General features: G+C 48.2%; 5 protein-coding genes across 6 annotated transcripts; 1 reads left to right on the forward strand and 4 right to left on the reverse strand.

Annotated features, from left to right (window-relative positions):
- Window positions 1–257: 257 nt before the first annotated feature.
- kdm5c (lysine demethylase 5C) lies at window positions 258–21,358 on the reverse strand. 2 transcript variants are annotated; one of them, XM_084436386.1, is made up of 29 exons: window positions 21,112–21,358; window positions 19,304–19,451; window positions 19,056–19,133; window positions 18,781–18,903; window positions 18,228–18,398; window positions 17,644–17,778; window positions 14,566–14,625; window positions 13,516–13,639; window positions 12,917–13,212; window positions 11,917–12,075; window positions 11,628–11,747; window positions 11,247–11,405; window positions 10,104–10,285; window positions 9,744–9,906; window positions 9,252–9,371; window positions 8,940–9,134; window positions 8,443–8,624; window positions 8,146–8,270; window positions 6,998–7,145; window positions 6,823–6,913; window positions 6,306–6,679; window positions 5,427–5,565; window positions 5,031–5,210; window positions 4,076–4,195; window positions 3,112–3,963; window positions 2,936–2,978; window positions 2,394–2,593; window positions 1,942–2,130; window positions 258–1,328 (listed from the first exon to the last, which is right to left on the reverse strand). In XM_084436386.1, exons 2-29 carry the CDS (start codon window positions 19,445–19,447, stop codon window positions 1,320–1,322), a joined length of 4,881 nt encoding a protein of 1,626 aa, XP_084292512.1. In that variant the 5' UTR covers window positions 19,448–19,451; window positions 21,112–21,358; the 3' UTR covers window positions 258–1,319. The 2 variants fall into 2 exon arrangements, with proteins under 2 accessions (XP_084292512.1, XP_084292513.1); XM_084436387.1 differs by lacking the exon at window positions 14,566–14,625.
- Window positions 21,359–24,684: 3,326 nt separating this feature from the next.
- Window positions 24,685–65,125, reverse strand: iqsec2b (IQ motif and Sec7 domain ArfGEF 2b; the record flags this gene model as incomplete). Its single annotated transcript, XM_084436388.1, has 14 exons — window positions 24,685–25,932; window positions 26,361–26,410; window positions 26,892–27,086; window positions 27,221–27,382; window positions 27,805–27,904; window positions 28,317–28,442; window positions 28,617–28,756; window positions 29,158–29,324; window positions 29,452–29,574; window positions 29,783–29,944; window positions 30,517–31,619; window positions 32,127–32,468; window positions 32,887–33,184; window positions 64,638–65,125. The coding sequence occupies 14 exons, from the start codon at window positions 65,123–65,125 to the stop codon at window positions 24,685–24,687; spliced, it is 4,704 nt and encodes a 1,567-aa protein (XP_084292514.1).
- Window positions 65,126–70,156: 5,031 nt separating this feature from the next.
- On the reverse strand, window positions 70,157–105,636 carry magixb (MAGI family member, X-linked b; the record flags this gene model as incomplete). The annotated part of the gene is made up of 19 exons (XM_084435994.1): window positions 70,157–70,387; window positions 71,016–71,225; window positions 72,161–72,252; window positions 73,081–73,219; window positions 73,405–73,551; window positions 73,933–74,006; window positions 74,407–74,607; window positions 80,372–80,833; window positions 80,935–80,998; window positions 81,698–82,283; window positions 82,378–82,939; window positions 85,064–85,231; window positions 86,523–86,593; window positions 86,759–86,945; window positions 88,036–88,209; window positions 89,613–89,732; window positions 93,985–94,101; window positions 97,191–97,480; window positions 105,554–105,636. 19 exons carry the CDS (start codon window positions 105,634–105,636, stop codon window positions 70,157–70,159), a joined length of 3,978 nt encoding a protein of 1,325 aa, XP_084292120.1.
- A 1,663-nt stretch (window positions 105,637–107,299) lies between these two features.
- gpkow (G patch domain and KOW motifs) lies at window positions 107,300–112,736 on the forward strand (the record flags this gene model as incomplete). The annotated part of the gene is made up of 11 exons (XM_084435995.1): window positions 107,300–107,490; window positions 107,743–107,918; window positions 108,124–108,263; window positions 109,720–109,826; window positions 110,335–110,539; window positions 110,794–110,926; window positions 111,497–111,686; window positions 111,792–111,912; window positions 112,140–112,209; window positions 112,324–112,409; window positions 112,505–112,736. The coding sequence occupies 11 exons, from the start codon at window positions 107,300–107,302 to the stop codon at window positions 112,631–112,633; spliced, it is 1,548 nt and encodes a 515-aa protein (XP_084292121.1). The 3' UTR covers window positions 112,634–112,736.
- Window positions 112,737–112,863: 127 nt separating this feature from the next.
- Window positions 112,864–114,887, reverse strand: pqbp1 (polyglutamine binding protein 1). The gene is made up of 7 exons (XM_084436394.1): window positions 114,858–114,887; window positions 114,623–114,696; window positions 114,415–114,526; window positions 114,116–114,216; window positions 113,856–114,017; window positions 113,682–113,739; window positions 112,864–113,247 (listed from the first exon to the last, which is right to left on the reverse strand). Exons 2-7 carry the CDS (start codon window positions 114,687–114,689, stop codon window positions 113,097–113,099), a joined length of 651 nt encoding a protein of 216 aa, XP_084292520.1. The 5' UTR covers window positions 114,690–114,696; window positions 114,858–114,887; the 3' UTR covers window positions 112,864–113,096.
- Window positions 114,888–117,535: the final 2,648 nt, after the last annotated feature.

Consider the following 117,535-nt stretch of genomic DNA (forward strand, 5'->3'; position numbering starts at 1 on the left):
TGATGTCAATAAACGTTTTACAATGATAAAAGCTTTTCTAAATAAATTGTTCATGGAAACATTTCAGTGATGTGATCCTAAGTGTGTGTATTTACCATTCCATTACAACATGCTCCAAAGGGCATTGATACAAGTCATTATCATTATCAAATAAATATTAATACTAAAGAGAGAGAAAAGAGGACAGGAGTCAAGAAGTCCTAAAACAATTCTAAACCTTTATTATCTAACAAGAGTGAAAAGAAACAAAAGGCAACATTGAAATGAAACGTTTTATACACAAACTCGTGACAACTGCATGTCTGCAATATCAATACCAATAATAATAATAATAATAATATCCTTTTAACCCAGAGGAGACAAAGTAAATTGAGATAAAGTGAAATACAGTGAAGTTTAACTTTAGTTTGCAAGGAGAGAGAGACAGAGAGCGAGAGAGGGAGAGAGAGAGAGAAGAAAGAGGGTCCGACTGAAATAGCAGAGAGAATGAGTCAAGAGGAAGAAATCAAATACGCAAAACGAGAGGAGGAGGAGGAGGAGAGATGAGGAGGTACAGAGATGTATTTTGGGAAAGTAGCACCAAAAACATGAATGCCTGTTTTTCACACTTCCCAAAATAGTCTATGGATATATTCAAAATGCATGTCCTCTCAAAAAGCCTCGACAAACACAAGATTCAATACAAAAAAAAGTGTTACCACGGTGCTGTTGCGTAGGATCGGCTGTCAACCCTCCTGTCAAAACCTGCGCTGTACGGATTCACGGTCCATGAACAGATGAAAGGAAACCAAGAATTCTTGTCTAGCATCAGTAAGTGGGCGAGATCGACTGGGCCGCGCCGCCCTGCATTGGGACGGGCGGCGGTCGAACTCCCGTTTAATACAGCTGGGAACACATAGCATATTGACTGACCTCAGAGATGACTGGATCCCTAATTAAGACCAAGAGACTCTCTCTCCTATGACAATGCCAGCTCACACACTCCTAACACGTTCACTGGGAGAATGGAGGGAGGAGGGGAGGAAGGGGAGGAGGGAGAGAGAGAGCGAGAGAGAGAATGGGTAGGGCAGAATGGAAGGAGTGTATACGAAGGAGCTCAAAACTATCATCACATAGTTAGTGTTTGAAGGTGAAAGTGTGAGAGAGAGAGATGAGCAGGAGAGTAGGACACAGGGTGGGGGGAGATGGTGGGGGGGGTCCTGCATCTTTCACAACAATTTGACGCTGTCTTCTGGCCCAGAATTATCTGTCCATTCTTATTCTTCGGTGACATTTGACCATTCCTTTTCTCCAGAGCTCCTTCCCTCCCCACAAGCATATCACAAGATCTGAGAGAGAGAAGGAGAGAGGGGGTGTTAGAGGAGGAGAGGCTGGTCAAACATCATGAATAACTCTGAGACAACCACATATGAGGAGAGAGAGAGAGAGAGAGAGAGAGAGAGAGAGAGAGAGAGAGAGAGAGAGAAAGAGAGAGAAAGAGAGAGAGTGAGAGAGAGAGAGACAGAGAGAGAGAGAAAGAGAGTGAGTGAGTGAGAAAGAGAGAGAAAAGAGTGAATGAGTGAGAGAGAAAGAGGGAGAGAGTGCGTGAGTGAGAGAAAGAGAGAGAGTGAGTGAGTGTGTGAGAGAAAGAGAGAGAGAGAGAGAGAGAGAGAGGAAGAGAGAGAGAAAAGAGTGAATGAGTGAGTGAGTGATAGAGAGAAAGAGAGAGAGAAAGAGAGAGAGAGTGAGTGAGAAAGAGAGAGAAAGAGAGTGAGTGAGTGAGTGAGTGAGAGAAAAGAGTGAATGAGTGAGAGAGAGAGAGAGAGAGTGAGTGAGAGAAAGAGAGTGAGTGAGTGAGTGAGTGTGAGAGAGAGAGAGAGAGAGGAAGAGAGAGAGAGGAAGAGAGAGAGAGAGAGAGAGGAAGAGAGAGAGAGAGAGAGAGCGAGAGAGAGCGAGAGATACCTCAGGGTGGGTCTGGGCGGGTAGCTGAGGTGAGGGGCTGTGGTTGAGGGGGCGGGTTTTCTTGGACTCGGTGGCGTCCAGGGACCGGGGGCCTCCCTCGCCCGAGTCGCCCCGCTGGCTCTTCCTCTTCCTCTTCGAGTCCTTGGCCCGTCCTCCACGGCCCGCGCCCTTCTGCTCCTGGAGCTCGATCTGGCGCAGAGGAGGGAGGAGAGAGGGGTCAGACAACGCTGCTCGGACAGAGCTCAGCCTCACGCACATCTGCTGTTTAGGTCACTCAGACGTCGCTGGACATTTCAAAAGGCAACTGCTGCTTACAGCAAAGGATTCAGGGATGTTTATTTGTCATATGTACAGGACCTCTGGTACTCCAGCAGCCGTCACGGCCACGCGGGCTAATATGCTACCGTGCTAACGCGACGGACGCTGCCTCCTCCTCTCTCCTCGTCTCTCACCTGTATGAGCGTGTGCAGCGCGACGCGCGGCGGCGGGGAGTTGGCCTGCAGGACGCGGTGCAGGGCGCTGGTCTGGTCCAGGCTGACCTCCAGCAGGTCGCCCTCCAGCTGCAGCTCCTCCAGCTGGGACCTGGTGGCCGGGGACAGCTCCACCACGGGGCCCGGCAGCGAGGGCAGCAGGGCCAGCAGAGAGCCTACGCCTGGAGGGGGGGGGGGGGGGGGAGCATGGTGAAGAGCGCTGGTCTCGCATAGCCAGAGAAGAAAGGGCGGATGGAGAAAAGTCTGTCCGGACTTATTATTATTCGGGGATGTATTTCTTTAAACCAATCACAATCATCTTCCGCGGAGCGGCTGCTGGGTTGTCGTTTCACGTAGCCTCCGCTGATTGGCCGGCCACGTGAATCGGCGCCACTGATTGGGCAGTAATAAACGGATGACGAAACTTATCCCCAAAACCTACATCCGTTGAGTCAGACTAAGAACACAGGCCCGGCTGGACACTAGAACAGGGACCGGAGGAGCCGGTGACACCGGCCGCCTACCTGTAACATTTGTCTTCTTGCCGACACCGTTTTCGCATGCGTCCTGCAGGGAAACAAAACACAGAATTAGAAACGGAGCGAGGAGACCCGGCGCCACTGGTTCAATTCGCCTGCCTGGATGCTCATATTAATATGAGTTCCAGTGTGTGGAGGTGAAGCGCCTGCGTTAATGTTACCCGAGTGCCGTTAACCTCCTTGGCGGCTGCCGTCTTCTTCTTCTTCGGAGAGTCGTCCGTCAGATCGATCACCCCGTCCTCTCCTCCCTCGGAATCCGAAAGCACAATCACAGAGTTCCCTTTCTTCTCCTCGTCCTCCTTCTCCTCGTCCTTCTTCTCCTCCTCGTCCTCCTCCTTCTTCTTCTTCTGCGGCGGCGGCGGCTCACCCTCGCCGTCCCGCCTCTCCGCCCGCTCCTGCAGTGTCTGCAGCGCCGCCTTCAGCTCGGGCGTGTCCAGGGCCTTCTTGGCGCGCTCCTGCCAGGTGATGACACGCTCCGTCAGACACTGCAGGGCCTCGCCCTCGGGCAGGCGCACGGGTAGCCGCTGCAGCGCCACCAGCAGGGCCAGGATGGTCTCCAGGCGCGGGCGCCGCGAGCGCTGGCACCGCGGGCACAAGAAGCGCGAGTCCCAGTCCCACCAGCAGAGGAGGCTGTTGTTGTTGGCGGGCGGCCATCCAGAGGAGGCGTAGGCGGCGGCGGGCAAGAGGGAAGGGAAGGGGACGCAGCCGGCGTGGAACCAGTCTTTGCACAGGTGGCAGCGGAGCTGGGGGCCGCGGGGCGGCCCGCCGCACACGCACACCGGCTGGGGGGCGCCGCCTCCGCCACCGCTCCCGTTCTCCTTCAGAGAGTTCTCGGGGCGCGGCGCCACCCCCGGGGGCGTGGCCTCCAGCTCCATGGCGTCCTGGTCCCAGCAGCCGTTCTCCTTGTCCTCGCGGTCGGGCGGGCCCTCGGCGCCGGGCTTGGACAGGTTCAGCCTCTGGAGGCGCAGCAGGGCCTCCTTCTCCCGGTGCTCGCCCTCCTTGAAGGCCATCACCTGCACCGCGGGACACACCGTGGAAATGTGACACATAGCATGTATACACACACACACACACACACACACTATGTACTGAACGTTCAGACAAGAGCGTTCTCCGGTCACTCACGATGGCACCAGGGTCCCTCAGGTCATGGGCGGACAGGCCCAGGGTGTTGGTGTCCGAGTCCTCTAAGGGGTCGACCTCCTCTCCTCTTTGCTTCCTCTTCTCCACACAGGGACACAGCACCTGAGGGGCCGGGCCAACAAACGCACCTCAGAAATACCACAGAGCAGCTCGACCAAATATCTTTGACCTGCCAAGTTAGCCTCTACTGCAGACATCCCAGTGCTGTGTTCCTGAGTGTTGTGGATGTGTGCATGTATGTATTATTATACATATTTATTAGGGCTGGGTTTAAAAAATCGATTCATCGATACTGAATCGATTCTGAATCAAATGATTCAGAATCGATTCATGAATCCCAAAATCGATCTTTTATTTAATGAATTCATTAATAAATGAAGGAATGAATAGTTAATTAATTCATTCAATGATTCATTCATTCATTTTTGGAAATCAGTATCGATACCCAGCCCTAGTATTGATGTGTTGCATAACTTGGCAGTCATGTAATTAAGGTTACAGCTCAAAAAACTGGTTTTAGTAACACTAACCGAATCGATATTGAATCGAATCGAATCTAATTGAATCGTGATAATCAATTCTGAACCTTGTGAATCGCAATGGAATCGATTCTTGAAATTCTAATCGATACCCAGCCCTAATATTTATACAGACTGTATGTATGTATGTATATATTCTAGATTTTACTAAGTATATATTCCTTCTTCTCTTTTATATATATTCGCTACTTATTATATTCCATTTTCGAACCCATGCTGTACTTTCCTTCTGCTGAAACGCCCACATTTCCCCCCCACAGGGATTAATAAAGTTCATTGATTGATTGATTATCATTTATCTATCAACCAACAAATCAATCAATCAATCAAGTGTGCTGGTTCATCTCCAGCAGGCTATAACCCTCCCTCTCCCCCCCGGGCTCTGTGTGCTGACTGACCTCCAGCAGGCTGTGCTGGCTGCTCTTCTTCAGGAAGGTCTTGGAGGCCTTCTCTCTCCAGGAGTGGGCGCTGGCCACCTGCAGCTCCAGCTGCCGGAGCTCCTCCATGCAGACGGGCAGGTCCCTGCCGATGGCCACCAGCCCCTCCAGGTCGTCCAGACACGGGTAGTGCTCCCCATTCTACACACACACACGCGCACACACGCGAACACACACGCGCGCACACACACACACACGCGCGCACACAACACACAGCTGGTCAGCAGGAGACAGGCTGCACATTTTATAATTCAATCTGGGTATGTTATCGGAAGTCTGTCAGAGGAGTCTGCGATAAGCAGAGTGTCGGGTGTGGATGGTCTGGAGGAAGCAGTTGACATGGAGAAGGTTGTTTACCTGGATCTCCTCCAGGTCGGTGACCCAGGCCCGCGCCCGACTCAGGCAGCCCTGCAGAGAGAGGATGTTGGGCAGCTTGACCGGGATCAGCTGGGCCTCGTTCACTATGGCCTCCAGGGTGGAGAGAGGGTGCTTCTGCCTGCAGTGACACACCAGGAGCAGACAGGCTCAGAACAGGAAAGGAAACGGCTGACTAAATGAGTGAGTGTGTTAGCTAGGGGTGTGACAGAATATCGTGCCATGACATTTCGCAATGTTTATATAAAAACGTGACAATATGCATCGTCGACCAGCTCAGTGGCCTTGTGGTTAGAGTGTCCGCCCTGAGATTGGGAGGTTTGATCCCTGGCCACGTCATACCAAAGACTTTAAAAAGTGGCACCCAATGCCTCCCTGCTTGGCACTCAGCATCATGGGTTGGTTTGAGGGTGAGTCCCTGCAGCATACTAGCGTCATGTCCAGGGGGTGTACTTGTGCATCAAGCTGCCTCACGCTAATCAATCAATCAAAGCTTTATTTGTATAGCGCATTTCAAACCCAGAGGCAACACAATGCGCTTTACAGAGAACAAGGGAGGTGAGCATACGACCCACTCTCTACATATTCCAGAGGGAAGCAAAAAAAACAGTAATCACCCGGGGGCCAGATAAGTGAGCTGTAAAAATTCTTCCCTGACCCCTCTCAACAAGGCGATCGAGCAAGCTCCAGGAGTATGTTTGTCTACCGGCTAAGAACATGTATATCTACCTAAGGTATTATTATTATATCATTCACGTTTTGTTAACAATACTGTATTGATATTATGAACCCAAAGTCGTGTATTGCGAGCTGAATGTATCGTTGCAACCCTAGTGTTCCTGGTGCGCAAGTATGACTCACCGCTGCTCCAGGCAGATCTGGGCCTTCTCCTCCCAGCGCTCCGCGATGGTCAGCAGCTCCTGCAGCTCCGCCATGGCCGTCTCCACGGAGACGCTCTGCGGCACGTTGCAGCCCGCCTCCATCAGGTTCCTGAGCACGGCCAGGGTGACCTCGCCGCCCTCCGGCCCCAGCGCCCGCCGCACCTCGCCCAGCCAGCGGCCCTGCTCCTGCAGGCCCCGGAGCAGCTCGCACTCGGGGGCGTCCACCGGCAGGCCGGCCCCCTGCTCCAGCAGGGCCTGCAGCTGCTCGGCCGGGGGGGAGGCCCTCCGCCAGTCCCGGTCGCTGACCACGGCCTGGGCCTTCTGCTGGAACTCCTCCACCGTCCGCAGGATCGCCTGACGACACGAGAGGAGAGATGGACGACGAGTGAATCAGACTGGGATTACAACAGCCACGCAGAAAAGCATTCGAGTAGAAGCTGGTCACTGTCCACTGCGGGAGAGTGCAGCTAGGCGTGCCCGGCGCGGTCCGTCCTCACCTGCACCTCCTCCAGCCGGCTCATCACGCACGGCACATTCTGCATGGTCTCCACCAGGGTCTTCAACTCTGCTAGGGTCATCCGCCTCTCACTGAAACGCAACAGACCGTACGTCAGCGTTTGTGTCTGTCTGACTGCGCGTGTTAGCGGCTACTTGTGTGTGTGTGTGTGTTACCTGGTTTGAGAGTTGCTGAGGAGTTCAGTGCTGGTCTTCTGGCAGTGTTGAATGTCGGAGAAAACAGTTTTGAGTCTCTGGAGCAGCTCGTTGTCGGGGAACTTCTTCTCTGCGGCCTCCTGCCTCAGCACCTCCAGGTCCTCGATGCCTGCAGGTCAACAGATGACAACTTCACCAGCTGTTTTTTACCAAGATACATTTGTGCACACGACCTCTGATTGTACCACATATCTCAACGGCACACACACTGCACACATTGTACATATAAAACATCACTCATCTATCACACTCTGCATTGCACTGCACTCTATTCTAGTAATTTGAGTATTCCACTATTCGTCCGGTAGGTTGGTATTCAGAGTATTCGTTTTTTGTACCGATACACCGATACCAGCGGTTATATTGCATCTTGTATTTGCACTGTATTTTGTAATTGCATTTGCACCGTCATGTCTTTGCACCGTCATGTCTTTGCACCGTCCTGTCCTGTGATCTGTCCTATATCTTCTCCATCAGCGTATGCCATTATCCTAGTCAAATTCCTAGTATGTGTAAACCATATACTCCTCGTCTAGTATATAGGGCATTGATGGATTGATTTATTTTATTTATACCGTTTAAAATTATAGGGACAGTGCACATTAATCAACATTTTTGTAAGTGTGCCAGTTTTAGCCAACTTGGCTAATTTCCAACTGCAGTCCCTGGGCAGGTCTACGGGTGTGTGTCCACCGACAAGCTGTATTTTAGAGCAGGCGCTGTTTTCTTGTTGTTTACAATTGGTAATGAGCTCTAGGGCGCTATAAATACAGGAGCTGTGTTCCAAGAGCTTTTTAACGCTATAGCACCATGAGCTCTACGCTTTTTTTGCACTTGAAGAAAGATTGCTGAACTTTTGGGGCTAGAGCGCTGACGACGACAACAGTAGTTTTTTGACGAAACTGCAGAGACAGCGAACATTTGCACTAGTTAAGATATCTTAACTTGGTTAGTTAATCTACAGTGCAAAAACACGACACTCGTTGCTAACGTAGCTGTAAAACATCGGTAGCCTAGCCAGCTCTAAACTCTGGGCGCGCTCTACGCAGCTGTAAGCTTGGTGCTGTTCAGCTACATACAGCTCGTCGGTGGACACACAGCACACTCACCTATCTTGTTCCCCTCTTCCTGCTCCAGTGCTTCTTTCACTCTGTTGGCCCAGGAGTCGAAGGACTCGGCTCGAACCTTCAGCCGGTGCAACATCGACAACAGCTCGTCCAGAGTGTACCTGTACCTGTTAGACAGAGAGAGGAGAGAGCAGTGGGAGGAGTCAGCAGTGAAGAGAGTGAAAGGGAGAGTCAAAGTCCACACCGGGAGAGAGACAGAGACGGGGGGGGGGAGAGGGAGAGGGAGAGGGAGAGGGAGAGAGAGAGAGAGAGAGAGATAGGAGGCCGGCGTGAGTTCACCTGAGGTAGAGTTTGTCTGCAGGGCAGCTACAGAGGTCCTGGGTGTGGTAGAGGCAGACGAGACACTCGGGACAGTTCTGACAGGCCAGCGCAGACAGGAAGCACGTGGTCTTACACTTGTCGCACTGCCTCTCGTCGTCGGGAAGCAGCTCAAACGCCTCCCGTTCTGCCGTGGTGATGCCCTGTGAGACCAAGACGAACCAAAGCAGTGTCACATTTTAAATGCGTTATTTAAGTCCACAAATTCAAATGGGATTTAAAAGAAAGAAAAAAACAATCTACAGATATTTTGACACCATTGTGAATACAAACGTGCCGTCTCTCCCACACAGCCAAGAGTGGCTGATATGGAACAGAACTTTGCCGGCTGCCTGGCTTTTCTTCTGGAGAGGCCCACCATCCACCCGCCCACCCATCCACCCACCCATCCACCCACCCATCCACCCACCCCCACACGCCCTCTCCCCCGCCGCCCTCCACCTCCCCGGGTGTCTCACCCTCTCCAACAGTCCCTTGCGCAGCTTCCTCTCCTCCTGTACGATCCTGAACATCTCCTTGTGTGTGGCAGCGGCGAGGTTCAGATCCAGCTTCTCTGGGCAGGCGGCCATCTTGCAGGTGAGCTCCTCGTGGGAGAACACGCAGTACCTCCGCAGGCGCCGGTAGTGCTCGATACAGGAGTGGCCCGCTGGCAGCTGGCACCGTGGACGGGGGAGACGGGAGAGAGTACAACAGACGGATTATGCGAGATTCCAAGAAGCATTAGTCATACTGAGAGAATGTTACTAGGGACGAAAGAGGCGGGGCCTTACCCAGTCCGCAGTGCAGAAGTTCACGGCCTCGGCGAAGTTGTATCCCTGGTTGAAGCCGGCGTGATAGGCTCTAGGGAAAGTGATGACAAACTCACCCGCACACTGGTTCGTGCGCACAACCTGCAAACATGGCGACCCAGGAAAACCAGAAAACACGGCAACTATGGGTTACGGACTCGGGACACTACGACTGTTCCTAGAGTTTGGACTGAGCTGGGAAAGAAGGACTGATTCATTGAAATAGGATTACTATGGCTTCCCTGCATTTTTACTGTATGGCACTTTTGAGCTGATCTATTGTTTTTAATGTGAGTGTGTAGGCCACTGGATGAAATTGTTTGTACTGATGTCATTCTTGGCAAGGTCACTCTTGAAAAAGAGATTTTAATCTCTATGGGTCTAGACTAAAAAGGGAAAACAGAGTCTCAGTGTAGCAGTCCAATGCATGACACTGTGTGTGTGTGTGTATAAGTCTAAGTGTGTGTGACTGACCGGGACCCCGTGCGACATCAGGATGTTGGGGTTCATGATGGTGACCAGCTGGTGGAGGAGGTCTGGCTGGAACTCAAACAGCTCCGGGGTCAGCTTCTTCATCACCTCCTCCAGGCGCTCCGCCGCGAACGAGGGGACGCCGTACCATGTCTTGGGCTCGCCCCTGGACCAACACACACAGAGGGAAGGGGGGTAGGGGAGTTAGAAGACCTAATAACAACCCCACATCTGTCAAATTAAACAACCACATACATGGCTAATGCCACTGGTCTAGAAAACAACCCGAAACAAAAACTAACGATCACTGCGACGTGTGTTTCTACATGAGAAGACACTGACACGTAGTCCTGGGTGTCTCACCAGTGCAGGTAGTTGATAGAGTAGCTCCAGTGGTCCTCGATGTGCCAGCAGAAGGCTGAGAAGCACATGCCCACGTAGAGCCAGGGAACCTTCATGCCTGAGATGTCGGCGTTGATGTGGCACAACACCGACTGCTCCAGCACCGGCAGCACGTTCAGGTTCCAGCCGCTGCGGGCGTACTCCTGGCACACAGGACGCCAAACACAGAGGCGTCAGGGGGCTTTGAGTGCATGTTTTATGTTTATTATGTGCATTCTGACAAAAACAAGGAGGAGGAGATAAGGGAGGTGGAAGATAAAAAATATAGACGAACAGGGCTCGAAATCAACCTTTTTACTTAGTAGCACTGGTGCTCCCCACTTCATCAAACATGTCAAAATATTCAGATTGCGATACATTTCACAGGAGAGCATACTGAGACTGGTAAGATTACAACCCATGCTTCCCATCTCGGAAAAGCACATTAATCACAGTGTTTCCAATACATTTACGTATGCCCCATTGACTTCCATTGTAGCCCAGTGAGAGCCTGCATAAAAACGTCAGTTAGCTCAATACTGGAATGATCAGTGAAATTATGGTCTCTGTTTCAAGTTCATGGTAGACAGATCACAAATAGGGCCAAATGTCTAAAATGGCACACTACCCCTTTAAATAACAAACAGCCTTGAACATTTGAGGGCACATCAAGGCATTGTGACTAGGTAGTCAGGCCAAATGTGGGCTACTGTAGACTATAGCGGTTTTATGTCAATGAATGGAGAAGAGGCTCCACACTCCCATAGAGAAAACATTGTCTGTGTTCGATAACTTGAGCTTGGTAACTTGAGCTTGGGGCTAGATGCATTCGTGAAGTCGAGACCTTTGACCCAGTCCAAACCCTTGTTTCTGCGACCCTTCTAAGCCAATATATGACTGTTTAGGCGCTTAAGTCATGGGAGGAACACTTTTGTTTTCACCGCTACCTAGTTACACGCTGACACCGCACATGAGTGTGTAACTAGCGAATACAGAGAAAGGGTCGTCCGAATGGAAAAGAAGGTAGCACCGGAACAATTATGTGCACTCGCACAAATGACATCTCGGGAGCATACATGCAACCAAAATGGTCGCAATTCGGAGCCCTGATGACGGAGCTGGTACCTCTTCCTCTCGTGTGAGGTCTTTCTTGCCGTTGTCCATGGGGAAGCCGCTGCCAAACTCTTTGGAGTGAATGTCCGCCCCGTACTCCACCGTCACGTCCTCCTCTATGCTGCTGACCAGCCGCCAGAACTCCCTCTCCACCAGCTCTGTGGGAACCATCTACACACACGCACGCACACGCACACACAGGCACACACACACAGGCACACACACACAGGCACACACATACACGTACACACGCACAGGCACACACAAGCACACGCACAGTCGACCACATTAGATAAGACACGTTTCCATCAAGTCACATATAAACAACCATGTTTCATATCATTCGGCGTTAGATCAGGGCTGATCCCAGCCCTTTTGTGTAGGCGCACTCACATGGACAGGCATGTTGAAATAGTCCGCTTTGAAAGTGTCTGCCATCTCGCCAAAGCTCTGCAGGGTGTACTCCCGTGTGGCCTGCTCAAATCCGAAGGCCTCCGAAGGCCTCTTGCACTCCTGGAGAGAAGATCAATCGTAAAGGTACGTCAAAATAGTCAAGCGCGCATTCCTCCGCAAGACTACAGCAAGACTGGAGCATTTGTGCGTGAAAACGTTGTGTCGGTCGCGTGTGAATTTCCCTTGCAGGGATAGGTGAAGCTCAGCTATCTGTGCGTGGTGATCTCACCTCGGCCACACATTTGGGGCACCGCCAGTTTCCTTTCGGGGCCTCGGTGAGCGGCGGCAACAGGCAGAACGTGTGGTAGTTGTCGTCGCAGCCGTCGCACAGCAGCAGCTTCTCGTCCTCGTCCCCGCGGCCGCACATCCGGCACACAAACGAGTCCACCTGGGCCAGGGACAGAGCGGGGGCGGTGAGAGCCGGGCTCACGCTACAGAATATTTAACATACTAACCGGTTTCCCAAATCGGGCTGCGTCGCGCACACCAGGGGAATTTTAATAGGTCTTCTCGCTAATCCCAAACAAGCGCACCGGACAGAATTAGAAAATAACTGCTCATCGCAAACGACGGAATGTTAACATGCCCGAGTGAGCCACGAACCACTGGTCTCGCCGTCTCGCTTGTAGTGGCGTAATAATCTAAATATCAAGCGTTTAATATTATCGGGGTCCGCCCCAAAGAGTCTGCGAGCCGATCTGGAGGTTTAAGATTGGATCTGTATACCCCTCGCATCACAAGATCATCTGGGCCAAACCTCAGTACCGACCAACGTTGTCAGGAGGGGTGAATTGGGGAGAAATCGGCCCAAAAATCCTGCAGTGTGAGTCCGGCATAAGGCTAGCCACTTATCTGAGTGGAATCAAGCAGATAGAATTTTTGTAATACAAACTTAAGACGACAAAGAAAAAGGTATAGAGAAGGATACATGAGATGGTAAACGGCCGGCACTTACATAGCGACTTTTAACCTTACCAGACAAAGTGCTTTACAATGGCCTCTCATTCACACATTCACACACCAATGGTGGCAGCTGCCATGCAAGGCGCTCGCCTGCTTATTGGGAGCAATTTGGGGTTCAATGTCTGTGCCCAAGGACACTTCGCCATGCGGACAGGAGGAGTCGGGAATCGAACCGCCGACCCTACGGCCATATGACGACCCCGGTCTACTGCCTGAGCCACAGCCTCCCTAGCAGATGGGAGCACCTCCTCTCTTCTGCTACTTACAAACTGCGGGTTGCTGACGTTGTGCCTCAGTCTCATGGTCATCTTGGTGCAGGGCTCCTCCCCGTCCCCGTCCTCCTGCGCCCCCTCCTTCCCGTCTCCTCCCTCCTCCTCCTCCTTCTTCACCTGGACGTCAGAGGGAGGAAGAGGAGGAGGAGGAGCTGGCGAGGACGGTGTGGGCCCGTCCCCCTCCTTGGCGGGCACCTCCCCGGGCTCCTCCTCCTTGACGGGGGCGGCCGCAGCGGCGGCGGCGGCGGGGGCGTCGGGGTCTCGGACGGTCACCGTCTGTGGCAGCTCTTCTACGGGACAAAAGACGGAGCCGTCAACGTCTGAGCCGACCCGCCAGTTCTAAATGACTAGACGACAGGGTGGCTGCTAGATCCGGCTGTTTTCAATTACAGTTCTTAAAAAAAGCCCGCTGGGTTTAGACCCGGGCCGTCTAAAGAAAAAACTCACATCTGAATTAATTAGAGCAAAGATTTTTGAATTTGCACTTAAGTTTACTGAAATAAAAACCAGCATGAAGCCCTGTGGGGGAGGCTTGTTTACCCAGCCTGTGGATGGAGGAACCTGAGACAGACTGAGAACAGCGAGCCTACTACCTTTCTTCCTGAGGCCCTTGTATCTGGGCACCAGGCCCAGCCCCATCATCTTGGGCCCTGCGCCGTAGATCTGCAGCTTCTTCAACTCTGGGTTCTTCTCTATGTCCTCCTCTGTGGGGTCAGGCTGGGGGGGGGGGGGGGGGGAGAGGTCAGAGGTCAATACGAGGAGGACACGGATGGCGGGGTGGGGAACATCTGTCAAGCACACAAGAGGGAACCATGAAGCTGAAGGGAGAACACAGTGTGAGAGACGGGCCAAGAGGCACCAAGACGTGGTGAACAGAGAAGCCAACGGTTCTCTGTTGTGTATGAAAAGGTTAAGGTTAGGACCCACCACCACAATGAAAGAGAAGAAGCACCACCAATCACACACACACACGTGCGCGCCAACTTACCGTTTGAGCAAATACCAATTTGGGTACAGTATTTGTAGAATACTGAATTCAGGGACAGCGTGACCTTTGTATAGCTTATGCATGTTCTGCTCTGAATGCGTTGAATGTCAAAACAAAAATCGACCCGTTTCGTACAGTGAGATATGCACTTCAATAGAACACATGCAGCCACATGACAGCACTGCAGAGGCCAGGGACCAGGAGCAACTTTGGGAGCAGGCTTGTCAGCTCACACACAGGCCGCCTGGCAGTAAAGCCAGCCAAGCAGACTAGTACACCCAGACTGGTAGAGGGAGAGAGAGGAGGGAGAGAGAGAGAGAGAGAATGCAAGCGTGTGTGTGAGTGTGTGAGAGAGAGAAACAGACAAGACAGTGATTACATAAAGATGGATGAGCTTGACGCGTTGGTACAAAACGACAGGCTGAAACCAACCAGCGACACGCCGTCAGATGTGGTTAACAGACGTTGTTAACAGGTCAGCAACAGTATGCCAGGATAAGACTACGGGGGGCTACTAAGACTAAGGATAAGACGAGGCATCCGCCATGAGTAGGGAAGGCAGAGGGCAGAAGCAGAGGCAGCTGGAGGGACGCCGAAAGCGGGAGAGCGAGCATCGAGAGGGAGAGAGAGAGAGAGAGAGAGAGAGAGGCAGTACCGCAGAGATGTGTTGAGAGCCAGTGGTGAGAGGAGTTTGGGGGGTCAGATCCTCTGGACCCTGCATGGGGAGACAACAGCAACAATGGACTAAGACAGGAGGAGGAGGGGGGGGACGGGGCTGGGGGAGGAGATATACAGTCATTGAAGGGGGGGGGGGGGCAGGAGAGGAATAGGTGGGCGGTACAGGGAAGAGATCACCTAGACGTGTGTGTGTGTGATTATACTTTAGCCTAGTTGAGAGGGCAGAGGGAACTGACGGGAGGCTCTCAACACCTACATGGTCATTCTTGTCAGATACATTTGTGCTCATTTTGATAACAGTACTAGTACCGCATAGCTACTGCGCCTGCCTACTGCTGAGCCCTTGGTGAATGCGTCACTGGTTAAAGGATGCGAGCACAAAATAGAACGACAAAGGAAGTGATGCATACTTGGGAGCTGAAAGCACAGCCTTATCATCAGATCGATTATGACTCATCTGATGACATCTCGGGGAAAAAGGCTATTCATATCTCTCAAAGTCATCTAGCAAACAGATTTAATGGGGACGAAAATCAAAAATCCCAACACAAACTTCAACTGAATGGTGCACAGGCGCTTATGTATGGGTGAAGTACACAGGGTTAGCGCAACTTCTATGGGTGGGTGACGTCTATGGTGGCGATGGCAACAAAATGAACGATGGATATGTAGAGAGCATGAGAGAATGTGAGAGAAAGATAAGAGGTATGTGGCGTGTGTGTGTGTGTATAGTAGGTCTATATCATTTGAATTAATATAAAGGTAAACTATCTGAATTGTATGAGTATTCTGGGTGTGGAGTGTGTGTGTCTGTCTGACAGGCGTTGGGAGGGGAGGGGAGAGGGGGAGCAGGAGAGAGATGAGGCAGATGACAGTAGCAGCAGACAGATGCGTCGTAGCGGCGTGGCAGCACACAGAGCAAAGAAGGCTGGGGCGTGTTCTGAAGGCATCATCACATCCTCTGGGTCTCTCGCTGCTTGGCGTGTTAAGAGGTGGAACTCACAGGGTTCAATTCATTTGGATTAGTTAAGTTACCCATTTGTGATTAGGACATTCAATTGGAGACCGCAATATTATAACTAGAAAGGGTGCTCAGAGAGGTGTAAGTCAGTTGAAATGGTTCAAATCCCACATCAGTATGTAATAGCTTACCACAGGATCCAGGCAATACATTTTTATTTTTCCTAATAGTGAATGAGAATCTGATATTATTTTGTTTTACATGCATAGAAATATGTTTGCTTAAACAGCAAATAAATAAAGTTGATATCTATCTATCTAGAGCTGATTTGACTCCTCATGGTAATGAAGAAAAAAGATCTTGGTCTGGATTAGAACCCAGGTCTACAGATTACTACTGTAAGGGCTTAACCATTCAGCCACCAGGCAGTGCATAAAGATGAAGGGAAATGGTCCAAGTGTAACACAGTGCGCATCACGTCCCACGTCGACTTACGCCATTCATCCATTCATAAATAGTGACTGCATGACGACAATGACAGTGATTTCTGGGTAAAACAGAAGCTCTTGCAGCGGAGGTTGAAGCGAGACTGGAGTGGTGGCTGAATGACAAGGCGTCGGTCTCGTAAACTGAAGATCACAGGTTCAATCCCAATCCGTTACTGTGATAACAATATTAGTCGAAAACTGCATCAGTTCAAACGCAATTTGTCCTACGGTTCACCTTATTATTAATGAGTGTCATAACAGGCAAGTATTGTGTAAATCGTTTGGCTAGGCTAAATGATTAGGCCTATCCTAATTGTTCATTACGAGCAGACATAGACCTGTAGTCCTGTGTGTTGGTGACGCGGCTTTGTAGCCTATTCCTAATTAAACCCAGTGGTTTATTCTAATTCCTTGTGATCATTGCCTCACACATGAACAAACCAATTCTAAATATAGTTCAATAATTACAGATCCGATTACAGATCCAAATATTATTCCCGATTACACTACTGTACAACATAACTGAGGGGTTATTTTGCAAAAACAGACTCTGTAGGCCTGTTATCCTAAATCATGCCCATTAGAGGGAAGGAGAGTGGGGTTTAAAATAGTAGGCCTGCATTCATCTCTTGATGGTGATATAACATTAATCAAAAGAATAACAACATGCGGGACACGGACAGACGCTAATATTATATTCAATAGCACAGCACAGTCAAACTTTTCAAAACAAGCTGTCTCCGCTTCTGCGTCAGAATTGCTGACAAACGCCACACATCCTCATATTCAAGTTGCATCATATTCAGGGAGCTAGCCTATAATTGGTAGTCCTATAAGGGAGAGGTAATGTGAATTTATTTTACACAAGGTATAGGGCCTATGAATTTCACAGCTTCTCCAGTTTCATCCTTCTGCGGAATGGCAGTTTGTAATTTCTCCAGAAATGTACTTACGCGTGGGTCAGAGTGCGTGTGGAGAAGCACACATTTTCTGACGTTCTCACGTCAAGTTTATTTTTTATAAACACTGAAGGTTGCTTAGAAAGTGCCGTAGGCACACTTTTGTACTTACGCAGCGTTTATAAATGAGGCCCCTGGCCACCTGAAAGTTCCAAGTGAGGGTTGGTCCCAATGTCAGGATCAGGCCACTCCCAGTGAACATAAAACACAATTGGCTGCGACTTAAAGCAAACCTGAATTTATGATGAATGTTTTTTGCCACAATGTTTCCTGTGGCTGGGCTGCACATTTCTGTCCATAACAGAATTGTTTATTTCTGTTCTACAACTATCTATCTAACAAACATAATTCTCAGTGAGAAATGTTCCATTTCCACTTTAAGCAGATGTCTCTTCTCTAGCTGTAGTTCATCTGCGTTTCTAGTCTCACTTCCAGGTTTCACAAGCTAGATGATGCGGCAAATAGATAGATGCAGTAAATTTTACTACTGTATGGTCGCCACGGTTTTATAACCACAAGAAGAAACCCTAGAGGAAGATATCTGGTTACATGTTAAATCTCAAAACGGGCGAGAGCTACACACATGGGGTTCTACGGTTACAGGGCGGAGTTTGGGTCAAGTCATCGTTCATGGTGCTGCCACTCACATCTGGCTGGAGGCGATTGGCTCTGCGTCCGTAGCTGCTAATCTTGGAGGGCAGGACTGACTGGCGCAGCGGGATGGAGTGGGGCTTGTACTCTCGATCCACCTCCTCACTGTCGTACAGCTTTGGCTTGGACTGCTGCGCACAACGAAACGCAGGGTTACACATTCCTCTCACATTCCCAGCTCTATACACCTGATCCACAAAGAAACAACAGCAAAAAACAGGCTTTTGATCAAAAACATTCTGATTTTTTTGTCTCCCATCCAAGTACTAGCCAGGCTAGATCAGTGCTCAGGGTGGTGTGGTCGTAAGATTCACAGTGATTCAAATGTGAAACTTGGCTTTATCACTAGATTATACTTAGTCACTTGTTTAGAGGGGAGATGCGCTTGTGAGTTCTGGCGAGTAGTGGTACACTGACTACCTACGTTAAATGCAATTATTGTTCTTTCAATAAAAGCGTCTGCTATGCGACTGTAGTGTGAATGTAATGAATCAAAAGTTTGGTGACCGCCAGCTGTGCCCTGACCGATCACCTCTGTGAGCGTCAGAGAGAGAGGGCGAGTGACGGACTGTGGAGTTACCGGCAGGCTGGCACCGGAGTGGAACACTTCGAAGGGGTAGACGATCCTCTCGTAATGCACGCGCAGGAGGGAGCCGATGTTCCTGCCCGGGGGGTAGCCGAGCTTCTGGGCCACGCGAGCCCAGCGACGCTCCTTGCTCACTGCCTCAAAGCCCCCTTCCTCTGTCACGACCTACAACACAGAAAACACTCAAGTCACCCCGACGGAGGCCTGCCTGCTGCAACGCACATGTGCGTTTTTAAGATTTGCTTTGCATTAGCCATGTAATAAAGGCTTATTAACTTTTCCACTACAAGAGTGCCTTGGCCGTCTTTATTTGTATCCAAGTCTTCACTCTTGGACCAAAGGGCACGGTTTGGATTTTGACCTACTCCACCAAGGGCATGCCCCACTCTCTCACGTTTTTTTTTCTACAGAAACATACTTAGACTGACTAGGGTTTAATTGAGTAAGTGCGATATTTCAACATGCGGTATATTTTCTGAGTGAATATGTCAGCTGTCACAAGCCAGACATGCGTCACGGGTTTGAGAAGAAAGTAACATTGTGTAACCTTGGAGAGGCTGAAGAGGTCCAAGATTCGCCGTTCAATGTTAGGGATCTTCAAGGAGGATCCCTGGATCTCCCAGAACTTGGCGATCCGGTCCAAGTAGTTCAGCTTGACTCTTGTCTCCGCCTGAGGGCCGTCAGTAGGGAGGGACATGATCAGAATGGACTGAAAACAGAGGAGTCTTCCACACTCATCATCTGTCAGTCAGTAGTAGTACTCCCATCAGGACGAGCAGGAGAGGGACAAGCAAGAAAGAGACAAGTAGGAGAGAGACAAACCTCCAGCTCGTTCAGCCGCTGTATACGGGGCGTGAAGCGGAAGTTATCCACCTCCACGGCGAAGGGTGGCTGCCAGTCCTGTTAGGAAGACAGTAACCACTTCATCCTGCATTCATTTAAACACTTCTTGATAAAAAACAACACACACAACATCAAACTTCAGAACAAGGTACAATGCAATTAGCCACAGGTTTATGTAAAAAAAAAAGGTGTGTTGTGTTAAGTGTTTATTTGAGAGAGCGGTTTACAGAAGGCGGGCGAATCTTGCAGATCCCGGACTTCTCTGCTATTGGACGGATCTTGGCGATGTAACCCAGGGGATCCTGAAACTCCTCCCATGACGGCTCAAACACGGGGCACTCCGGCGGAGGCACGAACTCTTCCCCCTCCATCACCCTGGCAACAATAATGACAAAAAGGTTGACTAACAAACTTATTAATGTATAGTATGAGCACTCTCTTCTTAGCTTTAATTTTTTAAATTTTATTTTGCAGTCAATGCTATAGCATAAGCATATATGTTTTAGTAAAACATGGATAGGTGGAGCCTACGCATAAAAATGTACTCGTATAAAGGTTCAAGAAGAATCATATTCTTATTTCCAATTTCATCTCCATGAAAAGTGTGTACATGAACAAGTCAAAAGCTAGAGAAAAAAACAATATCTCCTGCCCCCCTGTGCAGATCCATCCAATTCAAGATGGCTACATTTTTTTTGTTTGCTCAAGCCAGAACAATTCTCTCTTGGCTGAAAATAAACTCTTTGAACAACTACTGCATCAAGAGATAATTTCATCCCTTAGTTGAGTAATGTTCCTGGGTCTTATCATTTTTCTTAAATAGAAATGACTTAAACGCTGCAGTTTATATGATAAAATCATCAAATTCCAGACCTGGGTTAACCCAATGTGGGAGGAGTGTAGGTCGGTCCTTTTTCATGCCCCCTCCCCCACACTACAGACAATAAACAAACCTTTTATCCACTCTAGCTAGCTACAAACTTGAACTTAAGATCTATGATGACTCATCTCTACAAAAGGTATCCACCAGGCACTAGTTGGGCATCACCTCATCACACAAAACCATGCGAAAACTATATAATTCACATCTGAGATCAATAACTCTGCTCTGTTGAAGTTTGTTTGATACAGCTTAAATTCTACCAAGCTAACTGTGGTCACGGCCTCCCTGCTACAGACAGACATATACCAACAAACACCGGCATTGAGCAGATGGTTGGTGTTTCACTCAAATCTGATTCTCAAATTAACCCCTCGGTCCACATTGGCATAGGAAATCGTTTCCACATTTCCACGTAGCTAATACTGCTACAAGCAAACCTGTGCGAACTGCAGACAACTGAAATAAACGTACTAGATATTATATTGCCATCTTACGTTGTACTGGCAGGCACTAGCTAGTTAACTAGTTACAAAACAGGGCTTGCTTGTAGAATAACGTCACCAGCAGCAGTAATAGTTTAGCCAGTAGTCGCAGACGAAATAAATCAACCCCAAACTGGCGAGCCTCTTCTCTTGAACAGATACACTTATTTTGCTAACGTCAGACTATCTGGCTAGTTGGCATAATTAACACGATTGGTAGCTAGCCAGCTAAAGCCTCGCAGAGATTCATTGGATAGATTTGACATCTTCGTAGCAGTCTAAGTGGACCTGTTACTAAAGTTATCTGACGTAACGTAGAAATGACATAATCTGAGCGTTTTGGTATCTTGGATTTTGAAAGCCCGAGTGGTCTTTTGTTAGGTCTGGGTCACGACAAGGGTGGATGCAGCTAGCTAGCCTAGCAGCACGGCCTCCACTCTCAGACAACCCCATCCCAGCACTTCCGCTCGCTCGGGCTAGCGGACAGTAAATGCAAACTTTTCGAACAACACACGCTGAAGCTAGCAAACAACTACCCCAGGTCAAATAATGAGGGATGCTAGAAAACGTAGCTGCACATTTTGTTTCAATTCACTCCAGACATACACACTTCCTTGTCCACTACGACTAGCTAGCGACTAGCTCAGCTAGCTGCTGTCCCCTGGCTTACCTCGGTCTGTTGTTGTTTGATAGCGAGCTAGCTAGTAGGCTTGCTTGGTCCAGTTAGCTAGCACTAGCAGGCTAGCTAGCGTTACCCGAAGAAGTTGGCCGTTTTCAGCCTCTTTTACAAGTGTACTCCGTTCCGTTTATTGTTTAACTGAAAAACATCCACTTCGGAGAGTCATTTGGATGTTAACGAGTGTGGCTGAGATAATTAGTTGTGTCACCATCGAATGAATTTGTGACCAACATCACTATCCCCCGTTCATCCTGTCTAAACTAAACGCCATCTTAGTTTCATCACAGCCGAAGCACAGCCTCAAGTCTCTCACGTAGGCACCCCGCTAGCAATTAGCCACTGAGAGCTAGCACTACTACGCCAACATTAAATAAGGTTCACACGTTTTGTAACCACGGTCATTCGGTTATCAACGGGGTGGGTTAATATTGCATTCGATTTAAGATTTTTAGCCCACGTAACATACGTTTCTGAAAAGATTTTCGACTTCTTTATCTAGGATTTATTCATAATAATATAATCTACCAATTAATTAGTGTGTATGTGCTATCCCATCTTAGATAACTCGATTACGATTCTGGGCCAAGAGTTCTGGCGATTGATGGGGTAAAAATCACGTGGACACTTTAGTACAAAGTGGTCATTAATCCTTTCGTTCGTAACAAAATAGTCCGTATTGTCTCCAAACCCATTGATGACCCATATAATATGAATGGATATAGCCTTTTCTGTTCTTCTTTTTTTTTCTTTTTTTGTAAATGTAGACCTACATATAAATGTAAGACAAATAAACCACTCAAGATTTCACTGCAAGGACACTTTTTAATATATCAGAAGCAATAAATATTCACATCTCTATTCTTTCAGTACACTTAGGCTAGTACATACAAATAAAATTCTTAAGATCATACTTATTGTATGTTTAAAATAATATCAACAAGTGTTCTAACATACAAACACATGTGCATCATTGCACTCTCGCCATCAGTCTAAAATAAAAAATAAATCAATTTTAAATTGGAGCATCAATCCCCCCCCCACACACACATACACTCATACACACACACACACACACACACACACACACACACACCCACACACACACACACACACACACACACACACACACACACACACACTTGACACTCATACGCACACCTGAATAACAGAATAGGATTAATTAATCCTGTAGACATTATGTATTTGTGTAGTAGGCTATGTACATTCAGGTTTATACAGTACAATCCATTCAATAAGTGCAGATATATTCATGCAAAAGGGTCAAAAAAGGGACGCCACAGAGGAAAAGCCAACAAATATAAAAGCTTCCTACATCCCCAATTCCAGAAATCCTCACTCCTATATTTTATTCAGCGTGCATTTGTTTCTCTGTCCTCCACCAAGCCTAGCTAAAACTCTTCACCCTGAAACACTCTCCCCTCTTCAGCCAGTCCCTACACATTCAGCCTCTAACAGCACTGGACCTAATTCACCACTTTTTAGTTACAGCCCAAAAAGGGCAGAACTGAGAGAGTTTTGGGTAGTAAGAGAAGAAAACAGAGGACAGTAGCAGCTGGGAGAGAAGCAGGGAGTTTGTTCTCATTCCAAGATGGCCAGTGAGTTTACAGAGGTGTAGTAGGCCACGGAAGGGGGGATATCTGGGATTAACAGGGGGAGTGGGAGAATAAAATAAGTCCAACTCTGACTTAAGAAACCACATGTGTGCAAAATCACAAAACTGCATTAAAAAGCGTGCTTGTTCAAAGACATACTGTCCAAAAACACGCTGTGTGAGTAAAATGTCAATACGACCGACCGGGTGCTTGTGAGGGAGTGAGCACAGGTGCCATGGTTACCAATAGGATTGACAGGGTCACTGATGTCCATGACCAGGTCAAAGCCCTTTCTAATACAGGGAACCTATAATGAGTCTGAAGAAAGAAACATATTTCTTCAAAAAACAAATGTATTAAAAAATAATTTAGGTCCCTTTTCTGATAGGAATTTGGACAATGACCCCATTTTAGAAACTGTGCCACCGTGTTCTCACATAATCACCAGTCTTAAAAAAAAAAAGGTAAGTAGAGGTTAAATAATTCTATCAGAACAGAATAGCCATACTGTAAATGTTAATTCATATTTTCAACAATCAAGAATAATAGTTATGGAACTAGAAGAAATCAATCGCAATCAATCAAAATAAAGCACACTATATATAACACTCTCATGACATATCAATGTCTGACTATATTATCTCCATATACTCTGTAATCATATACAATAAAACATCTGTTTATAATTTATCACTGTTTAGAACGATTATTAGACAATATTCATCATACTCATAGCAAGTATATAACATTTAGGCTTTGCAACAACAAAAAGCTTCAAAAACATTCAAATATTATTTATTTATGCAAATTTCAGTTTTAATCAATTTTGATAAATCATTTTTTCAATCAAATATCAATATCAAATATCAAATATCAATTTGATATTGATATTTGATTGAAAAAATGCTTAATCAAAAATGATCAAAATCTTTGTATGTTAATCCTATGAACAGATTACCTCTGTTAACATGTGAAAGACCATATAGAGGCAAAGACGGTCATATAACCGTGCAGTCATCATAAAATCTGAAGACAAACAAACGTCTCTGAGGCCTGCATTAGAAAAGGATACCTTTCAGCGATGAAGGCCTGTGAGAGCTGACAAAGACATTTTGAAGCATTTCCGGTATTATTATTGCAAAGTCAAGGGACATTTTTTGCAACTATCCTCTATGGCTGTTTACAATGCACAATCCTGTTGGAATGTACTCAAAGGTTGAAGTCACATTTTCACATCCATGTGGATGTAGCTGGTCTCTCAGGTGGTCAGCTCTGTTCTAGTGTTGCACGGTGATAGGTGTGTAAACAGTCTCAAGCTCGTGTCTCTGTGGAGTCAATCAACCCAACTAAACTTCGGATAACGAAACGCTGGGCTGTAACAATCTTTATTTACATTTACAACCAGCATCAGTTCTATGGCTATAGAAGTTGTTGATTGTGTGTGTTTTTTTGTATGCGTGTGCATGTTTGTGTGCGTGTGTGTGCGTGTTTGTGTGTGCGTATCTTATGTGCTGCCATCTCCGTACACCTGAGAAACTGGAACTCAACCTGCAGTAGCCTGTAACATGTTTGTAAGACTACTGTACATGATTGTGCTAGCCTTGCTGATATTTGTATGAGAATTATGAGGATTTATTGTGTGTTGGTGCAGCTTGTATATATGCAATCTGTACTGTCTATGTGTGTTTGTTTATGTGTGTGTGTGTGTGTGTGTGTGCGTGTGCGTTGTGTGTTCATCTCAGACCCGTGTTCTCTCCCCGCCCTCTCTACATGTGCGGGAAGCGGAGGTGGAAGTAGCAGAGGCGGAGTAAACTGCGTTTCCTCTTGTCACTGGCGCCGCTGCTGTTGCTGTCCTGCTCCGCCCGAGCCCTGGACCTGACCCTGGCCCCGCCCGCCTCCTCCTGCCTCCCGTCCGACCTCTGACTCCTGCCGCGGTGCGGCCACATCCTGCTCAGACCACCGTACTGATCCGGTTGATAGGCTTGGACTTGGAGCTGCCCACGGTGCCAGTGGCCCCAGGACCCGACGCCTGGGGCCCGGGCTGGGGCAGACCGGGGTGCTGGGGGGGGTGAGGGGAGAGAGGCGTAAGAGGGGTAAGGGGGGAGGAAGGGGGGGGTAAAGGGGAGTGGGGGGGGGGAGGGGGGATGGAAGAGAGAGGAGGGTACTGGGGCAGATACTGGGCGGCGGTGGCCGTGGCGTGGTGGGCGTTGACGGAGCCGGACGGCAGCGGCTGGTGGTGGTGGTGGTGGTGGTGCTGGTGGGGCAGCGTGCCGAAGATAAAGTGCGCCTGGTGGGCGGGGTGGGGGGCCGGGTGCGGCGTGTGCACGTGCCCGGGGTGGGTGTGCGAATGCGGGTGCGAGTGCGACAGGGTCAGCGGGAGCTTGGCGCCAGGGGCGGGGCCGCCTAGGCCCGCCACCGGGCCCCGGGCGGGGTGCGCAGCAGGCGTCGGCGGCGGCGCGTGGTGGTAGAGGGCGGCGAACTGCGCACTCGGGGAGAGCGGGGAGTGAGGAGAAGGGGGGGGTGGGAAGCCCAGCGGCAGGTTGGCGTAGCGAACCTGTATGCCATGCTGGGAGAGGTGGGCCAGCTGTGGGCGCTGCGGGACGTGCGGGAGGGGGCCGAGCGGAGGCCGACAGGGCGGGGCCCCTCTCTGCGGCGCGCCCTGCGAGGCGTGGGGCCCAGCCTGGATGTGGTAGCGGTGGTGGTGGTAGTAGGGGGGCGGGGGATGCACGGCGCCCGCGTGACAGTACTGTGCATGCAGCGCCTGGATCTTGGAGGGGCCCCCGTCCGACTGGCACAGAGATGAAGGGGAGTGAGGAGGGGGTCCCCCCGTAGTAGGCGGGGGGACGGGGGCGGGGTAAGGTGGCCCCGGCGGGATGAGGGGCCCCGGCGGCTTGATGATGCGCTTGCTGCCGAAGAGCGACCCCAGGAAGGAGCCAGGGTTGTTGCTGCTCCCCCCCGCGCCCCCCCCGCTGGGGAGGCCGCTCGCCGCCGCTCCCCCCGCTCTCTCGACGCTGCCGGGAAGCCCCCCAACTCCCGTCCCAGCAGCGCTGTGTAGTTGCCCCGGCCCACCCCCCACCCCCGTCCCGGGGCTCAGGATGGGGCGTTGAAGCCGGTAGTCTTCTGTTCCGTAGCAGGCGGGCACCGCGCCCGGCGGCACCGGGTAGCGCAGGTGAGGCCTCGGGCTGCTAACGATGGAGCCCTGGTGGAAGAACAAGAGGCGTCATAGAGGCACCTGTATCTATGACATCATAGAGGCATCATAGAGGCATTTACATCATAGAGGCATCATAGAGGCATCTGTATCAATGGACAAGTCATATCGTCATGGCTGCGATGAATCACAGGAGACACTACCACACACATAACAGGACACATCTGGAAAACCAAGGACAGACCACTGAAACAGACCACACGGGCTATTAGTGAGGGCACTGAGGCATGCAAGGTCACGCACATGCATTTTAAACGTACAGTACGTAGCGCCATTCTCTCCTCCCCCCACACACACATACACACACACACACACACACACACACACACACACACACACTGAATAAGTGCTTCTGCTGTGGGGGTGAGCTAGTATGCACAGATATTTCAGGAGCAGGTCTATCCACTCAGACTTACTTCCATGGTACTGTCCAGGGAACCAACACTGTTACTGCGACCACGTTTCCCTGTACCCAGCCAGGAAAATCAGGTTAGGCGAGATGGAAACACAGCCACAGAATGTTTCACAAGAGCCATTACTATATGTAATATGTGCGGTTGTGTTAAGTCGGTGGGGGGCCCCTGGTGGTTTGGGGCCTATTTCATTTGAAATAGGTGGAGTGTAGTAAAATCCACCTGTGCGTTTGTATGTGTGCGTGCGTGTGTGTGAAAGTAATAGTAATATGAGTGATATGATATATCTAAAGAAATATGAGCTGCGGCAGCTGTGTTTCACTGTGCTTAAGTAAACAGAACGAAATGCAGCCAGAAGAAGCAAGGAGGCGATCATCAAGCAGGCCCAATAGACAGTCTCCCTCTGTGTGTACAGTTCCGTCCACAGATCTACTGGTGACCATAGCACTTGGATGTTCTGTACAGATACTCCCCGTCCAATCCTGGGGACAGGAAGTGAAACGGCGTTGCCCGTCTCGCCTGCCGTCGTCTCACCTGTCTCCGACAGGTCCCTGAGGGAGGAGCTGAGCGCTGTGCGTTTCAGGCCCTCCCCGGCTGAGTAGTTGTCGTCCAGGCTGGGTCTTCCCAGACTGCCGTTCACCACGTCGCTCTTCACGCCCACGCCTCCTCCGACCACGCCTCCGCTCAGCAGGCTGGGGCGCATCACACCTTTCTGCTTCTCCAGCTCCGCTACAGAGAGTAGGAGAGACAGAGAGAGAGAGAGAGAGAGAGAGAGAGAGAGAGAAAACAAGAACCAGTGAGCATCACCATGCACCCTATGGAGAGGTGTAGTTCCACATGTAGGGCCAGCAGGGGGCACTCACACTCCACTCTGTACTTCTCCATCTCCTGCACCTCAGCGATGCTCTCTCGCAGGTCACTAACGAAGCGGGCGCGGTCCTGCTGACTGGGTGCCATGAAGACGATAAGGACCTTCCTCTCCCCACCCAACACGGCCGATGTCAGCCGGATACCATGGGGGTAGTCTGAGAGGGACACACAGAGAGACATGATGAAACGCTAACCTCAATTGTCAACTTCCTTCTGTCTGGCCTGATAAGATAAACACTGTCTCTTCAACATCTCCACGGTCAAATAATAGTGTGATGAGAGAGCAACCTCACTCATGTGTGTGCAGAGTGCAGCGCAAAGCTGACCTACGACACTGCACTCTGCACACACACTGAACACTCACCACACCCCATTCTGTGTAGTACATACACTGGAATTGGCTCTGCTCCTTTATTTTTAACAGTATATCATAATTTGTACATTGCACTGCATTTTGTTGCAGTTTTTTTTGTAGTCTTAAAATAAGAGAGAAAGAAAGAAAGAAAGAAAGAAAGAAAGAAAGAAAGAAAGAAAGAAAGAAAGAAAGAAAGAAAGACGAGTCAAAATGGCAGCTCACAGGAGTTCTGGAACATGTGGACCTGCATCTCCACCAGAGGGAAGGACTGTCTGAAACTGTACGTCACGGATGTCTTCTTCTTCTGGAAAATCTTGGTCACCTGGGGAGCCATGTAAAGTGGACAAGGTTGAGACAGGAGGACAAACACCTTGTACCGCCATCCAGCAAAGGCACAGTTTTTCTGTCTCAAGTAAAACTCAAACACATTACATTACGATAGACTTTATCCAATAGACTTACAATAAGTGCATTCAACGTAGGTAGTTATAAGTACTACTACTCGCCCGGACTCATGCATCTCCTTTCTAAACACGCATCTAAGAGTTTAACCAGTGCTTAAGTGCAAGAACAACTAAATACACATACAAATACAATAAGTGCTAAGATGAAAGGTCAGGGTAGTACTCTGCTGTCCTGATGTTAGTGGGGAGCACGACCGGCCAGGACAGAAAAGAGCCGTGACCGGTTGGATCGGCTGCAGAGTGAAGTGGTCGTGTCGCTGGAATCCTTACCACCAGCAGGTCGTTGAAGAGGAAGACTTCTCGTTGGTGCACTCCTGTCCTCTGGGGTCGGTTTGGATCCGGCACCTCGTAGAGCTGGCAGCAGCACACTAGCCTGCGGTGAGGCAGGGAGAGTACCTACACACACACACACACACACACACACACACACACACACACACACACACACACACACACGCACACACACACACACACACATACACACACACAAAGTGTGAAGTGGTCAGCTAGGCTCATAGCCCTGGTTGTAACGTATACACCAGATATCATATATATGTTCAGATATCTCACAGGTTTCTTGCCCACAATGACTCTCTCCACGGCCTGCACTTGGGAGACGTGGTCGTCGTTGGTCCGTAACTCCCACTTCTGAATACGCTGGAAGATGCCAACCAGTAGGTCCCTGGGAATATCCTGGCCGTTGTCCACTCCTGGTACACACAAGGGACACAGAACACTGTTTAAAGGTGCCGTGTGTGACATTTGATGACATCTAGTGGTGAGGTTGCAGACTGCAACCAACTGAATACAATTACATGGTGCAACATGGCGGCCTCCGTGGAAGCAACTGCTCTCTATGTAGATATAAAGGGCTCATTCTAAGGTAACGAAACAAAAATGATTCTTATTTTCATGGGATTAAACACAAAATTCTACACACTGCACCTTTAATAAAAGTATACAAATGCTAAGACATGCTAATGTCAGTGTACTAGCAAGTCCTGGCCCCATTCATGATGTTTTGAACATCATAAGGGGAAGCAGTATCGAGTAGGAAGTTAGACAGAAACTGTATGTTTTTTGTTTTTGTGTGTGTGAGTGTGTGTGTCACCTCTCAGGTTCTTGATAAAGTCCTCCATCTTCATCTTGCGCTCGGCCTTGACGTTGGGGCTGTACATGTCGGTGTTGAGGAGGATGATGGCGAAGGCCAGGATGAAGATGGTGTCCGGGTTCTGGAACTGTCTGACCAGGGTTGGGTTACACACGCAGTACCTCTGACTGAGAGACAGAGGAGAAGGTGTAGATCGTCATCCCACATGGCAAACACACACACACGCACACGCACACGCACACACACACACACACACACACACACACACACACACACACACACACACACACACACCTGAAGGCCTCTATGAGCCTCTCGACTTTCTGGGCCTCTCCTTGAACTCTGATCTGGGCCTGGAACTTCCTCAGGGCGTCGTCCAGGTCCATCCCTGAGAAGTCCATCTCATCCACCACACAGCTACGAAACACAGCGGACCAGAGACACAGAGGCTTGTTTATTCTCTCTCTGCTAGATTTATCTCGCCTTGAATTTAATTTCAATCAATCTAGTCCCAGCTATTAAAGAAATGCCATGACATACATTACAATGGATAATTAGAGAAGTTGACTCAGTAGTTCAAGTTGGGGATTGCTTTTTTCCTTGATCTCTTGAATCTGTCACTCACTCCAGTACGTCTTTGTTGAATTGTTTCTGTCTGTTGCCCAGGAACTCTCCGATCATCTGCCTGCTCAGGCCTTTCCTCTCCAGGATGAAGCGAGCGATCCCCACGGGCGTGTCCGACACGAAGCCTCTCTCGATCAGGTACGGGATCCCCTTCTCTGGCTTTCTGCCGACGGGATCAACATCCCATGTTACACCCCGGCCCAGTTCACACACGCAGATACAGTATTTAAAGGTGGAGTAGGCGGTTTGGCTCAGGAGCACTTTTATTATATATTTTTTGCTATTCTCATTACATCCGGTCAGCAATCAATAAATAAAATGCTCTGACACCAAAATGAAATGAATCCGTAATCTGTGGAAGTCACAGAGCTGTAATAAGGGTGTCGAAATGAATTTTGAGTTGGCAAGTTTAAATGATTGGTTGGCCTACCTGCCTGTCAACCAACCTACTGTACCTGCCTAGCAAGTGGTTTTCCCCCAGTTTGGGAGAATGCCTTTGTAGGGAGGCCTGAAGGGAAGGGCGGGTATTTTGGTGGCTGCATTTTTCAAATTCTTTCATGTACCGAAGTCTAACAGGATATCTCAAACCACATACTGCACCGTTAATCTAACAGCTCAAACAAAACAACGTGAGCAGTGTACTGTGCATGCGTCAAACAGGAATAAAACCCTCAACTCGTGACAACATCATCATTCTCCAACCTGGCTGAGCTCCCTGCCTTACGGACGTCTTACTTGTTGAAGAGGTTGAGGCCGATGCGGTACTGGCGTCGCTGCACCACGTCGTTGTTGAACGGCGGCGAGTCCCAGCTGTGGCGGCTCTCCCGCTGGTACGTCTGCTTGCCCAGGGGGGGCAGCGGCTCGCGCAAGCTGTCCTGTGACGAGGAGCCCGAGCTGCAGTTGACCGTCTCGTTGGAGTTGGTGGTGGAGTTGAGCGAGTCGTTGTCCCCGTCGGAGCAGCACGGCTGCTCCAGGCCACCGGGGGGCAGCGCCGCGGAGGACGAGGAGGAGAGGGGCGTGGTGGGGGGCTGCTGGGGGGGGGAGGAGGAGGAGGAGGGGGGCGTGTCTGGGTACTGGTGGTGGTGGTGGACAGGATGGTGGTGGTGGTGGTGGTGCGCCACGTGGTGGGGAACGTGCGTGGGCAAGGGCCGGCCGGCGGGCGTCCGGGTCTGACCCTGGGCCGCGGCCGCCGAGGATCCGGCGCGGGCCCCCGCCGCATTGGAGGCGTGCTTGAGGGTCCCCTGAGGAGAGCCGGCCCCTCCGGCCCCCGGCTCCTGCTCGTAGACCAGCTGCCTGGTGAGGGACCCGCGGTCCGAGCGGTCACTCATGTCCACCGAGCTGTCGCTGGGAGGCTCGATGGTGAGCAGGGGCAGGTGGGTGCCCCTCAGGCGGTAGTCCCGGCACTCGGTGCAGGGGGTGCTGCGGCGGCTGTTGCTGCTGCCCCCTCCCTCGGTGTCCCTGCTGTCCTCGCGGCCCCCCACGCCCACGCCGGGCCCCCAGTACTCCGTGTCGGTGCTGCTGGGCCCGCGGTCCAGCGACAGCGGGGAGGAGGGCATGCAGTCGTCCATGTACAAGGTGACGTCGCTGTAGGAGGTGGCGGTGCTGTCGCCATGCATGCTCAGTCCGCCCCGGCCGCCGCCACGGGGCCTCTCACCTGCCCCCCCGCCGCCGCCGCCCCCCGGTCCCCGCTGAGAAGACGGGTGTCCGCCGCTGCCCCACACGCAGTCGCCAAAATCCTCGCCGCCGCCGCCGCCCTCCCTGCCGCTGCCCTCCTGGGAGTCTTCGCGCCCCGGGCGGCAGGTGAGGGCGTCGTCGATGGAGTCGGCCAGGGACTTCACCTGAGGGGGCACATGAGAGGGACAGGAGGGCTAAGCCGAAGAGAGTCAACGCAGGACGGCGTTTACCTCATCCAGGGGAGTAAGCCTGGCTTTTGCAATGAGTAAAACCTGGATACTCTTCAAATCTTGAACATGGACTGGAAGTTAAAGAAAAGCTCTCCAGGTTTTACTTTGTGCAGAAGTCAGGCTTGCTCAGTTAGCCAGCTTTGTGGAATACCTCCCAGGTAGTTCTAACTGTAATATTACATGGTGAATTTATTCCAATACATGTGTAACCCGTACGTTTCGGACCACGCCCAGGGTGGGATTCGAACCCGGGTCTCCTGTGGGGCAGACACCGTTCTCACCAGCTACGCTGATGAAAAGCTAGCCCTTCATGTGGGTTAATAACGGTTAATAAGGGTTAACCGTGGGTAGTTGAAATTGGACTATTGGACATAACTGACCACCGTATCCGGTACCAATACAAATAAAAGTGTAGCGTAAAGCAAGAGGCGGCAGTGAGACCTGCTTGGAGAAGGAGTCCTCCAGGTGTGTGTAGTCTCCCGGCTGTTGGGCCTCCCTCTCCGGGCTGCAGACGGCCGAGTGCGGGGTGCCGGCGCCGGCGCCGTGGGCGAAGCGGGTCTGAGTCTGCGCCTGCTGCTGCTGCGGCTGATGCCGGTCGTCGAACGAGTACTGCAGACGCATGTTGGACAGGATGATGCGCCGCGTCATGCGGCTCTCGGAGGCGGAGCTGCGCAGGCGCTCGAAGTTCTTGTTCATGCGGTACTGGCGGAAAGCCGTCTGGATGGTCCGCGCCGCTCGGCGGCTCACGAACGACCCGCCGTACTTCCTCTCGAGCATCTCCGCCTGAGGTGCGGGATAAAGACGCACACGCGCACACACACACACACACACACACACACACACACACACACACACACACACACAGAACCTGCTAGATCACTCCTATTCCAATGTTATATTTACAATGGCTAGATGTCTAGATCACTGTCCAGTTATGCATCTCAGTCATACAGCGACAATGAATACCACACAACCACCCCCAAGTGCTAGCTACCTTCTTGTCCTGCAGGTGTGTGGAGAGCTCATAGCTGTTAGGGTTAAGGTTAGCTGCAGCGCTAGCTACCTTCTTGTCCTGCAGGTGTGTGGAGTGCTCATAGCTGTTAGGGTTAAGGTTAGCTGCAGCGCTAGCTACCTTCTTGTCCTGCAGGTCTGTGGAGCGCTCATAGCTGTTAGGGTTAAGGTTAGCTGCAGCGCTAGATACCTTCTTGTCCTGCAGGTCTGTGGAGAGCTCATAGCTGTCGGAGAGCGCCTTGCACCTCTTGTTCTCCTCCTCCTCCTGCTTGCGGAGAGCCAAGCTGGCGGGCTGGTGGCGCGTGCGCAGGGCCCAGGCCAGGCTGGCCGTGCTGGGGGGAGGAGCCACGCACGGAGGGCCCCTGGGGCCCGGGGTCCCGGCGCTGGTGTCACCGTAGCGTTCGGAGCCACGCAGGAAGGGATTCTGGCTGTAGTGGCTGTCTGAGCGGGCAGCTGTGTCTGGACATCGGGCCCCCCCACTCTCCACACTGGAGGAAGAGAGAGAGAGAGAGAGAGAGAGAGAGAGAGAGAGAGAGAGAGAGAGAGAGAGAGAGAGAGAGAGAGAGAGGAAGACAGGAGTCAGACTAACATCTTTGTTATTGTGAGCCCAACTGAGTTTCCGGGGTAGCGGATGTCACTCACATGTAGACATGAGGCCGGCGTGGAATAAAGGTTCTCCTGCTGGATCTCATGAAGGAAGAGGACCAGGCTCACAAAAATACTACCGATTTAGACGACTTAGACGCCTCCTGTTCCACTCCTCGCCATCAAACACCACGTGATCAGGATGTCTCACAGCTCAGCGCAGCGTTTCTACCAGAGGAACTGACCACGTCACGCGCCATTTCCTGCTTTGGAAGCCAAAGTGGTGCGAGGGGTGAGGGTCTCTGCTCTTTTTACTTTCCTCTGTCCTTCTCTTTGTCCTGTCTAAGGGCAGTTAATGTACTACTGAGTTTGGGTCCTAATGTTTACAATCTCTCTCTCTCTCTCTCTCTCTCTCTCTCTCTCTCTCTCTCTCTCTCATGAATAACAGGTGTTGAGCCACAGACATTCATTACACTCCATTAACTCCACCCGTGACTGGAAAGACCAGGTTGTTACATTAACAGTCACACGCACACCCCAGACGGCAGTTCTAACCAGCCATTATGAAACACGATCACGCAAACATAAACACACAAACAACCGCAACAGACAGCTCACACGGCCTTGTCTACCAGACCGAGATCTTCCAGCTGATCCAAAAAGGTTCTCCAGCGTCCTCCTCCTCCTAAAGCTATCCCAATCGGTGTGAGAAAAAAAAATCTCCAGGTCAGTTGGTGGGTGGGTGAGCGAGGGAGTGAGGGGGCTGTCCAGCCCTCAGCCTCCTTGGCCCCGGCCAGTCACATGCTCCCCCCTGCGTTTCCTCATCCTGCTGCCACGCCCCCGGGATCATACTAAAGGGAAGGCTCAGTTGATGTGGCCGTGTGAAAAGTTGAGAAAAACATACATATTCAGGCTATAAAGCAGTCAACCTCCATTGCCTATTGCCTTCTTTTCTTTTTCAATTGATATGCTATTTATATCACGTAGAACAACCGCAAACGAATAACGATAATAAGGTCTGGTTTCTCTATGAACAGAAAAGGCTGTAGACGCAGTGGCTGTGATTTGTTTGTGACTGGTCAGTATTTTGGGCCTCTGTGCGGCTACGGCTCCCCTCTCTCCCTGTCCCCCGGGATGCGCTGACTTCCTGTGGAGGAAGGGAAACTCTGGAGGACAGAGAAACCGACAAACAACACTAACGGTCCACACCAGAGAAACAGACAAACAACGCTGACGCTCCCCACCAGAGCACATCAGAACCAGAGACCCCCCCCCCCCCCCACCACCGTTGGCCCCGGTCCAGGACTGCGACGGCAGTAGGAGAGAAGGAAGCTCTACACTCATTCAACTACACTTCCTGTGCCAACACATAAACACCGTCCGTTCACTACTAACAAAGAGTGGGAGAGCAGGCCAAGTGATGATGGATCACTAGAACACACAGAGGACCAAACGTTACATAACACAGGAGTCAGAGAGAGCGAGAGACAGCTCAGAAATGCAACTCTGACCACTACTGGAAATTTCACATTACTGCAACTCAGTTAAGAGTCCAGTTCATTTTGAGAGCCGAAAATGATCTATAGTACAGTATATTGTCTTAGTTATTATCTACAGTAGGCTAATATTTGTGGCTGATCATTTGTGCGAAACACACTTGAAAACATCCAATTTGACTTTGTCCTCATATTAAACTAGAATCTTCCGCTATTCTGTTCTTTATTCTGTCAACTGACCTTGACAGATGACTTAGTTTGGATAGATCACTCTAGCCCTTAGTTGTACTCTGCGTATCTTCTCTCGTTCTTCCCTTCTTCTACCCCCACGCACCGGAGAACCCAATGGAGGTTGCTTGGTGATGGTTGCCGTGAGACCTTTGTGGGCGGCGAGGCAGTTGATGGGATGAAGAGCGTAGTTGCCATGGTGACAGATTGAATGTTTAACACGGTGGGTGTAGATGCGATTTGTGGGTATTGTGACGACGGCAGACGATCACCGTTTCGCTTTTTCTACACAAAAGCAGACGTGTCCCAACATCAGTCTCTACATACCAGGCACCAGCACATATATCACCGCAGGCCAGTAGGTCACGTCACACACCTGCAAGCATAACCTCTCACTCTTGCTTGCTCTTAGCAGGCCTGTCTTCCATTAGGCTGTATAAATAGCTAGCTAGCTCCTTACCTCGGTGATCTAGAGTGCTCCATTTAAGGAGTGGAAACTGGAGTCAAAGCTAGAGAGTTTAACAACAGGTAGGAACCGATCGGGACATCGCTACAATCTCCACAAGTGCAATGGAGCAGGCGGCCTACTCGTTTGACTCTACATGCCTACAGAGTAGAACTCTGTAGCAATATCTCTATCGTCCATGGAATGATGGTGGTGGTGATAGAGTGAGTCGTATGAGGAAAATGTTTGTTGTATTAATCATGAGTGTGGCCATGTCACAGATGGCATCGCTGCCTCATGTTTAATGCAGTGGACAGTGTGGTCCTGTTACAGAGTCACCGAGAGGTCCTGGCTGGTCCACTACTAAGGTCTGGACCTCACTTTCACTGCCTCTCAGGGCACGGGGACGAGAGACTGACAGGCGGTGTAGCTATGACGCCATGGCCGCTTGTGGATGACGAGCAGAGAAGAAGAGACGAGAAGCGAAGAGCGAGAGAGAGGGGTGGAGAGGAGAGGATGAGAGGGATAGCTGAGGAGTCATGTGCAGTGAAGCACAGTGTCACCTCCTTACTGTCCTCTGCCTCCTGTTCCTCCTCCATCCATTATTGACGATCTGTCAGTTTGTGTGTATGTGTGTGTGTATGTGTGTGTGTGTGCCAGCAGCAGGACATAGCCCTTCACAAGTGGGACAGGGAGTTTATCCTCACAGGCCACTCAGTGGTGGACACCCCCCACCCCCCGACTGACCACAGATGGACCCCCACCTTGACTGACCACTGTAATCTCAAACTCAAACTCACACCCCATATGCTTCCCTGTGTCCAACCCGACCATCTTGTCTGTCTTTCTCTCTCTGCCTGTGGTCACTCTCATGTACCTCAGGTGTCTCTCTCTCTGCCTGTGGTCACTCTCATGTACCTCAGGTGTCTCTCTCTCTGCCTGTGGTCACTCTCATGTACCTCAAGTGTCTCTGGCCCTCAGCATCTGCCGGCGTTGTACCCTGTTTGGACGTGACCACCCATCACACACAAACGCCGCTGGTGAGATGCAATGCTACATCTTCCTTATCCACATGGACAGGGACAAATCAAAGAGGTACAATGTTTGTTTCCGAACAATATGGAACCAAACTTCAACAGACTAGAAAGAACCCAGGCAGCTGGTACGGTCGGATCCGGAACGTTCAAATCCGGTACGTTCAAATCCGGTCGGATCCGGCGCGTGATGACATTCTGTCGTCGCCCAGCTTTTCTTCTCGGAACGCGGAGAGTGACGCCGAAGGCTTATCGCGTGAATCAGGAAACGAGCCCACGTTCTGCCCCTTTGTTCGAGACCTTTCATGGTAGGACTCAGAAGAAGCGAATATTGTGGAGAGAACAATCGAATCATTCATCTGTCAGATTCCAGCATTCCTCCGCCGCCAACTCTCCTTCAACCGCTCTCCATCCCTCCATCCGACTGCATTCACAGAACCTCTCAGTGCACTAACTTTGCATAGCCTCTTCCTCTGAGTTCCTGCTCTCCCGCTCAAAGGCCCGAGTTCACCGTTTAAATGTTTCTTTCTCTCACACATTCTGTACATACTCTGCACACACATTAAAACACACTCATAAATCATTAGACTCGCATTCTATGCGTTCCTGTCCACACCCCATTTGAAGAGGTGGAACTCTCCTTCTTTCACATACCTCCCCTCCCAAAGAAGATTGTTTACCATTCAAATTATATGTTTTATTGTTAAAAAAAAGTGTCATAATCACCAATTATGTACACTTCTCCAATGTGTGACTCCCAGCACAAAACCAATGTGTGTGTATAGTATACAGGTATCTCCACGTTTAAAGAGAGGACATGTCAGATATAATCTACTGTAATGTAACGTTTTTCTAGTTTTTCTGTGATCAAGTGTTCTCTTTCATCCGAGGGAGGTCGAAGGTAACGCCCATTCATTATCACACACATTATGACTTTCTCCAGCTCCACTTCCCCCTCTGGTGCTGTCTATAATAAACACACCACATATTGAACCACTCAGACATGTCGGATGACAAGCAGAATGTAACCTCTCACTGACCCTCAGAAACCCAATCAGCACTTCCACCAACGTGGGACAGTCCAATTATCTAGAGCTGTTCAAACAATAATGTATAATAACCTAGACCGAAATTCAAGAGCTCTCACACAGACCACAGACCCGATTAAGCTGTGTTACACATGTATGATACACAAACCGCACACAGTCCAAGTGACACAATACTGAAGGCTATTTACAGTGACTCTACTTTTTTAGTGAGAGAAAGCACACAGAAATGCAGAAGACTCACCGTGCTGCTGCTGCTGCTGCTTGAGCCCCACAAGGACTGGTGAGGCTTGATAACAAAATACACCCGTTGACACACCCTCTCTCTCTCTCTGTCAGTCACACACACACACACACACACACACACATACTTTGACATGGTCTCACCCCACTAAGCTCTACGGGCTACATTCTTGACAATGTTTTGACAGTTACCCCGCCCAGTTTCCCAAATGACTTACTGCCTACAGAAACACACACACACACACACACCCACACCCCCACACACACACACACAAACACACACACACACACACACACACACACACACACACACACACACACACACACACACACACACACACCTCATGTCATGTAATGGCTTTATGTCAGATGAACACAGCTGAGTGAGAGTGGGGTAGAAGCGTCATGTCCATGAGGGAGGAGGGCTCTGGTAGAGCAGCAGGAAGCTTACCTGATGTGTAAATCATGACACTTTTAGTGTTTTCATGCGTATTTGAAATCAGTCTCAGTCTATGAGGGAGACGTTTTGACCACAGTCTTGTATTCTGAGACAGGAGTGACGCCCTCTGCTGTTCAAAGCTGTACAAAGGAGTGAGGATAAGCGTGGGTGTACGTGGGAATGATGGATTCACGCCGCATAAACAAAGACCCAAACACTCTGACTCATATCTTCATACTCATATCAAATTTTGTTTAAAAAAAAAGATTTGTCTTCCCCTATACGCCAGATGTTTATTTGAGTCATATAGAAATATCACATAACATTTAGGAATATGCATGAGTACATATTAAACACTTGCAAACAGATACCTGTATGTCTTATTTTAAAATAGCCAAACTAACAGTTTTTAAATTCAGTCTTCTTCAGTGTCTTCTTTATCTATCCTTCTATCTATAGAGAAGGGAGCAAGATGCTGGGCAGTGCATGAGTGTACACAGATACTGACTTCATTGAAACAAGAGGTGACTCAAGCGGGACAGCTGGGACTGGGAGAGATCAGCTGGGACTGGGAGAGATCAGCTGGGACTGGGAGAGACGTGACAGACGTGAGCAGAGGGAAGGAGAGAGAATTACACAGTGACGGAAAAAACACGATTCATGAGCTGTAATATTGGTACAGTAGGACCTCAAAACTGAACAGCGTACCGTGAAGGTCACAAACTATCACTGACACTGAGGCTAGAATTCACATGCGATTCACATGCGATTCACATGCAACTAAAGTCTAAATCCGCCCGCTCCGGAGCGGGTGTCTCTGCGTGTGGCGCTATCCATCACCGAGGTCCCCGCTTCATCCCAGTCGAGGTACGAATCCCTCAAGAGTCCCAGAACTCAGTCTGATTGGCCCGAGGCATGGCGAGTGACCTCATTAGAGACCAGTCTGGTCATCGCGAGGACGGGCTGCTGGAGCCCAAGGCGGGGCAGCAGAACTGATGGGAGGCCTCGTCCTCAGACGCCTCTCTGAGAAGCCAAAGGGGACGGGCGAAGAGGGCCAAGAGACAGACAGACAGACAGACAGACAGACAGACAGACAGACAGACAGACAGACAGACAGACAGACAGACAAGCAGACAGACAGACGGAGTAGGGAAACATTTTGGCAACATAGAAACATGACATAACAGAAAAAGCGAGTGTGATACAGAAGTATAAGGACATGACAGCAGAGCAAACAAACTGCAGTAAGCAACAGAATGGGCTGTGTTGTGGTCATCCTCTAGATGGCAGTATTGGAGCGTGCACTGTTCTGCTCCAGCTCGTCACAGAGGCGAGCCGGGAGAGTCACCCAGCAAGAGGGAGACGGGTGCGAGGAGTCTGTGGGTTCAGCTGTGACTCGGTGAAGATGACTGCTGCCCTCTCAAAGCGAGGAGCTCTTATTTCTTTTTTTAAAGACGTTAAAGAGGCAGCCCTCCCTCCTCAGTCACGGCTGTGAAGCATGTAGAACACAGTGGGGGGGTGACAGAGATTAAGGTGAACTGGTTGATCTGGGTGGACAGGGTCAGTGCAGCGACAGGTAGGGCAGGCGAACCCCCGCAGGGACGAGATAACAGAGCAGGGGACGACGGGACTGGGGAAAGGGATTTTGCATGTGAGGTGGGGGGAGGGGGGGGGGGGGGGTGAGTACTGAATGGCAAGAGTGCCTAGTTCACCAGGGGGTGCTGCAGTGGTTGCACAGGTGGGCGATAGAGGGGCCGGGAGGGCAAGCTCTGAAGCTGATGCAGGGGACTAGGGAGGAGTGTTGGGGGCGCCAGGCTCTGGGTGATCCTGCCGGAGCTACAGGTGAAGTTGTATGGGGTAGTTTGGGAGTCGGGGGAGGGGGAGGGATCTCAGGCAGGCCTGTTAGGAGGCGCTTACCTTCCCCCCTGAGACTGTTTGTCAATGGAGGGGCAGCAGTACTGATGGAGGCTGAAGAGGCTGTGGACACTCCGACTGCCGGGGGGGACAGAGGCAAAGGCAGCGCTGGCTGCTGTAGGGCTGCTGGGAGCAGAGGTGGGATAGCTCGACACAGACAGCCGCCTGGCACTTCAGAAGACACCAAGAGAAAGACAACAGAGAGAAAGAGAGAGAGAGAGAGAGAGAGGAGAAGGCGCACAGAGGGTCAGCACAAAAAACAGAGAGAGGAAAGAGAGAAAGAGAAAACTGAATTGAAGCAACACACATTAATGTTGACAGCAGTGAGGCAGAGGTGGTATGGTAGTAGACAAATGAGTCCGGAGAGAGAATGAGAGAGAGAGACACATCTATGTATATATATATATATATATATATATATATATATATATATATATATATATATATATATACACTGTAGATAGATAGATAGATAGATAGATAGATAGATAGATAGATAAATATATAGATAGATAGATAGATAGATAGATAGATAGATAGATAGATAGATGGATAGATAGGAAATCTTTTTTGATTACATTGTGTAATTCGTCAAGAACAAAATTATGTAAGAACGGTCAATGGAAAGCAAAATCAATTCCACTGGACATTTTGGCATGGTGTGGATGCTGTGAATGAGCTGACAGAGAAGGCAAGAAGGGCTTTGTATGCCATCAAAAGAAAATTACCAATTGACATTGCAGTTAGGACCTGGCTCAAAATTCTAAATTCAATAATAGACCCAATAATATTATATGGTAGTGAAGGGTGGGGCCCAGAGACAGAAGCCCCAGAAAGTGTCCGGACCAGACTCTGTCTCCCCCTCCATGCTGAAGCACTGTGCTGATCAGCTGTCCCCAGTGTTCACTGACATCTTTAACACCTCACTAGAGACATGCTGTGTACCAGCCTACTTCAAGACCTCCACCATCATCCCCCCAAGGATCACTGGCCTCAATCACTACAAGACCGTTACCCTGACCTCTGTAGCAATGAAGGTTCTGAGCGCCTTGTTCTGCCGTATCTCAAACCCATTACAGACCCTCTCCTGGACCCCCTGCAGTTCGCCTACAGAGCCAACAGGTCAGTGGACGACGCAGTAAACACCGCCCTTCACTACATTCTCCAGCACCTGGAACACGCAGAAAACACCTACGCCAGGATCCTGTATGTGGACTTCAGCTCAGCTTTCAACAACATCCTCCCGCCCACTCTGGAGGGGGTGCTCTCCCAGCTGTGAGTGTCCGACTCCACCTGCAGATAGATTATAGACTTTCTGTCTGACAGGAAGCAGCACGTTAAACTGGGCAAGCATGTCTCTTGCACAGGCTCCCCCCAAGGCTGTGTTCTTTCCCCTCTACTTTTCTCCCTGTACACGAAAAGCTGCATCTCCAGCCACCGGTCTGTCAAGCTCCTGAAGTTTGCGGACGACACCACCCTCATCGGACCCATCTCTGGGAGTGACGTGTCTGCCTACAGGTGGGAGAGCTGCATCAGGACCAGCTGCTGACCTGGTGCAGCCAAAACAACCTGGAGCTCAACGCTCTCAAGACAGTTGAGATGATTGTAGACTTGAATTGTAGATTGTAGACACTAAATGACACCCCAGTGACCACTGTTGATTCTTTCTGCTTCCTGGGCACCACCATTTCCCGGGACATCAAGTGGGAGTTGAACATCAGCTCCCTCATCAAAAAGCACAGCAGAGTACTTCCTGAGGCAGCTGAGGACATTTAACATGTCAAAGGCAATGATGGTACTCTTCTACACCTCCATCATCAAGTCTGTCCTCACCTTCTCCATCACCATCTGGATCTCCGCCACAATAGATAAAGACAAGGCCAGACAGCAGCGCATCATCCACTCTACTGAGAGGGTGATCGGTTGTAGACTGCCATCCCTACAGGATCTGCACGCCTCCAGGGGCCCTAAAACGAGCCAGAAAGATTGTGGCTGACCCCTCCCATCCCGATCACAGTCTCTTTGACCCACTCCCCTCTGGCAGGACTGGGTCCACGCGCCACAAAAACAGCTTCTTTCCCACGGCCGTCAGACTCATTAACAAGGCTTGCCCCCCCCCAACCCCCTGACTCTTTACCCTTTGCACCACTTGCACTTACACCACACTCTGCACACACACTGTACACTCACCACACTCTATTCTGTACAGTATATATTGAGTCATTTGCATTGTGCCTTTCGTTTTGTTGGTTATGTTGTATTGTTATATTATAATGTGTTTACATGGTATTTTGTATTGCATTTGCACTGTCATGTCCTGTCCTGCACCCTGTCCTATGTCATCTTCATCAGCGTATGCCATTACCCTAGTCAAATTCCTAGTATGTGCAAACCATGTATATTGTGAATAAACAGATTTTCCAAAATGGAATCCCTGCATCCAGAATAGTGCTAAAACATACAGCTAATAATGAATGCAGGGCAGAACCTGGACATTAATGTACCTTTTAATTATAAAAATTCACAAGAGAGACATCAAATTCTACAAACATTTCCAATCAAGTGACAACCCACTTCTACCACTACAAAGCCCTTCAATGCCAAGAGTTGAACAAAGATAAGAGTCCCCTCTGCCAGCTGGTCCTGAAGCTCTGCCCACAAACACCAGGGCTTCCGGAAAAAGACCAATCAATAAGGCCCACCCAAATCATCTAAAAAAAAAAAGAAAATGATTATCATATTGGAACCGAAACCACCAAATCACAAAGTAATTAAGAATTACATTTGACTCACAAATGTGGAAGGAGAGGTCACGTGACCTAGAGAAGAGATGGCTGCGTAGTACTTTTGCTCCCGCTCTTTACCCCCTATTTCCCTTTCAAACTACCCTAAATACGTTTTTGTCCTCATCTGGAAGACAGGAACCGGAGAGACAACGTACGCATACTAGGCATACCCGAGGGCGCGGAGGGACCCAAGGCCTCCCAATTCATCGCCACAAATCTCTCGAAATGGTTTACAAGCTTAGGTGACTGACAGATGGAAATAATGCGAGCACATCGCATCGGCCCTCTCGTTTCCAACAACAGAGGCCCTCGGACTCTTATCTGTAAAATGCTTCGCAACAAGATTCTACAAGCCTCCCGAAAAAACCCAGTCAGGCTCCGGGACCGAGACGTCCGCTTCGCCACACTGTCACTCGGCGCCGAACGTTCTCTACGGCTATTGAAGAAGCCAAAAAGCAAGGATTCCAAACCTTCCTACTCTACCCGGCTAAACTGAGGCCTGGGTATTATTATGTAGGCTGAGACGAATCCAATGATAATCCAATTACATCCCCCTCTTGACATTTGGTCATTTGATCTGGTTTTGACTTTCACGAAAGTGAAAGCTAGATAAAGTATGTTGATGTCTCTTCCATCAACCAAAACCCAGTGGCCCTCCACTAGGGGTGTAACAATATATTGTGCCACAATACTGTATATCGCGATACAGAAACGTCACAATATGTATCGTCAAGGTGAAAACAATATCGTGATATGTTTATTGCATATCAGTGAACGCTGGCTACACAACGCTGGTAACAAACACGTCTTTTGTCTAGGCCTATCCATGATATTACAACAGTTAAGCTCTAAATTCATAAAGTGTAGTGGAGTAGAGATGTGGAGAAATGCACTATTGGTGTGAATAGCAGCACTACTGCAACGCTTCACACCTGCCCTTAGTGTATCGTATCATATTGTTATCGTCAACCCAATATCGTGTATCGTATCATGAGATTAGTGTATCATCACAACCCTACCCTCCACTGACCTTTACTCGTGGTTGGTGATACTACACTTATGTGTATACATGGATGATTCTGTTGTTGTTGTTAGATATGCGTTTTCAATATTTAATATTAATAATTCATAATGTGCATTTCCCATCCATCTCATTTCAGAAACAAGCAGCCGCCCCTGTGTTACCTGTAGTTACAATGTAATGCATTAAATGCATGTTATTCATGCACCACTCATATAAAGTGATTGTAACTACACTGTACTGTAATGTACTGTAAATACATTGCATGTTCATAAAAATAAAATAAAAATTTAAATGCTGAGATATTGTGATACTACTTGGTATCGTGATACTTTGGCTGGTATAGTATCGCAGGTCAAATATTGGTATCGTGACAACACTACTGCCTAACGTTAGCTACTTACAGTAACATAGTTTACCAGTAGCTAGCTAACCTAGCTAACGCTAACGTTACTTACAGTTGCAGAGAAAAAGCTCCTGATATCCCTCATCCTCTTCGGAGGGGGAGGCGACATTGTGGTGGATGTACCTAAACGGCTGTCAGAATCACAACTGTATGGCTTGCTGTCAGCGTCTGTCTGTAAGGCTGTTGGTCTTCAGATCCAGCGAAAATTAAAAAAAATGCAACGATCTATCTCAGCCAAATAAGCCAATCAAAAATCGAGTTTGAATGAGTGAATTTAAAAAAAAATACTGGGATGGCACATTCACAGTGGAGGAAAGGGGTAGGCTAACGGTCTAATATGTAACTCCGAACATAATGCAAACTAACTCACTCAAAATGGTACGGTCCATTCTGTCCTTCCAAACTATGGGAAGGCCATCTAAATGATCTAATATAACTGCACTCCAAAGATAATGCGAACAAGATTGCTTAAAAGTTGGTAGGGACAATTTTGGCCTCGACCGTCCATACGAAAACCTACGCCCTTGCTCTCTCTCTTCCGTCCTGATACTCCTAGACCTGTCAGCGGCATTCTTCTTACCTATCACTGCTATGCCGATGACACCCAACTGGTCCTGTGATTTGCCCCTTCTAACACACAAGTGGAGGCACGCAAACAGTAGGTGGGTGCTGGGCTGACATCTCAGAGTGGATGGTGACACACCACCTCAAGCTCAACCTGGATAAGAATGAGCTGCTGTTCCTCCCGGGGAAGGGCTGCCCACACCAGGACCTGGCCATCACTATTGAAGACACAGTGGTGATGCCAACTCGGACTGTGAGGAATCTGGGTATGACCATGGAGGACCAACTGTCGTTCTCGGCACATATCACATCTTTTACATGCTCTTGCAGATTTCTGCTCTACAACATCAGGAGGATTTGCCCTTTAACGAAATGGCGCAGCTGCAGGTGCTCATCCAGGCCCTCATCTCCTGCCTGGACTGCAACTCCCTCCTGGCTGGGGCCCTAGCCGGCGTCAGCCATCAAACCCCTGGAACCCACAAAGCTGCTGCTCGCTTGGTGTTCAACCACCCCAAGTTCTCCCACACAACTTCTCTTCTCTGTTCTCTACACTGGCTCCCTGTAGCAGCTTGCCTCCAGTTTAAAACTCTGGTACTAGCCTACAGGGCAATGAAAGAAAAGCTCCCTCCTACCTCCAGGCCATGGTCAAACCCTACGCTCTCCTACCTCAGGGCGACTGGTTGTCCTGTCACTCCGAGGCCCCTGCAGTCAATCGACACGATCATGTCTCTTCTCTTTCCTAGCCCCGCAATGCTGGAATGAACTGCCCACTGATGTCAGGACAGCAGTCGCTGCCCATCTTTCGCCACGGGCTAAAAACTCACCTCTTCAAGAAGTACTACCACAATCCTTGTTCTTAAGCACCTATTGTATTTTTAGTTTGCTATTCTTGCACTTTGCCTTCAGCACTAGATTATGCTCTTAGTCACGTATTTTAGAAGGAAACTTATTTCTTCCTGCGTTAAATCCAATTATTTTAAGTCATTTTGGATAAAAGTATATGTCACGCCCCCTCTCCACTGTAGCCATGTTCTCCCCTTCTGCCTTCTGGCTCCTCCCAGCCCCTCCCTGCTCTGGTATGCCTGGAATGCAATCACCTGTACCTACCCTCGCCGAGCACACCTGTTCCCCATCCTCATCAGCAGCTGAAGGCCTATATAAACCCCGGGCTCCTTCTCTTCAGTGCCAGTTCGTTGTTTGAGCTACATGTTAGTAGACCTTGCTGTGCCGTCTGTTTTGCATGTTTTCAAGAGACGTTTGTCTTATATGTTTTTCCCTGTTTTTCAGTTTTGTGACGCCAGCCAGCCCAGCTGACTGAAGACTGCTTCAACCCTTTTGCTGTAGACTCCAACCACCCAGTTTTGTGGAGTTGCTTCTTTGTTCCCTTTTGTAAAAGAAACCTAGTAAACCTTTCGTTGAGCTTGAGCCTGTTTCTGTGTCTGCTTTGGGGTTTCTTAGCCTTTCCCATTCCTAGCAGTATCAGCTAAATGACTCTAATGTAATGCAATAAAGATTTGAGAGACATTTTCTTTGATAAAATAAATACAATGTATCCTGAGTTTATTCATCTCCCTGGTCCTCAGAAACGGTCATACAGTACTTATGTGGAGGAAAAATCGATGATATTGACTGTTCTACTGTACATTAAGGGAAAAGTTCTGTACCTTACTGTACAGTTTCTTACATCTGTACAAAAATGTTACCCGTTCTCCATGTTATTATATTATAATTTGAATTTTTGTTAGATGGTTTTGATTGTATTGTTAATATTTGTATATTATTGCATGTTAATTTCTTGTTTGTCAAAGTTGATGATTTTCTGTGCTGCTTTGGCAACTTGGGTTTTTTCACCTGTCATGCCAATAAAGCTTATTTGAATTTGACAGAGAGAAGGAGAGATAAAGAGACAGGAGTTAGGTAGGTGGGTGGAGGTGTGGTAATGCGTTAATGTTAATGATGTGATCATGTTAGCTTGTATAGGAGCAAGACACTGACTAGCAGCCTCAGGAAAGCAGATGAGAACTGGGCTGGTCAAGGTTGTGAGTCTGCCAGCGGCCCCTCGTCATCACACCCTACTGGCTGGGAGCCGGAGCAGGGGCCACACCCAGCCCAGCACCACACAGACCATGGAGAGCATGAACGCTAGAGATGAACACAAAAGCTAGTTTCATTTTCTAGGGAGAGAAGGGAAGATAAAAAGGGACGAAGGGATGGAGAGAGAGAGAAGGAGAAAGACAGAGGGAAGAGGATTACGTACTGTATGACTGCATACAACTCGCTGTGGTGTACTGTGCAGATCTTCAGCCGTCCTGTCTAAAAATGTGAAACCACTCAAAAAGTACACATGAAACATGTACGCCTTTCAAAGTGCTTTTGGAATCCCCCTCTATCTAAGTTTAATTCTATCTGCAGACTCTCTGGTCTAAAGGGAAGAGCGTTGGTTTGAGATTAGCATGTAAATAGCCAGCCTCTCGCTGGGCCAGCTGCTGGCGGACAAGGGCACACAGTCCTGGTCACTTAGGCAAGGAGACACACTGAGAGGGGCAGAGGAGAGAGAGAGAGAAAGAGAGAGAGAGAGAGAGAGAGAGAGGGCAGAGTGAGAGAGAGAGAGAGAGAGAGAGAGAGGGCAGAGTGAGAGAGAGGAAGAGGGAGAGAGATCTCACCACCCTCAGAGAGAGTCACTCTGTAGCTGGACTCTGCACTGGCATTTCAGAAGGTCACCTGGAGGACACCTGGGGTTCAGGTGAAGTCCCTCACTGAGGGGTGGCCACATGGATGAGAGTAAGCAGGTTAGACATTAATATAAGACAGCTTCTGAGTGTCAGGAGAGAGTTTGTAGGTCGGAGAGACCATATGTCTGAGTTCACTGCTCTAAGAAGCCTTGAGTCAGAGTGGGTTGAACTGAAATTGGCCAAAACCCAGGCCGACAGGGACAGCTTGACACCAGTGTATCAGCGTGCTGGGGGCCTAGTAAGAGATAGGCTCTTAGCGAATGTGACTAGTTCAACGTGGGTCTTTGAGATTATAATAATGCTTAAGGAGCGTTCATGAACGATAAGAGCTCCAATTAAAATAGAACAACCTGACAGCAGCTGTTCTAATGGAGCTGGCTGTTTTAGCTGAACACACACCCCACCTCTATTTATAGGGACTGAATAAAGGTTACTCAAAGTTATGAGTGTTGTTTCTCTGAAGTAAGTCCGGTTGAATTACAGGGTTAATTGAAACCTGAGTTGAATTGAGTTTTGAGCCTGAATATGAGACAGGTAAAAACGACAATATCTCCAGCGTCTTGAGGGAAATCTAAGCACATATGCTTGTTTGGACAAATAAACCTGTCCTTGTTATGCAAGGCCATGTTAAACTGGCAGCATTTAATTTCTACTGCGTCTCACCACCACATGTGTGCCGTAATGACACGCTCATCAAGGATCTGACTCCTGCATCACGGGCGTCACTATTTATACGTCTGAATTCCCCGCACACTCAGCACAGCCGAGCGCCCACACACTTCCGTCTGCCCCCTCCTCCTCCTCCTCCGCGCATTCATGCACACACACACACACACACACACACACACACACATTGCTGCCGTGTGCTCACCGTCTGACAGAAAGGGTCCGCGACAATGGTTAAGGGCACGCACGGATACACAAATTCACACACATTTGCATGCCTAACACATTGGCATTAAGTTAAGAATAAGCAAGAGCACACAGGCCAGGGTGGGAGAGGGCAGAGAGACTAAAGGAAGGGTGAGGACAGGAGAACACATGGCAGCGGACTGAGAGCGACACTGATGCGGTGTGTATTTAAAGCAGTGAATAAGGCTGGAGGCTGGGGAGAAGATGAGAGAGTGGGAGAGGAGAGAGATACAGGAAAGCGAGAGAGGCCAGGGGTGAGCATCGTCCAGAAAGGAAGAGGAGCGGAGGAGTGGAGAGATGGCAGAGGAGGAGGAAACGGAAGTAGGGTTTGTGTGTGTGTGCGGTGGGGGGGGGGGGGGGGGGGGGGGGGGAGGGGGCTGGGCCACCCAGCAGGTTGGATACAGTGGCAGGAGGTGTCAGTGTGTAGGTGAGTCTATCTATAGACAGGAGAGAGAGAGAGAAGAGTGGGAGAAAAGACACACGCACACAAATGCGTCTGGGGATGAACCTCCATCGCTGGCGCGCCAGCCTTCTCTGTCTGCCGGTTCTCCGTAGAAACCCGGCCGTTTCAGGGAACCGCACCACACTGTGACCCGATGCGAGTGCTCGGATTTCACATTCACAAGGCTGTGCATTAGTACGAGCCTAGCCTAATACTATCATCCTCTCCACCTGTCCCATCATCCTCTCCACGGCTCGCCTCCCCCTTCAAACCTGTGTTCCATCGTTCCCCTCACAGTCTAGAGCCCAGCGTAGGCTACGCGGGAGCTGACTGCGTCATACCACCTCCAGTGTGCGTGAACGCCCCCGACCCTTGCTGGGAAAGAGAGGCGTTCAGATAGGCACACTTGTTGCGCTGTAGCCCAAAGTTAAGTGCTTTTCCCTCCAGCCCCACTTACACTTACACTCCCGCCCCCCCCCCCCCCCCGAACCCCCCTCCATACCCCAACCCCCCATACGCCGTGCTGGGCTCCAGTCTCCTGCTGCTTGGCAACAGCGTGGACCGCCTGTGTGGGCGTTTGGAGTGGAGTGCGAGGAGAAAGCAGCGTCGATGAGGGGCACAGTCACAGTTACCGTACAACAACTCCATCTACTTAACACCTGGTACTATTGGGACAGAGCGCACCATTGTGTGGGTGTGTGTGAGTGAGTGAGTGAGTGAGTGAGTGAGTGAGTGAGTGAGTGAGTGAGTGAGTGAGTGAGTGAGTGAGTGAGTGAGAGAGAGAGAGAGAGAGAGAGAGTGAGTATTGCATATTTATGTTTTATTCACAGAAGAAAAAAATGTTCTGTTGGAAGAAATATGACTTGTTGGAAGTTGGAAGAGAAGTTGGAAGAGATGATTGGTTGGAAGAGAGAAGACAAGGGTTGGACATGTAGCATTATGGACATGACAAATATTGTAAAGACCATACTGTGAGACCATCTCACTGACTGGAATGTTGGTGATGCCTGATAAAGATCTGAAGCCAGAGACATCCCACCCCCCCCTACACAGTGACTAATCAATGGGAGGTCACACAGGGAGAAACGTGGTTTGTTTAGACTGTTTCCTGTCAAACTCACAGTAAACCTGACAAAGCCCTTTTAGCAAGGACTGGTACTTTGAAATGGTCACCATGGTCCTCCACTCTTTCTGGGGTAATACATCCATAGTACTCACATTCCTTAGGCCACGTGGGCCCAACAGAGACTTGCACAATGAAACAAAGGAATATGAACATTCTTTGTCTTGTTTCTTTAATAAAGTGCATTTACTTTCTCCCAACGATGTGATGCAACCATCATGAGAACAAGCCCTAACAATAAAGTATGGGCATTGATGCATTGTATTTGTAACCCAGTGTTACTACTGTGTGTTGTAAATAACTGGTTCTATGCTGCTAAGTCAACCTAGCAATGTTTGATATCAATCTGAAGCTGAAATCAAGAATCAGTTGATTATGCATGTTGGGGAAATGTAATATGTTGAAACCATAACAGGGATGTTTGATGATTCCAGACTCTTAAGAGAATCTTGCTACCCTTTTATGATCCCAAGTGAGTGGGGGTCAAAGCAGCCCACAGACCCCTCACTCTGTGTGGGTGATCAATTGGTGTTGTCTATGCAAACAGGACACACGGCAGTCTCCTGTCCTTTTTAAGTGGGGACGGACAGATTCTCTCTCTCTCAAAGTTTCTCTCAAGTTTTCTCTCCGTAACCCAGGATCCAAGCTTGTGCCGGATAGATGAAAATCAATCTTTATCCGTGGAATTGCTTAATCTAGCAATTCTGCTACGTGCTAGCTAAGATCTCTGTAGTCGACACCAGGGTCTCAGGAATTTCCACAAACTCTTCAAACGATCCACCTCTGGTGAGAGCAGAGGTTTTGAACGAGACATTTGCAACTTTTGAACTCTGAACCATTTCAGTTGCTGTGCAACAAGCAGTGCTGAAATTTAACTCTGAACCTCCGCGAACATCAACATTCGGCAACAGTCTACCATCACTGTTTCAACGGGAGCGCAGGTGCGCTACACCCTGCATCAAAACTGAGTGACCATCAGCCACGTGCTTCTTCATTTCCTCGAGCCAGAACGCCTCTGGACACATCGCTTTCCAACACACTATACCGTAAGGTTACCATCCAGCGTTCTACTGTGTGTGATGTTGATGCCAAGCGTTGTTTAAGCTTAGAGGATTAAGGATAGGCTGTGATAATCTATGACATCATTCTTTTCCTTTCTGCTGTTTTCATATTGCCACATTTATTTTTCCATCTATTATTGAATTGGGTTTTCATTTTATTTTAATAATTGATTAATATAACTTCAATAAATATTATTAAGCTTTGATCACGTTTCTAGCGTCATCACATGATCTTTACAGCAGGTCACTTGATTAAGTCAAGACCTCCTTCAGACTGAGATTGATAAATTAGACCATGGGTTCCTAAACTCCATCAATGTGGGCCTCCCCTCTGAAAACAGTGACACACCTGCGCCCCCCCCAACCCTCCAACCCCCCAAATTTGTCAATTTTGCAAGGCAGCGTTAGCTAGCCCATAACATTACACAGCTAAGTTAGAGCTCGGTGGCACCTGCTGCTAGTTAATGTTATGACGATTTCGCACAATACATTCATGCCTGTGGGGGGAAGCTCTCTCTGCACTATCCACAAATTTACTATACAGTACATCTCTTCCATTATTTATTTCGATCTTCTGACCTTAAAAACCACATTTCATTCGTAAAAGCCATTGACATTTTAAAAAATAATTATTTTTTTTCTAACCATCCCTCCGCACCTCCCCTGAATTTCTTTGGGCCCCCCCAGTGGAGGCCCGCCTCACAGTTTGGGAATGCCTGAATTAGACTGTTGATGAAGGTTATCTGTTTCCCTACAGAACAGGGTGGTGCCCCATACGAGTTGATTTGATCTATTAAATACATATTCCTTCATATTTGTGATAACCGTGGTATAATTAAGCAATTGACCACAAGAGGCAGTGGGTTACAGGGGATTTTACCACAGCTACGGGGCGTTGTTAGGCCCGACGTGATAGCGGAGGGCCTAAAACCCCCGTAGTTGTGGTAAAATCCCCTGTAACCCACTGCCTCGAGTGGTCAATTGCTTATTGCTTTTCTACAACGGTTACTACATATATATATTCACAAAAAACACTCAGTAGTAACATTCAATCATTTATTTACTGATCATTCAGTATTTACAAAATCTTCCGCGATAGGCTATAGTCCTAAATTAATGGCTATCTCGCCTATTTGGGTTGGCCTTGTTCACATAAGCCATAAAGCATAATTCGTGTGGTTCACGTTTATTTGAATATTTCCAGCTATGGTGCAGTTATTAAAACAGTTCTCCAGAGCACTCGTTTTTGCTGGTAGGGGTGTGGAAGTATTGGAGTCGGACTGATGAGTGCATTTTTACGGATACAAAAAAGGCGAGGTTGCTGCGAGTGGTTTGCAAAGCATAGCCTACCGCTTGATTTTATCAATGGCCTCGTCAATGAGATTGACGGTGCATTAAAGGACAATGCTCGTTTTTGACAACCTGGACCTTATTTACGACATATTATAAGACGTTTGCGCACAGCGTGCAATCGTTGCTCCAGCACGCTGTGCGCATGCGTGCTGGAGCAAGTGGGGAAGCTATTTCGTGTCTAAAGACGTTTCTAAAGATCATATTACAGAGGCATGTGAAAAACCACAACAGGCCTACGCTCTATGTAAGCACAACTAGCGATTCATAAAGACAGATTGATGAAAACAACCGTTTCACGGCAGAAAATAGATTTTTAGAAACTGCATTCTCGGTGCCCCGACCACCGCCATTACATGGATATACTGGCTCGCGCTGGATTTTAAATTTCTTCTACATGCCTCCGAACTACACCAAAGTGATCTCGGTGAGTCAAACGTCTTATAATATGTTGTAAATAAGGTCCAGGTTGTCAAAAACGAACATTGTCCTTTAATACTAATTGTTATGCGGTCACAGCCGTGGGTTACAGAGTATTTTACCACGGCTGCTAGCCAATCCAAACTTTCCGTTGTAGAATCATAAATTATACCTAGTCATAGTCATATTTAAATAATTATGACTCATGCCATTATGATCTCTCTCTCTCTCTCTATGGCTGTTCTCCATCTTTCTCTCTCTACAGCTGGTCTCCATCTCTCTCTCTCTCTCTCTCTCTCCAGCTGTTTTCCATCTCTCACACTCTCTCTCTTTCTCTCTCTCTACAGTTGTTCTCCATCTCTCTCTCTCTCTGTCTCTACAGCTGTTCTCCTCCATCTCTCGCCTTCTTTTCCCATCATACAGTAGTGGCGCGTCTTTCACCCTCCTCTTGCTCTCCCTCCTACCCTCTCTCCCCTTCTCTTCCTCTCTCTTTCTATTCCATGTCTCTCGCCCACAGAGTTCTTCACAGAAGAGCTCGCAGCGTTCCCACGGTAACCAGCCTCCCTATGCTGCTCCGCAGAGCACGCACATGTTCATCTCGAATCCTGTCAGAGAGACACTCATCTGCATTTCAATACTAAAGAGAGCGAATAAAGTAATAGTAATAGTAGAGTAAATAATGACATCCGCAACCAACAGAGGCTACCAGTACTACAAATACAGTAGGCTACAGCCCAGCCCAGCCTCAAAGATACTGATATTTACTACACTGTGTATGCGGCCATTTGTGAGTTAAAGAACCTATTAGCACGAGTGTGCGTGACATTTGTGTGTGTGTGTGTGTGTGTGTGTGTGGGGGGGGGGGGTCTGAGTGTGTGTGTATGTGTTTGTGTCTGTGTGTGGTCATGTAGAGCAAACTCCTTCAAGCTGATATGAAAGACTTCCTCTGCTCTACGGACGACGTGGAAAACCCAGAGCCCCATGTAAATGCTGCAGGCCAAGAGAGCGTCCCTACAGTCATAATTAACCTACAGGCGTGTTAACAAAAGACACAGGCCTTTCACAGGAGTCATCCTTTACACACAGCATCACTAAATGACTCTACATCAGCTGTGCTCTAATTCATATGCCATTGTTCAGAAACAACCCCGCTATTTGTATACAACCACCAATTTAACAGAGCAAGTGACTAACGGGGATAATTGTTGTTCCAAGCTGTTGGAGTCACATCAGGGATGAGTGTGTGTGTGTGTGTGGGGGGGGGGGGGGGGGGCTGGGTTAGCAAAGCCCAGCCCTGGGTGAAGGTGAAGAGGGGACGGGGGTGGGGTTTGACACGCAGACGTAAACTCAGTATCGCAACTGCCGAGGGGAGAGCTATACAGTTTCCACAGCAACCATGTCTTTCACAGTAATCTAGCCACCTTTTACTCCAGGCAAAAAAAATATACTGTGTTTGTTTATACAAATCAATATCCATATTCAACCCATTCCATAAGGCTGTGTAAAGGCGGGTTAATGTGAGTTGGAGATAACCGTGCAGATAACATAAGATCCGAGCGGAGACGCTTGTGTACCCAGTGCGCCGAGCTGGAAGCCGTTAGCGTGTTGCTAACAGTCTGAGCATGTGCCAAGAGAGACAAGGTCACCGGACCGAGCGTGTCAAAGACCGCCGGCTCGTTTTCCACCAGACAGCGATGGTCCTAACACCATGCCAGGCCTCATATACGGACACGCGGCTGGGACGCACGGCGATACACACCTCCCGCACGCATCCGTTCCGAGTTCTGATCAAACCAAATGTTGCTCTCTCACCATTTATAACTCTTGCTTGGTGTGTTTGGTGTGTTTGTTCAGAGCAGTGATTCTGTACTAGGGTTGTGCTTTGGAGAAAATGGTGCAGGTGGGAGCTTGACTTGTTGAGGAGCCTGTTGCCTGCAGGGCATCTCTCCACCAGAGAGGCTGGTCCAGAGAGAGGCTATTATCCTCCATTACCCCTCCACACAGCGGAACAGGTCGACCAGGTCAGCTAAGCTTTACCATTGATCGCCTGAGGAAATCTATTTTCAGTACAATTTTTATTTCATTTTTCTACAACCATCAGCAAACCATCTCTCTATGACACAAGAAGACCCGGTAAATGGCGTTTGGCATGTGCCGCAGTACAGGCAATCATCACATCGCTGACGATTATCGCTTTTTGATGCCTTCACTTAGCACAGGGAGAAACAGAGAACCAGATGGCGATGGAGGAGAAAGCAGAGAGATGGAGAGAGCGCGTGAGGGAGGGAGAGAGGATACAAAAGTAATTTCTGCAGCTCCTCTGAGTCATATCTGCAGCAGTGGGAAACAGAAACAGTGAGGGGTAGATAGAGTGAACGCGAGAGTGAGAGAGAGAGAGAGAGAGAGAGAGAGAGAGAGAGAGAGAGAAAGGAGTGTGGTAGAAAAGCACAACAAAATTAGCTTTGGCGTACAAACAAACAAAATCCCATTACCATCTTGTGCGTTCTAAAACAGAATGAACATAAACCGACAAGGCACAGAATCCAGTACATTCTTTTATGCAGTATGTGTCCTGGAGCGAGGAGAGACAGATGAGAGAGATAGCAGAGAGGAAGTGCGACAGGTAGAGGAAAGAGTTCCATCGTGGGGGAAAGAGGGTTGCCTCATTCTTTTTTAGGCCTTTATACAATACTACTCAGTAGAGCTGCCAAAAGTCAACATCTCTAACTGCTTGCCCTCAAGGACCTCTACAGTTGCCGTGTCGTCCGGAAGGAATTTGTAGGGAGTGATCAACGTACGTCCAGATGAACTGTGTTGTTGTGCTACACGGTGAAGGGTGTGATCTCTCACCTAGCCAGACCTGTCAACCCGTTCCAATAACGGTCACCGCAGCCTGGAGGAGGGCACTGGCTGTCTAATAATGGACATCCCAGGAGATATGACACACACACGCACGCACACACAGATGTACAGACACACACACACACACACATACTCAGCAGTAATTATCGCCCCTGGGCCATCAGTAATTATACTCTGGTCACACTAATTAATCTCTCTAGCTCCCTCTGTGTGCATCTCCCTCTGTTTCACACATTACACACACACACACACACACATGCGCGCACACACACACACACACACACACACACACACACACACACACACACACACACACACACACACACACACACACACACACACACACACACACACACACACACACACACACACACAGGCAGGGAAGCCACACCTCATTCTCCCTCAGGGCCCCAGGGCTGTGTCTTGTCCCCATTGCTGTACTCCTTGTACACATGACTCCATAGCCACCTCTGATTCCAACTTCATCGACAGGTTCGCTGATGATACAGCTGTGGTAGGCCTGATCTCTAACAATAGCTGCGTTTACATGCACACTTTTTTTTCAATCTGATTTAATTCAATCCAATTGAAGATTTCGGGGCAACTGTTTACATGGGATGTGATCTAATACGTTATGCTGTTTATATGTGCCAATGCATGTAATCAGAAAAGCTGTGTGACATGAGCACGCAGGCAGGAGTGAGTGAGTTACTATGGTTACGGAAACTCAAGTCCAAACTTTGTTAACGGATATCGATCGTCTGTTATGGTGGTGCTCTTTATGAAGCAACAGCTTGATAACAACTGACTCACCTACTGGATGTTTTGTGGACTAAATAGGTTGTTATTCCTCATTTTCCTGCTATGCTGTCTATGCGTCCAATAATGTTCAGTTCTGCTTTTGGATTAAAAACAAACGCTCCGCTGTGGTCCAGTTCTGCTTGGAAGCAATTTACCCACAATAGAATGTTCCCTTTGACAAAGAGCATGCACAGAAGAACGCAGCCAGAGAGTAATACATTTAATCGTTTACATGATTATTGATCAGCTTATAAAAAGGTTTACACTATCCCTCGGCAACCTGAGCCTTTTTATTCGGGTTGAGGTGTTTATATGGAGCATTTTTATTCGGTTTGGGCTTTTAAACCTATTATAATCGGATTATTAGGCTCCATGTAAACAGTAAACATGACTAATAATGAGAAGGCCCACCTGGAGGAGGCAGAGAGCCTGACTAAGTCAGGACAATAAATTCCACCTGAACGTCAGTAAGACAAAGGAGATGCTAGTGAACTATTGGGAGGAAGCAGAAGAGGACCTACAGCCCTCTAAACAGTGTGACCACAGTGGAGAGAGTGAACAACTTGAGGACGTCACAACAGAGACTGTTCGGTGTCTCCCTAGATACTCAGAAGCTTTAGAGAGCCTTCTGGCTTGGAACATCACTGCCTGGTATGAGAGCAGCATCGTAAGGCTCTGCAGAGAGTAGTACAGACTTAGACTTGGAACCCATTACATTTTGGAGCAGATCCGAATCATGGGGCAGGTCCACGAGCCGTTTTATTTTTATTTTATTTTATTTTTTGTAATTATCAGGATTACGCCAAAACTACCAGATCAATTTTCATGAAACTCAATGGAGGGGTGTAGCATGGTCCATCTTAGAGCCCATACAATTTGGGCGTGGATCCGAATCACGGGGCGAGTCCGCGAGCAGCACAAACATGGCTGGCCATTCACCATCCATTCATTTTTTGGACTTTTGGGTTCAAGAGCGAAAAATCCCCCCCATTCATTGTCAGTGGGGGGAATTGAAACGGCCATATCTCGACATGGGAAGGTCACAGAGACACAGAGTTTGGACTGGCATAAAGCCTTCGACCTAACGAATGCAGCAATACCAAACATGTCCTGCTTGCATGCACATGCGCATGCACAGAGCCACAAAATGCATTCATGGCAGGATGTCTGTGCTCTCCGAGCACCATTTCTAGTTAAGGATACTCTTAGAAAAGATATGTTGTTTTAACACAGCCGTGTGTTTAGTTAAGGACAATATAACACAACATGTTGTTTTTAACGCATCTGTTCTAAGAGTATGTACATATACATACATTAGGGCTGTCAATTTAATGCTTTAATTATATCAATTATATTATTTGATATAAGATATTAGATATTTGGACCTTTACAAACATGTCTGGTGCTAATTCTCCAATTAGATTTACTAAAGGTAAGCTGAATCGTCCAAATAGTCTACTCAGAAAGATAATACATTGACATTTATTACCTTTTAAAACTCATGCCCCCGGGACGCAGCATTCAGTCGAAGTGTGCACGCGCAACATTGTGCTTAAACAACACAGTAGTAGCTAACTATTTCGGCGTCTATGGATATCATGCGTTTTTTAGCTCAATGATATCATAGCGGAGGTGAGAAAACCGAAGCGAAACATCACAGAGGAAGCCAGAAAAAGAAAAAGACAATCTGATAACTTTACGACAGTACGACAGTGCACTTCCTCGCAGAGCCTGTGGGGGCGCAGTTCTGAGAAAACCGGAGAAAACGCTATGTATTGCTTTAATTAAACAAAAATGTACATGCTAATTTAATTAATGTAAATTAATCAAAAATGTTTTTAAAGTTTTTATTTTATATTTTAATTAATCTATTTTGCCCAGTGGACCCTGTAGGTTACAAAGAGCAGGCAGCACAGAATGAGTAAGCTAAGTCTACCTCAGACAAATTGACAAACTCAGTCACAAAATTAATTGCTGTGGACTGAAGGTCAATTGCTATGGTAGAAGACAATTAAGGGCTTAATGGAAGTGTTGCCACTTATGTCCTACAAGCCGACAATAAGAGGCACAATAGTTTAGAAAATTCACTGCGCAGGTTAAATATTTTGTTCAGATTGATTGATAGCCTTACACATAACAAGATATTGCAAATAATAATTAAAATAATAATTTAATAAAACAATATATTTACTTCTAAAGCCTTTTGTAATGTCTATTCAATGCTTTGTCTGCCACAATAATGTAATTGAAATATTTCATTTGGGGGCTTTTCCCAGCAAAAAATTCTATATTCGATTAATTAGATTCATTAATTACAGATCATGATATTCATTCATTCAAACCTTTATTTATACTCAAAAACACATTGAGGTTATCCTCATTTACAAGTGTGTTGAGTGATAAAAATAATTACAAGTCCATAACAACATAATATAGCACAAGAATAATCAATTAAGAAATATAAGAAAATACATCATTTAATAAACAATCACAGATTGAGACACAAAAGTTATTTACCATACTTCTAAAGAGACCATATTCAGGAAGTGTGACTATTTAAAAAGAATCTTGGAGCTGGTTCCAAGAACTTGGAGCCAGTGCAGAAAAGGCAGCTTTACCCAAGTCAGAGGACATAAAGGGGGTCTGTAAAGTGAGCCAGTCCATAGACCTTGTCGAATATGGATTTGTAGAATAGTTCAATATTGATGTGAGATATAGAGGCATCTTTCCAGTTAAAGCCTTGAAAATAAAGAGATACCAATGTCTTTTTCTTCTCATTTCTAAAGACGCCCAACCAACTCTGTCATATAAGATACAATGGTGTGTATAAAATGTATCATCAGTAATGAATCTATTAGCGATAGAGAATTATATATTTAGAGGTACCAGATCAATAGCTGCAGCATTGCCATATATAATCTAGCACAGATAAACATACAGCCTCTACAATTCTTTTCCTACAAAACTTGGGAAAACTGGATTTATTTCTGTTTAAAAAACCATTTTCTGATGTAATTTACCTGTTAAGACATTAATGTGGTATTTAAAATTACATTTATCATCCAGCCAGATATTTATATTCTGAAACTCTTTCAATGTTAGGCCCATTTCTTGTCTTAATACCTAGTATTAAAATCAACTTTTTTTTAAACTTCTAGTAAACACCATAAACTTTGTTTTGCTAGCATTAAGCATCAGTTTAAGATTAGCAAGAGCTACTTGTAAGCTGTCAAAAGCAGCTTGTAGATGCTTAATAGATAGCTCAACAGAAGCAGCAACACAATAAATTACAGTGTCATCGGCATAGAGGTGGGCGTAACAATTATTAAGAGAGGACACAATATCATATATATAATGTAAAAAGTACAGGGCCCAAAATTGACCCTTGTGGGACACCTTTTGTGACAGGTAAATAAGTGGACTGGATATTCCCTGACGTCACACATTGATATCTTTCAGATATGTAATGCACAGGCATTTTTATCAAAACCAATCCTGGATAGAGTGTGTAATAACAGTGTGTGATCAACGGTATCAAAAGCTTTAGATAAGTCTACAAAGAGGGACAGTGTTTCTTTTTGTCTAATGCTGATCTAATGTCATTAGTAACCAGGGTGACAGCCGAGATTGTACTGTGGTTTGCTTTGAAACCAGATTGATGAGGATTTAAAATTGAATTTGTGGAAAGAAAATCTTTCAACTGATTATTACCCAATGTTTCCAAAGCTTTTGCTAAAAAAGGAAGCTTGGAAATAGGGCGGTAGTTGTTAAGTTCTGCTCTGTCACCTCCTTTATGTAGTGGGGTCACATGAGCAGATTTCCAAGCCCTAGGAATTTTGCCAGTGGCAATACAAATATTAAAAATATGAGTTAGTTGCTCTAGAACTGTGGGATCAGTCACTGCTAGCTTTAAAAATGAGGAGTCAAGTGTATACTCTCTAGTAGGACATCTAGAATTCAAAGTTTGAATAGCCTCAAAAACATTGATAGAGGAAAAAGGTTGAAATTTAAAATGGGAGGGACATTCAAAAGGAGTGCTGGGTGCGGGACTGACAGTAAGGGGGTTAGTATGCTCCTTGTCAAAAATATGACCTGCATTAATAAAATGCTTATTAAAAGCTAAGCATATTTTATCCTGCTCAGAGATTTGGCTGTCATCTAATACAACATGTGTGGGTAAAGAGCCAGAAGATCTGTTCTTGTTAGGATTTACCAATTTCCAAAATTTTGCTGGGTCGGAGTAAGTGCTTGTTATAAGGCCTAAGTAATAATCAGATTTAGCTTTTTTTTTTTACAGCATTGGTACACCTGTTCCTAATTTGTTTGAACAACGCCCAGTGAGCAGGGTCATCTGACTTTCTGGCCCGAGACCAGGCAGAATTTCTTTCTCTAAATAAGGCTAAAAGCTCCTGCGTGAACCACGGTGTTACTCGGTTCTTCACTCTTAGCTTTTTAAAAGGGCCGTGATTGTCAACAACCAAAGTAAAAGCTTTTGAGAAGGAATCTAACAATGTGTGAACATCATGGTTCTCAGATGTACAAACAATGTTGCTCTGGGCCAAGTCAGACAAAAAAGCTTGCTCATTAAAATGCTTTAAGTTTCTCCTAATGACCATGTGAGAGCCAGGTCTCTCATTATTATTAATTAGATTGTTTTTAAATCGATTGACAGCCATACATATATATCTCCTGTACATTATGTAAATACACATATACCATATACATAATAGACATACCTATACAGTACAGTATATACAGTACATATACTTATCTATTTAACTAAACTGTAAAATGATATATCTTTGTATTCTTATAGACTTCACATTCTTATAGATTTAACCCAACTGTATCATCTGTACATATCTTTCAGCTCATTCCATTCTTGTTGTTGTATTTGTTGTCTTGTATATTTTGTATTTTACTTCACTTCTTTACTTACTTTGCTTTTATACTCTACTTCCTGTATTAAGCACACTTAGGAGCTAGCAATAGTATTTCACTGCACACCCTACAGACTTTGACACACACACACACACACACACACACACACACACACACACACACACAAACACACACACACACACACACACACACACTCCCATGTACCTTCCCAAAAATAATTATAAAAAATATCTGCTTTGTTCGAACTGTGTCATAGCGATGCCTAATCACTTCTGCCACTCTCCATCTGTCAGAGACGAGACTTGACGTCATTTCACCGGAAGGCCTCGCGCTCACTCTACCATTGGCAGCATAGGAAGGACGGAGGTTAAAATGTGATGACAGCGAGTTTGTTCTCTTGTCATGTTTTCTACCATCTTGTCTGGTCTAATCGTCTCCTGTCTACTGGGGCGAAACTTTGCGAGACAGTGCGGAGGTACGCTGCTGCTGGACGAGCCTGAGCAGAGTGACCACACATACGGTCCGCGGTCACAGTCCTGTCATTCTGTTTTCCCTCCTCCACTCCTCTCCTCTCTCTCTCTCTCTCTCTCTCTCTCTCCTCCTGCTAACAGATGGTGAGTCAGTGTGTGTGTTCCACCATCTCTCTTTTGGAGTGAATCATGCTGAGATGGGGTCGCTCTCTCTCTCTCTCTCTCTTCACCCTCTCTCTCTACTCTATCTCTCCCTCCCTCTGTAATCTTACTCCCATTATCTCTCCCTCCTTCACTCCCTCCCACCTCTCTCCCTCCTTTCTCTGTCTCTCCTTCTTTCTCTATCACTCTCTCTGTCTACTCTATCTCTCTTCACCCTCTCTCTCTACTCTCTCTCCCTCCCTCTGTAATCTTACTCTCGTTATCTCTCCCTCCCTCACTCCATCTCCCTCCCATCTCTCTCTCCCTCCTTTCTCTGTCTCTCCTTCTTTCTCTATCACTCTCTCTGTCTACTCTATCTCTCTTCCCCTCCCTATGTTTAATCTTACCACATTCAGAAGGCAGAGTTCAGAGGGTGTAAATGCTACATATGTTCGTGTGTGTTTATGTGTGTGTATGTGTGTGTGTTAGTGTGTGTGCTCTAACACCAGACCCGTGGGCACTCGGGCCTGCGGGGTGAGAGGAGGACAAGGTGAGCGAGTCAAAACCACGACCGCGGCCGCGAAGACGGCGACTCCGGAACGGCTGCGCCACAAATCAAAGCGAAGGCGCCGTGCGGCTGAACCCGGCGAGCGAGGCGGCCAATCTGCCACGGTCACTGGCGCGTGCCATTAGGGGAGACTCACTCCGGCAGGATCTACAATTTGCAATTCATTCCTGCGTTTTACACCCACATAAATAACTAATATGTGCTCCTATCTAATGACTAACTCCCGCCACGGGGTGTAGGGAGGGTGGCGGTGCGGGCGGAGACAGGAGGAAAAGGCAGCCCTGATCAATAGGACCGCAGAGTATCGAGACCATCTCCCATCAATCATTGATAAGGGACCGAGGACATGAGAGGACTAAGCCATGGGGAGGGAGTTTAGCCCTAAGCCACCAAACTGATAATTAGCCTACCGTGATGGTTTTGTTGATGCCATACAAACAACGTGTGCCAATGGTTGCTCTGGTGACAGAGCAGAACCATATTGAACGTGTGTGTGTGTGTGTGTGTGTGTGTGTGTGTGTGTGTGTGTGTGTGCGTGTGTGTGTGTGTAGACTTTCACATCAGGTTGACCTTGTGCTAAAGAGTGCCACCAACTCTCCCACCTAGAAAAGGACCTATCCATCTCTGAGGACAAGAAAACAAACTGCAACCGTGATTTTTTTTTCTGATCAGATGAACAAAATAACAGAAGGCACAGAAGACAAAATAACAGACCCCTGTGACACAACACACTAGTTGTGTCACAGGGGTCAACACACACACACGCATCGATTTTTTCTTGAACTACTTCGACTCCTACACACATCCCTCACTAACAAAATCAGCACATACTGTACAGTATACCCACACAAACACACACACACACACACACACACACACTGGTGCATTGCCCACATTGCACAGCCCACACAATACTTTCACATTGCATTCACTGAACACTTAGGCCATGGTTAGCCTGTGGAAAAGAAAAATACTGTATCATACTCACAATGACACACACACACACACACACGCACCATCCTTTAATGGAAGCCCTAAGCTATCACATCAATATGTAATCCTCCAGAGAGCTCAGTGTCACTCTTACCCACTGGAAACATTAGCCCCACTTATCTAGGCAGAGGGCTTTGCAGTAAGCACACCACACCTCCTCACGTTAGCATGATCTGGAGCAAGACTGAGTCTAGCTGCCAGCTTCAGCTAATGTACTACAGTCCAGTGTTAATTTCATCGACGAAAGCTATGATGAAAATGATTTGTGAACGACCTCTATTTAGTTATCGCCACGAGACGATAACTAAATAAAAACAAATCTATGATGACAAAAACTATGATGAAATCTATTGATATTTTCGCCAACAAATAAAAACTAGACTAAAATGTTAGGGACGATTTGGGAAGAGATCCAATCATAATGCTGAGATTTTGCATGAAAGTCGTGGCTCACAAATCTTGGACACAGGCAAGGGGAGCACATAGAAACGTAATTCAGTAGCTTTGTCCATCAGTCTACTAGATTCTTCCTCCAGGACTATATGAGTTTGGAAATTCTAGAGAAATTATGAAATGACTAACAAAAACCCATTCGATTTTAGTTGACAAAATCACCAGTAGAATTAGTCTACTAAAATCTTAATGCTATTTAGTCAAGTAAAACTAGACTAAAACAATTCAGATTACTAAAATATGACTAAAACTAAATAGCATTTTAGTCTTTGACTAGGACTAAAACTAAATCAACATTTGCTATCAAAATAAACACTGCTAGAGTCAACATTATGATGAGCAATAATGGAATATTAACCAGCACCCTGAATAAAATCCTTATAGTTCTACTGTGTGGCTTTTGAGCATCACACTGAAATGAACTTCATATCCCAGAGAGGCCGGCGATGAGGAGAACGGGGAGAAACACACAGAGAACCAGAGACGGGAGGGAGGGGAACTTACTTTCTGCGTATGGTGGAGCTGTTGTTGGTGTCGGTGCTGTCTGTGCGCTCCAGCCTCTCCCGCTCGGCTGGGGTCGACCCGCAGGACAGGCCTCGGGTCAGCCTGGTGTGGCTCCGGCGCTCCCGGAGAGGCGCGGGGGTCGGCACTGGGGGGGCGGGGGTGCTGCCAGGGACAGGACCAGGACCTGGACCATCACCAGGTCCGGGACTAGGAACCGAGGGACTAGAACCAGAACCAGGCTCGGGGGTGTGGAGGGGCAGTGTAAGGCCGTGGTTGTGGTTCTGCTCGGGGGCCTCGGAAGAAGCTTTGGGCGGCGTGCGCTCTAGCCGCAGGTCCTGGTTCTCCTGGCTGACCCGGTCCAGCTGGCCCTCCAGCTCCTCAATGCGACGGCGCTGGGTCTCCAGGAGCTTGGCCTGGCTCTCGATGATATTGTTGAGCTCCAGGAGGTACTCCACGGCCCGGTTGGGGCTCTCTGGGCTGGCCTCCATGGCGGGAGGCCCTGCTCCAGGGGAACACCTCCTCTAGGACCCTGGAGCGCCAGATCCTCTCCCCCCACCAGCCCTGATGAGTGTGGTGGTGGTGGTGGTGGTGGGGGGGGGGGTCAAGAGACAAGAGGCGGTGCAGGAATACGAATGAATAGAAGGCCTCAAAAGTATCAATCAAAGCCCATAGGAGATTCAGAGACAGGAAGTGACACAGCAACCGGTCGAAGAGTGTCTCTATGATCACATGTCACAGAATCCCCCACAGCAAGATCATGAGAGGGATTACACTTTCTCTACATTGATCAAAGATGGCTGCACCAAGATGGTGCTACACTGGGAACATGGCTGAGCAGGACGAGATGAATCTTCAGTGTCTGTATTGAGAGCATCATCAATGCCAGATCTGGAGGGGTAAGGGGGGACAGAGCCTCCATGCCACTGGCTGTACTCATCATGCTATTCTCAGCAACAAGCAAAGATCAGTTATCATCTTCTGAACCAAGTTTGGCTTTTCATAACAAGGGTTTTCTCCTGAAATAGAACTCACCCCACAGACAGATGTTTTTCTGCCTCTGGACTCAACAGGGAAGGGGGAGGGAGGGGTGCTAGTTAGGGGGATGCTCCACTAATAGGCAGTTATTGTCATGCATTACATAATACACAATATTCCATACTCCCTCCCACGTAGACTATCCCCGCAGTTTCCTCATCGTTTTTCACCCCATGACTAGATCGGTCTCTGTAAAATACAAAATAAAGATGTTAGAAGACGAGGTCATTTTCATTGTCGAGGTCCAGGTCCTCTCCCGTCCCGCGCTCTGTTCCGACCACATCCAAGTGCCTCGAGCGCTCGTCCAAGTGTCCCTCCAGGAAAACCGCACAGCTAATCTGCACGTCACGCATCCAGCGAATCGATCTAAAACTTGAGACCTTTGAATAATGATTTGGATAGTCCAACTTCTTCGCGAATGATAACTGAAAAACTCAAATGATAGTCCATAGCCGTAATTGTCTTACTTTATATGTAATACAAACCGTCCTTTTTCCAGTTTCTCCTGATCCTGAAGCCGATGTTGATCAAGAACAAAAATCATTGCTGACTCATATTCAATATCAAAGTTATCGAACGAACAATTTTCTAATGATGTTTCGACTCGTTATCCATTTTGATAAAGGTTTTTTTCCTTACCAGTGGTAGCACACAAACACAGAGATGGACTCCTCTCAAATCTCTAAACTGCACTGAGCGCGCGGTGCCTGCGAGAAAGGAGCGCTCGTGTGCGACCCACAAGAGTAGCCTACAGTGTGATCATGCACATGCATAGTTGCAATGTAATAAGTTAACGACGACCTATTGAAATACAGCATTGGATTTCAACTATCCTATTTTACTAGGCCTATATATTGGAATAGGCTATAACCATACATAATGACATTATAAACAAATACTGTTTTAACAGTTGTAAAGCCTACTCAAAAGTCATTAGTTCCTTAAAAACATGCAGTGTATAACCCCCTCGAGATAGTTCCTCTAGAACTTAGCACGAGGCTATAGAAAAGACTACAATTCCGTGCTACAATTCAGTCCGACTTGTGTTGATCTGGTTGTATCAACATGTTATCAGTGTACACAATTTCTTTAGGTGGATACACTTGAATTGAATTAAGCTGGGTCTAGATTCAAGATTTCTTTATTTGTCACATGTTATTTAGGCCTACGTGTAGGTCTACAGTTAGAGTGAAATGCTGCTGCCGCCTCCAAAATTATGCTCAATTGCCTACAGATACCTCCAATAATCAATTTACAAATTACAAATTTACAAGTTACAAATTACACAATAACATCTAGGCCTATATACAGTATAAATATAGGGTACGCTCTATAGACATATGTAGGCTAGGCCTAAACCATATTATATGTGTAGAGGCCTAGTCTATTGAGAGAAAATAGGACGCAACGTTATTTTATCTATCTAGGCCTGGTTTATCTATCCACTGCCCTCAAACCCTCCGCGCCATATTTGATCTCACCGTGCACACACAGGCGCACCATCTCTTGGCCTCTCGGGCTATATTATGTCTGCCAAGCTAGCTTTTGCTGTGCACTGAGTGAAAGTATAGCATTAATATTAGAGAAACGGTACCCTGAGAAATGTGAAAAGCCTGCTCTTTCATAGAGCAGGATCAATTATAAATGTGCTGCAAAACTAGCCTAGCGGCCCTAGTGCCCTCTCCGTGCGTTCTTTCACCTGCGTCTAAACCTCCGTCTGCCGAACGCCGATGACATTCAAACCCTCATAATAATTCCTTTCATTCTTTTCAGACATCTCGCTCGAGAATTTACTTTCAATTCATCTCCTATATTCTTCTAATTGCGCTGTCATTCCTCCCACCTGTCATTCCTCCCACACACACTGTCTCTCTCTCTCTCTCTCTCTCTCTCTCTCACACACACACACACACACACACACACACACACACACACACACACACACACACACACACACACACACACACACACACACACACAATCCTTCGCTTACATCCAGTTCTGACTCATTTGTGCTGGAGATGTTGATTTGAAGGCTCCCGGGAAGAATTCTGTCCCTATTGTGTGCGTGTGTTATTAGAGAGTGTGTTATTGTGTATCTTAATGAGAAAACGTAGGGGCATGGGACATACTTAAGATACACATAGCAACATGTCTCGACGTTCTCTCATTAAGATACACAGTAACACACTCTAATAAAATACACACACGCGCGCGCGCGCGCGCGCGCGCACACACACACACACTTGCTGCGACAAAGCTCAGTGCTTTCATACGTAATAAACCCATTCCCTCTGTTTTGCTGCCATCTACTGGCAGTAAGATAAACTGTCTTTTGCGCATGATATGATATGACAACATGCATGGTAGTCAAGGAAAATACATGAATTAACATTAACAGTTTATTAGCCATTTATTGTTTTAACAGTTTATAGGCTGTCTCTCATTAAGGATATGAAAACCGAGTAACTCGGTTCGAAATAACAGTCCACGCTTGATTGTTCTGGTTAGGTCAGGCAGTCACTTGTTGATGGATGTAATGACACGGTAGTTACCGTAGCCTAGGTTACTGCACCTTCAAGAGGTTGACTGGTAGTGACTGCGACACCCAGCAATTCCGTTTGCACAATTCATATCACACCTCTGCCCTGTTCACCTCTGCCCTGTTCACTAGAGTAGAGTATAACAACGGTATGAAATAAGTTCATATGAAGTTCACACAAACTGCACAGAGGCCTTCATCAAGCTCTGCCATGGACCCAGCGTCGAGGCTCTCAGCATGATCTTTATGACGTGAATACCAGTCTCTGTGAAAGAGTGAACAGTTTAGCCTATCCCTTCATTGTTTCTATATTCTTTGCATATTCAGTATTGCCTTCTATAATAATATATAAACCTGAGTATCTTAAAAAGAGAATTTCTGTAGAAAAATACCATCTCTGTACCTCTATCCTCAAAACTGGAATGGAATTATGTGGCTTTTGTATTCCAAAAAATGCAGTTAAAGACAAGGGAAGCCAAAATAATTACTAGCCATCGTGTCCTTTCTTGTCATTATGTTTTTAGTCCTGGAGAAAATAAGTGTCTGTGAAAAGATTAAATGGCACACCCACTCCTCTTGTAGGCTAGTTAACTGACACTCAGTCAGAGCTGGAAGGTTGAGGGGTTTGAAGTTGGACCAGTTAAGGAATTAAAACAATGTGGTTGCTGTAACCAAGGCAACTGTGCGTGGCACTACAGGGAGCACAGCACTCAGACAGTCAGGCTCTATGTATTTCTCTCAGTGTCAATACAATTGCACAATATCCATATGTATACTTCTGTTTAAATGTTTGTTCATGTATGAAGGTCTATACCTATCGATTACACAGATATACACCTATCAATTCCTATAACATTAAGGTATTAACCACAGTAACTTACGTCTATCTCAGAATTGCTACACTGCGCCTTAATTAAGGTCTGTCATATGGGTTTGAATCTTAACTGCATTTTACAGCATGTCACACATTGTTCATTATTATATACATATACATATATATCATACAGTATCATAGGTGTTTGAATATGTCACATCATCTTGACATGAGTGCTAGCATATAAATCAGAGCTCCAATAAATATTGTATGTACAATAGGTCATTTTGTAATTTATTTTCATAAAAATATTTTGTACAGTACGTATGTAGATTTCACACACAGCATACACACTTGCTGTGAAATTTGATTTGTTCTGGAATCCATCACAATGAAACAATAGCCAGACACATAGGACATTATGGGGAGTCTTTGTGAGTGTCCACATAAGATTACATTGACAAACGGTATCGTCCCTCAAAGACAGTTACCCTCCAGTCATATCTATATGGTGACTAGAAATAGTCTGGTCTTATGCGTTTTATTGCTTGGTTTCATGAGGTATGCTAGAATGAGGGTGCAGCCTCTCTACAGCAGAGGGCGCTAAAGTTCCCAAGTCACACTGTGGCGCATTAGCGTCTATCAGCAGAGGGAGAGAGAGAGAGAGAGAGAGGGAGAGGAATCAGGGCCTCTTCTTGTGTGACTGGCTATGAGCCGAAACCACCATAGATGAATGAGACACTCTTCTTTCTAGTCTCCCCCAAATCGCACAAAAGGACAGTTCTATTGCACATCCTGTGAGACAAGGGTGCCTTGAGAGGAAAACGATAAATGATTGTTGCTCGTTGTTCCACTGGAACATGTTAAAGTAGCCTGTACAGTATGCTGGCCTCTCAAACTATTTACAAACGGGGCACGGTCAACACCAACTAAAAACAGCTAGAAACCAGCTGTCAAAAAGGCACAAAGAATATTGAATTCATACAAGGTATCAAACGTGTCGCAGAAAACCAAACCGAGGTTGATGCCAGTGTGTGGTTTGATCTTGACTTAGGGGCCCCGGTGTGATGAAATAATTCGATAGGCTTTCCTAAAGCTACTCCCTGCTCCCTAAAGCTCCCTACATCCCTACTTTCTGCTCCTGTCCCGACCGAGCCGGGCCATCCTCTGTGAGCTGGGGTGGAGCCAGGGTCCCGGGAGGGGCGCGTCCCTCTGCTCCACCCCCTCGGCCGCGCCCGTCATGGAGAGGCCCGAAACGCTGGCGGCGGACGCGCTCCCGTCGGAGACGCTGCTGCCCCCGGACTCGGAGTCGGCGTCCTCCGGCCGCGCGGACGACGTGAGGAAGGAGAACGGGCGTCTCTGCGCCGGGGCGGGAACGGGAGACGTCAGGCCGGGCGGCGGGGGCCTCTCCTCCCACTCCCTCTGCTCCTCCTCCTCCTCCTTCTCCTCCTCCCTCATCACGGTCGCCCCCTCTCTGTCCCCCTCTCTCTCCTCCCCCCTCTCCCCCTCTCCCTCCCTCCTCCTCTCCCTCTCCAGTTCTATCTGTTCTTCCCGGTCACCTCCCTGCTCCTGCCCCCAGTCCTGCTTGGGTTTGGGAAGTCTTTGGTAAGGAATGGGTAGAATGGGGTCATGTTCTTCCACTTCCTCCTCCTTCTCCTCCTCTTCCTCCTCCTCTCTTCTCTCATCGCTCTCCATCTTCCCGACCCTCTCTTCGCTCCTGCTTTCCTTCTCTCTGTCTGTACTCCTGTCCTCCCCCCTCCCTCTCTCCATCTCACCCTTCCTCTCCTCCTCCTCCTCCTCCTCTCCCTGTGTGTTGTCTCTCTGGAGGCTCCTGAGTGCGTCTCTGGGTAAACTCTGAGAGCCTCCTCCATCTCTGTCCCTCCTCCTCTTCCTCCTCCTCCCCCTGCTCTCCGCTGTCCCCGGAACCCTCTTCTCCTCCTCCTCCTCCCCTCCCTCGGGCTCAGAGAGCGGGCTCTCTCTCCCTGACCCCGCCTCTTCCTCCTCCAAGCCACGCCCTCTCCCCCTGCTTGTCCTCCTCCCCGCCGCGCCCCCTCCTCCTCTCCTCTTCCCCCGCGCCTGTGATGAAGACCTCCCCCTCCTCTTGGGCGTGGCCCTGTGGCTCCGCCTCTGGGTGGGGCTTACTGCAGCCAGACTCTGCTCCTGTGGGCGTGGCTGGCGGTGGGAGGGGGAGGTGACTCTGCGCTCACGGCCTGGACACAGATGCATGTGCGTGCGCACACACACACATACACACACACACACACACACACACACACACACACACACACACACACACACACACACAGACGCATACACACAGACACAAACACACACATACACAAACAAACACACACACACAGACACATGCACACACGCACACGCACACACACACGCACACACACACACACACACACACACACACACACACACACACACACACACACAAAGACACACACACAAACAAACACTCAAACACAGATACAGACAGACAGACAGACAGAAGCACATGTAAAAAGAAGAGAACAGAGATTGAGTAGGTGAGTAAAAGAGACATAATCAGACCTTTACAGAGATGTGTGTGAGAGAACGAGCAGCGTGAGCTCCTCCTCCTCCTCCTCCTCCTCCACCCCCACAGAACCCACCGTCATAAACACAGCAGAGTACAATCACTAACACTGACCACAGCAACTAACAGGCCCGTTGGGTTCTGGGTTTAGCTCAGGCCACAATTCAAAAGTATCTTTAATTGAGACTGTCCACTGAGAGTTCAGCTCAGCCCAGGACTCAGCTTAATGTAATCTATAGGTCTGGGACTCCGGCCAACGAAGCCGCATTGCCTTCTGAAAAGCCAATGAGCACTATGCTGCAGGTATCACTAAAACAAGGCATATCACTATCACTACGCAGACACACTCCAAATCACTGTTTTGAGAATCACTGCACTACAACGCAGATTGAGATGCTCCTGTCACCTCAGAAACATTTCTTTGTGAGCGATAATCTCACGATGGAGGTGCAAATATAGAAGGTATTTCCGACGAGGAAAGATGACATATACGCGGTAACAGGTAAGGACAGAGGAGAGGGATGTAGAGAGACAAGAAAAATGGAAGAACTAACAGGAACAATTACCAACCGCGTATTCTCTGTCCGGCCGATGACGTAGAAGCACGGCTCCCCTAGCTTGGAGTTGGTCATACAGAGAGACAGACTGGAGAGCTCCACTGAGAGAAGGAGAGAGGGGAGATAGAAGGAGAGAGGGGAGACGCAGAGGGAAGGAGGGAAGGAGGAAAGGATGCGGAGGACCCCGGCGCCATGGAAAAACATGACATGAAGAAAAGCAGAGGGGAGGAGGGAAAGGTTGTGGTGAGAAATGAAGGGAGATTGAAACAAGGGACCAAAGCCAAGAGGAAACAGAGAAGAGAATGAGAGAAGGAGAGAGGGAACAGAGAAGAGAAGGAGAGGGCAAACCCAACAGGACAGAAGAAGAGAAGTAAGAGTAAGAATAAGTACAGAGGTTTAATAACTACACCGCTAGGAGGAAAAACAGCAGACGTTGGGAGACAGAGTGGCAGCAGGTCATTTAAGATCCTGCTCTTCTCTACGCTTCATTTATCGTCCCGTTGATGCCTTTCACACCCCTGGAGGTGAGCATCCTTACTGCAGTGCAGTAGAACCAGGGTGGGGGTTCTAGAGGAACCAGGGTGAGGGTTCTAGAGGAACCAAGGTGAGGATTCTAGGGAAACCAAGGTGGGGGTTCTAGAGGAACCAGTGGTGAGGGTTCTAGTGGAACCAGTGGTGAGTGTTCTAGAGGAACCAGTGGTGAGGGTTCTAGAGGAACCAGTGATGAGGGTTCTAGAGGAACCAGTGGTGAGGGTTCTAGTGGAACCAGTGGTGAGGGTTCTAGTGGAACCAGTGATGAGGGCTCTAGAGGAACCAGTGGTGAGGGTTCTAGTGGAACTAGTGGTGAGGGTTCTAGAGGAACCAGTGGTGAGGGTTCTAGAGGAACCAGTGGCGAGGGTTCTAGAGGAACCAGTGGTGAGGGTTCTTACCGTAGTCGGGGACGTAGCCATTGCCCTTCTTGAGGACGAGGTGTATGCGCTGTCCTCCCCGGCGGATCTGCTCCACCGCCTGGCTGTGACTCATCCCCGCCGTGCTGTCCCCGTTGATCTCCACCAGCTGGTCACTCACCTGCCGGACACAGCGCCAGGACACTCAGCATAGGTCTCACACACACACACACACACACACACACACACACACACACACACACACACACACACACACGTACTGTACTCACACACACATGCACACGTATGTACGCACACACACACACACACACACACACACACACACACACACACACACACACACACCTGTATTTTGCGGCTCCGCGAGGCTGGTCCTCCCTCCATCAGTCCCAGCACATAGAGCCCCATGTTGTACTCACTGCCCCCTCTCAGACTGAAGCCGAAGCCCGTGGGGCCACGCTCCAGGTCCACGCTGTAATACCTGGAGTCATGCTAGGACACACACACACACACACACACACACACACACACACACACACACACACACACACACACAGAGAGAAGAAAGTACTCTCTCTGACTGGTAGTGGATGAGTTGAGTTAATGCAAAACACTTTGAGCACTTTGAGGGCTGAAAATGTTACACAAATCCAGTCCATTATTATTAGCATAGAGAGAGAGAGAGAGAGAGAGAGAGAGAGGGAGAGGGAGAGAGGGAGAGAGAGAGAGGGAGAGGGATGGAGAGAGAGAGGGGGAGAGGGGGGGGGGGGGAGAGGGAGAGAGAGAATACAAGAGAGGGAGAGAGAGAGAGATAGAATGTGACTATGCTAACATGCACTCACTCAATCATACACATAACGGACCGCCTCTCACCTTGGGTCGCGACCTGTGACCTTTCCTGTTCCTGTGATTGGGGTCGTATTCTGCAGACTCGAGGTTGGAGGAGTCTGGGAGAAGAGGGCAGATGAGGTTATGAATGTGGATTTGGTAACAGATATCTGGGAAGTTGAATACAGTTGAGCTGAATCTAATTAATCCGAATACCCACTGAGAGCATGGATGTCTGGATGTATGTACAGTGTGAGCGTGTGTGTGTGTATGTGTGTGTATGTCTGTGTCTGTATGTCTGTGAATGTGTATGTATGCATGTATGTATGTGCGTGTGTGTGTGTATGTCTGTGCCTGTATGTCTGTGAATGTGTATGTATGTATGTATGTATGTATGTATGTATGTATGTATGTATGTATGTATGTATGTGCGCGCGTGTGTGTGTGCGCGTGTGTGTGTGTGTGCGCGTGTGTGTGTGTGTGTGTGTGTGTGCGTGTATGTGTGTGTGTGTGTCTTACAGGTGCTGGGGCGCGGGATGATGGTGAGGCGCAGGGTGTTTCCCGCTCGGCGCAGGATGTGGGCGAGCTCGCGATGGGGCAGGGTGACCACCGGCCGGCCCTCCACCGCCTCCAGCCGGTCACCTGGACGGATCTGACCGCTCCTGGCCGCCGGGCTGCCTCGGCGCACCGTTACGAACCGGTGGGGGAGGAGGGACACGGCTGGAGAGAGGGACAGACAGGGACGTTGAAAGGACGCGCACATTACGACCTTTGCAGTCTCAACTTTTTTTTGATGAGGACATAAAACAGCTTTGTCAACAAAAACTCCCTTCGGCTCATCTCGACAGACTGACACCCTCAACGCTCTGTCCTTTTCCTGGTTTGATACTGAGCGGGGAGCTCTTTTCGATCCGGAGGGTGACTAATAAGCGAGGTCAAATATGAGGAACGCGGAGGAACGCCAACAAAATCGAAATCAGCGGGATAGGAGCCAAAATCTTAAAACAAGTCCTTATTAGAGCTTGGTTGGGTTTTGGCAGTGGGGGGAGGTTGAATAAATCACCACACTTATTAGCCTCTCCCTCCCCCGTCTCCTTGAGATCCTCTCCGTTTCTCCTTTATCTCCCCATCAATCAGGCCACCTCTCTGTTCGCTGACACCCCCGGAACCCGCGCTCTCGGCGCATTGATCCAGTGGGCTGCCCTCAAATACGACCTGTGTCCTAACTCAAGGTTTCTCAACCTCATTTGCGCCATGGATCGGTAGAGACCTGCTGGGATCCACACTGGCCTGGATATGGACGTGAGAACTACTGACATTCTGTACGGTGCGAGAGTCAATCCTCTTTTACCCAGCGTACATTAGCTCCTCTTTATCTAAACAAAGCTAACTCAACATTAACATGCAATTAGCGTACACTGTACACAGACACTCTCTGTCTACGGAAAGAAACCTTGCACACACACCAACCCACACACGCACGCACGCACACACACACACACACATGCTGCATTCCTTAGTTCTTTAACGCTTGTGCTTGCTTCACCATTTTTCTGTGTGGGAAGAGCCATGTTTAGGTTTTCCCAGCCCCTAGCCCTCAACCTCCTCGCACCCTCACTCTCACACTCACTGACGCACACCGAAACGCCCGGGAGAAATCAGAGCGCCGTCCAGGTGACGCACGGCGTCATGGGGGCGTGTTTATGTGTGCGCGTGTCAGAGTGCAGGGAAGCGAGGACTGATGTGGACCAGAGGCCAGTCCGATAACTTCAAGCTGTGCTATAGTTACATAATCTCCACCGTGTCTCAGGGTCTGTATTTTTACTGTAAAATACAAACCGGATTTTAGCCCTGAACTAAAATAAATCACGTCGTATCAAAATCAAACCCAGTACTGTACTGAACATCTCAAAAAAGTCAACAAATATATCTAAATATGCCCACATCCACATCTGGAAATAACTCCACTGGCTTCCTCCTCTCATCAATCTCCACCACTAACCAAAAAATGAAGAGTATTCCTTCAGACATACTTCCCTTCATCTGCCCCCTCCCCCTCCCCCTCATCCTGGCCCCTACACCCCCCAGTCTGGTCCCTCCACACCCAAAGACCCTCTCATAGGGATACCCTGTTCCTTAGTGACAGGTGGGAGTTCCATGTACAGCCTCCTCCAACAGCAAGGCCACAGACCCCCCCCCCCCCCCCCCCGTTTTCCTCCAGATCGCCTTTACTGGGGAAATAAGTGGAATTCCTATTGATTGATTGACTTATTGCGTGATAATTAGGGCCTATGAATCTTGCATGAGCGCTGTGGTGGTGATGACATCGCTACGACCCGGGCTCTGTGTCTCCAGGTCTGGGCAGTATCTGGGTGATCCAGGAAGAGACTGCAATCAGGTCAGATCAAAGCCAAGGCGTTTTCAAATAGCCGATCATACATAAAACATCAGTGATACAAGGTTCACCAATGCGCCCATACGCAAACAGCGAGAAATATTCACAAAACACACACAGACGCACACACACACACACACATACACACACACACTGCATACAGTACTCTCTCTCACACACCCATCCACACACGCACACACACACGCACACACACACACACACACACACACACACACACACACACACACACACACACACACACACACACACTCATGCTTTCTCTCTCTTTCTTTCTTTCTTTCTTTCTTTCTTTCTTTCTTTCTCTCTCTCTTTCTCTCTCTCTCACACACAGACTCATGCTTTTTTTCTCTCTCTCACACACACACAGACACACACACACACACAGATCCAAATACACACAGATCCACAAACACACACACACACAAATAAAAATGGACAGCACGGTATTCTGTGTATTTCCCCCTGGCTCTTCTTGTACTCCTGTCCAGAGTAATCCCACTGAGGTATGCCCAGCTGCCAGAGAACCAGCCAGTCAGCCAGTCAGTCAGCCAGCCAGAGAGCCAGCTAACTAACCAGAGAGCCAGCCAGAGAACCAACCAGAGATCCAGCCAGAGAGCCAGTCAGCCAGAAAGACAGTCAGCCAGCCAGAGAGCCAGAGAACCAGCCAGAGAACCAGCCAGAGAACCAGCCAGAGATCCAGCCAGAGAGCCAGTCAGCCAGAAAGACAGTCAGCCAGCCAGAGATCCAGCCAGAGAGCCAGCCAGAGAGCCAGTCAGCCAGAAAGACAGTCAGCCAGCCAGAGAGCCAGCCAGAGCCACAGAGCCAGCCAGAGAACCAGAGAACCAGCCAGAGAGCCAGTCAGCCAGAAAGACAGTCAGCCAGCCAGAGAGCCAGCCAGAGCCACAGAGCCAGCCAGAGAACCAGAGAACCAGCCAGAGAGCCAGTCAGTCAGCCAGAGAGCCAGTCAGTAAGCTAGAGAACCAGCCAGAGAGCCAGTCAGCCAGAGAGCCAGTCAGCCAGAGAGCCAGTCAGAGAACCAGTCAGAGAACCAGTCAGCCAGAGAACCAGTCAGAGAGCCAGTCAACAAGAGAGCCAGTCAGAGAACCAGTCAGAGAACCAGTCAGCCAGAGAGCCAGGCAGAGAACCAGTCAGAGAACCAGTCAGCCAGAGAGCCAGTCAGAGAACCAGTCAGCCAGAGAGCCAGTCAGCAAGCCAGCCTCTGCTGCGCTGCACTGATCACTGCTCAGCGCCAATAACAGCCCCCCTCCCCTCCGTCGTAAAGCCCTCTGCAGCTCAGACGCAGAGACCCCAGACGGCCACCCTGCAGCCTACACACACACACACACACACACACACACACACACACACACACACACACACACACACACACACACACACACACACACACACACACACACACACAGAGCTCAGCGTGGTATTATTACACACATCACCACAGGGTAAAACCATGATACCTCTACCGGGGGGGTGGGGGGGTTCACTCATCTGCAGTCCCGTCACGTCTCCCCCCCCACAGGAATAGCTGCACGCCTGCTACTGCTAACAGCACAGCAGGTAACAGAAGCTCTAGTTCTCAGCTTATAGCAACAGACACCACTGTTACACCAGCTACTGCACTTAGTTACTACCACTGCCAAGCATACTACTGCACTTAGTTACTACCACTGCCAAGCATACTACTGCACTTAGTTACTACTACTGCCAAGCATACTGTACTACTGCACCTGCCACACTGCGGCGTTGCTGCTAGTTAATACTGCTGTCACCACTTTAACTACAATACCACTTGTAGGATCACAACGGCAAGACAATGGTAGTTGTATCAACTACTCCGGTGCGCGAGTGAGTCTGGGATTATTACTCTGGAGGCAGAATCTCCATATATCCTATGTCCCTGCCGCTACACACGTTAGACGCCGGTTATCATGATGCACCAAACCTCCATCGACTGACGAACACAGCGAAAACAAAGCCCTCATGACACACATCTACAGTACAATAGCGATGTTCTTCCACTTCGTCCACAACGTCACAGTCCCAAGCTATCCTAACAGCCGGTGAGATGAGGGTGACTCGAGCACGCAATTACGTTTGGAGTCCTTCACAGTTTTCAGAGCAGACTGTAGTCTTTCCAACATGGCTCTTCCAATAGCATGCAGAGAGGAGAGAAGGTGTCCTGTATTCCAGTCAGGCGGCCTAAAGATGCTGAGATCCCGAATGGGGAAATGTTCAGTGTAGCGCCTCACTAAAGCATTTCAGAGAGAGGAGGGGGGAGTGAGAGAGAGAGAGAGGGAGAGGGAGAGAGAGAGAGGGGTGGAGGGGAATGGGGGAGAGAGGGGGAGAAGGGGAGAGTGAGAGAGAGAGCGAGAAAGAGAGAGATGGATAGAGGCAGAGAGTGAGGGAAAGAGAGAGAGAGAGAGTGAGGGAGTATTTTAATCTTTTGAGAAACCAGACCGAATCCTTTTACTGCAGAGCAAAGGGGAGAGAGAGAGTGAGAGACAGAGAGAGAGAGAGAGAGAGAGAGAGGAGGGGTGGGAGCTTGCGAGAGAGAGAGAGAGGGAAATAGAGAGAGAGGTATGGAGAAGGAGAGAGACAGAGTGAAAGATGGTTGAGCCGTCAGAGGGGTGAGCTGCAGGGGAGAATGAGGACACGGAGAGACAGAGGGAGCCTCTGTGCTGCATAGAGAGAGGGAGAGATAGAGGGAGAGAGAGAGAGAGAGAGAGAGAGAGAGAGAGAGAGAGAGAGAGGAGACCTACAACCTTAATCTTGCCATGACAACATAAATGCATGTTAGCTCTGCTCATGAAGCAAATTGAAGTGCACAAGAATGGAACAGAGGGAAGCCAATCAGGAGAGAGAGTCTTGGGGGGGGGGGGGGGGGGTAGTTTATCACATGAATGCTGTACCTCGCAATGCTGCCCTGTACACTTAGGCCAAACAGGTAATCAGGTACTGTGTTATTCCCTGTGCCGTCGATGAGGTTTTATGCAGTGACACATGATGCCTGTATGACATCACAGCAGGTTATTGTCCAAAGGTTATTGTGTGTGTGTGAAGCTAGCGCTGGCGCGGTGATTTAGAAAGAGCACCGGCACACACAAAACCTGTGAAGCTCAGCCCTAATAGCCCTGCGTCACAGGCCTTCATTCTGGATAATCTGCCAATTGATTCCATCGATTTCGGTGGAGGGTAGAGCGCACACACACACACACACATACACGCATACACACACACACACACACACAGACACACACACAGACACGCACACATACACACTCTGGCACGCAAACACACATCAATCAATCATGCAGAAGTTCGCTTCTAAGTCTGCACCACATAACACACACACAATATTATAAAACCTGAACACTCACTCACACACACACACACACACACACACACACACACACACACACACACACACACACACACACCATAACATCTTTATGACTTGGGACATAAATTGTCCTCTGTTGTTGCCAACACACATAATGGACCATAAAAATATTGGTGTCATTTTCATATTTCTTTCAGGATAGTACAGTTTGTCATAAGCCCGTAAATATCTCCAAATCCCTGCAGTACTGAAGCTACAGAGACAAAGACAGCCCTTGAAAGAAGTCTCCTATTCTCCCAATCTACAGAATGCAATATGTTACAATAGTAACAGACACCATCGCAGTGATTTCAAGAACAACTCATTTTTGGCTTATTACCGGCCAAATTATACACTTATAGCAAATGGAGCAGCACACAGGATTACATCATTGTGGCCTTGGAGGGTTGTGTGTGTGCATTTGTGTGTGTGTGTGTGTGTGTGTGTGTGACTCATCATGACTAAACCAGTGGCAAGCAGCCATGATGTCCATTTATCTACCTAGAGCTTATCTGAGCAATGTCACCGCAACGGAATTGATCTCAGAACAGAGACGAAGCCTCACCAACACAAGAGCTGATAAAACACCCAGGCAAACAACCGTAATAAAACCAAATGCAATAACACTAAAAATGACATCTGGTCTGCATGACATCGAGTCGTTTTCTCACCCTTGGCGTTCTCGACGTCCTGCGAGGCGATGACGAACCCGAACCCCTCTCCGGGCTTCCTCCTCAGCTCCACGTCGAACCCCTTGGGGGTCCGCGGCGCCCGGCCGGCTCCGCCCCCTTGCGCCGGCCCGGGGCCCACCGCCGCCCCGCCGTCCACCTCGTCCTCCAGGCCCATGCTCTGCCAGTCCCTGGGCGCCATGGTGAGCGTGACGGGCACCGACTCCAGGAAGCTGGTGCTCTGGACGAGGGAGGAGGAGGGGGGGCGCACTGGCCGGGGGGAGGAGGAAGGGGGAGGGGGGGAGGCGGCGGAGGAGGCCGAGGTGACGGAGGAGCGGGGGACTGGCCTGGCGCCGTTGGCGGGCGGGGAGGGGTTGTCGGAGGGCACGGGCGGCGGAGGGGGGTGGAGGAGAGGCGGGGGGAGCCTCCGGGCGGAGTTGGGGGAGACGGAGGAGCGGTAGACGCCTGGGAAACGGAGAACAGATTTCTTTGAGGGTGGGGCGGGTCATTTATCATCAACAAACTGTAGGGAAAGCGTGCAGGGAATATCGATAAACGGTCCTCACCCCCTCTGTAAACCAATAAAACCACCTCCCCTTGCTTGGTGTGTTCCTGAAGAACTCTTTGTACCTGGAGGGACAACAAAGAGACAACGGTGATGCCGAAAGTTGACTGCTGAGTCGTTTTGATGACGCCGCACCAAGGTTATAATAGTTTTTATTTTTTCATTAGTTTTTATTTTTATAACTTTTTGTTTTCAATTTCAGTTTAGTTTTAATTTGTTTTTAAAGTGGGTTTGCTAGTTTAGATTTATTTTTTTGAAAATAGTATATATACTAGTTTTAGTTTAGTTTTTATTAGTTTCAGTATTAGTTTTAGTTTTTCTTTCTTCTGCGCTAGCCTTGTGAGACTATCCTGAACTCGTGAACTCATGTTGTGTCACTCCATGTGAAACAAACCATCTGGTGCACGTCAGGCTACTTCTGCGCAGGGGCACAGCAAAAAAAAGAAAAGAAAGGAGGATAGATTTCATATCCACCCAAAATTACTAGGCTTATGTATAAAATGAAAAAGACTAAAACTAAAGACATTTTCTCAATAATTATAGTTTATTTTAGTTAGTTCTGTAAACACACAATACAGTTTTAGTTAGTTAATGTTTTTTTGCAAAGCCTTTGCAAAGTTTTTATTTTTATTTCAGTTAACTAAAATGTTTTTTCACACCTAGTTTTAATTTTTTAGTTCTTTTTCGTTAACTATAATAACCTTGCTCCTCACGCTGCGTCTTAGTTTTAACCCTCCTAAACTCTCTTCCGGCACCTTCCACACCTGTGCGAAGCTGAGACTCTGGACGTCAGCTCCATTGATCTTGACGATGGCGTCGCCCGGCTGCAGGGACGAGCACTGTCTCCGGTCCCACACCCGCTTGACCACGGCCAGCTGCCCCCCATGGCCCCCTGCGGTCACGCTGAAGCCCAGCCCCCTGCCCCCCTCGCTCTGGGCCAGGGCGACCGGCACCAGCTCGCCCCCGCCGCCCCCAACCCCGCCCCCCGCCCCGCTGCCCAGACTCATCGCCCCCGGCGACGACATGCTGCTGGGGCTGGCGCTGGCGCTGCCGCTGGTCGCGTTGCCGTGGAAGCCGTTGTTGAAGTTGAAGACGCGTCGCTGGGGGCTGTCGGGGGTGGGCGGTCTGAGCAGGGAGGCCCGGGGGGGTCTGATGAGGCGGGGGTACACCCCTCCTCCACCCGGTCCCCCAGGGGAGGAGGAGGAGGGCCTGGCGCGGGGCCGGGGGAGGGGCAGGCCGGACGCCGGGAGCGTGCAGGTGGACAGGTCGCTCTCCGAGGACTTGCGGTTACCGTAGTGCTGCTGGGGCGCCGACAGGGAGTTGTTGTTGTGGTTGCGGATCATGGACGCCCTGCGGAGACGGGAAAGTGGTATCACGTTAAGAGAGACCTGCGAAAGAGATTAAGATACCAGTGCGTGTGCGTGTGTGTGTGTGTGTGTGCTACCTGTGAGAGCCGATGGCGGAGACCACCTCGCTGTCGCTCTGGCAGCCCAGCGCGGCATCGGCGGGCTGCAGCCTGGCGAGGCCCCTCAGCGAGCGGGGCGGGCGCGAGGGGCCCGGTGAGGGCGGCACCACGGAGCTGGAGCGCCGGTAGGAGGGCGGGGGCAGCCGGCGGGGCGGGGGCGCCGCCGTGTAGGAGGTGCTGTTCCCGTTGGCGTCTAACCCTGGCCCCGCCCCCGGACCCAGGTACCCCCCGTCGTAGCGGGGCGGCCCCCCGTTGAGGTTGAGGTACGCGGCCGAGGCGTGCGGCGAGGAGGGCGGGGGGAGGAGCAGAGGCAGGCGCTGGCGTAGGGGCTGGGTGGTGGTGGGGGGGGTGTCCCTGCCCGGGTCCGCCAGCCGGGAAGGGGGCCTCTTGGGGCAGCCGTCGGGGTTGTAGAGCATGGGGTAGCCCCTCCGGACCACCACGTCCACGCTGTGGCCCACGGGCACGGCCTGGAGCATCTCCACCACCTCCCTGTGGGACATGCCCAGCATGCAGGTGTCACCGATGTACACCAGGAGGTCCGCTGGCGGGGCGGAGAGAGGGAGACAGGTGTAAAACCCACAGCCGTTTGGAACCCGAGTGAAGCGCTTTGAATTTCTGAAACCTACCTTTCAACCACATCTAGTAGAGCACTCTTTTGTTTCATTTTGTTTTTCGTTTTTCAATTATGCACATGCACACATGTACTCACATGTATACATATAGCCCCGCCAAACAGCGAGCAATCATACCTGATCAAAACAACATCAAAACAAAACAAAACAAAACATCCCAAAGGGAGCACAAACAAACGGCATAAAACACAAGAACCGCTCAAAAAGAGCTTCTTTTCTGGACCTGGGTCCCCCCTAAAGCCCCCCCCCCCCACCCCCCAACCCAGCCCTCCCCTGCCCGAGAAAAACCCTCCAAGTGGTCTAGTAGAGCACTCTGAAAAAAACTCATTTTATATAAGAGGGACAATCCTGGTAGTACTTCTTGAAGAGGTGAGTTTTGAACCTATTAAGAAATATGAGCAGTCCTGATGTCGGTGGGAAATTCACTGTGTGGCCAGGACAGAACAGAGCAGACATCATGTCACTACCTCAAACCTCCTTCCATCTACCTGTAGCAGTTAACAGGAAAATATATACCTGCACCAGTTTGTGTATATACAGTGTATGTGTACACCTAGACCCTCATATATTTGCCATTTGTCTCCTTCTTCCTCTTACTCCACTCGGCCCCGACCCAGTGCTGCTATAATTATCCCTGCTTCTATGTTCCTTTTATGTCGATTTTTATGTGAAGCACAGTGCATGTACTTTGAGAGCACTTTAAGATGCATTTTTTTGTATGAAAGTTTGATTTATATTATTTCCGGAGAGCTTTGAGGTTAATGTAGTACATAAATGATATACACATAAATTATATCTGTGTACTCCATTTGTGTATTCTTTGTGGGCGGGGGGCTCTAGTCCAGGCTCCTAATCCCTCACTAAGCCAGCCTATTATCAGATATGAAGTGGAAGGCTTGCTAAGGAGAAATGGTAAATGGACTGCACTTACTGTATTGTACTGTACTGTATATAGCGCTTTTATCCAAAGTGCTTTACAATGAAGACCACTCATTCACCCATTCACACACACATTTACACACCGATGGCGGCAGCTACCATGGAAGGTGCTAGCCTGCTCATAGGGAGTGTCCTTGCCCAAGGACACTTTGACATGTCGTCAGGAGGAGCTGGGATTCGAACCGCCGACCCTACGATCTTTGGACGACCTGTACCTCGACATCCTGAGCTACAGTTCAGGTGCCCCTGTGCTCTGGGTGGCTGGCTGAGACACCATCTGCATGCATGGGTGTTTGTGTGTGTGTGTGTGTGTGTGTGTGTGTGTGTGTGTGTGTGTGTGCGTGCGTGTGCATAAGTGCGCACATGTATGTGACTGTATGCGAGGATAGCTAGATTATAATTTCCTGGCCATTAGGATTATGGATTGATTGAGATATACGGTAGACAGATCAGAAAATCCCCTCACTGTAATCCCAGAAGGAAAGGAGAGACACACAGAGAGAGAGAGAGAGAGAGAGAGAGAGAGGTAGATGAGAGGTAGATGTGAAGTAATATGTGAGAATGTTTGGGATATAGAGAGGGGTATTGGGTTATTTGATAGTCATGGGTGGTTTGTAGCAGACATGAAAAAACAGGTACATGTAGAGGATGATGCCAACCTGATCATTGATCATATCTCTGTCCTCACCTGACAATATGCAATAAACACGTCAGTGTGTACCTAACAACAGTTCACGGGCTGCTAAGGACAACGACTTTCCATGGAAACATCCGTCTCTAGGATCCCCAAAACCCACAGTTAAACTGTCACCAGCTCAAGACCAAGACACCAATTATACCCGCGTACTGTAATCTGTGTAATTGACAGTTCATCTTTGTTAATGCCTTGCTTGATTTTATGCTCTGTTTCCCAACGTAAAGTGTCTTTAAGTGTCATGAAAAGTGCTATACAAATTGCATTATCATTATTATTATTACATTTTTCTGCAGTCCTTTTTCATACCGTTCATGAAAAAGAGAACTCACGGTTTCAAGAGGCGATCTCAGATGACATGAATACAGTGTACCAGGGGTCCTGTCCCGGTCCGTCCTACCTGTGTTGAGAGCCGACGGCCCCCCCGGAGTGACGCTGTAGACCTGGAGGAACTCCCTGGGTCTGCTGCCCCCCACGATGTTGAACCCGAAGCCCCTGGAGCCCTTGGAGATGCGCGTGTGGACAGAGAATCCGCGCAGCTCCCCTGGCTGGTCTGTGAACCCTGGCACTGCCACTGAGAGAGAGAGAGACAGAGAGGGACGGAGAGAGAGAGAGAGAGAGAGAGAGGGACAGAGAGAGAGAGAGAGAGAGAGGGACAGAGAGAGAGAGAGAGAGAGGGACAGAGAGATAGAGAGAGAGACAGAGAGGGACAGAGAGAGAGAGAGAGAGAGGGACAGAGAGAGAGAGAGAGGGGGACAGAGAGAGAGAGAGAGAGGGGGACAGAGAGAGAGAGAGAGAGGGACAGAGAGAGGGACAGAGAGATAGAGAGCGAGACAGAGAGGGACAGAGAGAGAGGGACAGAGATAGAGAGAGAGAGAGAAGGAGAGGCTCACCACAGGAAGAGAGACTACATGGCTTTGTGCAATCCAGAATCCTCAGGGAATGACGGTTACTATGTCATGTTGTGAGTGAGACAGACGAGTAGAGAGACAGATGAAGTTAGTTGACTCTCTCGTGTGCATGGATGTGTGTGTGAGAACGCTCCAAATACACACAGATCCACAAACCTGTGTCTCCAGGTTTTTAGGACCGAGGAGCGAGAGACACACACGACAACAAATCACCAGATGGCACTTCAGAGCGAAACATTTAGAGAAATAAATAGAACTAATGTAGGCAAAGTGTTTTTTCCTGTCATAATGGCTCCTTCAAAATCCAAGCCTCTCATTAAGGAAATCCATTCTGCATCGTGATCTGCATCACCTCCTGCTGGCCAAAATAGTGAACTGCAGCTCACAGAGGAGGGCCTGGAGACAGTGGCATTAGGGCAGACGAGGGACAAACATACCCTGTACTTCTTTTATCTGTGTGTGTATCACATAACAGAATGATGATAAGACAGTAGCCAGCCACATGCCCAACATAAGCCCTCTTATGTCTGTGGGCAGGATGGGTGGCACAGCGCTGGCTGTTCCGGCCTTAATCACTACACATGTTAATTCAACTAGAGGCTTGTTTCGTTGATTTGACGGTCTGTTAACGTTCGCCTACTGTGTCTGGAGTTTCTAGCTAACTAATGTGGTTACAGTCAGGCTTCATTAAGCTGTGTGACGGTTAAGTGCTTCAACGGTATTTCTATAATTATGCAAAGAGAGAGTGAGAGAGAGAGAGAGAGAGAGAGAGAGAGAGAGAGAGAGAGAAAGTCGGAGAGACAGAGAAGAGAGAGAAACAAAGAGAGAGAAAGAGAGACAGGAAGAGGAAGAGAGAGCAACAGAGCAAGAGAAAGAGAGGAAGAGAGAGATAGATAGATAGAGAGAGAGAGAGAGAGAGAGAGAGAGAGAGAGAGAGAGTGTACTTACATTCGTTTTTGTCCACAGACTCTCTCCTCTGGGCTGGAGGACCCTGCCAGCTGGTGGTCTGTGAGTGGTGGCTGAAAGGCAGAGAATGCGCCTCCTCAGACTCAACAATGGGACCCGTCACGCCAGTCATCTCAGCGCGCTCCAAAACAGACAGAGGGAAGCTAATCATGGACCACTTACGCCCACTAGTATCACAGCTATCTAGAGCCGTCGTGTCAGCTCGCGGTGAGACTCACTCTATGTAGTAAGGTTCCCCTGAGTCGCTGAAGGCCACCTCCCAGTTCTCGGGCATCGCTGCCCACGCCCTGGCGCTGCCGCTGCCCCCGTTCTCCACGGCGCCGCCGTCCCCCCCGCGGGGGCCCCAGGGGGGGCTGGGGGAAGGCAGGGGCGCGGGAGGGGCACTGCTGACGCCCGCAGATCCCCCTGGAACAGCAGGGGGGAGATGAGCAGCGGTAAGCAGATCATTGATTGTAGGTTGATCCAGTTGCAATTCTGAACATTGGCTCCCTCTAATCAGAGTTTGTGACTACCTCTGAATCTTAATTTCCTAGATGCTAACGAGAAAAGTAGTTTGGTGTTTTTTTTCCACAGGGATAGCTTGCTCTCTCCCCCTCGTGAGCTTGGCGACGTCACCTCCGGCACGCCGCTCCGCCGTGGGGGCGAGGGAGAGGGGCGCGTCCCGCGGTACGAGCCGCACGAAAACAAGCATAGTGTTTTCCCCCCCGACTGTCCTTGTGCCTGTCCTCTGGTTCGCTAGTTCTCTGACTCTGGGGGCGTGTGTGTACTGTACTGTACTGTACTGTGGGTGGTGGGAAGGGTCCGGCTGCACATGCAGAGCTGCAGAGCTACAGATGACTCAGCAGAGGTCAGGACCACGGACAGCTCCCTCAAACACGCTGCATGTACCTGCCTCAGCATCCGCCCCCGCCTCTCTTCCTCCCTCCTCCCCTGCCTCCCTCCCTCCACAGGCAGCAGGCTGACCCTCCACTGGCCGCGGCCCCATCGATCTCCGGGCCGCGGCCCCCCTGGGTAGACTGGAGCATACTAATCATGCTAATGATTGATTCATCGGGGTGTCAGTAGTTGGAAGACTGCGGAACAATGCGGTCTTAAACAGCCGGACCGCCCACTATGCACCAATGTACGCCTACCGCCTACCGTAGACCTTATGATCGAGTTAAGGGGCGATCACACCTGGAAAAGATGCCAGAAACGCGGACGCTTCGAAGACGCTCGAACGCTTGGGCCAAATATGACGATGACGAAATGACGCTTCTCGCATCTGACGCTCAAAAGTTGAAAATAGTTCAACTCTTTTGTTTTATTCAGCGTCTACAAACGCGCGTCAAAACTGACGCGCCTGCAAGAAAAGACGCTTAAAAGACGCCCGGCGAAAAAAGACACCGAAACGCCAGACAGACGCGCCGTATCATAGGAAATCAATGGTTTTACTAGCGTCTCGTTTCTAGCGTCTTTCCCAAGTGTGATCGCCCCCTGTCTGCGGGACACCTGCCTGACAGGCCCGAGTCGTCCTCGCTGACGTCGCCCTCCTCGCCCGGCTTCTCCAGGTTGCTGAGGGACTTGCTGCGCGTGCGGAAGTTCCGGAGCAGGTTGCGGTGCTCCTGGTAGGTGATGGGTGGGCTCTCCGGGCCGATGTGGACCGGCCGGGGGGTGCCGTAGTAGTTCCCTGTTAGACCACCGGGGGGGGGAAGGGGAAACCGCGTGAGATTTGCGAGACGTGAGGCATTTGAAATTCCAGGGTGTGAAACGCCCTACCTTTTGCAAATTAAATCGATTCAACGATTCGTCACCCGATTCTCAGCAGCTAAGTGCAGTCAGCCGCTAACCTGACGCACGCCATATGGTTTGTTTCACACGACAGTCTGGGAAAGCTTCGTTGCAAACTGTCTGGAAAGAGACAGGCACTTTCAGAACTACTAGGTGATTGGATGAACCCCGTCTATCACGGGTAAATCTAATTCTTACTGAAGCCAGTTGGGAGAAAAGTGAAAACATATTTTCTGCAGAGAAAAGCCCTCAGTGTCGTCCTTTGCTTTTCTTTCATTGAAGAAATACTCTCCAGTTCAGATAATGCTATAATAACAGCATCTACGCTGACCTCTGCCATCGTTGTTTTGTGAACAGTTGCTCACACCTAAACCCCGCCCGGCGTAGCTGCTGGTAATTTCCTCAGAGCGCTGATTGACCGATCGCTTTCTGATCGTGCACAAACGGATCTCTATCGAGCTTTGCCAGACTGATGTGCGGAATGAAACAACGTTAGCCCGCGAGATCAGGATGGTCTCACAAGACTAATAAACAGTGGCATTGTTGAAAAACATGGTTAGAATCTAGTTTAAAGGAACAGATTCTACACCACATCTGAAATGACATGCATGGCTCATGGCAGGTTGATATCCATAGGTGTTCCTGTACTATAGGCCTACACTCATATAAGCAGCCTAGGAACATTATCATTCACCCTTGGGATTTGTAAAGAGCAGTCTATTTTCTCCATCCTCTGCCCTGGCATGGAGAGAACAGATCCAATCCGCTTCCTTTCCTCCCGTAGCCATGGAGACCAGGGTTGGGGGGCAAACATTAGTTCTGCTGAACCTCGTCAAGGTTGCCGACATGATCCTGCTCCCCAGGCTAGCTGCTTATTCTCCTGATTGCTTCACTGTAGCAAACCCGTCAGTCAATGTCACACACAAGCCAAGGTGACGATGACATTTATTGTGCCCATTAAACTCCTATGAATTATGGATGCTAATCTGTCGGAGTCTTTTAATCAGAGCCGGCGTTCTCTCTTCTGTGGCGTGGGGGGGAGGCCTGTCCCACACCTGATGTCGTTAACATGCATAAAGACTGAGTACAGCCTCTTGAAAGATGTTGTTCATATGTCGCCATTTGAGTCTCAATGTCATGCCCATAGCCTGGTACAATATGTGCATATTTTTCTTCAGCGTTTCCATCATTTTTGGCAGTGGTTCAACTACAATCGATTTGTGGGATAGCGTACCCTTGTGGATAGCGGTCGGGTCGCTAGTGAGGGATTGTGGGTCAACGCTGACAGGAGGCTCTGCTCACCTTTGAACTTGCCGCTCTCCAGCAGAGCCCCCGACTCCTCCAGGGAGAAGAACTCCTCCACGGACACAAAGTTGTAGTCCACCCCGGGGATCTCCCCGTCACGCGGCCGTCTGGTCGTGCCTGGAGGGGAGGCGGTCAAAGAGAGCGCCACATCGTTACCACAAGAGTAGTCTGACTCAACGGATGGAGGTTTTGAACTGAATTGAATCCAGACAGACCTGTCTCCAGCGCTGGCACACTGCAAACGAAGTGTGGAGACAGGTCTGGCTATGCGAGACTACCACTAGAGCCACTGTGGTGCCACTGCCACAGATAGCTGAAAAATCTCCAGGGCCTATGTTATACCCTACAACTTAAAAAGCAACCTTTTCTGGGTTCAGTGTTGCAAGTTAATAAAGCTGTAAGACAAACTGCGTTGGGTATGTGTTAAAGGTCATGTGGCAAATGGCCTTTTCTTTCACAGTGACAAGCAAGCCATATTAGTGTAAGCCTGCGTGGTGCATGTAAATCATCCAGGCAAACCTAAACAATGCTGACTGGAGCATACTAATCTTGAATTGAGCCAATTCCTATAACAAAATAAAAAAACAGCCATCAAAAATGAAGGTCAAATCTCTGTCCTTCTCCTCGAGGGCCACATATCATGACAGAGGGGGGACAGTAGGACATCGTCACACCCAGTTACTCCGGAGAACCTATGATTAATGCACTGCTGTCTCAGGAGCAGCACTCGCAGTCAGGCACACGCACACACACGGACACACACACACACACACACACACACACACGCACACACGCACACACACACACACACACATCGCTTCCGTCTTTCACACACAAATACCAAGACACACCGAAAGTACAAAACTACCTGCGTGATCCCTTCTCCCCCAAGTCTGTTTAAGCGCCCAATCAGGAATCAGCAACAGGAAACGAGACCCCGTCCCTCTAATTAAAGAGAGAAACCTCCTGACGGCCTCTCTGACGTGTACGTCGTTCCTCTTCTGCTCCCCTCGGGCACCCCCGTATCCCTAATGCCACTACTGAGGGAGGCAGGGCCTCATTACCCAGCAGCCTCCTCTAAAGATATATACGGCATGTCAGCAGGAGACAGACTGGATTATTGACATCTTCCTCTCCGTGACTTTCCCCTCAGGCGCCGCACGCACCCCAGGTCCCACCAGGGAGAGGAGGAGGCCGGGTCACGGGGAGTAATTACACCGAGCTTCTTATCAACACCCGAGAGCTGCCAGTCAAGACGCCAGGCCTCACGGACGGACGGACCTGATCCCTACGATGGGGGGTGGGGGGGGGTGGCGGGGGGGGGTGGGGGAGCTGCCATTTTGTATGATACACACTCGTTTGTCTCCTTTCTCTGAGTCACGCAGGACGCGCTTAGACAAACTTTTGTCCCTTTTGCTGTCCCTGTCTCCTTGACTTTGACGTGGGCACAGACACACACACACATGCAGGCACACACACTAAAACACTGGGCATGTAATGATGCAGACGATGTTGCAATGTACCATCCTCCACGCGAAAGGTTCATCGTGTGCATCTGTATACAGTATAATGCTGTTATAATATTTGTGGTAAATCTTTAGAAAGATTAAGCTGCCCCTCCTTCCCCTCCTCCCCCTTGGCACAAACACACGCCTGCTTTTAATTTGATTCTGCTTCTGAATTATTGATAAATGTCCTGCCTTAACTCAATTCTGTTATTTACATGTACATTTTATATTCCCTGTACTTACAGTATTGAGTGTGGTTTCCTGCCAGAGTCATAATGCAAATGGAATGCACACTGAAAACATTATTGTCTGTTTAAATGGATAAAGGGATTTCAGGGACTATCCCAAACCTCGCCATGATGATAAGACGCACACTCATTAGTCCTTTGGTTCTGGATAAAACAAAGACAAGAATACATATGAACACACTCCTCAAAAGAAAATTGCACATTTAATCAGGTCATGTCAGGTTTGTATTTAACCATGACTTTTAGAAAGACAGTATCACCTATATCATATGTAAAACTGCCATACAGGCTATGCTATACATTAATTCTAAACATAACATGGGTGGAAATGCCTTCTCTTAGAAGCCATCTGTTGTGGTTAAGGTATTCTGTCAAAACTACAAAATAGTTAGTTTCTTTGTAAACACATACCGGTTCGGACTGTGACACAGACCTGCATTGCAATGAGTTATGCAAAGCATTGAGGGCTGATCGCATTTATGCAGTTCTGCAGCTGTGTTCTTACAAGCTTAAATTAAATTGATTACACTCAATGGTTTTTACATTTGTACTGTATAAACGTATTCTAGCCCATGAGGTGTGGTGTGGTGGGGCAGCAGGTTCCTGAAGGGGGCGACACTGAGCCACCGTTGAACTGAGCTTCACATCACGTTCCTGTTAAATCCGCCATGGCTGCTGCCTCCCGGGAAAACAGCAAAACAAGACAAAACAAAAAAAAGCTCCATGTATGATAGTTAGTTGCTGACTGGAACTTGCAGCTAGCCTGCTTAGATGTTTTACAAAGTGGGATATAATGTCTTCCAAGTTTGGTCGGGATGATAAACTGTTAATCTCCTGCACTAGTGCAGTCAGGAGAACTGCAGCATCTTACTGTGACATCTCCAGCAGATCATAGGATTACAAAGTCTGGGGGGCGGGAGGGGGGGGCGAGAGAGGGGGGCGGGGGGGGCTTGGCTGTCACTCCAACTTAACATGGAGAGCCAGGAAGTAGAGTCACAACTTAACCACCGCAGCAACAGCCGCTATCGACGTGATGGAGCGATGCAGCTTCTCAAATCCATAAATACCAAGCTATTTATATCAGCGGCGAAGCTGGAACCTCTGCCAGACTAGAGATCAAACACCGATGTCTCTCTATCAGCCAACCCCATCTAATTAGCAAATGGATGGATGAAAGTATTACGGCACACTTGGGAAATATGTTCGCCGCTATCAGTAACCACTGGTGGATGTGTGTGTGTGTGTGTGTGTGTGTGTGTGTGAGTGTGTGTGTGCGCATGTGTTTGTGTGAGAGAGAGTGAGGTGTGGCACTGTTTAGGGTATGTCACACTGTTTGAAAACAGAATGTGTGCCATCTTGTGCCATCTTGGCGTTGTGACTTGTCAAGAGGGGTGGGGGGTGGGGGGGTCCAGTTGGCACATGATGACCTACTTACTAAATGAGGGATTAAGACCAAGTCCACACTGCCACTGGTCAGACTGGGGGTCAGGCTGGGGTTCAGGCTGGGGCCGGGGGTGGTCTGTGACCAGGCCGGCCGGCCGCGTAAGAAACAAGAATAACACAGACAAGACAGCAGCAGCAGCAGCAGGGTAGCACCACAGACCATCTCAGCTCCGCCTCCTCCCTCCCTCCCTCCCTCCCATCATCACGGCCCCCCCCCCTCCCGGTGGGGTCATCTCGTAGTAGGGGATCAGACAGCGACAGATGTATCGTACCGCAACCACGTGTGTTTCCATGTCACGGCTTTTGGTACGACTCAAGATCGCTTGGTTTAAGTGTCATGAAACAAGAGCAGGCCCAAAGAAAAGACAGCGTATGTTGAACGGGAGGACGAGGGGAGGATGTCTGGACAGAGTTACAGACAGGTGGGGGGGGGGTAAGAAAGGGGAGAGACTGCCAATCCGGACGAGCGCAAAGGTGTGCGGCAGTTGCCATGGGGACGCGGAGCGGAATACTCCTGTTCCTGGCGTTTTATGTCGCCTCGTCCTGAGCTGCGGGGGTGAAAATCCCGGGGGAAGACGCCGTGAGTTTTAAACTCGACGCAAAACGTCCGCCACCTGAATACTCAAGACACGCAGGCGTCAGAATCAGCTCCCTGCACCCGGCTGGCAGGCCAACACCAATCAACACCAGGGTGTTCTCATGGTGGTATCCTCGTCTCCTGAAGCGCTCTGTGTGTTAGGAAAAAAGGAACATACCCCAGGAATGGATATACTGTAATTGGACATATTCGTTTTCAGTGCATACGAACAAGAACAAGTGCATAAGGGGCACCTGTGGCTCAGGGGGTAGAGGGTCGTCCGATGATCGTAGGGTCGGCGGTTTGAGGGTGGTCCAAGGATGGTAGGGTCGCCTTGGGCAAGACACTGAACCCCAAATTGCTCCCAATGAGCAGGCTAGCACATGGCATGGCAGCTGCCGCCATTGGTGTGTGAATGTGTGTGTGAATGGGTGAATGAGAGGTCATTGTAAAGCGCTTTGGATAAAAGCGCTGTACCGTACACTGTAAGTGCAGTCCATTTACCATTTACCATGCGTAAGCATGTAAGAAAGTACATTTCCAGTTGTGTACGCTGTATGACCTAGTGTGGGATCTGGTGGCGCGGGACGTACATGGCACTGCGCGGAGGTAGAGGTTCTCCCGGATCACCTGCTGGAGCTGGCTGTCCATGGAGCCTGGCGTGAAGCACTTGCTCAGGTACAACCTGAGATCCTTACACAGCGTGGAGCCTAGGAGGAGAGAGAGAGAGAGAGAGAGAGACAGACCGACAGACAGAGACAGACAGCGAGATAGAGTGAGACAGAGAAAGATACAGATAGAGAAAGAGAGAGGAGAGAGAGATACAGACAGACACAGAGAGAGAGAGAGAAAGAGGGAGATAGAGAGATAAAGAGAGAGAAAGAGAGTAAGAAATAGTGTCACAAACTCCAAGTAAAACACAGTCTTAAATATCTTAATAATAATAATAATAATAATAGTAATAATAAAGTTGCCTTAAAGGCACCACATCAATCGCTGAGAGAATCACTGAGACAACCCACAGAAACATTCACATTTAGAATGAGCCCACATTGCCAGGGGTGAGAGGGTAAATTGACACCCCAGCACCCCTCCCTACCCCTCTCTCTCTAGCACACACATCTTCTCCTAAACATGTAGTCAACATGACCCAGTACATAACACGGCATTTCCGTGCTTCCCAGCCCCACAGATTAATGCGCACGCAGCCAAACGTTGTTGGGGGGCCGGGGGGGGGGGGGGGTCGCGGAGAGGCAGGGCCTGTGGCGAAGCCCTCTTACTCTGCCCTCCCTCTCTCCATCTGATCTATTCATTTCATCTCAAGTGCTTTATGGCCTCTGATGACAGGTCACTTGCTGTTATGGATGGCTTGAGTGCATCTCCTGTTTGTCAGTCTGACGGACGGCCACTCCTCCTCCTCCTCCCGCGTACCCCCCCTCCCCCGACCCCCTTCCCGCCAGCGGTGCTTCTGACCCCGCCCGCAGTCCTACTGGCTCCGTCCCCGGGCCACGCTCGGAGAGCTGATTGAATTTGCTGTGTTATTAAAAAGGTCTCTCCATAATAAAACTTTATTAGCCCGGTCTCCCGCAGACACTCATGACCCACCACATATGGTCAGTGCTAAGTGGCAGAAAGCCTGACCGTACATCCCTTCTGGATGAATTGATAGGCTTTTTGTCCTAGCAGTGTCCTTAATGAATATTCAACAGCCCGAGCAAAAATCAGACCAGTGTAGCAAAAGTAAATTATTTTTGCACAGCCAAGTTTTTTTTCATGAAAATGCTTTTTAGACCAAGCACAGAAAAACATCCATGATTTCACAGATGATGCCCGTTATAGTATGGTGATGATGCTACTGTACGTGTCACATGGAACACAGCAGAGTGATGCATGGTCCCGTCTCGTCCATTCGCCCATCGCTGTGCTGCTACTGATGGCTGTCAAAAAAAGACTAGGAGAACATTCATGACAGCCCCTAATCCTCAGAGGTAAATGGAGAGATCATTCACCACACGGTTAAGATTTCATCCCGCCAATAGTGTTAAAGCCTGTGAATAATGGTCTTCCCGAGGGGTCTGTGAGGTGGACTATTACTGCTAAAAGGGAGGAGGAAGAGGAAGAGGAAGAGGAGAAGGAGGAGGAGGAAGAGGGGGAGGGCCAGTACAGCAGCAGAGAGCAGCTCATCCATCACTGTCCTACACTACATGCAGTCAAACTACCCAGGGAGGGCTGGTCGGGCCCCAGAATGATAATGGATCTAGCGGTAGCAGAGGGGCCGGGAGCAAAGGCCCCCCCATTTACACTCCGGTGGGCGATTTAGCCATCAATCTGGCCGGCAAGGCCACGGGGAGCCACGCTCTGACATATTGCTCTGTCCAGACCTAACAAAGACATCCGTCACCCCCCCCCCCACCCCCTATAAATACCAAGGCCCCCTCGAGGGTGACAGACAACTGGATCGCCACATCCCTGCTCTGACGCCTGTCACACGTGTCATCAGGAATTTGAGCTCCTCCCTCCCGCGTATCGACCAGCAGTGGCTGCAGGCGTTGACGTCTCCAGGCTCACTGAGTGGAGCAGGTCGACACCAGTATGGTGGGAGATTGCCGTGTCTTCAGTGACAATTGACTAATTAACAAGTTAACGATCACCATAGCCTCCACTTGTCGTCATGTTATTCTTGGAGTAACCTGAGGGGGGCAGGGTAATCATCCTTTGGTGGTTCTAATGTTAAAGTGGCTCAATGTATTTATTTTAACCTTAAAATAACAGCTTCAAAATAATTTTGATGGTACACTGCCTTGTAATAGGCAGAATGGGGCCTCTTTGGTTCCCACCCCTCCCCCTGAACGCTTCTTCTTGCAATAATAAGTTTGGTGTACCAGGACGCTATTTTTGTGGCAAAATCCGTAACTGGCTTGCTATGTATTATGTTGAAATTGCTTGATTTTTGGCTGTGTTAGCTGGGAATGTATGAGGATGCATGTAGCATCTAGCTAGCTTGGGCTATGTTCCCTAGCTAAGCTGCTAACTGGTAGTGTAGTCATTTTTTAGACTGATTGCTAGCGAGTTAGCGAGCTGACGAAGTGTAGCCTAATGAAAGGCAACAAGACTGATGCCGATCTGGCATTTTTTGTAACATAGCTAGCCTAATGTTAGCTGGCTGGCTTTCTCTTATGCTAGAATCAGGGGTTAAATTGGGCCAGGGCTGGTACATTGGTTCCCAAACGTCATCAGCCAGAGTTCGACCCCGGCACATCTATCATCAACATAAAAAATAAAATAAAAATACATACAAAACATTTTTTCTCTGTCTTTATTGTTAAAAGAATGCAGCCATTTCATGCAACTTATCATTGCAGCACTTGATTGTCAGGAGCCATGAAGTGCAGCATTGTATGATTTGTAGCTACCGCATTTGGATATGGATGCATGTGTGTGTGTGTGTGTGTGCGTCAGTAGACCAACATTAGTTGTAGCTATCACGTACATTATATCCACACATAGTATTTACCGTTTTACGACAGTTGTGCAAAAGTGAACCTGTAACAGGCACCAAATCACAAAAACACCACATTCTCCATTTAGCCGCTTAAAGATTAACACCCTAGATTTGTACTCTTATATGCTCAGGTGACAACTTTCATTGAATCTAAACACTTTAGACACCCTTGTTTATACTTCTGGTGTGGACAAGGCGACACAGTATTGTTTACATAACACTGACACATTGTTTTTCCTCCCAAAACGTTCCCTGGGCAGAGCAGTGAGAGAACCTGCCGCAGGGAGCCAGTCCTACCTGCGGGGACGGTCTTGATGCGGACGGGGTGGGGGCAGGAGTTGAGGACCCCTCGGACGTCTCCGAGCGTCATCCCTAACACGGGCGTTCCCCCGATCTCTAGGACAATGTCGCCGACTGTGAGGCCGCCCCCGGGAGCCGAGGTGACGAATGGGAACTCTCCATAGTCGGCCCCGCCCCCGACCGCCACGCCCAGGTCGCCGGAGGAGCCCAGCAGGGGGACGAAGTTCTCCTGCACCTTGGATCGCCAGTGCAGCTTCTTCACCGCTGCCTTAGACATGGCAAATGAACTGGGAGAGAGAGAGAGAGGGGGGGGGGGGGAGAAAGGTGTGGTAGGGGAGGGAGAGAGAGAGATGGAGAAAGGTGGGGGGAGAGAGAGGGAGAGAGAGGGAGAGAGAGAGAGGTATGGGGGGGAGAAGGAGAGAGAGATGGAGAGGGGGTGGGAGAGGGAGAAAGAGGAGGGGGAGAGAGAAAGGTGTGTGGAGAGAGAGATGGAGGAGGGGGTGGGAGAGTGAAAGGGGAGGGGGGAAGGTGTGTGTGTGGGGGGGGGGGGGCAGAGAGGGTGTGAGACAGAGAAAGTGGGGTGACATAACCTTACTAAGGTGCGACTTCGACACTTCAGGCGGATAAATCCATGGCACTGAATTAATAGTTTGGCACAACGTTGTTCAATGTGTTGACAAAGTGTAAAAAGTAAAGAAAACTACAGTACTCAAAAAGTAAAGTAAAACCGGAGGCATCGGGGAACCTGCATATAAGATGGAATGACATGGAAATGAGTGTATGTGTGTGTGTGTGTGTTATGGAAACAGAGGTGAGGGCTGTATGTGAAAGAGGTGACTGAAAACAACAAACTGTCAGATGGTCGTCATCCTTGCTGAACGCTTTCCAGGTTTCCCAAAACAAAGCGTCATTCTTTGTACCGTAGAGGACGTTGTATTCGTATAAACACAGCGTGGATGGAGGTAGCTACACTCTGCAGTTTATCTTTGAATCTCTTGGGAACATGGAGTCTGGTGCCTCCAAGACATGGGACATTTAATACAGGAAGATCTATTGAAAGATTACAGTAATTTCACTTTTTTGCCCTGCAGAACAAAACCCTTCTCTACACTTTCTGTATATCTTGTATACTGTATGTGAATATACAGCTCCTCTGAGTGATTCAGCATGATCACACAAATACTAATATAGCTTCACTTCCAATAAAAGTGCAAATTGAGTGTGATATCACATGCCAACTTCCATAATGGTTGACAGAAAAAGACCACATTGAGGTGTGAAGTGACAGTTCTTTATCTTTCAAGAGAAGGGCAGGTGTTCCTACGTTGGTGGAGACCCGGCTCTTGGTCTGATAGTATCAGTGCAGCACTGTCACCTTGGCACAACGGGACAGGACACACACACACACATACATACACACACACACACACACACACACACACACACACACACACACACACACACACACACATACATACACACACACACACACATGATACACACCACACAGAGCCAGTACATGCCTGGGAGTAACTATCACACGCAAGACACAGTCTGCTACACAAGACACAGTCTGCTACACAAGACAATCAACCACAGTATCCAGCCCAGCCACCAGCCCAGGCCCAGCAGGTCTAATGAGGCTGATTTAATCAGTTAGCAGGAGGGAGGACACGGCTAATCTCCTCCACTTGACTGGCGGACTGGATGATGGGTCATATATCTCTCCTCCATCTCTTCTCCACTGGTGACGCCACGGCTGACGGAGGATGAGGCTCTCTGGGTAACTCAGGAGTGCAGACCGACAGATGGAGGTGGGGGGAGAGAGGGGGGATATGAGAGGAGGACAGAGGGAGAGACAGTGGGAGAGACAGGGGGAGAGACAGGGGGAGATGGAGGGAGAAAGAGAGGGAGAGAATGAAAAGACAGAGAGAGAGAGAGAGAGAGAGAGAGAGAGAGAGAGAGAGAGAGAGAAATAAATAAAGAAATAGAAGGAGAAAGAGTGATGAAGACAGAGAGAAGGAGAGAGAGAGGAGGGAGGAGGGCTGGATGGAGCAAGATGCACCACACAGCCTGGGGCTGGCAATGGAGTCGCCTGTTTGACCTTGCAGGGTTCCATCCTCCAGCTCGGACGACACAAGTCAGAGCCTGGCCGCGGCTTGGCTGTCCTTGAACTCAATTCAACTTGCAAATTGCATAATTACACAACTGTATCATTCCTGAGCCACCTCAAGAGTCATTCTGTGAAATTAATTGGTGAAATCATACTTAAAACAGCCGTCTATTCCTTTGTTGTTCAACAAAAAAAGGCTTATTTTCTCATTTCGTCAGTCTTTCTCTGTCCCACTCAGAAACCTTCTGCAGCTAGATCGTAGGTCTAGCCCCGAAAATCCACCCACCCCTCACAAATGAATAGGCCTATAAAAACGTGAACACAAATCAGTCAACGCACACAAAAGTAATGACGTGGGAGAAATATAAGACACGACACAATCTCTTCATCATGCAGAGCGCATTTCTGACTACGGCATGTTGTGTTTGAATGACATTTCAATAAACGTTCAGTGCCCATTTGCTAGCTCTGCCAACAATTCAATCTTCTAAGCAATATGTCTACAGATGCTTAAAATGCTAATAATATTCCAAATGGTTTCCGGCTGTGGTATTATCCCTCCCTGTTCCCCTCCGTTCTGTGGCTCTGGATGTGGACTAGATTCAACACACAAGCCCGCTGTGGTGAGCATGGCTGGGTTGGGCTTGACCTCGCCTATCTGGACAGGTTTCATGAGCAACTGTCAGGTCTGGCGAGGCTCGGGCTGTTCACATGTGCGCGCGCACACACACACACACATACCTGTACAGACACACACACACACACACACACACACACACACACACACACACACACACACACCGCCTGGTTCTCCAGTCGCTATCACTGATGCTACTGTATGTCTTTCAGCCCATGCTCTCAACTGGGTGTTTTTACTACAGAGGACTAGGTAACCTTATACACAGTAAAGCTATAGAGAGCAGCTTGTCTCTACAGATGTACTATAACCCATACGATTCCACCTGCCCAGGGGTGGATTTGAAACGTGGTCTCCCGCATGACAAACACAACATAACCAGCTATGCCGATGAAAAGCTAGCTCTTCTTTGGTGTGGGTGAACGGTATTTATACTGGGGGAGTGATTTTAACCAGCAACTCACTACCTAGTCCGGACCCACAAGGTTTCTGTTGCACTCGGTTACACTCACCCCCCTAAACTCACTCCACATCCACAGGGCATCTGGGTCACGGCACCAGTGTAGCCCATACGTTGCAGCTTGCCCAGTGGTGGATTGGAACCGGGGTCTCCCACACGACAAACACCGTTTTAACCAGCTACACCGATGAAAAGATAGCTCTTCATTGGCTCGGGTGGATGGTATTTATAATGGGGAAGTGAGTTTAACCAACAACTCACTACCTAGGCTACTAACGACACAGCAACATTTCACTGTGACTGTACACCGTACATTACATGTGACAAATAAAAGGAATCTTGAATCTCTTGAATCTTCATGAGGACTCTGTTTCACTCGGTTACACAGACAAAAATAAAACAATGTAACTTTAGTAACTACAATTACACCTCCGCATCGGAAAGGATTCCTGACCATGCAAGCAGTGGACATCAATGTAAGCGGATAGCCGACATCGCTCTTAGGCTCTTATATTACAAATAAATACATAACTACAGCACTGCTGATTGCATATGAAGCACGGGGGGGACAGTATATACTGGGAGGGGCGGGTTAGTAAATACCGATTCAGGGATATCTAACCCTATAAAAATGCCGGGGTGTTGAAAATGCTGAACCTTTGGGTCAGGAAAGAGCTGACCAACACATATCCTGTTTCACAGACTTGCTCAGTCCCAGCAATCTGCGCAGGCTCTTCGTCCTGCCGGCCTGGCTTTCCAGTGTAATTTCACACCAGGGCAAGAGGAGGAAGAAGGCCTACAGGCTCTTCCCCTGGAAGCCATTCTTTAGAGGTCAATCTTCAATTCCATGCTACGTTTTTCTCTCGAGAACATTATGAAACGCTGATGCTGGAGGCTGAATACTGAGGGACGGGAGCAGAAGCAAACAGCTGAGCCACGCTGGGATTTTTTGGGGTCTGGGATTTGAAGCGTGGCGTCTTTCAGCCCCGAGCGACACGAATAAACACGCTGGTTGTCTGGCTACTCTGAACTGTGCATTCACTGAGCCTGCACTGAATGATGTTGTTGGTCTCTTTTTCTTATCGAGAGAAATAGATAAGATGTTTTAGGATTGCATTCCGACATCAAATTACACCAAACATACTCAATATTAATCCCTTGACTCATTAATTGTCCCGTTACAGTTGGCCCGTACTGTGCTGTATGTGTTTATGTGACGACCCATTAATTCCTCTAAAGGGAACAGAGCAGTCTGTCAAGATTAGAGCAGAGAAGACAAGGACTCCATAGACAGCAGAGAAGCAATGTCTTCATTTCACGGCACATCATCCAGCCTCTCCTTTCAGACCTGACCTCCAGGGTGATCATTCATTAAAAACACAGATAACATGCTAAGAGAACACCACCTTGCAGTGGGGTTCAATAATTCAAAGCCAAGTTAAGATAAAGAACACAGGAACACAGGAACCGGCTTTGACCTTGGACCGTACAGATCTTTAAAGACCTTCAAGATAAGGCTGAGAGACAGAACAGCCCAATTGGGACGGCGGTTAATTGAATTCTTCAGTTACGTAGCTCCTGCAGTCCAGTGGGATAATGGAGAAGCTGGACACATTCATCAGGACGGAGAGAGAGAGACCAGGGGAGAGCGTTTAGCCACGCGTCATTTCATTCAGCACATGCTGGACATTCATGATACTGTAGCACCGGTCCGGTCACAACTTCCAGGTTGCCTGCCCTTACTGTATTTCTAACCTCAGTAGGACCCCCTTGTCGCATGGCTATCGGAGCACTAACTCTGCTTGTGCTCCTGCCTATGTCATATCCTGTCTGGATAGCAGAGGGACTGTCAGAGTGAGTATCTGAGTGTTCCTCCTGTCAGTCTAGCTGGCGCCACTTGTAGGGCCTACACATCACAGCGCTCTCGCTGATGCCAAGCTCTCTCTCTGACGCGATTCACTGTGACCACAGGAGCTTAAGCTAGAACCTTGTGAAAATGGGAAAACTTCCAAACGTCAAACTACAAAACGCTAATGTACTTTGTACATGCAGTTTGCTATGCTTTTTTATGTAGATATTTTGAATATTTTTCATAGCCAGTCTGGTATTTCATACCGTCAGTTTGTGAGTAGATTGGCCATCTGTATCTCTGTCACAGCACCAGTGCTATCGGGCCATGACATGGATGAGGGGGATAAACCCACAGATGAACACATATTTCCCATCTCCGCTAAGCTGATCCCTTCATTCTAACCTGTATTGAAGCACACAGTTCCTAATCCTACACCATACTCCTGAGAGTTGTGCTGGAGGTCGGCCAAGCAAAGCATCTTAAGTAACCGGCGACCTCAAATGCGTCGCGACTAATGGAATACAGCCCTCGTGCACAGACGGGCCATGTAAATGGGACTGCTCCCCGCGCCTGTTTTTTCAGCTTATTCAGCATCTTTCCTCTGACCTCTCCCTCTGAATATTCACACTAACTGTGGCGTAAACATGGACGGGTTTGAAACTCCCTGATGCTCGCCCGCTTTCAAATCTAGGGCATGGGGACTGCTCAGCATAAAACAGACAAAGTGGCAGATTTAAAAAATAAAAGATTAAATGCTTGTGGGATGAAAATAAAAACACTCAAAATAGCTCCCTCTGTCATACACACGCTACTAAGCAGACACACACAAACTCATAGAACCTGTAACTTACATAAACCTGCTGTAGGATGAAATTCTAAAGAAACGCTTGTGCTGTTTTAAGTATTTCCTTCAAAATCTTCAATCACAGACCTGCTCATCAGTAAACACAGTAGTGTACAGTATGCTGCATTATACACAATCCTTGTGTGCTCTATCAGACAGTATCACACAGGGGACACTACTTGAACAAGGACAACATCTAAAAGACTAAAATAAGATGAAACATTATACCGTAACACACACACACGCACCTGACTATAAACAGTCCCCTCTCTTATTGGAATAACTGCCGGAAACCACACAGGAACAAGGTCAGCCAGGGACAGGAAAGGCAGCATCATTTAGTTCAGCCATCTGCACTTGCACTGGTCTGAAGAATGCCCCAACAGGTCCCCCCCCCCCCCCTCCCCCTCCCTCCCAGTCTGCCAAGAAGCAGAACACTGTGAGACGAGACGAGAGCTCTCAGCAGGGAGACAGACTTTTAATTACAGCGAATAGAGGCATTTGAGCTCCTGCATAAGGATGATGGATACGAGGTCTCAATGAGAAGAGGAGAGTGATGAGAATGATAGAAAGAGAACGATAAAGGACAGTGAAAGCAAGAGAAAAAGAGAATTTGCAAGAGAGAGAGAGAGAGAGAGAGAAAGAGAGAGAGAGAGAGAGAGAGGGAGAGAGGCTCTGGCATGAAACCAAGAGCCTCAATTCCTAATAAAGAACAAAGCTGTTGGAAAACGCGATGGAGTGACAAGAGATGAGAGGTGTGGCCCTGTGTAACCGCCGACTAGTGTGTTTTGAGAGGTCACAGTGCAGTAACCTAATCAGGAGTTGTATGTATGTGTGTGTGTGTGTGTGCGTGTGTGTGTGTGTGTGTGCGTGTGTGTGTGTGAGTGTGTGTGGGACACTGCTGATTCAGTGGGATGGATGAAGGTGACCCTGGCTCTCTCCTCCAGCCTGCTTCACCAACTGATATTGATCCCAGTGTTCCGACTCCGATCTAACTCAAGGATACCGCACTTCTCAAAGCCCTCTTGACATTAAAAGAAAAATACTGCTGCGCAATTGCTATTTCACACACAGTTATTGATTTAGCATTACATTGATTTACAATACTCATCGGGTGAAAAATGATTTCATTCAAACACGATAGAAACATGTTTAGTTAGCAAAAGATCTTGAAGCCAAAGAATGTATGAAGAGAAGGTGGCCAATTCTGCAGCCTCACTAATCTTAGAATGACCAGACCAGACATGAACTGCTATAGTTCAGACAAGGAGTGAGAATACGGGGATACAGCTGGAGAATTCTAATGCAGGAGCCCAGAGCAAAGGTTTGGCCCACAGATGGGGGCTTGTCTGTCTGCGTAGCCCTGCCCCTGCCAAGGGTTAACTGCAGCGCATCCTCCTCCCTCTCAACCACACCTTAAAACGTACACATGAATATGCATGAATGTGAAGGACACACCGCCATGTACATGATTCAACTCCCTGGTGATACATATTAATAGAAGAGAAATCCACTTCATCAGATTTTCTCACTGGCATAGTTAGTACAAAAATGCTTTTGATGCAAATATGAAATGTTAGGCTACATTTTCTCATTCCGATTAGATTTCAACTGAAGGATGGGAGAGAGGTGGAAGGAGAATGCTACAACTAAGGACCTCAGTCCAAAATAAGCAAACCCTGAAGGTGCAGAAGGCAAAGTGATGGGGAAAATCAACAACAACAACAACAAAGGCTCAGAAAAACACTCCAATGTGTGTGGATCTTAGAGCAAGGTGGCTCCAATAGCACCACATCTCTCCTTCTTCCAGCTAATTAATGATTCATAATAACAGTATAACCTTGACTGCTCCCAGAGCACACAGCCAGGCACAGTGTGAAGTCAGGGCCACACATCCATCACTTCACAACAAGCTTAACATCAGCATGGACACACCTAGCAAACACATACACACATAGCACACACACACGCATGCACACACGCTCTCTCTCTCTCTCTCTCTCTCACACACACACACACACACACACACACACACACACACACACACACACACACACACACACACACACACACACATCACCAACCTATCTCCTTTTTTACTCTACTTTTAACAGACAACAAGCAGTTAATCATAACACACACGACACAAGCAAATGATTCAGACTGCAGGCATGTTTCTGTCAGGAACATGACAAATTTGACACAAGTAAGCCATCATTCCCAAACATATTTTAGTTTGACAGCAGACTACACATTAAAATATATATCTGCATTAAAATAATTTAATAAAAGCTACTATCAGGGGAGTTCAACTGAAACTTGCAGGTAAACTTTGACCAGCAGCTAACCAAATCAACAGCAACTCACTCCCTCATCCGGTCTCACAAACCCCCATTCGCACACACGGAATTCACACATGGTGGCAGTTGTAATATTTAGGGAAAATATACTGACCTGCCTTGTCGCTGACACACACACATCCTTTTCAAGCAGTTCAGCCTTTCAAAGAGAAGCCGTTTAAACGCGTCTATATACATCGACCCGACTGTAATATTTCAAAATTGCTGCAATATTTTTTCTAAAATAAATGCAATAGCCTATAAGCTATTAAAATCGAGAGTTTATTGACAGCTGATATCAATAGCCTAGTTTATGTATAGAGAAACTTGGAGGCGATGTGCACGCCAGCCGGAGGATCGGACACTAGTGTAGGATGCCCCTGAGCACGAGACCAGTGATGATCTGGGAGAGAAAAAAACAGTAGGGCAAAAGAACCGCAAATCTGACAGCGTTGCTCTATAATCCCAACCTTTCAAAGCCGGGTAGCAGCAGGCTATATGCACCACAGAGGATCAGGATAAAATTAGTGTAAAACTTGAGATGGGATATCCATAACTATTAAATAAGTAGGCTATCTAGGTGGGCATGGACAACACCAATGCACAAACACTCACCTTCATACCTGTTTTCTTCTCGGCATATTCCTTCTTTTGTATCTTCTTATATCGACCAGCTTTGTTTAAAGACGATGATCTTTAATTTTAATCGGAACTTGAAACCATTGATAGGAGATGAAGCTCACGGCGACAGCCTATTGATTTTAACTGGGCAGTGTCATTGAATTGCAGATGCGGTGTTAACACCGCGGCTCGGAAGTGCGATCATCATGCCTTGGGGTTGTTGCACAGAAATTTTGTCTATTCAATAAAGTAGCCTCACCGGCGCATTGTTCTTCCTTCCATAACGCAGTAAAGGACGGTGATAAGGCAAACGAGTAAGCTATCTAGGGAGGTGGGGGCATGGAGGAGAGGGAGAGAAAATAAGGGAAAAGAACCGCCCCTTGTTCAAGCTTGGAGTCTCCCCAGCATCAAAACACCTGCCGCGTGTTTAGCACCTCTTGCGTCCTAGAGGAGTCATTTAGATAGGCTACAACTATCCTAGTCAGGGGCGTTCCACAAAGTTCTGGGCCCTATACATGAACAATCTCTGTGGCCCCCCTTCCTCTTTTGAAGGGGGGGGGGTGGGCAGTCCAAACAAATTCCAGGATTTTCAAGGACCCTCTCCCTGGGGGCCTGGGTAGTCAGTTCCACCCCCCCCCCCTGTGACGCCCATTACCCTAGTCCACTATCTAACTACCCTACTGGCAAAACTTCCCAAACCGCTCGAGCGCACCCGCAAGGAAGGTTCACGCGCGGGAATAGCCTGGTGCAGGACGGACATTCAAGATTGTCCAAACATGCCCACGCTCCTAGCCATGGACATAGACTACTCGTCTACTCCATAATAAAGCACAGGCTACGAGCGAGAGAAGGGGGGGGGTACTTCAGAACTCACAAAACAACACAACGTGTTCAACAAGACCTATACTTCGAATAAAACACATTTTCTAAAAGATGTAGCCTATGTTCTTGGCTTGTGGATATTCGAATTACATTATAGCACCAGATCGAGGGCACTCAAGCGCTGCACAGAATGATGAATTCAGCTGATATAAATGACGAAATCAAGAAAATTGTATGTAAAGTAACAAATCTGCGCAGCGCCTCCACTGAGTTGATCGTCTCGAACAACTCGGCTTCTCTCTTCAGCAGTATGCCCGCTGGGAAATGAAGTGTATTTCGGCGCGGTACATATTTCTGTAGATCACAGAAAACTACACTGACCAATACTCACTCGCTCTGCTGTTATTGCAAAGCAAACATGGCGTCGTGCGATGATAACGTTGATACATCTGATGCTGCCGTCTCCCAGGAGCAAGGGGAGAGAAAAGCAGGGGCGATATCGTTTGGATTTAGTAAAACTGTAAATAAATTTAAATCGAGTCGTGACAGTGCCACCAAGGAAGACGAGCGAGATTATCTAACCGGAGTTGATGGGAAAGAATTGCTAAGGTAAGTGAGCTAAGCTAATGTTAACGCTAACGTTAGCTAAACATAGTAGCTAAACCTGTTGTCCAGCCACTAACGGCAACGTTACAGGTTAATACTGCCACTAACGTTACCTCTAGTAGTTGGTAGTTGGTAAATAAAGCTTTGATTGATTTGATTGATAGTAGAGACGTGTTTCCGGGGCTAGATAATTGCTAATTGCTAGGGTAGCCCGTTGTCTGATCTCTTTCTCGGCCTGCCTATCTGTCCACACAGCACCAAGCCCGTGGACAAGCCGAGGGAGCTGATCATCCCCCTGATACAGAAGAACCGCTGGTGCAGGCAGGACAGAGCCGGCCAGGGAGCGGGCGATGGAAGGGAGGCTACACCGCAGACAGCCACTCAGGAACAGAGTTCTGTGGAATCACAGGCTATCAAAGAAATCATTGAAGGTGTGTGTGTGTGTGTGAGAGAGAGAGAGGGAGAGTGAGAGGAAATAAGTCTGTGTGCCTTTGTAGGATATGCGTAGTATCTTTGTGTGACATTTGCATAATATCGCACTCTTTTGGAGAAAATCCACACATTTAAATGAAAAGTTCTTTGTGAGGATAGCCGTGTCAGTAACACCCCATCCATCAACATCATGTTATGACTCAGATTCTCAGAGGCAGCTGGAGCAGTGGCAGAATGGCGTCCAGACGGACCCCAACCTCACCATCCCCCTGCTGATGCAGAACCAAGCCCCTGAGGGCTTCGAGGACGGGGACCGGGTGAAGGTGGACCTGCGACCGGACTCTGTAAGTATTGAGAGTAGAGAGCAAAGACTACAGTAGGTCTGTGTGGTGGTGAATGTGGTATTAAACTAGGGTCTGGCAGGTTTTGGGTTCGTTCAAGTTTTTAACGGTTAAACTGGGGTCGGGCAGGGGCATGTCAGCTGTCCAGGCCCCTCATCACTGTCTTCATCATCTCATATCCGTCTTTGTCTATAAAAATGAAGGACAGGATGAGAGCAGAGGAACTTGTTGTCTCTGGGCTCCCCCCCAACCCCCTCCATAAGAGTGGCCCCTGCACCTCCCCCTCAGAGCAGGGTCCTCTAGCTCATTGTTTCCCAAACATTTTTTCTAGGGACCTTCTTTTTAAAAATGATAAACCATTGTAACCCAATTCACGATAGACATTATCTATTTATCACGAGTAGAGCAAATTTGTGCCTAAATTAACATTCCTGACCATTTCTACTGACATTTCTGCACCTTTTATTATCTTGAATAGGTAAACCAGCCATTTCAAAGAGATATAGGCCTACGTTTGATAAATCACAACTTTGTTTCATGCATGTGTTATTGAGAACATATACTTATGTTAAATGCTTTATAAAGGAGACCAAATAAATGCATTCAGGCAGAGTTAACATGCTTTCTCATTGCTTGTGTTTCCTCTCATCAATAAAACAAACAGAATGTACTGTAGACTACGCTAGCTTTTCATGCTTCAATGTTATAAGTAGGCTACAATTCAGAATAATACGAACATTCTAAAACATGCTTCATGTTGAAAGTTTTGTTTATTATTGATGCCATCCATCACTGGATGAGGAAACGCCACAAAGCGTCAATTCTCACGTGAGCAGGAGCCTGGCTGTTCACAGGGCAGTTCTCCCCTCCGGTCAGCGAACGTTTCTGCTCCTCTGCACTTTATTCACACACATTCGCTCTCGGCTTGCGGAAAAAAATATTCCAGAAGGAACAGTTTGGTGTGTGCCTGAGGTGTGTGATGTGTCTCTCCTACCGTCCTTGGTGCTGTTGTGCAGAGTGTGTGTTTGACCTAGCGCTGGGTATTAGCAAGGACCTCACGATACGATACGTATCACGATATACGTGTCACGATACAATATGTATCACGATACATTGCGATATGATACGATACAATACATATTGCGATACATTGTGATACTCTACATAATTTACAGACATTTTTAAAATAAATCTGAAAATACAACTCCATCCCCCGCCCCCTGGAGGTGATCCTGAGGGCGGAGGGAATGTAAGGACATTACAATTCCATTCAAAACATGAATAATGTATATACAGTACAAAATACTGTTTTGTTCTGTATATTTGCCTTGTGCTTTTTTTTCTGTATCAATACTGTACTGTGGAAAATCGATACAGTATCGCCGAAAAAAAATATTGCGATGTATTGCTGTAGCGATTTACTTACACAGCCCTAGTTTGAGCAGACCTGATGTGTCAGTCCACAGAGGCCGACTACGAGAGCGTCCCGGTCGAGGCCTACGGGCTGGCCATGCTGAAGGGGATGGGCTGGAAGGCAGGGGAAGGCATCGGGCGGACATTTAAACAGTGAGTACTCCCTCTCCCCTGATGATTGTCTCTCTCTCTGTCTGTCTCTCTCTCTCCCCCTCTCTCCCTTTCTCTCTCTCTCCCTAGATATTCACTCATTCAGGTCAGTGTCTGCTTTAGTCACAATGACAGATCTGGCTGCTGTCGTATTTTCTACCTTAATATTTTGTTTCCGTATGAGTATGTACCATAGATGTTGTGCATTTTGAATCCACAGGGAGATTCACAGATTATGGAAATGCAAGTACTGACAAGATTTTTTTTCAATTATTTTTTCTTTTTTTCTTTCTGAAGTGCAATAAAGAATGTAATCGTAGTAGTACTGCAGTCTTACCATGACTGTTCCAGTTTCTTTTAATCTCCATCCCTTTAAGCCCATCTGTGGGCTCTGCATATAGCAATCCAATGGCTCTATATGTCCGCTGCCATCTCCGTCCTCTCTCACACCACATCCTCCTCGTCTCACATTTCCTGCTTATTGATTGGCTGCTGTTCCCTCTTCCGCCAGGGATGTGAAGCCTATAGAGAACCAGCTCCGGCCCAAGGGTCTGGGTCTAGGGGCGGACCGCTCTGCCGTGAAAGACCTGGAGCCCAGCAGGCCCCGGCGGCCCCCCAAGCCGGGCGAGGAGCGAGGGAAGGAGGACACCCTGGTCCTGGGGCCTGGGGGCTTCGTACTCATGGAGTCTGGGCCACATAAAGACCTGTATGGGAAGGTAAGTGCGTTCGTGTGTCTGTGGATTGTAGTTCAAAGTTTGGGTTTATTTGTCACATACTTCATCATACATACAGGACAATGAGTAGTGAAATGTATTTTCCCTAGCTCGTAAGAGTGCTCAACAATCAGAAGTAATAAAGTAAAGTACAAGTTAGCGTTGCAACCAAACCAGTTAGTGGTTACATTCTTTACAGTGTATTGTTACTGATGTGTCTCTTTCTACACTGCTCCTGTCCTATGCTTGTGTTCTAGATAGAAGGGGTTGATCCGGACAATGCCCGAGTTGTGGTGAAGCTTGCGATTGGTGGCAAGACTGTGACTATCAGCCAGTATACGCTGAAGCTGGTTGATCGCAAAGAATACGACAGATACAGCAAAGACCTCAGTAAGTGTGTTTGTGATAGCTCGGGGTAGGATATTGGACCTTTTTTGCAATAAAATACAGGAACAATCTGCCATGGAGAAAGAGTCATGGTCAAGCAAACAATTGCTTCTAAGTAAATGACTCTTGCTTTTGTAACCTCTGGCAATTTCTTTTGTAAACCCTGCTCCCCCGCCGTCACATAATAGAAGGTTCCAGCAGGTGGTAAATCCTGAGGGACAACGTGGCCTGTTGTTGACTGATGAACTGAGTTGCTGAACTGGTAGCTCAGTGACATTTGAGCTGCTGTGTGAAAAAAGAACCTTTCCGGGCCTATGCCGTTTCAGCAGCCATGCAGTCACTGCTTTCAGTTCCAGTAATCAGAGCAGATTGGCTGTTCCCGGAGTAGAGGCATGCACTTGTAAATACTCACATCACCTGTAAAGTGCACAGGTGCTTACATGTTCATTCACTAATGTTTCCTTATAGTTTATGCCATTATTGATGTACATCAAAGCCACAGTACTTTTGGGGATGCTAGTTGCTGAGACCGGAACTCTCTGTAACTCTCAAAACTGTCTTTCAACGCAACAGCTCGCCTCAGCAGGGCCCACAAGGAGAAGGAGAAGGAGAAAGAGAGAGAAAAAGAACAGCAGAGACGGGAGGAGAAAGATGGGAGGAGTAATGGCGGAGAGGAGAGGGTAAAAACCAAATCGTCTGAGAGAGACAGGGACGGAGGGAAGGACCAGAGAAAACGAAAACACGGGGGATCGAGTCAGGAGAGGTAAAGTATGCTGAAGAATATCCTTGCCGTTTGACTATTGACATGTACTGTAGTGTTTTTTCCTATCAATCAACCTCTCCACAACCTTCACCTCGTCTTCCTCAGAGAGAAACCTCCGGTGAAGGAAGCACGACAACCCCCTGCTGCCCCCTCCTGGCTACAGAGAGACCTGAAAGTGCGCTTTGTAGACAAGGCCTTCAAAGGGGGCCGGTACTACAACTCAAAGGTACTAACAAAAGGGCTCAATGGCACCACAGCGACAAACATCTCTCATCTTTCACCTAACCTGTTCTGAATGACTGGAAGGTCTTCTGCATGTAGAGATAAAGCATAAGCATACATTTATTGATTCCTTAAAGTTTCTTTAAGGGTTGTGACAAGTTGTCAGGCTTTGTATCATTGCTCTTAGGCATCTGAGTGTAACATAAAGTGGAACCTATTTGTTTCCTGCAGATGCGAGTAGAGGACGTCTTGACGCCAAACACCTGTGTGTGTCGTACCGAGGAAGGCAGGCTCTTAGACGGTGAGAACATCACTATCCTCTCAGGAGGGTTTCGCCACGCTAAACCCAAACGATCCGGCCATCGCCTATCCCTCTCTCGTCTTCCTGTCTTCATTCACCTTGGTCATTTCACAGATGTGAAACAGGGGATGCTGGAGACCATCGTGCCAAAGAGCGACTCCGACGCCATCATGGTAGTACTCGGTGAACACAGAGGCCAGGTGAGCGGGGGAGGGGGACGCTCTAATACGCTGTGAAAATGACAAATTCCGATGCTGCTGCCGATGACAGAGTGTCTTGTCTGTCTGGCTCGCAGGTGGGGCGTATTCTGCAGAGGGACAGGGACAAATGCAGGGCCATGGTACAGCTGGACCGGTACGAGGAGAAGGTCTTCACCCTGGACTACGACACCATCTGCCACTACCTGGGAGGAGGGGACCACTGACAGCCCACTTCCTCCCCATGCCCTCCTGTCGCCTGTATTCTGTAATGCTCACGGGATCGTAAGTGTTTGTATATGCGGAGTGTGTGACTTTTGTTGTATTGTATCCTTGTAATAAAATCATGTCAAAAACAGTAATATTTTATACTGTAACGTTCTCTTTCATGTCAACTAAAAATAAAGGCATTCAAGTTCCATTTTTACACAAAATGTGTTAAATTTATTAAGCAGAAGCTACACATCTAAGATCAATGGTTATAAGGGTATACAAAAAGAGCAATTGATATTTACAATGTTCTGGTGAAGAACATGACAAACAATCACGAGTCCACTGAAAAACAATATATCCAAGAGCCCATGTATGCGCTCAGTGAAAATGTAAATGTGATGTAATGTGACTTCTGAGACATAAAAACAAAGGAAGCCACAATGTGTTGAGAATCCACGGGTTCCTCTGAGAACGTGATCACTCCGGGGGTGGTTTATGCTCTGCGTTGGCCCTGAGCACAGCTCCGGGGCTGGGGTAGGGACGCTGCTGGAACAGCGGCCCAGCTGCTGTGGTATCTGCACCCGTCTTCGCCTCATTCCTCTTGGGCAAGCCCGTGGACCAGGTGCCCCTGTACAGTGGAAACTTTTGTCAGTATAAGGCAGGAGCAACAGAATGGCGTTCATTGTAACTATGTGATAACTATTGGGCTATCGGCAACATCAACCAGGAAAGATGATAGAAGGACCGATGCGGAGATCGTCATGCCGGGTTTATAGATGCAGTATGCGGCTTGTGATTTGATTTCCTGATAGAAGATTTTGAAAATTGCAACCAGCAAAATCCCTTCCCTTCAGGCCTCCCTTAAAGCCACTCCTCCAAACTAGGGGAAAGCAAATGACACTCGCTGGTAGGTTGACAGGCAGGAGGCCATTCAATCATTTCAAGTTGACAACTCAAAATGATTGAACACACTTATTACAGTCCTGCGACTTCCACAGATTACAGATTTATTAGTTTTTTGTGTAAGAGCACTTTATTGATTGATTACTGTGAAGGCTTTACCTGGGAGCGTCAGAATAAGCGCTGGGATCCATAGGGTCCATCTCATCATCCTTCCTCCCTGAAAGAAAGGAAAAACATAATGAACTTCCATGACAACATTTACTAATATGTATTAAGAGAGAGTTTGAGATGTGTGAATAATGCAACTTGTGGTACGTTTGGGGTGAAGGTTACCTCTTTTGTTCTTGCTGTAGGGGGCGATGTCATCTCTCCTCTGCATCCGTCTGTCTCTCTCCCTTCCATCGTCTCTTTCTCGCTCCCTCTCTCTTTCACGCTCCCTCTCTCTGTCTGGCTTCTCAAACGGTCTTTCCAGTTTGTCTTCTCCTCCACCCTCAGCTGAACAAGAGATTAAATAGAGATGGTTAGAAGAGTCTGACCCATTCTGTGAATTGGCACTTTGTAGGTTGAAAACAGGAAACAACGGTGTCCCTTACCCCTCAGTCTCTTAGCAGCTTTGGTTATCAATGACAAGGGGTCATTTGGGGACAGCCAGGCAACCAGGTCTGTTTCCACATTCCAATAGTAAGGTAGACCACTGAGGATTACAACACATGGCATCGGTATGATTCAATCTGAGGGTAAAACATGTTTTGATAGCTGAAATGTTGTCCATTGGCTGTAACAAAGATGTCTCAGATATATTACTGCCACTAACCAAAGATCAACAACCATGTGATGTGCAAAGAGTAATCACTGATGTGATGGAGAAGATGACTGCATAGCGAGCACTTACCAAATAGGGTCAAAAACTTTGTACCAGTTAGGAGGCAAATTCTCCAGTCTAGTGGCCTCATAATCTACATTGTTGTCATCATAGTCCTCTGCAATGATCTCCTCATCCCCGTCTAGAAGGAAGACGATGCAGCAAACATTAGAGAGCCTGTCAATCAAAGGGGTATGTGGATGATAGGGTTTTGTATGGCTATATGTCTAACAGTTACCTTGGTCAGATTGCTTCAGAATCCCTCTCTTGGCTAGTCGAGCCAGTAACGCAGGGGGCAGAGGCATCTTAATCCTAGAGGCAGAAGAGAAGTATCATAAGAAGCTAACGATAGCTAACGTTAGGTTCTTCGTTCATAAAACACATAAGTACCAAAATGAGTTCGGGGCCCCTTGTTAAATAGCGAATGAATCTAAAACTGAAACTTGTTTCTTTTAATGAAAAACTGTCCTTACGTTCGTCGTGATGGCCAACACCACGGTTGGAAACAGCTACAGAGCGCACTTTGATTACGTCACGCGGTGCGAGACGGGTTGCGTGATTTGCGTGACTTGCGTGCCTTGCGTCGTTGCTACGGAAACAAGCAATCGTGGATGAATCTTTTTATAACTTTATTTTCAGTTCACAAAGCATTCTCATTACTGCCTCCCTTTTAATACATAAGTCATGTTTCTGCTTGTAAAACATATTTACCATAAAATAAAGGTTATAATCTGTTATAATCTGTAAATTGATTGAATAAGAACTGCAATTTGGCAGTAAATGTTTGGCAATTTTTGCTGCCAGACATTTTTTTTCTCCATGTTTAGGCTATATATATATATATTTACAGTGTAGGAGCAACTGTTCTGGTGTCTCCTTAACAGGGCCTGTTATAGGCCTATTTTTTGAATTTCTCTATCACACGGCAGAAATGGTTGGGCTTCTGGAAGGCGCTCTCCCATCTCCACATTGGTGGAGCTCTGTCAGACTGATCATTGGGTTCTGGGTCACCTCTCTGACCAAGGCCTTTCTCCCCCGATTGCTCAGTTTGGCCAGGTGGCCAGCTCTAGGAAGAGTCCTGGTGGTTCCAAACTTCTTCTATTTACGAATGATGGAGACCACTGTGCTCTTTGGGACATTAAATGCTGCAGAAATGTTTTTGTACCCTTCCCCAGATCTGTGCCTCATACAATCCTGTCTCCGGACTACAGACAATTCCTTTGACTTCACGGCTTGGTTTCTACTCTGACATGGTTGGTTTCTGCTCTGACACTCAACTGTGGGACATTATAAAGACAGGTGTGTGTCTTTCCAAATCATGTCAAATCAATTGAATTTACCACAAGTGGACTCCAATCAAGTTGTAGAAACATCTCAAGTGGAAACAGGATGCATCTGAGATCAGTTTTGAGTGTCATAGCAAAGGGAGTGAATATGTACATATGTGATATTTTAGTTTAAAAAAAACAAGAACATTTGCAAACGTGCAAATGTGTAATGTTTTTTTTTTACTTTGTCATTACGGGGTATTGTGTGTAGATTGATGAGAAACATAAAATAATGTGGAAAAAGTGAAGAGGTGTGAGTAGTTTCCGGAGGCACTGTATGTTGCTCGAAATGTATTGCGATAGGCTTGGCCAGGGCATCTTCAAAAAATGTGACTGTAATCTCAATAGGACTTCCCTGGATAAGTAAAGGTTAAATTAAAAGAAGAGGACAATGTTAACTGAGTTTTTTCTATGTCCAGCCCAGTGAGTCCCAATTGGTGGATGAACCCAAACCAGCTGCCCCCCTGAGGATGCCAGCCAGCAGCAGGGGGACTGACTGCTCCCAGGGTTGGGCCCTCAGCCCTGCACATTGTGAGTCAGACCAGAGAGCACCAGGCACCTGTGGGACCAGGAACCCCAGGCCAGGGGAACAGAACTATGGACCCCCCAGTCCTGTCCTCTCAGTGGTCTCGAGTATTTGCATTTTATCCCAGGGGCAGATTATCATGAATTGTAGGTTTGTTTCTGAATACAGTATGTGTGTATGTAGCTGTGTTCCTACTGACGGGTCCAACTGTGTTTTCATCAGTATTTTGTGTGATTAATTATTTATCTGTATTATATATATTTATGTATTATTAGCTGTAAGATAAAAGAGGTTACTGCTCTTGTCTTGTTCTTAATGTGTTACACCCAGAATTTTGTGATCAAGGGTAAAAAGGATTTAGAAAGGGATGAGTATTACAATTTTTTTTTTTTTAAATTATATTTTAATTTAATTTAATTTAAAATGTAAAATGTTTAAAATGTTTAAAATGTTTAACTAAACGGTATTTAAAAGGTTCAGGTGTGACAATCATTCCACAGACATGGACAGTTCAGTCTTGCTTGTTTGATGTAGCCTAATACCCAAAAGAGAGGGCATTATCCTTCTACCCTTACTCGTAGTCATCCCCTATTCATTATCCTTCATTATCCGTATTCATCGCAGGTTTGTTTTCTTCACGAGGTATATAGGCAGCTTTTATACAGCTTCTCTGAATAGCAGTTCAGTGTCATGAGCGCGCCAGTCATGGAAGGACAGAGCACCATTATTCCAAAACTATAGCAAACGTATGTTGTCTGTCTTTATCTTGCTCTATTCGTCAGTGAGCTGTGTGCACCCCCCAACCTAGCATCTGAGCAGCACATCACTTTCTAATCCCATCCGCTCTTGATTATGAGTCGGGTGAAATGTAGCCTACACAACGTATTGGTTTTAGTGTATTAATATGCAGATTGTTTACAACGCCGGAATAAAACACGGACTCTAAATGACTGAAATGTGCTCATTTTTGATGGGGAACCCAATCCGACGTCATACCTCTGTGTAATTACCGTTGTGTGAGAGGTGCGCCCCCTGTCCTATCTGACCTACGCTGTCCGCCTGTCCTGAGTGGTTGCTGTCCATGGTGCTGAAATATCATGCTCTCTGTCTTGAAGATGGCGCAGTCAGCCAGGTCGTGTCCCCACAATAAGACATGTTGTATATTTCGGAACTGGAGACGATAGGCAAGGCAACACCGACTAGAAGTTTCTCTCTTAGCTTCCCCTCCACCCTCCCTTTAAAAGATTTCAGGAGTCATCCCTTTAAACGGCTCAATTAGTTTAATCCTGAATTCAAA

This window comes from Borostomias antarcticus (assembly GCF_949987555.1).
Source record: "Borostomias antarcticus genome assembly, chromosome: 3".
NCBI lineage: Eukaryota > Metazoa > Chordata > Actinopteri > Stomiiformes > Stomiidae > Borostomias > Borostomias antarcticus.

Bases quoted from the DNA above. Each gene is read 5' to 3' on its own strand.
- kdm5c (XM_084436386.1), bottom strand. From the start codon at position 19,447: ATGGAGGGGGAAGAGTTCGTGCCTCCGCCGGAGTGCCCCGTGTTTGAG. The intron at 6,914-6,997 runs GTAACACACACA...GTTGCGTTTCAG, and splicing joins CTCAGCAACTCTCAAACCAG to TGAGAGGCGGATGACCCTAG. The intron at 2,979-3,111 runs GTAACATTAACG...GTTTCCCTGCAG, and splicing joins AGGAGGTTAACGGCACTCGG to GACGCATGCGAAAACGGTGT.
- pqbp1 (XM_084436394.1), bottom strand. From the start codon at position 114,689: ATGCCTCTGCCCCCTGCGTTACTGGCTCGACTAGCCAAGAGAGGGATT. The intron at 114,527-114,622 runs GTAACTGTTAGA...TCTTCCTTCTAG, and splicing joins TCTGAAGCAATCTGACCAAG to ACGGGGATGAGGAGATCATT. The intron at 114,217-114,414 runs GTAAGTGCTCGC...TGTAATCCTCAG, and splicing joins AAAGTTTTTGACCCTATTTG to TGGTCTACCTTACTATTGGA.